Consider the following 128,772-nt stretch of genomic DNA (forward strand, 5'->3'; position numbering starts at 1 on the left):
TGGCAGAGATAGGGGAAGCATGAGACAGCCCCTATGATCTAAGATGAGGGAACGAACTAATGGGATAAGAAGAGCATTTGACCTGCTAAGAAATATTCAGACTCTCAAGATAAACTAGAAGAGAAATAATGGCCAGTGCACTTATTTCTAGCATTTTAAAAAAATATTCTTTAGTTGTAGATGGACACAATACCTTTATTTGATTTATTTATTTTTATGTGGTGCTGAGGATCAAACCCAGTGCCTCACACGTGCTAGGCAAGTGCTCCACCACTGAGCCACAACCCCAGTCCTATTTCTAGCATTTTTGAACTTGACACAGCATAATCCATAAGAGGAAAAATAGATAAACTGGACCTCATCAAAATTAAAAAGTTCCTCTGTGGCAGATCCTGTTAATAGAATGAAAGGATAAGCTACACACTGAAGAATGTTTGGAAACCACAAGTTGACAAAGGAGTTTTTCCTAGAATATGAAAGAATGCTCAAAATTCAACAGAGAAAAAACAGAAAATTCAGTTAGAAAATGGTCAAAGACATAAAGAGACATTTCACCAAAGAGGATATTTGTATGAAAAGATGGTCAGCATCATTAGCCATTAGGAAAATACAGATTAAACCTACAATGAGATATCATTATGCACCTAACAATGGCTAAAAATAAAAAGTATAGACAACACAAAATGCAGGAGGATGCAGTGTATAAACCACTCAGATATTGGTGGAAAACAACTAGAGCTAAATGTGACCCATCAATTACACTTCCTGGAATGATAATGTTTCTCATTATCTCTGATATCGCTTTTTATATTAAAGTCAATTTTATCTGATATTAATTTGACCAAACTATCCTATTGATAATATATGCATGGTCTGCCTACTTAAAACCCCACCCATTTTTAGTACATTTAAAGTTACCCATTTACACCTATTAATTACCTTTTTTCCCTCCCAATTCAGGTCTTCCCTATGGGAAAGGGTATAATTACTGACTTGGTAACAGAGTGGCAACTAATGGAACACAGTTTTTAAAAATTCACACATTAATCATCTGCATGGTATGGTGGTGGCTGCTCTAGACCAAATTGTAAAGTGTTTCAAGTTACTCTTCCTTCCTTCCTTCCTTTGCTGCTAGGGATCCAACCTAGGGCCTTGTGCATGCTAGGCAAGTGCTCTACCACTAAGCTACTTTTTTCTTTTCTTTTCAATTCTTCCATTTCCTTTCTCATTGTCTGTTTTTAAAATTCTGATATATTCTACTCTCACACACATTACCAAACAAAATAGTGATTATATGTGCACTATATCTTCCATTAAATAATAAGTAAACTTGCATGGAAACTGGCACATTATCTCTGAAATGATAGCCACCACCAAAGGACCCTTGCTGGGGTAATTGGTTAAGCCATTTGAAGCACATGGAGGACTCTTGCCGACTGCTGGAGTGACTCACCTATCAGTGCCTAGTCTCAGGATTGAACCCAGGGGCGCTTTACCACGCAGTTCCCACCGTCACCAGTCCTTTTTGAGGCAGGGTCTTGCTAAATTGCTTAGGACCTCGCTAAATTGTTGCGGCTGGTCTGAAAATTGGCCAATCTTCTGCCTCAGTCTCCTGAGTCGCTGGGATTACAGGAGTGCGCCACCCACCGTGCTTTGCTTTCTGCCCTTTTAATTTTTTTTAAAAAATTGTTAATTTGAACCCAGAGGTGATTAAGCACTGAGCCACATCCCCAGCCCTTTTTACTATTTTATTTAGAGCCTGGATCTCGCTAAATTGCTTAGAGCCTCGCTCAATTGCTAAGGCTGACTTTGAAACTCGCGATCCTCCAGCCTCAGTCTCCGGAGTAACTGGGATTGCAGGCGTGAACCACACCATCCGGCTCTAATTTCAGAACCTTTATTTGCTCAGTTAGTTAAAAGTTTACCTACTGAATGAAGTTCCAAGTTAATACTCATTTCAAAAGGATCCTTGAACTTGAATGTGTCTGCACCGTTTCCTGTTGCACTTCCTACGTGAGCCGGAAGGTGGGGCTGTTTCCCACTGTAATAGTCATCCTCATACCACACCCTGCTCCAGCTTCGACCCAGAAATTTAGCATCTTTTTTTTTTAAGTCAGGAACTCATTCACTTGGACTTTCAAAATGGCATTCCTTCTTGAGTTTTAAAACATTAAATATAGCCACGATTCGGGAGGTTGACGCCGGAGGATCTCAAGTTCGAGCCCAGTCTGGGCAACTAGTGAGACCCTGTCTTGAAAAATAAAAATAGGCTGGGGATGTAGCTCAGTGGTAGCTGGCCCCTGAGTTCATTCCTAGGACCACCAAGGGGGGGTGGGGGACCAGCATATGAGCCACATTTAAAGAGCGTTAGCTCATTTGATAAACTATCTGTGAGAAGGCTTGACAGAGACCTGCATTTAAAAAAGACATTTGAAATTGAAATAGAGTATATCATTAAATTTCCAGAAGAGAAGGAAGAATTATGAGCAGAGTTTATGGTCCGATGCACCTTTAGACCACTATCATTTGAAATTTAATCAACATACTTCTGATTTCTGCATGCTTAACTTTTCAGGTGTCTTACCAGAAGAAACAAAAATTTATCTTCTGATCAGCTTGGCAAACCACCAACCTGAGGATCAAATCCAGTTCACCTTGCATGCTTAGTTTAAAACCTGGGAAACTTTAAATAAAAATCAGGATGTTTTACTTTCCTAGAGATACTGAGAAATCCAGTCCCATTGCAAAGAACAAGAGTGGCTGATGTGCGGTGGGAATTGCCCCGGTTTGCACTGTTTACCCTGCCTGTCACCTTCCACTCGTTTTGCTCCCTTATTGATGTATGGCCCTGCAGGTCCTGGGTGTCTGCCTGTTCTCAGAGGAATCGGTAAGTGCCTTCCTACTGCTTATGACACAGGTGAGCTGTAGGTGCCTTTGGAGTAGAGTTTGAATTTTTCCCTGTAGGTTCCAAAAATTCAGCAGACTTAAAAAAGATGAAAATTATGGAACCAGTATTTGACCCACTTATCCCACTCCTTGATTTATGCACAAAGGACTTAAATCAGCATATTATAGTGACACAACCACTTCAATGTTTATAGCAACTCAATTCACAATAGCCAAGCTATGGAACCAACCTAAGTGCCCTACCACAGATGACTGGATAAAGAAGATGTGGCATATACACACGACGGAATATTACTCAGCCACAAAATGAATGAAATTATGGCATTTTCCAGTAAACGGATGCAACTGGAGACTATCATGCTAAGTGAAATAAGTCAGTCCCCAAAGCCAAAGGCAGAATGCTTTCTCTGATATGTGGATGCTAACCCACAACAAGGGAGGGGAAGATTAGAGATTTGTTGGACTAGACAAAGGGGAATGAAGGGAAGGGAGAGGGAATGGTAATAGAAAAGACAGTAGAATGAACTGGGCATATCTTTCCTATCCTTATATATGAATATACAACAAATGTAACACCACATCATGTACAACCACAATAATGGGATCCTAAATGGAACAAGTTATGCTTATTCTATGTATCATATGTCAAAATACACTCTACTGTCATATATACATAGAAAGAAAAAATAAAGATGGAAATTGCTATAGGTTTGGATAATCTATATTACTTTGGTGAAATTTCTTAATTCGCCTATTAATTCACCTATTTATCTATGTTTTTGCTTAATTTGCTTATTATTTTTTTTTTTTTTGCTAAAACATTGGACAATTTCCCTAAAATGAAGAATTAAACCAATGTAGTCTAAAATCTATATCAAGGTCAATTTTTCTTTCTAAACATGATTTCTTTCTAAAAATGATTTTGTTTTTGACCCACACAGGCATGTTTCATGATGGTAGAATTTACTAGCAGCTGTTGCTTCTACTGTGACTGTTGGTATCACTCAGTAATTTTTTTAAAAAAATCTTTTTTTTACTTCAGGCACATTTGGATTTCCAATAAGCCCTGGAAAAAGGATGCGTGAGACACACCAGCAGCTGCTGGGGAACCATGAACAACTATTAGCATCACCTGGTGAGATAATTTTTTTAAAAAAGTCAACGTCACACTTATTGGCAAAATTGACAATAGAGGCAGTAAGCTGGCAGCCCTACCTTGTCTGGCGTACACTGTACCTCAACATTCACTGTCAGCCGCAATGACAATTGCTTCCACCAGGGGGCTCCAGATCCCATAGCTGAGTTAAATAATAATTCCTGGGCCTCGGTCGTTTGACTTTGTGACCAGTGCCCGGGGGTCTTCTTTTCCAACTCAGAAATATTACAAGGAGTCCCATTTCCCCTCCTCCCCCAATGTTTTCAAAGTATCGATAATACATCAAAGCATAAAAAAATACAAGAAGCAGCTGTTGAAAATGAGATTAAAATGTGACATCATTGTATGGGTATAAAATCCAAATAAATTAGTCAACTTTTAGAAAAAATAGGGAGATTTTAGTAGTTAACCTTGTCAACTAGGTGAGGTGATAGATATATTAACTAACTTGATTGTATTTCACAATATATACATAGATCTAATCAGCATATTGTATATCTTTAACATAAAGTTTTGTTTAAAATTTATAATTCAATAAAGCTGGGGAAAAAAACAAAAGAAGATTTAATAATACTACTGTGAATGAAATACGTATACGAATGTCAATAATGCTCAAGCATTTCAGCATGGAAACAATAATTTCTCAGTTCATCTTTTAAAAACTGTGCTCTAGTTTTCTCATCATGTGTATTAGTCATATTTTATAAAATCACTGTAAACGCTGAGTAAGTATTGATTCATTGCTCCGAGGAGAAATAATTTTCGGGTCACATTATTTTTTGTAAACTGATAGATACATAACCTTTTGTGTGTTTCTGTTTAAAGTCACCTCATTTAATATGTATTGTTAATCCATTAACGATGAACTCTTGGTCAACAGTACTATGTAAGTTATGATTGAATGAAGCTTATTTAACACATGAATTTCCCCTAGGGCACATCATGGCGTGTCATAGCACTTTGGCACTATGCTGGGGATCATTTTAAATGGTGAAATCACCAAGAAAAACACAGCCATGCAAACACCAGGACACTCAGTGGACCACGAGAAGGACGTGTTTTTACAGTATGAGAGCCGCAGCGAGAGAGCGGCGCGTCGCCCTGGTTCACCTTGGCTGGGAACATGCGCAGTGGCCAACTCAACTCTTCACCACTCTGAGGTGCGTATGTCCCAGAATTACCAGAAAACCACTGCCAAGTATTAATTTTGGGATGACAAACACATTTTAGTGAATAGGCGAATTTGCAAATACAGAATCAACAAACAATGAGGGGTGGATGACTATAAAATTGCAAAGACACACAAATTTACAAAAATAACTTGCTTTTTTAATGTAGTTTTTTCTCTTTGGTTGCCTTCCCTCCTCTTTCTCCTTGGTCTCCTCTACTACACTTCTACCTCCCAGGCTAATTTATGTGGACAGTTTTGTTCAGACGATTCCCTCTGTTCCTGTGCTTACTTAGTCATATAAAAATTAAACATATACATGTATGCATACATTGCTTTTAAAAACTAGAATCTTATTAAACCCTCTTCTCTTACTTTTCTTATTCAACAATAACTCATGGAAATTCATCCAAGTGAACCAGGTTATCTTCTGATTCATCTTTACAACGGTTGTGTCATATTTCATAGTTGGGGGGTACACCATGATTTTTTTTCAACTATTTTCCTATTGCTAAACATTCATGGTGTAATTGTTTTATTTTTGCTGGTTCAAACAATGCTATAATAAACTTCATAGCACATATATCTAGAAAAGGTTGCTGGCTATTGCTAAATTATTTTCAGAAAAAGCTCTTATAGCTGACATATCTATCTGCAGTAATTATTCTTATCAACAGACTTATAAGGAATAGACATTAAGTATCTTATTTTTACCTTCTAGTAAAAGGATCACCTTAAATCGTAATTTTAGTTTGCATTTCTCTACCAGTGAATTTGAGCAGTTTGCTTGCTTTCATTCAAATCTGCTTATCTGAGAACAACCCAATTTTCCATTGGGCTATCTGATCTTTTTGTTGAAATATACTAGTTCTTCGTATGTTAGAGATCTTGGTGTTTTGTTTGTATTGTTTGCAGTGCAGGCGATCCAAACTAGGACCTTGAGCTTGCTTAGGCAAATGCTCCACCACTGAACTATACCTCTAGCTCTATATTAGAGCTCTTTGCTCTGATTTGAACATATTTTTCCAAATTTATTATTACAAACTTTTTTTGGGGGGTCTCACCCAGGCCTTATGCACTGAACTATATTCCCGGCCCTATTTATATTGAGACAGGGTCCTGCTAAGTTGCCCAGGCTGGCCTCCAGCTTTCTTCCTCCTCCTGCCTCAGCTTCTGGAGTAGTTGGGTTTACAGGTGTGTATCACTCTGCCTGGATTTATAAGTAGAGATTTTGATTATGGTATTTTTTCCCCCAAATGATTTTCTTTAGAGTCCTAATGTTCATCACTTAAAGGATGTTCTTAACTTTTTTTTTATACCCTTAGATTAGATATGTGGTATTTTATATTTTCCTAGAAATGCTTATGTTTTTAATCAATATAAAATTAATTTTTCTATATGGTGCTCAGATAGAAATTCAGTTTTATTAACTTCCAAAGGACGAGCCAGATGTGTTAACACCATTAATAATCTACTGCTTCTCACCTGTTCGAAAAAAATGCCTTTGTCAACATGAATCCTAGGATATTTATATTTCAGACAAGTTCATTTCACCAATCAATTTGTTTATCTTTACATTACATTCACCTGATTACAATGGACTTACTTATTTTTGAGACTGGTCTTGCTATGATGGCCCAGGCTGGCCTCATTCTCCTGGGCTCAAATGATCCTCCTGCCTCAACCTCCAGAGTCTGGAGCAGTTGGGACTAGATGTACACACCACTATGACAGGCGTCTGTTCTTCAACAAAAACTTGAAGATGATCTCCATTCCAGAAATCAAGATTCACAACAAAGCAAAATAATTCAAGCCCTAAACCCTTTTCAGATTTTGATTAAAAATCTAAAATTTGTGCTGGAGAATTGACATTTTTATATTTTGTTTTCCCAGGCAAGAAAGTGATGTATCTTTCTGTTTGTTCAAATCTTATGACTCTTGAAAAGTTTCTGTAGTTTCTTTTATGTGGGTTTGTAGGTCCTACACCTCCCCGCCACCTCGGCCCCATGGAAGTCCTGGGGGTTAAACTGGGAGCCTTAGCATGCTAGGCAAACTTTCTACCTCTAAGTTACAACCCTGGCCCTAGTCTTGTTACATTGATTTCTAAGGACAGTCATGTGCCACATGATAATTTGGTCCCATAAGATTATAATGGAGCTGAAAATTTCTATCACTTATGATGTGTTTATTTTGAGCTAAGTATTATAACAAAAAAATCAAAAAGTTAAAAGAATACAGTTTATAAAGAGGAAAATCTTTAGTAAGCCAAAGTTTACTTATTATTGAAGAAAGAACAAATCTAGAATGAACTTGTGGAACCTAAAGACACAATTATAAAGTCTACAATTGTGAACAGTAACGTCCTCAACCTTCACATTCCCTAACTCACCCAGAGCAACTTCTAGACCTGTGAGCTCCATTCATGGTAAGTGCCCTACCTAGGTGTACCATTTTGTTTTCATCTTTTATACCTCATTTTTACTGTCCTTTTCTATGTTTACATATGTTTACATACAGAAATGCTTATCATTGTGTTATAATGGCTTCTGGTGTTCAGCACAGAAACATGCTGAACAGGTTTATAGCCAGGAGTCATAGGCCATACCACGCAACCTGGCTGTGTAGCGGGCTCTCTTATCCAGGTTCATGGATGCACAGCCCATGTGGTTTGCCCAGAGGAAATCCTCTAAGGATGCATTTCTCAGAACACAGCCCTGTTGTTAAGCAGAACATTATTACATTTGAGACTGTGTTGCTATTATGAATGAGAATGATTTTCACTATTTTTTCTAGGAAATTATTATTAAAAACAGGAGGATTATGTGCATTGAATTTACATCACCTTATGAAGTTTATTAATTCCAATGAATTTTTCTTGTTAGACTATTTTGGACTTCCTGGGTATAAAATACTATCAACAGCAAATAGATAGTTTTTATCTTTGCTTTTCCAGTGTGATAAGTGACCTGTTTCTTGTTTCACTGTTCTTATTATCATTTCCCAAATAATATTGTATATTACAACAGAAGCAGGCAGTACTGCTTTGTTCCTGAAGTTTCGGTTAGGGGGAAATATTGCTTAGTGAGAATTAGGCAGTGCTCTAGGGCCTCAGAACACCCTGTGAAAGACAGAGTTCCCATGTGCCACATTCTCTCGTCCTAAAGGGATGCCGGGCAGAGAGTTTTGGTGCTCTTCCAGTAACTTTAGTGTTCTACCATTTAAAGATGTCATTTGTGGGCTATAGTGGTAGAGCACTGGCCTAGTATGTGTGAGGCCCTGGTTAAACCCCAGCATAGGAAAAAAAAAATGTTTTTGCTTCTGATTTTTAGAATAAATTTTCCTATTTGTAAAAGGAATAGCCATCAAATCTTATCTAGTGCTTCCTAAATGATATGATTATCTAATGTGTTTCTTTTGTTGATGCATCTGTAATGAAATATGTTGATGGGCTTCCTGATGTTGAATGAGCCTCAAATTCCTAGAATATACTACTTGATCATGTTGCATTATTCATTTTTTTTTTTTTTTGCACTGCTTGATTCTAGTTACTAATCTTTTATTTGGAATATTTTGTTGATAACATTCTGTAGTGCAGGCTTTCTATTTGTAAATTCTTTTAACTTTTGTTTATCATGGAAGGATTTTATTTCATCTTCAAATCTGAAGGTTAGTTTTGCTGGGTATAGGATTCTTGGTTGGCAACCATGTTCTTTCAGAGCTTGAAATATGTTGTTCCAGGCCCTTCTAGCTTTTAGAGTCTGGGTTGAGAAGACTGCTGCTCTCCGTATTGGTCTCCCCCTATATGTAATCTGATGCTTTTCTCTCGCGGCCTTCAAAATCCTATCTTTATTTTGAATGTTAGGCATTTTCATTATAATGTGCCTTGGTGTGGATCTGTTGTGATTTTGTGCATTTGGTCTTCTGTAAGCCTCTTGTATTTGATTTTCCATTTCATTCTTCAGGTTTGGGAAATTTTCTGATATTATTTCATTGAATAGGTTGTTCATTCCTTTGGTTTGCATCTCTGTGCCTTCCTCAATCCCGATAATTCTTAAATTTGGTCTTTTCATGATGTCCCATAGTTCTTGGAGATTCTGTTCATGATTTCTTACCATCTTCTCTGTTTGGGCAACTTTGTTTTCAAGATTAAATATTTTGTCTTCATTGTCTGAGGTTCTGTCTTCCAAGTGGTCTAGTCTTTTGGTGATGCTTTCTATTGAGTTTTTTATTTGGTTTATTGTTTCCTTCATTTCAAGGATTTCTGTTTGTTTGATTTTTTTGAGAATTTCTATCTCTTTGTTGAAATGATCTTTTGCTTCCTGCAGGTGCTCTTTCAGCTTATTGGTATTATCATTCATTGCCTGCATTTGCTCTCTTATCTCATCCTTTGCTTCATGAATCATCTTAATCATGTATAATCTGAAGTCCTTTTCTGACATTTCTTCTAACATACTGTCATTGGATTCTATTAATATAGAATCTAGATTTTTTTGGATCATTTTCTTCCCTTGTTTTTTCATGTTGTTCATGTATCTTCCCCTCTAGCAGTGCAGATCTGGGGTACTGCAGATTTCCCCCTATAGGCTTAGAGTGGCCCTATAGGTTTCCAAAACCCTTTCTTTAAGGGGAGATCAATATTAGCAGTGCCCAAATCAGACACTATGCAATCCTAGACCAAATAGCCCCTATGGGGACAATAACGAATTGTCATAGTAAACAGAATGAGATCAAATATTATCTTCAGTAAAACAAACAGGTTTGCACTAAGGTCTGCAGTTTCTAATGGAGGACAAAGAGGATGCAGAGGGATGTAGAATGTGGCTGTTAATGGGATAAGAAAAGAATATACAGAAATTCTAGAAAATAGAAAGGGTGAGAGTGTAATCAAAAGTAATTGGATATTAGTATACAAAAAAGGGAGAAAGAGACTCTGAGGGAACAGGTAAACAAAAGGAAAAGAGAGCAAGAAAAGTAAAGAAATAAAAACTTAAATTTTTTAAAAAGGAGAAAAAAGAAAATCTATATAACAGTCAAATACTAATGAAACCTCCCAGTCTTTAGTAGCCTGATGCATGAGAGGTACCTGACAATGAGCTTCAAGCCTCCAGCAGGCGTCTCAGGATGGGATTTGCCCCACCCAAAGACTGGAGCTACGGCTTCCAGGATTATCCAAGATGGCCGCTCTGGCTTCGAAACGTGTTGGCAAATGGGGAGCTGCAGCTCAGGGGTGGACGTGGTCAGCTGGAGGTCCTGGAGACGGGATGCGGTTGGTCAGGCAGGGGTCCTGGAGGTCGGGTGTGTTTGGTGTGGTTTTGGGATCCTGGAGGCTGGGTCAATCAGTCGTCCTGGGGTCCTGGTGATAGGGCGCAGTCAGTTGGTCTGGGGGTCCTGGCAGCAGGGAGCAGTCAATCGATGTGAGGGCCCCAGAGGCAGGGAGTGATCGGTCGGGCTGAGGGATCCTGGAGACGGGGCTCAGTCAGTCCGGCCAGGGGTCTTACGGGGCCTGGCTGTTGTCTCAAAATGGCAGCAGCCACGTGTAATCAAACCTGCAGGTACTGTAACAGTGAACTTCCAGGCAACAGCAGGCAGCTGGTGCTCCACTAGTGGTCTGCGATCAGTTTGCTGACTGTTGTTGGACGATGGGGAGGTGAACCTCTAGCGTTGGGTGATGGATAGGTGTAAGGCAGGCGATGGACAGGCGAGAGGCAGGCAAATGGCAGATGATAGATGCCTGACAGTGAGCTATCTGCCACTAATCTTTTATTTGGAATTTTTGTATCTATTTTCAAAAGTGAAATGGCTCAATTTTGTTATTAAAGTTACATTGGCTTTATAAAAAAATGGTGAAAAGGTTTCTACCTTTTCCTAAGATATATTAGCATTAATTAACCTTGAAATTATTTATTCCTTAGAAAGTAAGCAAATTTCAGCTGTCAACTCCTGTGTCCAGTCTTATTTCCATGGTATTTGTTTAACACTCTTTCCAATCTCTTTTATGATAATTGACTTATTCCAAGGTCCTATTTCTTCTTCCTCCTCCTCCTTTTCTTCTTTTTAAGACCATTGTTTTTAAAGAAGTTCAGCTTTTTTCTTTTTGAATTTTATTTAGTTTTATGTGTGGTGCTGAGGATCGACCCCAGTGCCTCACACATGCTAGGCAAGCGCTCTACCACTGAGCCACAATCCCAGCCCCCAAAGGTCCTATTTCTTCTTAGGTTCATTTCAATAATTTAAAATTTGTCAGGAAAGCATGCATTTTTACATTTGTTTTTTCCACCAAGTTATACACGGAAGTCTCTTCCATTTTTTATGATCTTACTAGTATCCATCATTACATCGCCTTTCATGTGTTTCTTTCTTAGAGTTTTATGGAGGTTTCACTGAAATATAACAAACTGTGCATAGATAGAATGCTGAATTCCGTATTTTCACAAGTGCCTACACCAGTAAAACGTCACCACAGTAAAGAGGATGGAAATAGCCATCATTCCCCGAATCTCCTCCTGCCCTTGGTCACCCCTTTCCCACTCACGAAGCCACCCCGCCCCCTGACCCTCCCCAGCCTCTTGCCAGTCACTGAGCTGCTCTCCATAGACTGGTTGTCTTTTGTTTATTTGCCATGTTTGTCAGTATTCTGTTGCTATGACGAAATACTTAAGGTGATTAACTTATAAGGAGAAAAGATTAATTTGGCTCATGGTTTTAGGGGTTCCAGTCCATGACTGGGCATAGGCCTCTGGTGGGCATGGCGCTGGGTGGTCGCTGCAGGGAGCATGTTCCCGAGCAATCCTGCTCCCTGTGTGTCCAGTAGGCAGCGAGAGGCAGGGGCCAAGTTCCCACAGTCCCCTTCAAAGACATGTCCTCAGGGACCTAAGGACCCACCACTGGGCACTGTCTCTTAAAGGTGCTGCCATTTCCGAATAGTTCCCCTGGGGACAAAGCCTTCAACACAACACACGGACCTTTGTGTCTGGCATTGCCAATCAAGACCCAAACTGTAGCACCATGCTTCTCTCTTCTCATTGACATATGTGTTCAAATCATTTGCCTGGTTGAAAACTGGATTGTTTATTTTCTTATTATGGATTTTTGAGAAGTTTTAAAAACAGATTTTCTGGATTTTTTTTTTTTTTTTTTTTACTGTTAAAATGACTTTCTACTTTAATTTCCTTGATAGACTTTAGAATAGCATAGAAACTACAACTACTCCTTGTTAGTGGGAAATTGAAGATCCCCCCAAATAAAGTGACTTAACCAAGGTCACACATTAGGATTTAGTGACTATAACTAACAAAAACAAAACAACAAATCTCTTCCTTCTAACATACTAAAATCTGAGGATCATTATGTTACAAATTTGACTCCATTGCTTAGGATCCTCTCCAAGTCACCTAAATTTGAAATTTGATTGCTGAACTTAAAAAGTATGAGATACACTTGAATCTGGTTTTTTTTTTTAATTTTTAGTTGTTGATGGACCTTTATTTTGTTTATTTATTTATATGTGGTGCTGAGAATTGAACCCAGTACCTCACGCATGCCAGACGAGCGCTCTACCACTGAGCCACAACCCCAGCCCTATTTTTAAATGTTCTAAAACATTTTTATTTGTTCTTTCTATACATGTCATGATATACATTTGTTCTTTTTATACATGTTGTTTTGTCATGTTATACATGACAGTAGTGAAAGCACCCAGAAAGCCAGTCTGGGGGTGGGACTCACCCAAGAGATTTTAATCAGCAGACAAAGAGTGTCTGCCCTTAAGGGCGAAAGAGAGAAAAAGCTCTAACAGCAGGGGAACTACCCTTAAGTAGGGGAAGCCCATGGGCTAATCGGACCAATGACTAACGGGGAAGTTAACAATGTAGATTGAGAAATGATGGGTGGGGAGCGGGCAGAATCGGGGAGAAATGGCTACCGCCTTGTTCCTTTCAAGTAGAATATTTTTTGACAGATCATACATATATGGAGTGTAACTTCCCATTTTTGTGGTTGTACATGATGTGGAGTTACACTTGTTGTGTATTTATATATGAACATAGGAAAGTTATGTCTGATTCATTCCACCGTCTTTCCCATTCGAATCGCCCCTTCCTTCCCCCGACACCCCCTGCCCAATCTGCAGGTGAACCTCCACTCTCCACTGCCCGCCCCATCTATTGTGAACCCATCTGCTGACATCTGTTTTTTGGGATTGGCTTATTTCACTTAGCATGATAGTCTCCACTTTCATCCATTTACTGGCAAATGCCATAATTTCATTCTTCTTTATGGCACAGAAATATTCCATTGTGTATGTGTACCACATTTTCTTGATCCATTCATCCATTGTAGGGCACCTAGGTTGGTTTCATAGCTTGGCTATTGTGAATTGAGCTCCTATAAACATTGATGTGGCCACATCACTATAGTATGCTGATTTTAAGTCCTCTGGGTCTAAACCAAGGTGTGGAATAACTGGGTCAAATGGTGGTTCCTTTCCAAGTTTTCTGAGGAATCTCCATACCGCTTTCCATAATGGTTGCACCAATTTGCAGTCTCACCAACAGTGTATGAGTTTACCTTTTTCCCCACATCCTCGCCAACATTTATTGTTATTTGTATTCTTGATAATTGCCATTCTGACTGGAGCAAGATGAAATCTCAGTGTAGTTTAATTTGCATTCCTCTAATTTCTAGTGATGGTGAACATTTTTTTAAATATATTTCTTGACTGATCGTATTTCTTCTTCTGTGAAGTGTCTGTTCAGATCTTTTGCCCATTTATTGATTGGGGTTTTTTTTAGTGTTAAGTTTTTTGAGTTCCTTGTATATTCTGGAGATTAATGGTCTAGGTGGCAAAGATTTTCTCCCATTCTGTAGGCTCTCTCTTCATGTTCTTGATTATTTCCTTTGCTATGAAGAAGCTTTTTAGTTTGGTACCATCCTATTTATTAATTTCTATTTTACTTCTCATGCTTTAGGAGTCTTGTTGAGGAAGTCAGTTCTTGAAACGACATGATGGGGACTTGGACCTACTTTTTCTCCTAGTAGCATAGGGTCTCTGGTCTAATGCCTAGGTCCTTGATCCACCTTGAGTTGAATTTTGTGCAGGGGAAGAGATAGGTGTCTAATTTCATTGTGTTACATATGGATTTCCAATTTTCCCATCACCTCTTGTTGAAGAGGCTATCTTTTCTCCAATGTATGTTTATGGTGCCTTTGTCTATGAGATAACTGTTTTGTTTTTATGTGGGTTGTCTCTGTGTTTCTATTATGTACCATTGGTCTTCATGTCTGTTTTGGTGCCAATACCATACCATTTTTGTTACTATAGCTCTGTAGTATAATTTAAGGTCTGGTATTGTGATGCCTCCTCCTTCACTTTTCTTCCTGAGGATTGCTTTGGCTATTCTGGGTCTCTTACAATGAATTTCATGACTGCTTTTTCTTTTTCTATAAAGAACATCATCAGAACCCAATAGGAATTACATTAAATCTGTATAGCGCTTTTGGTAGTATGACTGTTTTGACACTATTAATTCTGCCTGTCCAAGAACATGGAGATCTTTCCATCTTCTAAGTTCTTCAATTTCTTTCTTTAGAGATCTGTAGTTTTCATTGTAGAGGTCTTTCACCTTTTTTGTTAGATTGATTCCCCAGTATTTTATTTTTCTGAGGTTATTGTGAATGGGATAGTTTTCCTAAGTTTTCTTTCAGTTGACTCATCACTGATATATAGGAATGCAATTGATTTATGGGTGTTAATTTTCTGTCCTGCTACTTTGCTGAACTCATTTTGGATATAAGTTCTTTATCAGATACATGTTTTGCAATGAGTATGTCGGCATATACTGGCAGAAGCCAAGAGAGTAGCGATGGGATTACATTCTAAGGTTACTTAGTCATGGGGACCAGAACCTAAAATTAGATAATGGAGAATGAGATAAGCTTATTGATTAGGATCTTAGGAAGACCCCTAGGGATGGTATGTACCCCGTGGTAGGGTGGTTCTAACAAAACACTGAGAAGGAAATTGCCCAAAGTAAGCAGGATTGCTAGCAAGGGGAATGACAGAACTCCACAAGAAGTTAGGCCAGATGGCGCCGCCACCATCTGATGGCGGAGGCACAGCGAGCACGAGTGGCAGGGTGCAGGGAGGACGGGAAGAATGGAGCTCTCTCCTGTCTCTGTCCAGGAGCTGAGGCTTCCTGAGCCTCTTCTGCTCCTTCCCTGACGGAAAGCGAGGATGCCAGGGTGAGTCCAGCCCCTGATGTCAGTGTGCTGATGTTTGATTTTAATTTTGATAAGTGTTTGATTTTGATGCTTTTGGTTTTTTGTTGCTGGCTTTGGTTTAACCTCGCCCTACACGAAATTCTCAATCTGTTTCCCGACTCCCTTCAGGGACCTCTGCCGGTTCTGTGCTTTGTGACTTCTGCAGGAGTTCAGTTACTGTAAAAATGGCAGGCTTTCACTAAAGGAAATTTAGAACTCCCTTTGGGAGAGTTGCCTTTGTTCCTTTGGGGTATTTAAGATCTCCTTAGATTTGTCCAGTGGGTAGAGACCCTAGAATCTTGGGGCCCTGGGATCTCTCCTCATCAATAATCAGCTTATTTTTCTTGGTAAGAGAAGACTGTAAAATAAGAAAATGTCTCTGTTCTTGGACCCCTTATGGTCATACAGGGGTGTCTGTCTTATCAGCAATATGCTACCTCTGTTCCTCCTTCACCTCCAACTAAACCCCTCAACACTGTCCCCACGTGTAACCCTCTGTATGTGCCAGCCCCGTTCTTTCCTTCTCTAGTGTCCCAGGAGAGCTTTCCCAGGAGAGTGTGCCTCTCGGGTCGCTGAGTATCAGTCATCCACTGGCTCCTTGGAAACAGGTATACCAAGAGCCCACAGAGAGATTTTTTGGGGTCCTACATGCCGTATGTAGATTTCTAAACTAATTCCTCGCCCAGACACCACGTTCTTCCCGCACTCCTGGACAGGGTCACATTTCCATCTCTTTGGGTACCATAATCTAGTTTTGCAGAAACTTAGATGGCTTCCTCTCACTCCCAGCAGGCTCTGAGGGCACAGCGTCTGATGGACCTCCATCACTGTCCGCCTCATCCGGTCCTGTTCCCCTAGGAAGCCGCAGGGCTCGGGTTCCGACTACACAGAATAGCTCAGCCAAGAACTGCTATGGAAAAATACAGAAAACCATTCTGCACGGGGTTGGTTGTCACTTTATATTTTTCAAAAAGCATCAAGGAGCATCTTCTCTAGAAGCACTGAAATACGTGTTTACAAGAAAATGGAATGGCAAACCTATGGACAACAATGCGAATTATAATGGTGATTCTTTAGTATTTTATCTAGTTTGCCTATTCAATGTTCAAATATATGGTTCTAGGGCTCCTTTAGTGACACTAGAAAATAAAGTGAGTTTAGGATTATCGTGAGTTTGTCATTGAGACTTTCACCTGTGAGCCAGTTAAGGGACATTGGTATTGGATAGGTTGAGGGTGTTTCTTCGGATCCATCTTCGGAATGCCCTCCATGGGTGGATGTTACGCAGTTGAAACATAAATGCCGTAAAAATCAACCCCCCCAGCACCACAGCTGCTGCCACAGCGATGAGTGTGTGTCCTGGAAATGGCAATGGTACTTCATCAACATAAATCTGCAACAGAAAGAGCAAGGGCGTTGAGCTTTCTGAATTTAGTCATGCAAAATACTGAACACTGCATGCTTTCCCGATTAATCACTTATCAAAATTTTGCCCAGAGATATGCAGATGTTCGACCTCCACCAAACCTCCACACCCCCTCTCTCCTCCAGGAGCCCGCGTCGCCCAGCCTGGACCATCACACGAATTCTGCCCATATTTTCTCTTTCGTGTCCCTTAGATTGATACTCTTCATGTCCCTTCCCCAGCCATTACCCCCTTTGGTACCTCATACATTCACTATACCTGAAATTCTTCAACTAAGTTACAAAAAGTGACCCCTGGAACCACGGTCACTCTAAAGTGAAAAAGCTCAGAACCCTGTGGGAAAAAAGGTCTGATCATTAGTGGCACCAACATGTGTGCTCCGTTAAGTAAGAATACATCAAGGTGGCTTTCTCTACAGTGTTGCATGGAAGGGTTCCGATCCCCTTCCTGAGGACACACATTTATCATGTATCAAAATAAAAGGAGAGATGGAAATATAGAAATTTAATAACTGGCATATTTCTTTTTAAAAAGAAACAAAACCAAAGTCTACCTTGGCTTAGATGAGTACTTTGGACTAACCCTCAAAATTTGAAGTTTTGGTATATCCCCTAATTGATCTTACAGAGCTTGAGGGTTATATCAACACCACCCATTCTTACGGGTAGCTGGAACTAGAAGATATATGCCTGTGTGTGTCTCCTGAAAAGAAAGCACTCAACCCATTTCTTTCTAAATTTTGGAAATATCATTTCTGCTCCACTTTAGATAATCCATCTTGTCCATCAGCTTAAAAATTAGTAAGTTAATGTTAAATGCAACTTTAAGAACCCTTAGGAAATAATAACATCAAGGGAAATGGAGGAAAAGCAAACACTGTCCATATACTGTATTTGTAGGTACTGGGGATTGAAACCAGAGTCCTGTGTATGCTGAACACATGCTCTACCACTGAACCACACCCCAGCCCTCTCCATATAGTTTAAAGTTGGCAACTGTTCCCAGATACCGATACTTGGAGACTAAAATCAATCCTTAGACACATATGTTTCTTTTAAACTCAGCACAGTGAGAACAAAAATGCTGTCAACTTACCTTTATACTTAAGTTGAGACCTGATGGATTATACACTGAAGTATGAAGGATTGTTTCTAAATGATTTTTAAGTTTTTTAACATTTTCTGGTACAGAGTGTTCTAAAAATACAAGAAATATATTTGAAGTGCACATATCATTTTCTCAATTTGTGTAAAATTTGTTACACATATTAAGGTATAGTGAAAGCTTCCACTCCATGACATGATTCAGTTATATCTTTTTAGATCTGCTGACTTTGTAGAAGATAGCTTTAGGGGACCTTGGCACCCTTGAGAAGGACAAGCTTCTCTGACCACCTTACTGCAGACTGACCTTTCCTCCCATCTCTTGATTCATGACTAATCTTTACCTGACCATTCTTTGTGTTTTTGACAGTGAGATCATCTTGGGACCTCCTGAGTGGTTGGTGAATGATTTTCAATAGGGTGGCAGTGAAGTTTCATAAAAGGATCACTTGAGTCTTTTCCAAAGGAAGTGGTCAGCTATTCTTGTCATTCTCTTTAGATAGTGTAGGGTTAGATAGCAGTGGTATAACGGTATACGGGATCTTAAGGGAAAATACGCTCTGATTGAGCAGGAGCCGATTTCCACAGTGTGAATACTCTCATCATGGCGGTACTCATGCTACCAATATTTGAACAATTGGCTTGTAAAATGCTTCAATATTGAACAATCAGGACTCCAACACACCACAGAAAATGGGGATATTAATTAAAGCAAAATATTTGGTATTTTTTATTTCAAAAATGCATATGTATTGGGTGAAGCAGGACTCACTGAAAACTAAATGTTGTATGTTTAGTAGGACATTAATGACATTACAATTTCTATTTGGTCGATTCTATCTGGTTAGTTAATCTTTCCCCCAAAGTACTCATACAAACACAAAATATGCCACAAAAAGCTGTAGATTCAAGGTAAATTTGAATCTGGGTAAATTTCCTTTTTTTGTATTTAAAAATATTTTTGCATCTTTTCTATTATTCTTTTTCCATAATTTTTTGTAGTTGTTGTGGTTTGGTTTAGGTGTTGGTGATCAAAACCAGGGCCCTTCTTGTGCTAGGTAAGCACTCTGCCTCTGAGCCGTATCCCCAGCCTCTACCACCCAATCTCTAAAAAAACTTTACTCTTATGATTAGAAGACAGAGTCCATAGATTATCTGGCAACACCCTTTGTATCTCCTTTGCCTCACTGAATAAGAGGTGAGACACTAGATCAGCATGTTCAGTCATGGTTATTACTAATCTCCATAATGACTCTCAATGTTTTGGAAGTTGAAATTCTTCAAAAATGCTTTTATACCATAGAATCCATGTCACTGAACATGATGAGGACTTAAGTGGGGGACAATAGAAGCAAACTGCAACATGCCAAAGGATTGAAATCCTTTTCCAAACAACTCTAGCCACCTCTTTATAGACCACTGATCTTTGTAAAGCAATAATAATAACATAACTTATAAGATACAATAATCATAGAAGACAGCAAACCCTACTGAGGTTCCAGTTTTTCCTCAAGTTCACTTCAGTCACAGTAACCAAATATGGAGATTTCACTGGGACATGTTCATTTTCACTCAAAATGTCCAAGGTAATTGGATATTGTGTAACTGGAAATTTGAAACGAGGAACCTAAAATACAAATTCCAAGAATGATTGTAAATTTGGAAAATTCAATAGTCATTTAATTTCCTGGTCAAAAATGAATAGGTACATTGCCAATAGTTTGGTTATTCTAAATGAAATGTGCTTTTTAGGGTTTCTGCCTTTCCAGGCATGAAAAAAGTCAGTACGGAATCCATGTGAACCCCCAAGACAATATGCAAACATGGTGGTAATGAGATTCATAAGTTTCTACTGGTCGTTTTCACAGATATTTACTATGATGTCATCCAAACTTTTTTTTTTTTTTTTTTTTTTTTTTTTTTTTTTTGCTAAACCATGTCCCATGAGGCTCTGCAAGAATTGGGTCCCAAGCATTCTCCTTCCCCTTCCACCCCCCCCACCCCTGCCAGTTCATAACTCAGGCTGTGGATTCAGCATCCAAATCCAGCTCCAACGCCTGTTAACAGTTTGATCTTCAGCAAGTTGCCTGGTTCTCTGCAACTCTAATTGAGATAAATCGCAAAGAAGGCTTAAAGCAGAGTTCAGGAGATAATACTCAAGAAATATTATTTTAGTTCAGCAAGTGGTATACAATAACAGCCCTCATAATGTTTTTACTGAATGTCCAATCCCATATTATACATATGAAATCACTTCATAAACAGTCTCTCTGACTACATATCTTATCATGTCTTATAGTTATATCGTCTATATAAAATTCATAATCTCTATGATGTCTTACAAGGCCTTTGAAATGGATCTGCTTGAAAATTAAACCAATTGCACATGTGACTGCTAATGCAAACACCAACATTAATTTGATATGCCTTTGGATGCTTTAGTACTAACAGAATGAAATATTATTTGACACAGAACCCATCTCTTAACCAATGTACATACCACCAGACTGAATTCCTTGTTTAGAAGTACTTGGACTTCTATATGCAAGTATCTGATATATATTAGGGCCTCAAAATTTTTTGAATGAATCATTATTCACTGTCATCTGGTATAGTGTTTTACAGGTAACAAATCGTTTTCATAGTGTGTGTGTGTGTGTATCCCATGAAACAGGGCAATGCAGACATTTTTATTTTATTTTACAGATGAGTTTAGGTACATTTAACCAAATCTTTTAAATTTTGTATTATATTTAGTCCCATGTCATAATAGACATTATCTCTATGTCTTGAGTTTTCATGTTTAACCAAAAGACGCATTTCCAAATCTTATTAATATGAAAGTACTCTGTCTTTAGGTGATTAAAAACTTTCTTACTTTTTCTTTGCAATCCGAGAAAGCGACAGCATGTGAAAACTTCTGATCCCATGTACAATTACACTCCTCTCGAGTAGAAACATGAGCACACTGTTTGTATTTACCAGTTTCCTGGGAACAGAAGCAACACAGGTTGACTTACTTTTTTTTGTGTTGCAGGATTTCTGTGAACCGAGTAAATTTTCAATAAATATTTACTCCTCGAATGAATGAAATTCCTGAGAAATTACAAGGAATCCATTAATAATAAAATAAGAGGGGCTAGGGATATGGCTCAGTGGTAGAGTGTTTGCCTAGCATGTGCAAGGCCTTGGGTTTAATCCATAGCACCACAATGAGTGAATGAATGAATGAATGAATGAAAGAAAATTATAGCATTTTAAAATTTTATTTATTTATTTTTGTGATACTGGGGATTGAACCAGGTGTGCTCTACCACTAAGCTACATCCCCAGTCCTTTATTTTGTTTGGTTTTGAAATAGCCTCTTGTTAAGTTGCTAAGGCTGGCCTCGAACTTGAAATCCTCCTGCCTCAGCCTCCTGCGCAGCTGGGATTATGGGCGTATATCACCAAGCTCACCCCGTTCATTTCTGAATTTTCATTATCTCCTTGAATGTTAATTTGTCAGTTGAGCTCAGTGCAGTTGCCCAGGATCTGTAAATTCTGTGTCATTTGGAACACGGCATATCAGGACCATCAAACTCCCTGCTCTGAGGCACCAAAACAGCCCCAAAACAGCCCTAAAGACACTATGCTTGTGATCTCTACCAGTTGTATTTCTCTGAGAATCTGACTCTGCTTGAAAATTTCCTCAAATGTTCCGTCCTCTTAATAGAATCTCTCTCCTCTATCCTGCATGTATCTTCCTATCATCCATTTATTTATTACCCATTTTGATACATCTAACAGATACATTCCATTTGAAAATGTTCACTGATGTTTCATGGAGAATATATACATAAGTACACGTATGTATTATAAAACTGGTAAAATCATGTATTTATTTTGGGGTGTGTTGAGGATTGAACCAAGGGCCCTGTGCATGCTAAGCGTGTACTCAAACATGGAATTACATCCCGGCCCTGGTCCAATGGTATTTTTAAAAACACGAACATAGCATCAACCTCTTGCTTAAAACTCTTGGGCTCTTCATTTCATTTAGGATCAAATTCAAAATCCCCTTGTTGGCCTTGGAGGCCTGGCAGCTTTAGGGCCTGTTGTTCTCTCTCTTGCTCATTATGCTGCAGGCTGAATGGTTTCCCCTGAATTTTTCAAAGTCCCTGAGCCCTTTTCCTGTCTCCACCCTTTGTGCACAGTGTTCGCTCTACCTGGAATATTCCTGACCTGCACTTTTCCCTTTTATATGCCACCACCTCCTCCTCCCCTTGCTGGTCAGCCCCAGCTCATCTGCTGGTCTCCACCGGGATGCCTTTCCTTGTGGGTGACCTCCTAAACTCGCGAATCCTGGCCCACAGCCACACTGCTTGTCACGGGTCTGGCTCTCCTGCTGGTCTGTCTGAAACTGCAGAAATGTTTTAGAAGGCAGATTTCAGGACCTCACACCATAGTTTCTGATTCAGTAGCATGAGGTGAGGTTGAGAAAACTACATTATAAAAATATTTCCGCTGAATTCTGCTTTGGGTTATACAGGGCCACACTGTTCAGAAACTCTGCACTAGGTGACAGTATTTCATTTGTACAGCTTTTTGTTTCATACCTGTTCTCTGTCAGGCTAAAAGCCAGGAAGATATCTGGCTTATCTTGCCCAGTGTGATATCCTCAGAGAATGTGTGGTCAGTGCCTGACAGCACTGGAAACGCTGAAAGTAACATTTGTTGGATGCATACAAGGTGTATTTAAAAAACCCCTCTTATTTACTTAGGCATAAATTAGGCATTTCCTATTTAGCTCCCAAGGGAATTCTGGGGGGAAAAATCCAGAAATCTAAGGATTTCCATGTAAAAATAGTAGAGTCACGTTCCAACAGAGGTGGTTCTACGGACAAACAGGGTTTGCATTTGGTAGAAAATGGAATTGAGGAAGAACTCAGTTTCATAGTTGCTCACAACCTGGAGCAAAATTTCTTACCCTTAAATCCAAGATTCAATAATAAGTATGTTAACTCTGTGTGTGTGTGTGTGTGTGTATTAATATGCTGATATATGGCTTTTACTTATTTATTTCTTTAGTAGTACTAGGGATGGAACCCAGGGCCTGGCACATGCTAGGCAAGCACTCTACCAGTGATCTACACCCCCAGCTCTGTAGTTTACATCTTAAATGTCCCCCAAAGGTCACGTGTTGAAGGCTTGGTCACAGCCAAGGGGTCCTAGATGGTGGAACCTCCAGATGGAATCTTTCAGAGATGCAGCCTAATGAAGGAAGTTAGGTTGTTGGAGGGCTGCCCTGCAAGGGGATATTGGTCCCCTACACACTCTCTCTGTCTTGGCTTCCCAGCCACTATGACATGAGCAGCTTTGCTGTACCACGTGCTCCCACTACCACATTCTGCCTCACCACAGGTCCAAAGCAAAAGGGCCAAGGGACCAGGGACTGAAATCTCTGAAACCATGAGCCAAAATTGATCTTTCCTCCTTATAAGTTGTCTCAGGTATCTTCTCATAGTGATGAAGAGCTGATCGATATACCATATAAATGTGTATTATTAACTTATCTGACACTCTTCTGGGTACTGGGGATACAGTAAAAAACAGCTCAAAAGCTTGCCTTATGAGTCTACCTTCTTATGGGACCAGAAATATAATAAATAAATGAGTAAAATACATAAAGTATTTTACTTTAGGAAGAGGAGGGGGAAGGGGACAGTGGGAATTGATTCCAAATAGTGTGTAGGCAGGGAAAGCCTCACTATGATGGTAACATTTAAGCAAAAATCTGAAGAAGGCAGTGATTGAGCCCTGTGATATGTGGCAAAAGATCATTCCAGACGGAGGGATTTCCTGAAACTGCAAAGGCCCTGAGGTGAGACATGTCTGGCATACTTGAGAAATAGCAAAGAGGACAGTGTGGCTGGAGCAGATTGCTGAACATCAGGTCAGGTGTAATGCCAGGGCCAAACCAGGAGGGCTTTAAACCATTGTAAGAATGCACTTTTCTGACTGAGATGGGAAGACAGTGGCGACTTTTGAACCACAGAAATGCCTAGGTTATGTCTCTGTGTGAGTTCAAGCAGACATGTATATATGAAGGTGGGTGCATTTTTCTGAAGACTGCATGAGCATCTATGAGGTGTCCTCAAGATGTTACCCCATAACGTCCTTTTGCTCTGGACCTGATGGCTCCCTCTGTTCTTGCTACCTGGCTTACTCTCTCTCCAAGGAAGCAAGGTGCTGTTGGTGGTTATTTTCTAGACAGAATCTTAGCAGTGGTTTAAATGTGCCTGTATTGAAGCAAACCATCTTCTTTCCTTTTGGACACCATTACTTTCACAGGGCTGGAGACTCGAGGTGGGTCTGAGGTCTCTTGCCCCACTGATCATCTTTGAAATCTGACTAGGAGCCAGGGAGAGGTCAAGAGTCCATTTGGATTTCTTGGCTCCAACTCTGTATTTGAGAGTGGCAATTAAGGAAGAGGGGATAAAGCAGTGGGAGGAGAACAGGGGTTACAGTAGTGGTGATAGTAGTAGTAGTAGTAATAATGATAATAATAAATAATAATAATCTTTTCACTTAATCTACACAGCTGGGTTCATCTGTAATTTTGCTGAATGATTCCTTGAATACAAATAAGTACTCTACTAGTTTGTTTATAAAAAAATGTTTACCTTGGACTTGCGAAATAGATTTCTTGGTATAGGTTTGCTAGGATCTGCATTATAAAAATTATCTGTGAGTGGAATGGCAATTCCCATATTAGATGGAGGCCTGTAGTTTGCCTATAAGTGATTAGACAAAGAAAATGTAAAATTCATTTTTAGTTGCTAAGTCTGAAAATATCTTTACTTTATAGAAAAGTAATCAATTCAAGTATTTCATTTTTAGCTCCAGGCATTAAAGTAAATTTCCCATCCCCCAACACTCCTAACAGTCATTTGCTGGAATTTCAACCACCCCAACCTATGGTAATATTATTTGGAACTTGTAAGTGAAAAATACTTTCAGTACCTAAAATAGTTGCCATAAAGTCAGTGCAATGATGGTTAAGGATTTTTATAAAAAAGATTTAGTGATTTTTGTCAGTAAATAATTCTTCAAGTTTAGTTATTTACTTTTTGTCCCAAAGAAAATTCTAAGTAGTAATTTAGTAAATTTTATTTTAAAAAAGAGTCCCAGATTCTGACAAGGCAAGAGTTAAAATTATTATACTGAAATGGGTCCAGTCAGATACATTAACTTAGGATAAGTCAATTTAAGGGCAGGGCAAAAGTTGTGGTTTGAGGATTACATATTTTTGTCCCTGGTTCCTCCTTCTCTTTCTGCTTCCTGGCTGCCATGAGCTGAGTGAATTTCCTCTACTATGTCCTTCTGCCATGATGTTCTGCCTTGTCTCCGACCCAGAGCTATGGAGTTAGTTGACCATGGGCTGAACCTCTGAAACCATGAGCCAAAATAAACTTTTCCTTCTCTAAGTTCTCTTTGGTCACACTGATGAAAAACTGACTAGCACAGAAATTGGTACTGAGAAGTGGGGTCATTGCTATGACTAACCTGACCATGTTGTTCAGAAGCCTTTGGCTTGTGGGAGGAGTTTGGAAGAGCTGGAGGTATGGGCTGGAGAAGCCATAGAATGTTGTAAGCAGAGCTTAATGGGCAATTCTGGTGGGAGCTCAGAAGACCAGAAGGTGGTTAGAAATGTGGACAGTAAAGACTGTGCTCATGAGTTTTCAGAGGGGCATGGGGACTTTATTGGGAATTGGACTAGAGGACATTCATGTTACATTCTGGCAAATAAATTGTTTACATTTTGCCCATGTCCTGAGACTTTCTGTGAGGGTAAATTTAAAGGTATTCAGGCAGTGGCATGAGTGCTGCTGGCAGGTTTTAGCTAGGTTTATTGTGAGAACTGGAAGGCGAGAGCAGAGAGGCAAGATCTGAAAAACTTTCAGTTTGGTCAGAGAAGAAGCACATGTAAAATTGGGGCCAAGGAAGTTGCTGAAAAGATTGTAATCAATAAAGAGAAGTTAAGTTCTTTGCAGTGAAAAAGGAAAGATGCCCTGAGGGCATCTCAGGAATCAGCAAAACCACACCCAATGAAGCTCAAGGGTGTAGAAGTGAAAACTCGTTTAAGAGACCTTGAGGCCACCCTGCTTGCATAGGGTTGCCTGGAAAGCAGTTTCCTCAGGATTCGTTTCACTGTGTCCAGTCGTCCAGGCATTCAGAAGTCACTGCAGCCATGGTCCAAGGGGGCCAGGCTACAGCTTCAGCTGACTTCACATTCAGCATCATTCACATGGTGCTAGTTCTGCGTGGAGGTGGGATGCTGGAATTAAGGGGTAATGGAGGCTTACCCTGAGATTTCAGAGAAAGGCCTGGGAGGCCAGGCAAAGTGTAGCAGGGTCAGAATCCCTGCAGGCAGCCCATGAAAGGTCAATGCATGAAGCTATGAGAAGGAAGCTGAAGATGCAATGGAGACTCTCTGGATTAAGAGATGCCAACAACATGGAACATCTGCTGAGGACAGATGCTGGTTGTGGCCAGAGTCAGCCTAAGAGAAAGGCCATGTGAACTGCAATTGGCAAGATCACAGGAATGGAGACAAGCACTTTGAAGATTACATCTTACCATTATATGTGCTGAGTATTGGAACATGGAACTACAGGACTTGTTTGCCCAGGTGGATTTTGGTCTTGCTTTGGTCCCATCACTTTTTTCTATGTCCCATATTTCTTCCTTTTGCAATGGGAATGCTTACTCTGTACCATTATATATTACTCTATGCCACATGCTTTTGATCTTTACAGGGGCTCACAGTCAAAAATTTGCCTTGAGCCTCAGATGAGACTTTGGACTTGGACTTTGGGGCACAACTGGAGCTGTTAAGACTATGAGGACTCTTGAAAATGAACTAAATGCATTTTGCACTATAAATGGACATGAGTTTTGGGGGCCCAGAGGTGGAATGTTGTGGTTTGGATGAGCTATTCCCCAAACTCCTATGTTAATACAGGAATTGAAATGATTAGATTATTAAAACTATAAGTTAATCAGTGTATTAATCTGTTTGATGGATTACAAATTTGAAATTACTACTTTACTGGGTGGTAACTGAAGGCAGATAGAGGAGGTAGGTCACTGGGGATGTGGCTTGAGAATTGTACATTTTGTATCTGATTCTTCCCTCTTTCTCTCTGTTTCCTGGTTACCATGAGCCATGAGCTGAATGATTTTCCTCCATCCTGCCCTTCAACCCTGATGTTTTGTCTTACCTTAGGCCCAGAGTAATGGAGCCAGCTGACCATGGTCTGAACTTCTGAAACCATAAGCCAAAATAAACTTTTCCTCCTTTAAGTTGTTCTTTTTGGTTATTTTGGTCACTAACTAAATGGTGGTGCTGGGGACCAAACCCAGGGCCTTGCTCATGCTAAGCAAGTGCTTTACTACTGAGCTATATCCCCAGTCCCCAATATACTTAGATTTCTTACCGGCAAAGTTTTGATCATATTAAAACCCTGACTGTCTTTGTGAACTCCTCTAATCCAGTCTTCCAATGGGATATATATGCTAGAAACATGATGCATAGATCTGAGATAGCTACAGCTACTCTTCAACGTTGGCACCACTGTTGTAACAAAGCACTCCGTTGGTGCTGCCCAGATAATCAATGCTAGTGAAGTTGAACCCTGAAAATATTCAAACAGATGAAGTTTATTTAAAGTAACTGTTATGGGTTGAATCGTGTCTATGCAAAATCCCCCACACCTCTAGTACTTCAGGATATGACTGTATTTTGAGATAGGGCCTTTAAAGAGGTAATTGAGGTAAAACAAGGTCATTTGGCCATGCCCTAATTCAATATAACTGGTGATATTGGGACATAGCACACAGAACTAGTGGCAGCCATGTGAAGTCATAAGAAGACAGTTGTCATTGAGCCTCAGAACATGCCAACAGCCTGATAATGGACTGTGCAAAAAGTAAATTTCTGTTTTTTAAGTTACCCAGTCTGAATTATTTTGTTGTGGCAACCCTCTCAGACTAGTATAGTAACCAAGTAAAGAATATAGAAAAAAGAAAATAAATAGGAAAAGAATGATAATATAATGATAAATTTGACCATGATAATCTGTTTTAGACTAAATCATATCAGAAAACATTCTTTTACATGAAGAAATATATTCCAATCTCATTGGTTTTGGAACATATTTGGAAATGACCAAGGATCAAGAAGGACTTACATTAAACTCAGATCCATAAGGCTTCCCTCATTCACTGATGATAATATTTGCTTTGATAATATGAATAAAATAACTTCAATTGATCTATTCTTTGGAAAAAATTATCCACTTAGCAATTATTATATTTCATAAAGATAGGTTTTTGGTAGGAATTAAGGCACAGTAAATATATTTGAACCTTGATCAAAATTAAATTGTTAATGAAATATAATAAATACTATTTGAAAACTTTAAGTATTTTTGGAACTTTAAAAAAATGTAGAAATACTAGTAACTACTGTAGTGATGTTGGAGACTCTGGAGGTGTAGTTTTCTTCTCTGGTTCAGACACGGTAGTCACTACAAATGATATACTTTTTACATACTTTTACCAAGCACATTGTGCCTGAATTTAAGCAGAGTTCCAAAATAAAAGAAAATACAGGGGGTTAAAGACACAAGCTAAGGGCTGGGGTTGTGGCTCAGTGGTAGAGCGCTTGCCTGGCATGTGTGAAGCCCTGGGTTCCATTCTTAGCACCACATATAAATAAATAAAATAAAAGGTCCATTGACAACTATTTTTTTTTTTAAAGACACAAGTTAAGTAAGATACAAGGAAATAAACAGAAAAATACAGAATGTTGGACATTCCATAGTACATTTGATACAATTTCTACAATTAGATGTCAGGGGAAGAAATGGACCGTAGGGGTCATAGATTAAAAATAAAGAGATAAAGCAACTATATAATTTGTGAATCTTGTTTGTATTTCGGTTCAAACCAACCAACTATAAATATTTTTTGGGGGGGGAAATTGGGGAAATATGATTGTAAACTAGGTTTTATATAATACCCAAATATTAGTTTTAAAAATTTAGTGATGATGTGGCATTGTGTTATGTGAGAGAAGGGAAGTATGTGGTGTGAAATGACATGATGTTGGCAGTTCCTTTAAAAATAAATCAGGCCAGGCACAGTGGCACACACCTGTAATCCCAGCAGCTCAGGAGGCTGAAGCAAGAGGATTGCAAGTTCAAAGCTAGCCTCAGCAGTTTTGCGAGGCCCTAAGCATCTTAGCAAAATCCTGTCCCAAAAAGGGCTGGGGATGTGACTCAGTGGTTAAGCACCTGTGGGCTCGATCAGCAGTCCCTTCTTGTCCACAAAATATATGTATCAGAATATAAATACAAATTTAAATAGCAATGATAAAAGTAGCACAATCTTGACTATTGTTTTATCTGGGTAATGGGTACATAGAAGATCTACTTTCGTCTATTTCTGAAAACTTTCCTGACAAAAAGTTTTAGAATATGTAGAAAAAGATTTATTGAAAAAAAAAGAGATTTATTGGTTTTAAATGATGAAAACATATGGTTAAGTGAAATGAGCACATTTCAAAAAGCGTATATATACACTTTTATGAAAATAATTAGAAGATACTGTAAATTAATACTGACTGAGCATTTTCTAGGTTCCAGACATTGTTACTTATTTATTTATTAAATATTTTTAGTTGTGGATGAATACCTTTATTTTATTTATTTGTTTTGGTGCTGAGGATTGAACCCAGTGCCTCATATGTGCTAGTCAAGTTCTCTACCACTGAGCCACAACCCCAACCCTTATTTATTTATTTTATTTATTTTTACAGTGCTGGGAATGGACCCCAGGATCTCGTGTATGCCGAGTCAGCACTCTACCACGGAGCTACACCCCAGGTCAAACGTTGTTTTAGATGCCCTACACGTATTATCACATTTAATTCTCAAAACGTGAAGTAGGTAAAATTACTATTATTCCATTTTAGAGATGAGAAAACAGCCATTCTAAAGCAACTTTTCCAAGGTCACATAGACAGCACCAGAGTGAGACCTAACCTAGGTTGTCTTCCCCAGAGATCACACTGTTAACCTCTGTTTTGAAACTCTACTTTGCCATTTTCAATACTCTACATGTAAGAAGTGCTTAGTCAAGCTTGGCATGGTGGCATGTGCCTGTGATCCCAGCTACTTGGGATACTGAGGCTAGAGGATCCTAAGCTTGAGCTCCGCCTGGGCAACATATGAGACCCCCACCTTAAAAAAAAAAAGACTAGAAAAAATTACAGTCATCCTCCATAGGCAGGGTTCAATGTACTTTTAAAATCTCTTTCTTAGCTTACATTCTAAATTTTCTATAATTTAGACCTTTTTGTAATTAAAAAGAATCTTACTTGATTTTTGTAATTAAAAAAAAACTTACTTGACGCAAAGATCTGCTAGCTACAGAAATTTCCACTAGATAACTATGAGTATCATCAAAGAAACCTTTCACATTAACTTCCAACAACATTGGGTTTCCAACTATTATTTCCACTAGTGGGTAGTCAATTATTTGAAAATCTATGGAAACAATGTCAACAGTGAATAGCACATAATAAAAATTGTAAACACAATTTAATAATGATTGGTTAATCAGGAATTCGGAACATCTACAGAAACTTCTATGAAAGGTAGCAAATATAGTTAGCAATTTATATAGAGGCAACTTTAATAATTCTTTGAAAAATGTTTTCTTCATAAATATTTTATTCAAGAAATGTCGCTCTCCTCTACCCATCATTCCTGTCAGGTTCTCAAATATACATACTGGTCACTTGGATAATATGGGCTATGTTAGTTGGTAGGTAGGTACTTTTAAGGACAGTCACCTAAGCTTATGGGGTAGTGGAGGAGCTATTGCCCCTTTGAATAACTGTTAATCTTCCTTCCAAGTTGGGTTTTTGTCTGAGATAAGGTCCTATGGAGACCCTTACAAGGAACCAGCCAAAACTGTAGATACACTCTGACTCACAAGAGTAAACTTTGCTCATTACAATACTAAATTCTCTGCCCAGGGGCATTTCTGTCTGCCATTTTTGGACATGTGCTGTATGATCTTGAACTGAGCATGCTCAGGAATATGCCAGCTTCCACATGTGATGATGGATCTTTCCTATAGAAAAATGTACAAAAGTTTCCCCAATGAGAGTCCCTTGCTTTCTTTGTCTGGGGAGGTAGTGCTTTGGGAATTATCCCGGTGCTCTCCCTACTTGCTGCAAGTAATAAACCTTTTTCACTCACAGTTGCTGATTCTGCATATTGGCTTTGTACTTACCAAGAGGCAAAACTAATGTATTTGGTTACAGTTACACTGAATTGGTTAATTTTGCAGAAAAACTAGAGAATAGATACTCAGTTTAAGGGGCTGCCAGTCAATTGTGGCCAAGAGAAAACTCTTAGGCATTTCAAGTAAAGTACTGTATGTCATCAGACCACTTTCTGCCTATAGGTCACCCGTTGGCAACCTTGCCAGACTAAGAACTTTATTGGAAAAAGATATTTGACATACAATATGGTCTAACTGTCATCTTTATTTATCAGTAAACTAGAGTTGAGGAGTAATAAATCATTTGCTGATGGTCCCTATCAGAAGCTGTTTCCCTCAAACCAAAGAAATCTGGTAATAAGTGCTTCCTAATCTTTAACGGGGGATTTGGTTTAAGTGTGGATTAACTAGGTCAGGCATGAGGTCTGAGATTTTGCATTTCTAACAAGGGCCCACATAACATTCACATGGCTTGTCCAGGGACCACACTTTGAATAGCTTGGGCTAGGTTATTGCTTAGAAATAGGCAAATTGAGGCCACTGCTCTATTTTGGGGAAATCTGAGTATCTTTCATATTCCTGATTTCTGGGAAAGTCAGATAACTTAGTTTTGATCTGGTAACAACATTTTAGCATGAATGACGCTATTTTGATTTTTAGTTTTGTCTGTTGGGGTGCATTGTGGGAGCTTAGTGTCAAACAATGGCTTCCTATCATTTTTGTTTAGCAATCCTTAATAAGTTTAGTATTACTTGATGGCAAAATTGAGATGTCCTAATTTAATTACACAGGCAGAAGGTGGAAGGCAGAAGACAGAGAAGTTAGCCCCAAACCAACAAATGAATGGTGGCACACACCTATAATCCCAGCAGCTCGGGAGGCTGAGGCAGGAGGATCTTGAGTTCAAAGCCAGACTCAGCAAAAGTGAGGTGCTAAGCAACTCAGTGATAACCTGTCTCTAAATAAAATACAAAAATAGGGCTGGGGATGTGGCTCAGTGGTCAAGTGCCCCTGAGTTCAATCCCTGGTACTACCCCCCAAAAAACAAACAAAAAAAGATAAACCATACACTGTGCCACCTGGTTATATATAAAATTTCTAGACTATTAACATCAACTGATGAAGGAGACAATTAACTTCAAGCAGCAAGCACTTCTTATGGATTGACCATCTATCACAAAACCTTTCCGCACTTTGAGTTACTCCACCCCTCTTAGCTACAGCCAATATAAATCATTTATACTTTCTTTTTCTAATTTTTTTTTCAATTTTAAAAGTGTTACTGACTCTTAGGTCCAGCCAACATTTTTACAACTCCTACTCAGCCCTGCTGCTCATGGTTGTGGGAAGATATCTCAGGACTTGGTCCTTCTCTGGTTAGCATCTATAATGGCATAATAGACCTTGTTTTTTTTTTTTTTCAGAGACATCTCAGTCTCAGGAGTTTTGGTTTAACATAGTTAAATGAGGAAAAGCATAGAATTCTCAGTAAAAGCTATTTTTGGTTTAAATTAAATACCTAAAATGAATATAACAAAACCAAAGTGATTACAAAGATTTTCATTTCAGAGGGCAGCAAAAAAAAATCTAAACTACAATCCTGTGTAAACTTGGGATGGTCATTTAATTTAATTTTCATTTTTAACACGAGGATTGCAATCTAGATTTTTAGGGTCATTATAGAAATTAAATTAAGTAATGTCTAAACAATCATCTAATACAGTCTTGCCCACCACGAATGCCTGATAATTAGAAGCTTTATTTATCTATTTATTTTTTGCAGTACTGGGGATTGAACTCAGGGGTGCTTTACCACTGAGCTACATCAAAAGGCTTTTTAAAATTTTATTTTGAAAGAGGGTTTCCCAGGCTGGCCTCACACTTGTGATCCTCCTGCCTCAGTCTCCCATGTAGCTGGGATCATAGGCCTGCATCATGGTGTCTGCAACTTTGGATTCCATAATGGCTGGCATTCTGTTCATAACAATAATAACAGAGTTGAGTGTGGTGGTACATACCTGTAATCCCAGCAACTCAGGAGGCTGAAGCAGGACCATGCCAAGTTTGAGGCTAGCCTCAGAAATTCAGTGAGCCCTATCTCTAAATAAAAAATAAAAAGCGCTGGGGGTATAGCTTGGTGGAAGAGGTTCCCTGGGTTCCATTCCCAGTACTAAGGTTGGGGGTGGAGGGAGAAACCAAAGTTAAAATAGACATCAGAATATTTATTTATTTATTTTTTTGGTACTGGGGTTTGAACTCAGGGGCACTCAACCACTGAGTCACATCCCCAGCCCATTTTTGTATTTTATTTAGAAACAGGGTCTCACTGAGTTGGTTAGGGCCTCACTAATTTGCTAAGGCTGGTTTTGAACTTGTGATCTTCCTGCCTCAGCCTCCCCAGCTGCTGGGATTACAGGCGTGTGCCACCGTGCCTGGCTCAGAATATTTTTATGAAAAAGAAGAGTATCTCAAGGAACAATAACAACAACAACTCCTTTTGATCCCCCCTTCAACAACAATAACAACTTACATTTTGAATTAGGTATGACCTTAATTTTGAAAACCTGAGAGTTTCCCAGATCGATGTACTTCACAATGTTGAGGGATAGTGAATCATCAGGTTGTTGAACCCAATAATTACATGGCTTTAAAAATATAGCCCATTTTCTTCCATTCACAGACCCAAAGTTGTATAAGAACCAAGTGTCTTTTATAAAGACCATATTAAAGGGAATATTTTCAGGCATGGTAGCAAGAGCTAGAGCATTCTTATCATCCAAAATTTCTGTGATCAGGAAGCTACTGTAACCAGGAATCACGACAGTCTTTTCTATATCTGAAGTTTTAAATGAGGAATCAGCAGCTGGGGATAAAACAGAAATGATTTGATGTACCAGCAAACAGGCAACGTTCAGCAAGCAAACTGGTGGACTTATCTAACAAGTACACCATTTGAGTTTTAAACTATGATCTTAACAGAAGAGAATGTTTACTAGATTTCAGGTTATAATTCAAATATATGTTATAGAAAGTTTATCATGAATTTGTTACACACAAAGCTACACCTTAATGTTTACTATGAAATAATTCTATAGACTCACAGCAGGAAAAATAAAATGTAGAACCAAATAAAATTGATTCCTCCTCCTCCTTCCTCTTCTTTTTCTCTCTCTTTTTCCTGACAAGTTCTTGCTATATTGCCCAGGCATGAAATCCAGGGCTCTAATAATTCTTCTATCTCAGTTTTCTAAGTATCTGGGACTACAGGTACCATAAGCAGGCACTCTACCACTGAATTATATCCCCAGCAATAAAACAGATTTTATTCACAGATTACATGATAGCCTATGTAGAAGATCCCAAAGAACCAACAAAAATCTGGAATTTATGAGATTGTAGCAAATTTGAGGAGTATTAGCTTAATATATAAGCTAATCATTTCTGATATGCCTGCAATAAACAGGACTTAAAATTAAAAATGCATCTTTACTTATATAGCATCAAGAAAAAAAGAAAGAAAAAACATATCAAACTGACAAAATCTAAATGACAAAAACCTACAAGTTTCGAATGCAAAAATCAAAGGAGATTTGGGCCTACTTCTTCTTCTATTAGGTGCAGGGTCTCTGTTCTACTGCCTAAATCTTTGATCTACTTTGAGTTGAGTTTTGTGCAGGGTGAGAGATAGAGGTTTAATTTCATTTTGTTACTGTGGATTTCCAATTTTCCCAGCACCATTTGTTGAATAGGCTATCTTTCCTCCAGTGAATGTTTTTGGCACCTTTGTCTAGTATGAGAAAACTGTATTTATGTGAGTTTGTCTCTGTGTCTTCTATTCTGTTCCATTGGTCTACATGTCTGTTTCAGTGGCAATACCATGCCATTTTTGTTACTATGGCTCTGTAGTATAGTTTAAAGTCTGATATTGTGATGCCTCCTGCTTCACTCTTCTTATTAAGGATTGCTTTGCTATTCTGGGTCTCTTATTTTTCAAATGAATTTCATGATTGCTTGTCCTAGTTTTATGAAGAATGTCATTCACCATGTTGGCCTAGGGTCTGACTTCCTTAACAAGACTCCCAAAGCTTAAGAAGTAAAAGCAAGAATCAATAAATGGGATGGTATCAAACTAAAAAGCTTCTTCACAGCAAAGGAAACAATAATGTGAATAAAGAACCTACAGAATGGGAGAAAATGTTCACCACATGCACCTCAGATAGAGCATTAATCTCCAGGATATATAAAGAACTCAAAACACACACACACAAATATAACCCAATCAAAAAATCAAATAAGGAACTGAACAGACTCTTCACAGAAGATATACAATCGATCAACAAATATATAAAAAATTGTTCAACATCTCTAGCAATTAGAGAAATGCAAATCAAAACTACTCTAAGATTTCATCTCACTCCAGTCAGAATGGCAATTATCAAGAATAGGAGCAACAATGGGGCTGGGGTTGCGGATCAGTGGTAGAGCGCTTGCCTAGCACGTGTGAGGCACTGGGTTTGATCCTTAGCACCACACCTAAATAAATGAGTAAAATAAAGGTCCATTAACATTAAAAAAGATAACATAGGAGAAAGTCTAGATGACTTTGGGTTTGGCAATAAGGTTGTAGATACAAAACCAAAAGCAGGGTCTATGAATGAGAAAATTGATAACTTGAACTTTATTGGAATTAGGAATTAGGTTTCTGTTTTATGAAAGACACTATTAATTGAAGGCAAAGACAAGGCACAGATGGGGACAAAATATTAGAAACCTTTAATAATAGACTGATATCTATAAAATATACAAAGAACTCTTCACACTCATTAAGAAAATAAACAACTAATTTAAAAATGGGGAAAATATCTGGAAAGACATCTCACCTGGGATATACTGATAGCAAAAAGGCATATGACAAGATACTTGGCATGCTATGCCTTTAGGGAGTTGCAAATTCAAACAATATCAATGCATCACTATAAACCTAGCAGAGCAGCTAAAACCAAAGGCACAGATACCACCAAATGCTGATAAAAATGAGAAGCATTCATTCTTGGCATGAATGGAAAATAGAACAGTCATTTTGGAAGACAGTTTGCAATATTTTTACAAAGATAAGCCATAAAGCCTGGGGTTGTAGCTCAGTGGAAGAGCACCTGCCTAGCATGTGTGAGGCACTGGGTTTGATTCTCAGCACCACATATGGATAAATGAATAAAGTAAAGGTTCATCAACAATTAAAAAAAAAAAAGATAAGTCATAAGATTCAGCAATCACACTGCTAGGCTTTTCTCTAGATGAGTTGTGGACAGATGTCCACACAAAACTCTTCACAAGGACATTTCTGGTAGACTTAATCAGAACTGCCTTAAACTAGAAGCAAGATGTGCCTTTCTAAAGCTGAATGGGTAGACTGCAGTATATCCATACCATGGAACTTTACTCATGAAACAAGCTAATCTGAAATGGTCTTGTACAATATGATTCCAAGTAAACAACATTCTGGAAAAAGGTAAAACTGTAGAGATGGCAAGAATGGGTTCCAGGATTTTAGAGGGAAGAAATGGAGTAGATGAAGGGGAGGAGTGATGAACAGATAAAGCACAGAGGGTTTTTGGACAGCGAAATTCTTCTGTGTGATGCTGTCATGGTAGATACAGGATACAGGCATTTGTCAAAACCCACACAACTACACTGTACAAAAGAGTGAACGATAGTGCAAACTAAGGACTTTAGTTACTAATAATGTATGGCATCATTGATTTTCATCATCAAATGTAATGTACTGGCTTATGAATTGTAACAAATATACTACACAAATACTAAAGGTTAAAAATATTGGAAACTGGGCTGGGGCTGTGGTTCAGTGGTAGAGCACTTGCCTAGCATGTGTGAAGCACTGGGTTCAATTCTCAGCACCGCATATAAATAAATGAATAAAATAAAGGTCTATCAACATCTAAAAAATATTTTTTAAAAATAGTGGAAACTGGGACTGGGGAGATAGCTCAGATGGTAGAGTGCTTGCCTTGCAAACACAAGGCCCTGGGTTCAACCCCCATTACCACAAAAAAAAAAAAAAAAAAAAAAAAAAAAAAAAAAAAAAGAAAAAATAGGGAAAACTGAGTTGAGGAAAAGGGGTACTAATATAGCCAATGAAAATTAATTTTCTTCAAATCGTGTACTGCCTACTCAATTTTTCTGTAAACCTAAAACTTCTCTGAAAATTAAGGTCTACTAAATAAAAGAGTGAATAAATACCATTCCCTAGAGGATCTGTAACAACAAAATGAAACAATATTAATTCAGAATGATGCCATTTTCATTTAACAACATAAAACCCAAAATATATTAACACAGGGATATACACGCAGGCCATAAAGCTATGAAGTAAGGCAAGGAAATTGACTTATAATCCACAATCCTGGCTCCATCTGCAGAGAATTGGGATGAAGTGGTCTTCAGGAATCATTTCAACTGTGAGGTGTTGTGGGCAGGCTTTTTCCAAGTCTTTGGGTTGTCATTGTGGGAAACTCGATCACCTATCCAAGCCCAAAGAATGGACTAAGAGATGCTAGGTACCACAAAAAGAGAGGCTTTACTTTAATGACAGTCTTGCAAGATTAGGTGCCTGGTGGTCAGGGACACACAGACTGGGTACAACCAGTATTTTATCCCCTAGGGTGCAAGGTCCCTCTCCCAGTTCCTCACTGGCTGAGTACTGTGGGGTGCACAGTCTTCCTAGACTCTGCCTAGGTTTTATTGTCTCATATTGGGTTATTTAAAGAAATGTACCTTTAGTTCTCCCCACCTCTCTTTGTTCCTGAGGCTGGAGAGTCCCCTTGGATTGACTGCTGTTTGTCAACTCTGGGGCTGCCTGCTTGCAACTTTTCATTCTGCTGTCCCATCCAGCTGCCTTTCTTTTATCCAAGTGATTTTATATTTAAAGCTAAATACTGTATTTTGAAAATGGACCACTGGACTTTCTATTTCTCACATCATTAAGTGGATGTTTCCTTTACAGTATCTCAGTTGGCTGTGACTGTTTCCCTATTATCTGCATATGTAATACTTGAAATTAAGTTTCCAGGATGCAAACTTAATGTGCATTTTAAATTGCCAGCAACAAGTTGTTGAAAGTAATTCTTTACGAGCTAACATAGATTAGTAAGATAGATTTTTTTCAAGGTCTAAAATATGTCTAATAAAGGATACAAATTTATTATAATAGAAAAAGTATACACTGAAGATATCTAAGTATAATGAAGAAATTGGGAAGATGACAGATGTCCTTAAAAGAAGATGGAACATCACTGTAATATAAGCTTCCCGAATAGATGTAGTGTTTTTTTAAATTATGCTAAATTCACAAACAGGTTTGGCTTTCTTTGTTGATGAGCTTGAGAAAAACCACTTCTAAAAACAGAAATACAAGACAAATGTATAAGAACAGCCAAGATGTTTAAGAATAGTCAAGATATTTGTACAGAACATTGTTAGGAAGTATTATGGATGGAATGTTGAAATCCTAACTCCTGATGTGATGGCATTAGAAGGTGGCAGGTCTGGGTGGTAACTGGGGTTGGAGGAGATCCTGAAGGAGCCTTCATGATGGGATTAGTATTCTTATTAGGACATGTGCCTATCTCCTTCAGGCAACGGAGATGTCATTAATTTCCATGATAGTAAATCACTTAGTAAACAAATGATCATATTTGAATATTTCTCGGGAGTTCCCAAGGTTGTCCCATAAAATTTAGCATTGATCTTCCAAGTCCAGATAACACGAAACAGAAAAATTAGCCAAAAAATTCTCTACCCTGCAAAGGAGAGGAACTTATGTTTCAGTGATTTTTTTTTTTTTTTTTTAATTTTACCCATTTATGTACTACATTTTCGTGAAAATGTACTTATTCTCTGCAGTCATGACGAATGAGAACCCCCTCCTTGTAACATTCTTGAGTCTAAGCCCTGGAATTTCGTTTGAAATCACCAAAAGAAAAGATCAGAGCTCTAAACCTTAACCATATAGGCCCAGGGCAAGAAACAAGGTAAATGAGAAATTTCAACAAAGAACGCTGGTTTCTTTACTGTGGAATTGCTAAGAGGTTTACAACTGTGATTCGAAGGAGAATGGTAATATAGTCAGTGTTCCCCAGTACTTCACTGTGTGCCTACTACAGAAAGTGGTCAATTTGTTGAATGGATGAATAATTGGTTGTTCAGGGACAGCATGAGAATTTAGAAGAAAAGAAGTCATAGGGCAGAACTTTAAGGAACACTATCATCTAAGAAATGGAAAGGGGAAAAGATCCCATTAAAAAAAAAATACGAAGAAGAAAACAATTGAAGAAAATCCATCAGAGAAGACACCAACAAAGCCCAGCAAAGCTATTTCAAGAAGACCCCATTATTAGGGAATGCCTTTGATAGGTCAAGAAACACATCAGCAAGACTCTCCTCACTCAAAAAGTAAAAAGAGTCCTAAGAGAGCCTCATAATTAATTACCTTTATTATGCATGCACTCTGTCTCCCATTTAAACAAAGCCCAAATCCTTTCCAACATTCCTTCGAAAGGCCACATCACCTGTCCCCTTGCCTTTGTAGGGCAACTCCCTGAAAGAGTCGCCTTCGTACGCTGGCTACAGGTCTGCTCCTTTCTATAATTTCTTGAATCCATTCCAGTCAGACTTAACCAACAGCTTAATTGAAGTCTCCAATGATTTTGCATTTGTTTAGAGTAAAACCAAAATCCTTATAATGAGCAATACTAACTTTTGCTATGTATATATCATATAATCCTTTGAAAGAGAAATAGTCTTTAAAAGTGGTTAAAATTATTTATTATGTAGGAAAAAAACTACATAAACTTATTTTCTTAATTTTTTCACATTTTAAATTGACATATAATTCCTATCTTCTCTCACTTCTTCTAAGCTCTGTTTATGACAAAATAACCTCAGAGGATTAAATAATAGGCACTATTATTGATAAATATTAATGAAGCTATATGTAGGTTTTATTATATTAGGAACAAACAAATACTTTAGGAACCTAAGTGTATGTGAACTTTGGTAGGTTGTTAGACAAAAATTTGAATTCTGGTGCTCTATGAACATGAATAGTCTTCTTGAAAGATTTTTTTTTTCATTTTTTTTTCTAACCATTAGAGATGTATTATATTTTTTATACTTACTTTGTAAGTCAAGAGTAAGTTTAAACGCAAAACTTGTAGTTTTTTCAATGGAAAGAGAACTAGACAAACAAGAGCTTTCTTTTTCATCTTCTAATCCAAAAGGGTTTATTGTTTCTGCAATAACTGAGGACATAAATCCTTTGGGAATCTTATGTTGCATTATCTGTTTTATGTAAGCTTTTCCAGTTTTACTAAAAAAGAAAAAAAGAAACATTAAGTAATTTGGATATCATGGTGGCTTAAACAAGCATAATTTAATCTATTCTATTTAATTTACAAATAAAATATACCACCCTTGGCTAACAAATGAACATTCGATTAACATTTGTTTGAACTCATTAGTTGTTAGATGGTACATTTCCGTAATTACAGATCCTTGGGAAGCAGGAGGATTACAAGTTTGAGGCCAGCCTGGGCAATTCAGTGAGAAGCTGTCTCCAAATAAAATAAAGAAGGCTGGGGATGTAGTGCAGTGGGAGCCAGCATGCTAGGCAAGCACAAAGCCCTGGGTTCAATCCTCAGTACCAAACAACAACAACAACAAAAACAAACCCCCAGAACCACCACCAATAAAAAACTCATTTGTTTTTTGGCATCTATGACAATGGGATATGATTTTCCATCTCTAAAATTATCAAAGATTTTAATTTTTGTTTGTTTATTTATTTATTTTTGCAGTGCTGGGGATCAAACCCAGGGCCTTATATATACTAAGCAAGCACTCTACCATTGAGTCACACTCCCAATCAATGAGGATTTTTTATTTTTAAAGAATTATTTTATTTCCAACGAGTATTTTTAATGGCAGGGTTTCGTAGTGGTGAGAACTCAATCACTACTGAATATTCAAACACTACTGATAGAAGCAATCAGACATTATGAACTGCGTAATAATATTACCCCACCCTGCCTTTCCACTCGTCTACTAACATGGATTCAACCTAAGGAAATAGTTGAAGAGAGGGGAAAACTTCCTATACAAAGACATTCATCATAGTGGTGTTCCGGTAAAATTTAGAAACAGGAAATACTAACAATAGGGAAATTAAGTACGTGATACTACATGCTTTACTTAGAGAAAATGCAATTATGAAAATGATGTTTACAGAATTTTTAATTACATGAGGAAAATGGTCATATCGTAATATTCAAACGAAATGAGCAAGGTGAAAAAATGTTAAAATGCCTGGGGGACTGATTGATAGGTAATTTAACTGATAGATAATTCATCAAAGTGTTAACACTCATGATTTCAATTTTTACATATATATTCATTTTCATATATACCATGATTTCAATTTTCATATATATTAGTTTTCAGATATATCCTTTTATATATGAAATGAATTTGGAAGACTTTAAAACTTATATGTCATTAGAGTTCATTATATTTTCTTTCAAATGAGGGTTTGTTCCTGGCAAAAAGGGGTCAGACTGAATGCAAATTTTGTCAAATTTATGAAGCTTTTGTGAGGGAAGTATTTTAAATGCAACCTTAAAATGATCCTGGAAATAATAAAGAGGCAGGCAAGGAGTGGAGAGAAGAATCTGTGGAAAGGGTTTTGACAGCCCCATCTTCCTTCTTAATCACTAGGGAAGTTGTAGAGGAAGTAGGTAAGGAAAGGACAGAGATACTGGTAGCCCGGTATTTTATTTATTAAAAAAAAAAAAAAAAAAAAAAAAAAAAAACCTAAACTTCTTTTTAAAAAGGAAAAAAAAGGGTTGAAATTTTTAGAATCAGCCAACAATGGGAAGGTAAATAAATGGGTAAACTAATGGAAGACATGAATTATTTCAGTAAGGTTTATTATGTGGATTTTTCTCTGTGCCTCTGGGAGAAACTCCAAATAAATAAATGTAAAAGGAGGCATTAAAATCAATGCCACAGAAATTCAAAAGACCATTAGGGAGTATTTTGAAAACCTATAAGCCAAAAAATTGGAAAATCTAGAAGAAATGAACAAATTTCTGGATACATATGACCTACCAAGATTGAACCAAGAGGATAAAAAGGGCTTAAATAGACTAATAACAAGTAATGAAATTAAATCAATGATTAAAAGCCTCCCAAGAAAGAAAAACTTGAGACCAAGATGGCTTTTATTGCCAAATTTTACCAACTTTTAAAGGACTAACACCAAGGCTTCTCAAACTATTTCACAAAATTGAAAGGGAGGAAACCTTTCCAGACTCATTCTGTGAAGACAACATTACCCTGCTACCAAAACGTGACAAGGACACAATAAAAAACTATTGATCAATACCCCTGAGGAACACGGATGTAAAAACCTCAAAAATATTCAGAGATTAAATTCACCAGCACATTAAAGCTATTATACACTGTCTTAGTCAGCTATTTCGCTGCTGTGATCAGAGCAAGGGTAGAGGGAGGAGGAAAGGTATATTGGGGGCTCACGGTCCCAGAGGTCTTGGTCCACAGAAGAGCCTGCTCCTTTCCCTGGGGTTTGAGGTGAGGCAAAGAGTGATGGAAGAGTGTGGCAGAGGGAAGCAGCTCACAATGAGATCAGGAATCAGAGAGAGAGGGTCTCCACGCTCCAGATACAAAACATATACCCAGAGCCACGCCCCAATCCCACCTCCTCCAGCCACACCCACCACTTCAGTTACCACTCAGTTAATCCCTTCCAAGGGATTAACTCACTTATTGTATGAAGACTCTCACAACCCAATCATTTCTCCTCTGAACCTTCTTGCATTGTCTCACACGTGATCTTTTGGGGGAAACCTCACATCCAAACCATAACATTCTGCCCATAGACCTGGTAAGCTCATGGCCCACAAATGACAGAGGCAGGAGACAGGAAGCAAACATGGGATCAGCAAGCTTTCCTTTATTCTGCAGCGAAGTCCATCTATCAGGCATGGGAGGGCCCATTTTCTGGGTATGGAGGTGGTGTCTCCCCCCGCCCCCCTTACATAAGGAGTCTGGGTTTTATAGTAAGTGTAAGAACTACACTAGAAGAATAAAAGAGAAACTATGTCAAGTTAAAAACCAGAAATAAGACAAAATGACAGGGAATAAAAATAATTTCTCAATAATAATATAGAATGTAAATGGCCTAAACTTATCAATCAAAACATAGACTAACAGATTGGATTAAAAAAACAGGACCCAATAATATGGTGTCTCCAAGAGACCCCATGGGCAAAGACAACCACAGACTGCAGGTATAAGGATGGGAAAAAACATATCATTCACATGGATCTCATAAACAAGCAGGGGTTTCTATCTTGATATCACATAAAGTGGACTTCAAGTCAAAGTTAATCAGAAGGGACAAAGAAGGCCATTTCATACTGCTTAAGAGAATCACACACCAACAAGACATAACAATCCTAAGTATTTATGCCCCCAAACAATGGAGCATCTACATTTATCAAACAAACCCTTCTTAATTTCAAGAATCAAACAGACCAAAACACAATAATACTGGATGACCTTAACACACCTCTCTCACCATTGGATAGATCCTCCAAACAAAAACTAAATAAAGAAGATATAGAACTAAAATATACAATTGCTAATTTAGACTTAACAGACATATACAGAATGTTTCATCCATCAAAGACTGAATAAACTTTCTTAGCAGCACACAGATCCATCTGTAAAACAGACCATGTTAAGTAAACTATCATATATGTTGGGCATACTATTGTAATAGTACCTTAATATATTTTTAGCACCTGTAGGGTTGTTTTGATAGCTCCCTTTGCATTGATATTAATTTTTGTGTTCTTGCTTTTTTCTTATTTTTTCTTTATTAGATTTTTATCAACTTTTAACTGTATTATTTCTTTTCTGTTTCATATATTTCTGCCCATACCCTTATTTTTTCCTTCCTACTACCTAATTTGAAAATATTTTGATTGCTAATCTAACTTCTTTCTGATACAAGTACTTTAAGTTATAAGTGTTCATCAGAGTTCTGTTTCATCCAAGAGATTCTGATGTTTTAAACATTTATTATCACTTAGTTCAAAGGACTTATTTAGTTTTATAGTGCTTTCTTCTTTGACCTGTGAGATATTTACAAGTGTGCTTTTTAATTTTGAAGTAACTGAGACGTGGGGGGGTGGGGTTCTACATATCTTAAGGTGACTGATTTCTAATGTAATAAATTGTGCAGGAAATACAATCTGCATGATTTCAATATTTTTAAGTTTCTCAAGGCTTATTTTATGGCAGAATGTAGTCTATCCTTATTAATTTTCTACTTGACATTTTTGTGCATAGTTCTCTATAAATAACAAATAGGTCCAGGTGGCTGTTAATGTTGTTAAGCCTTCTATATCATTACTCCTCCCAGCAATGTGGGGGGCCTTAAAATCTTCAAATATGATGGTGGATTCGTCTTTTCAATTTTATTAATTTTTACTTCATGTATTTTGAAATTTTGTGATTAGGTACATACACATTTAGAATTGTTGTAGTTTCTTGAAGAAGTTACCCTATTATGACTATGAAATGTTCCCTTTTATCTCTGAAAATACTTTTTCTTGAAATTTTATATTAATATCTCTACTTCAGATTTCTCATGCTTATTTTCTCCATCTTTTACTTTTAACCTGTTGGTGTATTGATATTTAATGTGTGGTATAGGTATAGAGCATATAGTTATTGCTTGCTTTTTACACATGTTGAATATTTATACCTTTTAATTACAATATCTAGTTCATTTATATTTAAATTAATTATTGATACTGTTGAAAAAAAATCTGACATGAATGTCAGTGGAAAATTGGGTAAGTGATAGGTTCGATGGTGGAATATTTCTGGGGAACAGGTTGAACAGTCCTGTTGTCAGGCTCAGAGAGAAGACTGTTGGAGCGCTTTTATTGCAATTGGTCATTCTCCATTGATTATATGGTGCACAACAACAGATTTATTTTATTATTTGTTAATACTTTTTATTTTGCAGATAAAAATTCTGTCATCAGTAAAAATAAATAAATAAATAAACTTAAAGCCCCCCCACCAAAAAAAAAAAAAGTCACTGACTCTTGACAATAATTTAGAAGTAGGAATTCCTGAGAATTCTGTATAACCTATCATGTAATGTTTTATGAAAGTCAGCCTCCATCACGGTAGATGTGCACAGGACATAACCCAATTGTCATGGAAGTGCACCCTGTGGAGAGGAAGTATCCAGGGCATTGTTGATACTCAAGAAACACACATTTATGTAGCTAAGCTTAATGGTACTGATGTAAATGGGACTGTTTCTAAAACAAGGGAATCATGCAAGATAACTTGGAGTATATCAATGTATTTGGCCTTGTAGCATATCAAGAAAAACTTACTCTGTTGGACCAAGAAAATTACTCAAAGAAAGTAGCCTCAAATTTTAGAGTCTATAACTGATCTAAATAAATGTGAGGTACCCGGAGTGTATCACTTTTCCATAGTGAATATTACTGAATTTCTTGGTGTATATAGTTTCCTGAGGTTCATTCAGAGGTACATAGGCAAAAAAGATCACGTCATTGATGGTGAGAAACTGTGGTGCCAGCGCGGTATCAAATCCCATATCAGGAGGCTGGAATTGGAGAAAAGAAAACATTGCACTGTGACTATTTTATACTTCAGTGATGACAAAATTCGAATAACAGACTTTTTTCCACTTTACATCAAAACGATATTGTTTTACTCATCAGTTGGAGTAATATGCCAATGTGATCTGTTTAGACATCCAGGTATGTGTAAGGGAACATGTATTTTTCTCTTGAGGAGGAAAAGGAATTCCTATGACTAAGACTCAGTTTAAGATTCCTATGCCCTTTGCAAAGTGTTGTAGTGGAGGGGAACGCAGGCATGTGTTTTCCATTGGGTGTGTGAGGAGTCAGGAGATGCGAGTTTTAGAATTTCAATTTGGAGTTTTATTTAGGAAAGGATCTGCGAAGTGCCTCTCTTCCCTGGAAGGCTGCTGCTCCCAGTCTCATGCCAGAGACTCTGTAGCAGGTTTTTATTTGTGGTGCTGGGGACTGAACCTAGGGCCTCATACATGCTAAGCGTTTTACCACTGAGCTACATCCCCAGCATCATGCCAGAGACTGCATGACTCCTGACTCTGGATGAGGAGGGTATCTCCCCTGCTCGCTACCTCTGAGTCACAGATTCTCCTGGCAGTCACCAAACACACTACTTTTCTGCCCTGCAGTTCTTCTTTTCAACACATCCTTCTTTAGCCTGAGAACTTTTTGGGGTGAAAGGAGACATGGGTACCAGCCTCAAAGAAGATGTTAGAGTTGACCTTGTTGCTAGGAGACAAGGAATGGGTGGTAGATAGTACAGATTGTTTGGGGGCACACCTCCCAGACAGCATCTCCAAGATTTATTTTATGTTATACTTTTTCCTCAGTTTCTGAAGTATATATATATATTTTTGGTACCCAGGATGGAACTCAATGGCACTGGACCACTGAGCCACATTCACAGTCCTATTTTGTATTTTATTTAGAGACAGGGTCTCACTGAGTTGCTTAGAGCCTCATTTTTGCTGAGGCTGGCTTTGAACTCTCGATCCTCCTGCCTCAGCCTCTCGAGCTGCTGGGATTACAGGCATGCACCATTGTGCCTGGCCCAGTTTCTGAATTTTGAGGACCCACCGAGAAGGAGAGAGAGTGGGAAATAGAGTGGATAAAAGGACATGGAGACAGCCAGTTGCCTGGGATAGAAACCCAATTCCAATAACTAATCAGCTGTGCAATTTGGGGTACTTATGTATCCTCTCTGTGTCTCACTTTCTTCATAATTAAAATGGGGGGCATTAGTTTTTAATGTAGGCACTCAGTGTTATGAATTTTCCTTTTAGAACTGCTTTCATACTGTCCCAAAGATTTTGATATATTGTATTTCTTTTCTTTCATTTCTAAGAATTTCTTGATTTTTTACTTTTATTTCTTCTTTGATTCATTCTTCATTTAAGAAAGTACTGTTTAACTCCATGTGTTTAAGTATTTTATATTATTTTTCTTGCTGTTGAGTTCTAGTTTCATTCCATTGTGATCTTCTAGGATTCAAGACACTGTATCATTTTTTTTGTATTTGCTATTTTTTTTTTTTGTATTTTTTGTATTTTGTTTTGTGACCTAGAATATGGTCTCTTTTGGAAGAAGTTGCATGCACTGCTGATAAGAAGGTAAATTCAGCTGTTTTGGGGTGAAATATTCTACAGATGTCTGTTAGGCCCATTTGATTTATAGTATTATTTAGGTTGGAGATATCTTTATTGATTTTATGTTTTGATGACCTGTCTATTGGTGATATGGGTGTGTTGAAATCACCCCGTATTATTATGTTGGGGCTGTCTGAGATTTAATGTCATGGATTTTTAAAAAATGTAATTGGGTATGCTGTCATTTGGGGTATAAAGGTTTACTATCATTCATCTTCTTACTGGACTGTTCCCTTTACTAGGATGTAGTGGTCTTCTTTGTCTTTTCTGATTAATTTTTGCTTGATGTTTGCTTTGTCAAATATGAGAATAACTATTCTTGCTTGTTTTCAGGGCATGTATGTATGGAATATTTTTTCATCCTTTTACCTTCAGCCTGTGGGAATGAGTCTCTTATGAACAGCATATAGTTGGATCTTGTTTTTTGATCCATTCTGCTAATCTATGTCTTTTATTTGGGGAGTTGAAACCACTAACATTCAGTGTTAGTGTGGACAGGAGCTTGTGGTTTCATGCCATTTTGATTTTTTGCTATATTTAATTCAGTTTTGATTCTGATTTAATGGATTACTCTTCTATTGATCCTCCTCTGTTGGGGAGCTTTGGGATTTATTTTTTAGTTCCTCTGAGTGTGGTTCATCCCTGAGTAACCTCTGGAGTCTTGGCTTGGTGCTCATGAATTCTTTTAGTTTATTCTTATCATGCAAAGTTTTTATTTTCCCCTTGAATTTGAAACTGATCTTTGCTGGGTACAGTAATCTTGGCTGGGAGTTGTTTTCTTTTAGAACTTGGAATATCTCATTTGAGACCCTCCTTGATTTTTAAGGTCTGGATTGATACATCAGAAGTGAGTCTTACTGGTTTGTCTCTAAATGTGACCTGATGTTTCTCTCTTGTAGCTTTTAATATTCTTTCCTTATTTTATGTTAGGCATTTTGATTATGATATGTCTTAGAGAGCTTCTCGTTTGAATATGTCTATTTGGGATCCTGTATGTCTCCAGTCTATCTCATTTCTAATATGGGAGAAGTTTTCTGTAATTATCTCATTGAAAATGTTCTTAACGCCTTTAGCTTATATCTCTGTGTTTTCTTCTATCATATGTGGAAGCTAGAATAAAATAAAGAATAAAGGAAAGGGGGAGGGAAGGATAGGATATAATAAAGATATAGGGAAGATCAGTAATGTAGAAGAAGGAGATTAAGAGGCAGCGTGTAGGGATGGGAAAGGGGAGGCAATGCAGAACAATTTGTTTAAAAATCATGTTATGTGCATATATAAATATACCACAGGGAGTGTTGCCTGTATGTAAGTAAAAAGAACCAATCAAATATAAACAAATAGACAAGCAAAAAGGAAGTCTAGCGAAGTAGAGGAAAGAGAGGCAAGTGTGCATGGAGGCATGTGGTGGCATCTCACTCTTACCAAGCAGCTCCCTCCCTCACTTTGATGCATATCTTATGCATATCTTAGACAGGGATGTAAGAACACTATCCTTTCATCCTTAGTCTTTGCTGGTAATTGGAATAATCTTTTTTTTTTTTGGTACCCAGGATGGAACTCAGGGGCACTGGACCACTGAGCCACATCCCCAGCCCTATTTTGTATTTTATTTAGAGACAGAGCTCACTGAGTTGCTTGGGACCTCACTTTTGCTGAGGCCAGCTTTGAACTCACAATCCTCCTGCCTCAACCTCCCGAGCTTCTGGGATTACAGGCGTGCACCACCACGCCTGGCTGGAATAATCTTTTAAAACTAGATTTGTTCTTTGTTTTATTCCCTTTGAGCCAAAGGGCAGTTTTGATTAAACCTGTCAAAAATGTTTGATTCTTTGCTGACATACTGATGAGGGAATTTTAAGGATCCACTGAGAGGGGAGAGAGAAATAGAGAGGCTAGAAGGACATTTTTATAACAGTGTGCCCAATGACGAGTTCTTCGGAGTATATACTTTCCCAGATAGCACATTACACATTAGAGTTATTTTAAAAATCTTTACATCATGCAATCTGTAGAGAGGATACAAGCGCCTTTCTTTGTTGGCATTAGGAATATAAACTAGAGGACAAGGGGTTAATATGGCAGAAGAGAGACAAGCCAGAATTTGTGTCCTCAGATATAACCTCGAGAGGTGGAGAATCAACCTCACATGGGCCTGGTTTGAGAGTAACCAATCTAGTTTAGAAGATCTGGTGTTTTCTGCTGTGAAGACAATTGCACGCAGATATCTTGGGTGGAGCCAAAGCTATTAAAGCCCTGTGTGGGACTTGGAGGAGGTTTGGAGATGTTCTGTGGGGATATGGAGGTTTTTCCTTTAGTTAAAAAGAGCAAAGTACATTTATAAGAGTTTGTCCTAAGGAAAATACGTCCCCACTTTCCCACTATTCTGTGTATAGAATGTGAAATCTATTCTTAAAATAAGACAAACCATTTCAATACATTATATCACTCACCAGTCCAAAAATACTTCTAGAATTTCCAAAGCCTGCAAATACCCCACCATCTTCAAAGTGATCTGGAGTCAGTTTATGTATGAATCCCAAGTGATCATAGTATAATGCGAAGATTTTATTGTCAATGCTTCCAATTTCACTATATACTCCTAATCCTGGTAGGAAATAAACAGAAGTCTCTTGATATTGATATAATACACCTAGAAAAATATTAATATCAGACCTAGTAAAAACTTCTTCACTTAGATTAAGGGGTGTTGTAGGGCTCTGACATGCTTAAGTTTGTTAGTCTGTGTTAGGTCCCAGAAAGTCTTTTTCACAGCTCCATGTCACTGTAGAAGCTGTTCACCGAGAAGTGGATGTTTAATTAAGGAACCTAGAGAAAAGGAGTTTAGTTCCCCCTGTCGTGTTCTCTCTTCCTGAAACCAACAAATCAGATTCCCCAGCAGGTACAAGTGGTGAGAAACCAACCCTCAGTATGGCAGGGGGGATTATCAGTAGACCCCACGGGTCGTCATGTAGACCCAACTGGGTGTCGCGGGCTTCTCTCGTTCCTGAGGCACCATGTCAGAAACCTGGTTGTAAGCAGCATTCACTTAGCCAAAGAGACACTGGTCTAGAGGAAGACAGTCCTTTACCTGTGTGGAGCTAGAATAAAAGTTTACACCTCTGCCGAGAAAGGCTGATTTCTGCACACCATTCTTGACTGGGGTCCTACTGGCTCCTTTTCATGTCCCTGACTCTTCAACTCTGGAGCACCCAGGACTCATTCCTAGATTTCTTCTTAGACTAGGAAGAGGTCATCTTGGAGATGTTACCTAGTTTTAGGACTTTTTAAATCCTTCTTCATGTGGATGATTCCCCAAATATGTCTTACATCTAGTTCTCTTCTCTAAAGTCCAGGCTGCTAATATCTAACTGCCTACCAAGAGCTCCAGTTCAATACTGGTTGGGCATCTTAAACTGAGCTCATTCCAAACAGAATTCCTAATCCTCACACAAACCTCCCCCATCCTCAGCCTCCTCCATCCTCAGGTTTCCTTCTGCAACGGCATTATTACTGTCCATCAATTCAAAAACTTTGGCATTATTTTGAATTCTTCTCTTTCTCTCAGACCCTGCGTATATCTAATATATGAGCAAATCTATTGACTCTAGCCTCATATAGACAATTGCTTTCTCAGGACAGAAATCCATCATAAGTTGAAAATACCATAAGTAAAAAGTGCATTTTATACACCAAAGCTTCTGACCATCCTAGCGTAGCCCCAGAGAACACTGTAGAGTATTAGTTGCTTCCTCGTGTAATCTCCAGGCTGACTGCAAGTGGTGGCTCCTGGCAGTTGCCTAATATTGCAGTAGAGTACTTCGTACTGAGTATTGCTAGGCCAGGAAAAGATCAAAATTCAAATTCCAAAGAATGGGTACTACTGAATGTGCACCACTTTCTCGCAATCTTTAAAGTTGAAAAAATATAATTGGAACCATCATAAATCAAGGACCATCTGTATGTAGAACCCAAACACTTCCCACCACGGCCACTGTCAACAATCGCCCTGAATCAGCCCCCATCATCTCTCTTGTTCCTCCTAACTGGTCTCCACGATTCTGCCGGTAGCACCCTTCAGATTATTCTCAAAAAGGCAACTAAAATATCACTTAAAAAAATGCTAGCACTTCACCTACTTTCCTAATCAAAACTCCCAAAGGCTTCGGTCTCTCTCTGAAGAAAAGCTAACGTCTTTACAATGCCCTTCAAGGGCTACCGCGATCTGGATTCTGGTGACCCCTCTGACCTTATCTTCTAGGATTTTCTGGGCTGCTTCCTCTGTACCAGCCAGACTAGCTTCAGGTTATCGATGACCACAAATGTGTCTGTCGCATGGGCAGCTTTGTTTCTTCCTCTCCAATCTTATACTTTTTATATATCGTCCTCAACTTTCTAGGTTAATCTGTCCCTCCAGAACAATGATGGATGTAAGTGGTGGGAGAATGGTTCCTTATTTAGTTGCTGATTATAAGCTAAAAGTTTTTCATGTGTTTCTATGAAATCTGATTATATAATTGCTATGTTCTCCTCTCCCCGCCAGATGAAGAAGTTCTTTTCTTTCTATTCTTGGGCTGCCAACATATTTTGGTTTTGTTTTTAAATTTTTTAGTCATAGATGGACACAATACTTTAATTTTATTTATTAATTTTCATGTGGTGCCAAGGATCAAACCCGGTACTTCACACATGCTAGGCAAGAGCTCTACCACTGAGCTACAACAGCGGCCCCATATTTTGGCTTAATTATCATAAATAATTAAAATTGATCATTTAAATCAAATTTTAAGTTTCATCAAATATTTTTCTGCACCTATTGAGATGATCAATAATGTAACATTATTTTTATATATTGTTGAGTTTCATTGGTTAACAGTTTCTTCAGGATTTTGGCATCAATGTTCTAAAAGTTGTTAAAATTTTTAATTCATGATTTGGCTTTGGAATTGTATTTTTCATTACTAAATGATGCATTTCACATTTTTAAGTCAGTAGGCCACTTTTTATAGTTTTCTATTCTGTGCAGATATTCTCGCATTGCCTTTTTATTTGTGAGACATAGTAACTACATCTCTTAAAAACCTCTGTCTAATAATACCAACAGTATTTTTTTGCCTGTTTTTTCTATTTTTCTATCCTGTGTCATTCGTGGTAGTGTTTCCTTTCATAGTGGTTGCTTTTGGCTGTCTCCACTGGTCGCTATCTTTGACAAAACCGTGGAGGTTAAGTGATGTCTCCCTGTGAGGACTTGGGCTGCTTTGCCCAGGCGCTTGGGGTGGTGGCAGAAACAAAACCTCAGCTTTTGCTGGAGCACCCTGACCATGCAGTCTGTGGCCTCAGGTCTTACAGAGACCTTCCGAAGGTGATGACTTCTCACGCGGGGTTTTCCTTCCTTTTCCCCTACCTGCTTAGCAACAGGACAACCTTGCTGGAGCTCTTGGGGAGGCACGTGAGCGTGCGTTTAGATCCTTATTCTGAGTAGAGCCTGTCAGCATCCTGGCCCAGTGAGGCCATCTATTATTCTCACCACCTTGAGTCGACTCTGGGCCATAATCCTTCACCATCCGATCCATTCAAAACCCGAGTTTGCAGAAATTTGTCAGTTCCTTCAGAGAAAAAAGAATTTGGCATTCATGTGCCTTGTCTACCTCTGAGATTTTGCTATTTTATTTTCAGATATTCACTTTAAAAGAATTTATCTATTTTAATTATTCTCAGCAGCAAGATCAGCAAGATCTGGACACTGGTGTGGGAATGTCACCCAGTTGCTTCGTGTCTGTCTCTTGACTTCGCCGCTTCCTCGGGTTTCCCATCTGAAGCTCATTTCCTATGGTTTCGTTCCGTTAGCCGCTGTTCTCGCCTCACCCATGGCCACTTCCCGAAGGCAGATCCTCATCGTTTCTCTTAAACTTTCAAAACAGACCCTAAACACATGATTCTGCTTAAAACCTCACATTTTCCTCGGTTATCCTCCACATTATCTTTCTAAAACACATATGTTATCAGGCTAATGATCTTCTCATGGCACAGTGAAATTGGTTGGCTTGACTCAAAATGGAAGACCGGTTTCGGCTGACCTTGTGGTCTTACTGTCAGTGGGTGGCCTCTGAGAACGTACACACCGGCTGTGACACGCCGCCTGTCTCACATGGTTTTTTTCCTCTGTCTCTCTCTCTCTCTCTCTCTCTTTTTTTTTTTTTTGTGGTGCTGGGGATCAAACTCAGGGCCTTGTGTGTGCTGGCCAAGTGCTCTACTGCTGAGCTGAGCCCCCGCATGCTCCATGTATTTCAGTAGTACCTCTTAATTCTTCTACATGGAATGTCCCCTTATACCCTCACCTTGACCTTCAGGTATTAAAGATTGGCCATTATTAATTTAAGATTTCTTCTACAACAGCACTTCATTTAATTTTTCTGGTATTCCTTACAATTCAAGCTTGTATCATGTTATTTTAGAACATTGATTCAATGATGATGTATTTTTACCACTCATATTTTATCACACAAAGAAGTAGTAAGTTTATTCAATATTTTTGGTGTATAAATGTTGCTTTGTGTGAATGCTAACATTACTAGTTATGTTTTTCTTCCCAATTTAATTGGCATGTTTTTTCAAGCCTCGATGTTTATTCCTTTTTGCCATTTTTTGCTTTCAGATTTTTCTCTCTTGGCAACATATTTTGCGATTTTAAAATCAAATCAAGACTCTGCCTTTATGGAGAAATACAGATTATCCTCGGAGATAGGCAGGGCTGGCTCCCTTCTGTCCTTCAGGCCCGTTCACACTGCTTTATTATAAAGACAGTCTGGCCACAGCACGCCCCAAGCCCCACGCCCCACAGCCCAGCACCTCCTGGCCGGTCCTGTTTTTCTCCTGTAACATCTGTCTTACATTTTTTGTGTATTTGTTAATTGTCAGTCTCCCCCTATCAGTACGCAGGTAACCTCCATGAGAAAGGGGCTGCGACCTCCCTGCCCAGCAGAGGAGCGCTGAGGTGCGGGAGGCCCTCAGTGAACGCTCCTCAATCAGCGAACTCCCGCTAACGCGCCCAGACCATAGACCGGCTCTCTCAGGGTTACCGGTTTACACTTTGTAACATCCCTGCTTTCTTTTCTTTCCTCTTTTTCACATCTATTCTACATGGGTTATTCTGTTCCCCTTTGCTTTTTAAGTGATATAATACATTTTTATTTTTAAAATTTAAAACTGAAATTATTTGAAAATTTAAATGTAAATACATTAAAAATCTATTGATGATCACAATAAAGGATTCAAAAAAATTCCTAATTCCATGTTTTATTTATACGCAGATAAAAAAATAGTATTTTTGGACTGCCTTCTAGGGAAGTCAAAATCTTGGGAGTTTTGGCTTTAACCTTTTGTTTCATTTCTGATCTTTCAAATTCTTGATTATTTGATTGTGAGATGTTGAGAGAGTTCACATTTTTATTTCTTGCAGTACTAATACTCATAATTGTTTCCTCAAAACATACATTATCAGGGCTTTTTCATACTTTCCAGTGGACTTTCCTATAGTAAAACTTTGCTAATATAATTGATTAGGTTCAATATGCCATATTGCATCTATAATCACCCTCATTTCATGTTTTAAGATCTAGGCAATTGAGACATCCTAGAATTGATGTATCTTAATAACCACTGTCCACCAGGTGGCACTCATACCATGGTGGTCCATCCTCACCTGCAAGCACAGTGGTCCACTGGTATCTGCAGGGTACTGGTTCTAGGACCCATCAGATAACCCAGAAAGAAAGATGCTCAAGTCTGTTACATAAAATGGCAAATATCTGCATATAACCTATGTATATCCTCATGTATACTTTAAGTAATCTTTGATGACTTATAATACTTAATACAACGTAAATGCTATGTAAGCATTTATTATAATTGTGTTGTTTAGGGAATAATGACAAGAAAAAAATCTGTACTTGTTCAGTACAGATGTGAAATTTTTCCAAATATTTCTGATCCTCAGTTGGTTGAATCCACAAATGCAGAACCCACAGATCTGTAGGGCTGGCTGACTTTGTCCCAATTGTTTATACTGTCATCTCTGAGTTTCTTGAATCATTGGTGCATACTGAGTTTATTGCTATTTAAAATGTCTTTGAAAATATTACATTATAATTTGGCATTGGAACAGTTATTGTTGGTGTAGCAAAAGAAGAAAACAAAGCAGTAAGGCGCTTATTTATGAATAAAGCCAATATTACTGAAGGAACTACCACAATTGCACATTTTCTTATAGAATAACCAGTAACTACTTTACAGGACCTGCTAAAGGAAGAAACTGACAAGTAGAAGAAAATTGCATTATGTTTTACTACCTAGATACACACAAAATGATTGCCTTATACCAAACAAGGGTCAGGGGAAACAATGCCAGAGCAATTCTGCATCACTTAGGACTCTGAAAATATTGTGCTAAACATTTTTTTTTTTTTTTTGCAGTACTGGGGATTGAACCCAGGGCCTTGTGCTTACAAGGCAAGCACTCTACCAACTGAGCTATATCCCCAGCCCCAGTGTTAAAGATTAACCAGAAGACTTTTCTTTCTGTTAATTGGACACAGAGCAATTTACAATCAATGGAGTTTTAAATTTGATGAAATAGAGTGTTTACAACCTAATTCTGTTGGCTTTGCATATGAATAATGTGTTGGTTCTAAATTCTTAGGCAATACTATTTTTCTTCCAAGATTCTATAAGAGAATATTTGGTATTCATTGTTGCAGCAGAATTCAAGGTTGGCTTGGTTTTGTTCCTTTTAAATTGACCTATGCTATGGTTTTGATCTGGAATGTCCTGTAAAGTATCATGTATTAAAGACTTGGGCCCAATCTATGGTTCTATTGGAAGGTAGTGGAACCTTTTAAGAGGTGGGGTCTGCCAGAATAGCCAAGGCAATCCTTAGTGAGAAAAGGGAGGCAGACGGCATCACAGTCCCAGACCTTAAATTATACTACAAAGCTATAGTAAAAAAAGCAGCATGGTATTGGCATAAAAATAGACATGAAGACCAATGGAACGGAAGACACAGAGACATACCCATATAAATATAGTTATCTCATTCTGGACAAAGGCACGACAAACATACATTGGAGAAAACATAGCTTCTTCAATAAATGGTGCTGTGACAATGGGAAATCCATATGTACTAGAATGAAACTGAACCCCTATCTCTCCCCCTGCACAAAACTCAATGTGGATCAAGGACCTGGGCATTACAGCAGAGACCCTGCACCTACCAGAAGAAAAAGCCAGCTCAGCTCTCCCTCATGTCGGCTTAGGAACCAACTCCTCAATAAGACTCCTAAAGCACAAGTAGTAAAATCAAGAATCAATAAATGGGATGGTACCAAACTAAAAAGCTTCTTCACAGCAAAGGAAACAATCAAGAACGTGAACACAGAGCCTATAGAATGGGAGAAAATCTTTGCCACCTGCACCTCAGTTAGAGCATTAATCTCCAGGATATACAAAGAACTCAAAAATCTTAACACCAAAAGAAACCAAATAGCCCAATCCATAAATGGGCAAAGGAACTGAAAAAGCACTTCATGGAAGAAATACAAATGGTCAATGAATATATGAAAAAATGTTCAACATCTTGAGCAATTAGAGAAATGCAAATTCAAACTACACTGAGATTTTATCTCACTCCAGTCAGAATGGCAATTATAAAAAATATGAGTAATGATAAATATTGGTGAGGATGTGAGGAAAAAGGTACACTCATGCACTACTGGTGGGACTGCAAATTGGTGCAACCACTATGGAAAGCAGAATGGAGATTCCTAGAAAACTTGGAATGGAACCACCATTTGACCCAGTTATCCTACTCCTCAGTTTATACCCAAAGGACTTAAAATCAACATATTATAGTGATGCAGCCACATCAATGTTTATAGGAGCTCAGTTCACAACAGCCAAGTTATGGAACCAACAGAGGTGCCCTACAACAGATGAATGGATAAAGAAAATGTGGTAAATATATACAATGGAATATTACTCAGTCACGAAAAAGAATGGAGTTATGGCATTTGCCAGTAAATGTATGAACTGGAGAATATCATGCTAAGTGAAATAGGCCAAGCCCAAAAAAACCAAAGGTCAAATGTTCTCTCTGATATGCGGATGTTAACCCACAACAAAGGGGAAAGAGGGGAAGAATAGAAGTTCATTGTATTAGATAAAGGGGAATGAAGGGAAGGGAGTAGGGAGAATAGGAAAAACAGTAGAATGAATCAGACATAACTTCCTATGTTCATATATGAATACATGACAAGTGTATTCCACATCATGCACAATCACAAGAATGGGATCCTAATTAGAATGAGTTATACTTCATCTATGTATAATATATCAAAATACACTTTACTGTCATGGATGTCTAAAAAGAACAACAACAAAAAAAGAGGTGGGGCCTAGTGGGAGGTCTGAAGGTCATTGTGGGCCATGGTCTTGAAGGGGATCTGGAACCTCCCCCTCCCCCGCTCTGTTTTGCAACCTGGTCATGCAATTATGCCATGTGTGGCCACTCTCATATGCTGACTCACCACAGGCTCAGAAGCAACGGCCAACCAATCATGGTCTGAAACCTCAAAAACTCTGAGGCAACCTTTTGTTTTCATTAGTTAATGATCTCAGGTATTTGTTATAGTAACCAAAGCTGACTAACACATCTACACTTTCTATTTCAAATAATACAAAAAAGTGTTTTTGCTTGTATTATTGGTGTGCTTTCAGTTTAAAAAAATTAATGTCTTGTTACTGATTCTGATTTCCTTTTCTTTTCCTATTTTTAGTATTCAATCTTCCATCCATTCATATCAGATGACTACAATGTAGATGAAACAGAGAAAACACAGCCAATGTTTCCATTTATCACTGGAAATTTCTAGATCTGCAGTTCCATAATCTTCAGCATCTACATTTTTCACATTAGATTGATTAGAATGTTTACTTATTCTATATCTGACTGTGCTTCTATGGTTTATATTTATAAACTGAAATAGTTTATAACATATTGTCAATTTAGTTTTCTTACATGTTAATTACAGTTTTCAAAGTAACCTTGCTAAGTTGATTTTGATTTCAAGACATGTGATGTTTAATTTTCTCTTTGCTCATTCCTCCAGATCCATTCTCATGACTGGGTTTGGTGAATGGTAGGACTAGCAGGAGATAAGAATGGAGGAGAGCGAAGATGAGATCATTTCCCCCTCTTTCTCCTTGGTTTAGTGATACAGTCCAGCAGTGACTGTGAGCTTCCTAATTTTTGCTTCTTAAAATGTTGATCCTCTTCCATTTCAGATTTGGTGGGGCTTAGGTCAGTCAGCCAGTCTGTCTGCCTCCCTCCCTATCTATCATCTTACTCCTTTAAGTAAAGGGATTAATGTTTTCTTTCAGTGATAATATCATTGTTAGCTCCATTAACTCTCTCTCCCCATTTTCAAATGATTTCTCTTCCAAAAGATTCTTCAAAGAAAATAACTGAGTGAAAGTTTATTTCCTGCCTAGTCCAAAATTGATACAGTATGTGTGTGTGTGTATTAATAATATATATATATATAATATATGTATATTTCATATACATGCATTATATATGTGTATATATATATATATATTCAGAAATGTTTCTAGGAAATAGAATATAGAAATGGTATTCTGAAACTGAGTGGCTCACATAATTAATGAATGCACAGATGACCTCTTGTGCCTGTAGATATTGTGATACCAGTAATCCACAGCAAGCAAGGGCTTCACAATTATGCAGATTTTACTGGTGGGAGTATGGGGCAGAGTGTCTGTGGAGGACAACTTTGTTAGTTTTCCACTGCTATGACAACATACCTGAGATCAATCAACTTAAAGGAAGCAGAGATTTTAGTCCATGTCACTTGGCTCTGTTTTGGGCCTGTGGTATGATAAGACTGAACATTATGGCAGGCAGTGAATGGTGGAGGAAAGTTGAGAGTGGGAAGGGAGGAGAGAGAGAGAGAGCGCGCACGAGAGAGAAAGAGAATGAATGCATGAATATGAATGGAAGAGAAGGGACAGGGATCTCAATATACCCTTGGATCCCAATAGGCCCCCAATGAGCCATGTCCTCCACTTAGGCCCACTTCCTAAAGTTTCCATCATCTCCCAATAGCACCATAAACTGGGGGACAAAGCCTTTAACACAGGAGCTTTTAGGGGACATTTAATATTGAAACCCTAACAGCCACACTTGAGTACTGCACTTGATCACAATGACAGCCATTGGTTTTATAAAAACAGCAGGGAGCATGTACTTTTTGACTGTAACCGAGAGTTTGCTAGGAGAAAAAATTTCTTAGGACCTCAAATTTCCAATCTGAGGCCAGAGTAGAGACCCCGTACCGTACTGAATTGAGGAAATGAGTGCAGGTCCTACCCAACAGAGGTGAAGCAAAAGGGTCTGAAGAGTAGTTCACCTGCATGAGATCAGAGCAAATGGAAGACCTGAGCAGTGCTGTCCACTTCAGTTACGAACTAGACGAAAAGAAGAGAAGGAGAGGAGGAGGGATAGAACAGCTGAGGGAAGAAAAGGGATAAAAAGGAGGTGACAGAATAGGGGAGGGGAAGAAGGGAGGGAAAGAACTCACAGCATGTAAAAGATACAAAGAATTTAGTTGAGATGAAGCATATCCCAAGGTAGGAGGCAAAATCTCCTCCATATTGTCCATAAAGAACTTTAATAGATTACTTCAATAAAATAATAAATTCAACCCAAAATCTCAAAGAAGATTCAATAACAGAATGACAAAATAAAATGGGAATGTAGGTCATAGAGCTACAGAAATAAAATTGAGAACCATGTCCCATTATTGTTCTAGACTCCTGGACTGGATAGCAAAATTCTACTTAGTTGAAAAGGAGTGGGTAATTGTTAGGTCAATTAATATTAGCTCTTTCTTTCATTGTGTAAGCAAACTGAGAGGAGGTATGTAGACTTAATCAGGGAAATCACAAGATTATCAAATTGAGAAGACAGAATGCAAAATGTCTTTCACAGAACTCCATCTCTTAACCTTCTTGATGTTAGTTATCCATTTAAGCAGCAAAAGTAAGCCAATGTTACCCAGTTTGGTGAGGTTGTTGTGAATATTAAATGAGATACTGCTGCAGCTTGCTGAACACAATTGTGGCTTGGTAAGTGGCATCTATTGTTATTTGACTTTTGGGAAATTGCAAATGAGAACACTGCATGCTGACCCTGCACTTTTTTCTTCAGAGCTGTTCACAGGATCCAATCGCTTCAGATCCTACGAATCTAACATGCTAGTAGGGTTGAGAGTTTAGGATTCGTTGACTAACAAAGCATGCTTTGCATGTATCTTTTAATCTCTGGCCCACACGCAGTGCTTACACCAATAGAAGCAAATTTCTCACCTGCTTTTGTCAAGTAAACTTTTCCACTTTGGCAAGCAAAAGTAATATCTGAAGTATAATAACTGTGGTAAGAGTTCTTTGCGATATCATTATGAAAGTCAGCTAATAACTCAAAAGTGTTGCCACCGTCCACTGAAAGCCACACCTGTGGGAACAAAGACATAGTAACCTCAGCAAAGAGCTGTCATTGTGTACGTTGGATCTCGCTAGGTAAGCAAGCCCTGTGATCTTCCCCAGGGCCCCAGCTGTCCGCAGGCACATGCACGAGTGTACGGACTCCTTACCCATTGGTCTACTTGTTTTCACCCTAGAGTCTGTGACAGAGTCTGCGGCAGTGTCAGGTCTGCACAGCGCAGATGGTGGACATATGAAAGAACTAGCTACTCCCATCATTTCCCACGTGGAATTCCTTTGTTCATAAAAGGATAGATGCCGGGTGTGTTCAGCTATGGGGAAGGCGTTTATCCCATATTGAAATGAAAGTTCAGGTTCTCGGTATTTGACAAATACATATGCAACTACATTTTGTGTGGAAGAGCCCCTTGTTATTTAAAGGAGTGGATCCTGGGGCCCTGGAAGATCCCCAAATCTCTAATTCCACTGTATCCTCTAGATTCTCTATTTCCTCATCCTTAGGGATGAGTAGTTTGAGGAAAAATCAGGTTGTGTATAGGATGAAACCTGCTTGCTACTTTTTTTTAATGGATTTTTTAAAAGTTGTTGATGGACCTTTATTTTTTATTTATATATATGTGGTGCTGAAAATCAAGCCCAGTGCCTCACACATGCTAGGCAAGCAGTCTACCACTGAGCTACAACTCCAGCCCCTTACTACCTCTTTTAATAGCCTAAGTTTCATTCAAGTGAAGATTTCTGGTGTTTGAATCTCTTTTTTAACATTAATTTTAGTAACAAGCTATGACCAAAAGTGGACTTGTTTTGAATTTAAAACTTTATAACGTGGCTGAACTCTCTCAGACCACCACACAAATAGTTCTCCTTTTACCACTTGGTCTCCTCTAACATATATGATCTTGGTCTCCTCTCTCCCTTTCCAGAGGCCGCCTCTGTTACCAATTTGGAAATTCTATGAGGTCATTCACATAGCTATGTGTATAGCAGAAGTGTACAGTCCTGATTTCATTTTATGATGGCGGGGGAGGGGGTACCTGGATGCAGTTCACCTTTCAACTTGAGCATAAGGTATCCTGCATGCTGAGTGGGTCTGAACATTACAAACGCACACACTCCTATCCTTCAGGATTCAGGGCATCTTGCTGGTGCAGCACAGTCCACAATCCTAAACGTGATATGTGGGCTTCCCACTCTTTGGACCCTGCACTTCACTAGTGAGCAGGGTGGTGGGGAGGAGTGCGTGGGAAAGGGTGTTTTGAATAATTTGTTGAAAGTGGTTTGCTGTGTCTATGCCTGATATTCTAGAAGTTACATTTGCCACTTGATGATAGATCTCATTTTGTTAGTCCATGTAGACCTCTGTCATCTTCCATACGATGACCTAGTATCCAATTTGCGGATATACTGTATACATCTAAAGGTTGGGCCAAAATTTTCACTGTTATAAACAATATTGCAGTGGACATTCATTTATTTGCCTCTTTGTATTGTCTGTTATATATCTAGATCAATACTAAAAAATTGAGTTGATGAGTCAGATGCTAGACATATTTCTATAATTTTAATATATACTAACAAAATGATTCTCAATTTTGCTTAACTAGTTTATGTTCCTACCAGTAGCGCAAAAGAATATTTATGTTCGAACTTACAGGATAATAACACCATATTGCTTTGCAAAATAGTTGAAATTTATTCTCCCACCTGTAGTAAATAAGAGATTGGTTGATCCACATTCTCTTAAACATTTGGTATCATCAGAATGAGCTTTGCCAAATAAATAGCTGAAAATGACATCAGATTGCACTCTTGATTTGTATTTCCCTGATCACTTGTGAATGACACCATCTCTTCAATGTTTATTCCAGTGGGTTTCTCATAGACAACTAATAAAAGAGTCTTGTTTTTAGATCCACTCTGATGATGTATGGCTTTGAACTGATGGAGTTAGATCATTGATGTTCACAGTGATTGTCGATACAGTATGATAATATCTATCCTATTTGTTACCATTTTCTATTTGTTGCCTTTGTTCCTATTTTGCCTTTCACTCATTTCCCATCTTTTGTGAGCATTTTATAAGATTTCATTTTCTCTCCTTTATTAGTATATCAGTTATGGTATTTAAAAAACTTTTTAAAGTGGTTTGAAAGTGGGCTAACCTACGTTTTCCTTCAAATAAGGTTATACAGCTTTCTGGGTAGTGCAACCATCTTAACATAAATAATCTTGATGCTTCCCTCCCCTCCCTTCATCTGCCTTCTTGCTGGCCCAGAGTTTCTGTATGTGTGCCTAGGAATGGAAGATGCTAAGCCTCACATGTGCGAAGCATGTGATCTACCACTGAGAACTACCCTTGGCCCCAGAAGTCTTCCTTTTAATGAATAACATCTTATTTATTATTGCTTTTTATGGTTAATACTTTTGGGCCTTATTTTAAAATGCATTCTCTACCTGATTTCAGAAAGAGATCACTTATATTTTCCTCTAAAAATTTGGATATTTGAATTATTGCTGCACCAGGATGTCTGTGTGAGGCAGGGATGCATTTCATGTTTTTGGTGTTTATAGCCAATTCTTCCCATCCCATTTTGATCAGTCCACTTGGACCTTTATCAATACTCCATATTTGAATGGTTGTGCTTGTGGGCTTTGTAGTTTTTTCTGTCAGTCAATTTTTCTGTTACCTCGCCAAAATCACATCATAATTACTTGTCTTTTAAAATGCATTAATATCCAGTATTGATTCCTCCTCCTTATTTCTCCTTAAGTGTCTTGGCTATTCCTGGTTTACTGCATACACTTAAACTCTATGACAAACCTTGTTGAGATTTTGATTAGAGTTGTAGTAGATCTACAGGTTGATTTAAGAAAGAATTAATATGAAAGGACTATAAATTTTCCTGTCCACAAATATGTTTATGCCCATTTGTTGACAGAATTTTAAATGTCTTTCAGTAAAGTTTATAATTTTGTATATATACATATCTTGGGAATCTTTTCCTAGGTTCATTCTTAAGTACCTTATAATTTTTGTGTGAGTTTTTTGATTTTTTTTAAATAATAGTTTTTGATGGATATTTATTTTATTTGTTTATATGAGGTGCTGAGAAGTGAACCCAGTGCCTCAAACATGCTAGGCAAGAAGCTCTACCTACCACTGAGTTACAAACCCAGGCCTGTGTTTTGTTTTTGCTAATGTAAATAGTATCTTGAAAATGATACTTTCAGATTTGTTGGTCGTGTAGAAATTGAATTAATTTTGTTTCCATAGTGCTTAACTCTTTTGTTTGTTCTAGTAATTTGTATGTATCTTTTAGGTTTTCTATGTAAACAATCATATCTTTTCAAAGAAAGTTTTAGTCACTACTTTCCAAAATTCATGCCATTACTTTCTTTTTTCTTTGCTTATTTCATTCCCTTATATACTCCCTTTTACTTCTTAATTTCTTGAAAAAGTTCAATCATGATTAAATACAACTCCATGTTTTCTCCACTATGTGTGTACCCCCATAATTGACCATGGAGAAGAATATCAGTAATGCTGAAGTGGTCATATTTTAAATTAATGAGTAAAAGGTACAAGCAATCATACTGCATTCCCTTAGTCAATTCATTACCATTTTTTTCTGTGATATTTTATTCTGTTTTCCTTCTCAAATTCTCAATATTCTTCCTCCATCTTTACTCTAAAATAATTTTGATTTTTGTTGAGGAAATAGAAAATATGTTCCTACAACCTTCTGAATATTACAATATCTTACCCACCTACCAGCTTGTGAGCCCCCAAACTCTCCCTCCTGTTATGGTAGAATAATGTCTGAACTACCACCTGAGGCAAGGTTTTCTTCTAGTGCACGGACACCACTTTGTCTTATGTATTTAAAATCATCACTCCAACAATTCTGCCTCTCCTTTTCTCTCTCCCTAACTGATTTTCCCCTCTGCTGAAGGATTCCCATCAGCACATAGCATTTCATCAGACAATAAAGTGTTTATAAGAAACTATATACCAAAAGCTCCCATAATTCCCTCTGGAAGCACAATACCAACTGTCATGGCACAAGGTCAGGAAAATGGCAGAGTGAAAGATGTGGGGATGGATAGAGTCTGGGAGGCTGGAAATGAGGTAACGGTTTACCATAATTAAAGAACATCATCCTCAAGCTTACTCCCTAAAGCTACACTTGGAAGAAGGCCCTGTACCTAAGGGGCCAGCAGGGGATGATGGGGAAGAGCCTGACATGGAGCAATGGGGACCAGAAGAGAGGAGCTGGAAGGGGCTACATAAGCAAACCGTGAGGCCCTGGAGAAAACCTGCAACCCCAGGTGAAACTCTGGAATCTGGTGCTGGGGAGGCAACCCTGGATACTGGGCAAGAACTTGGAAAGCTTAAAGTGTTTAAACTCTGTGGGGCATCTACAGAATTAGGCTGGGCACCTGACATGGACCTGACATGAAGATCCTCCACAGGGTCCAGGGAATAAACTCCTAAGTAGGATTCTTAACTTCCAGGTAAATTTGCCAAAGACATAGAATCTCTTTTCTATTGCTGTACAACAGTCTCCCCAAAACTTTGGCTACGTAAACTACTATATTTTTCCAAGTACTCTCCATGGATTGCTCCCTGTTCCTTGCTCATCACCATCAAGTGACAACCTAACCTGCTTTCATGCATTGGGGACCCCAGTGGGTTTAGGGAGAGCTGGACCAAGCCAGAAGTCCACTATGTAAGCATAGTACATATGTAAGCATATCTGGGGGAGTCTCAGGCCCCACAAATGTACCTTTCCTATCAAGCAAGGACAGTCATCCTTTCTGATCTCCTCAGCAAATCAAGTTAAACACAGGGTAAGCAACTGCCCTTACTGGGAGATGGTGGCTCTGGAGTTAGGCAAGAGTTAATGAGCAAAATAAACACAGAGATTGACCAGAGAACAGGTGACATGTCCTCTGGCACCAAGAGAGGGGCTGGAGGAGGCCAATTTTTACTTCACTTCTCCTTTAGCTCATCTTGTTCTTGAAATGGTGATTCCACTGGGTTCTAAAAGTTCTCTGAGTCAAGAATAAGTGGAAGTGGGAAAAAAGAGCAATCCCAGGATCATGGATGCTTTTCATCACTGTGACCAAAATACTGACAAGAACAACTTACAGGAGGGAAAGTTTATTTGGGGTTCACTGCTCTGGGTCTAACGTGGGGCAGCACATCATGGTGGAAGGTGCAGTGAAGGGAAGTGGCTTCCCTTGTGGCAAGTAGAGCAGGGGAAGGGCACACAGGGAAGAGGCACATCCCCAGGGACCCATTTCCTCCAGCCACGCCCCACCTGCCTACTGTTATCCCCCAGTCATTGAGACTAGCTTGGACTGATTAGGTTACAGCTTTCACAATCCAATCATTTTACTTCTGAACATTCCTGCATTAACAGGAGCTTTTTGGGGACACCTCATTTCTAAACTATAACAATGGACTAACAGAAAGGATTTTATCCCTTGATTCCCTTGGTCCCTTGTGGTCCTAATAGGATGGCCAGTTAATAGGCAAGATCTCCTACAGACAAAGTTTGTTAGAACTGCTGCTCTAGGGGCCAAAGAGGACCCTGGAGAAACACCCTTTCCAAGGAATTTTCTACTATCACACTCACGGTGAGCCATTTCAGAGAGAAGAGGAAGGAGGAGGTAAGTGTGCCCATAAAAAGGATGTGATTTTTCTCCTCCAAAAACAAACAAACAAAAAAGAGATCGGTTTCTACTGTTCCCTCTAAGACCCAAGCTGTTGCCAACACTTGGGGCTGGCTCCCCCTCTTCTTACTGTGCTATCTCTACTTTTGCTTAGGTGCTGTCTGTGACTCTTCTCCATTGGAGTTACAGGGTGATGAGGTTCTAAGAGGACAGTATGTTGAAGAACCAGGGAGACCCCATACTTCCAAGGGGGAAAGTGGGGGCAGCACAGCTGGACTGTATCAGGCTTTCCTGTGGCCATTGGGTTGTTTTAGTAATGCAAGAGAATAGCTAGTTGTGTTAAAAAGATGGTCCCTGGCACATAGTTTTAAAATTCTCTTTATTGGCTCTAAAGATGGTGGTAGGAGCTGCCTCATAGGCCGGGAAGAAAGAAAGAAAGAAAGATTGGAGGACAGGAACCCTGACAGTGGCTGATGGGGGTTTTCCTTACAGTGTGTAGGGGCTCCTGCAGTTTTTACTTTGCATTCCTGGATCCAAAGAGAACAATGCCTAGAGCTTTCAACCACACAGAGAGCCCAGCCTACTAAGGTGACATTCAAACCGGAAGGCTTAAAAGGAGTTTTTAAAAGCCATGACAAAGATTTTCTCCCACTCTGTAGGCTCTTTCTTTACATTGCTGATAGTTTCCTTTGCTGAGAGAAAGCTTTTTAGTTTGAATCTATCCCAGTTGTTGATTCTTGCTTTTATTTCTTGTGCTATGGGAGTCCTGTTGAGGAAGTCTGGTCCTAAGCCGACATGTTGAAGATCTGGACCTACTTTTTCTTCTATAATCTGCAGGGTCTCTGGTCTAATTCCAAGGTCCTTAATCCATTTTGAGTTTAGTTTCGTGCATGGTGAGAGATATGGATTTAGTTTCATTCTGTTGCATATGGATTTCCAATTCTCCCAGCACCATTTGTTGAAGAAGCTATCTTTTCTCCATTGCATATTTTTGGCCCCTTTGTCTAGTATGAGAAAATTGTATTTATTTGGGTTTGTGTCCGTGTCCTCTATTCTGTACCATTGATCCACCTTTCTGTTTTGGTACCAATACCATGCCGTTTTTGTTACTATTGCTTTGTAGTAGAGTTGAACTCAGAAAACTCTACACCAAGAATGCAAATAATCCAATCGACAAATGGGCTAAGGAAATGAATAGACACTTCACAGGAGAAGATCTACAAGCAATCAACAAACATATGGAAAAATGTTCAACATCTCTAGTAATAAGAGAAATGCACATCAAAACCACCCTAAGATTCCATCTCACCCCAATTAGAATGGCGATTATCAAGAATACAAGCAACAACAGGTGTTGGCGAGGATGTGGGGAGAAAGGTACACTCATACATTGCTGGTGGGGCTGCAAATTAGTGCAGCCACTCTGGAAAGCAGTGTGGAGACTCCTTAGAAAACTTGGAATGGAACCACCATTTGACCCAGCTATCCCACTCCTTGGCCTATACCCAAAGGACTTAAAATCAGCATATTACAGAGATACAGCCACATCAATGTTCATAGCTGCTCAGTTCACAATAGCCAGATTGTGGAACCAACCTAGATGTCCTTCAATTGATGAATGGATAAAGAAACTGTGGTATATATATATACAATGGAATATTACTCAGCCATAAAGAATGATAAAATTATGGCATTTGCAGGCAAATGGATGAAATTGGAGAATATCATGCTAAGTGAAATAAGCCAATCTCAAAAATCCAAAAGACGAATGATCTCACTGATAAGCGGATGATGACACATAATGGGGGTGGGAGGGGTTAGTGTTAGGGTTAGAGTTAGGTTTAGGGAGGGGGGCAAGAATGGAGGAAGGAAGGACTGTATAGAGGGAAAAGAGGGGTGGGAGGGGTGGGGGGAAGGGAAAAAATAACAGAATGAATCAAACAACATTACCCTATGTAAATTTATGATTACACAAATGGTACGCCTTTATGCCATGTACAAACAGAGAATCAACATGTATCCCATTTGTTTACAATAAAAAAAAATTAAAAAAAAAAAAGCCATGACATACTTTGCTGAAATAAACATTCACATCCTCAACATAGATGACATGGTTAAGAGTCTCGCAGTATCTATGAAGGCTTATTGGATTAAACATGATTTCTCTGAAATGTATGTCTGGCTTGTGGTTGTTGAGTCTCTAAAAACTAGGGGTTCTTAATAATTGGAATGCAGGTCATGCCAAAGACCACTATGTTGGGCCCGGGATCTAGGGATGAGGGTGTGGTGATGCTATGGTTGCTATGGTGCAGAAGGCTGCTGAGTCCCCTGCACCACTGGTGATAGCAATGGGATTCGTCATTCGAAAGCTAGTCCCGTCAACTGAACTTGTTGATCGTGATTAAGAGCCCCCAGCAGGAGGCAGGCAAACACAAGTCCAACCGCTATGGACACCATGCAGGTGTATTTCTCTGGGTGGTGGGTCTCAGTGATAGCAGGCTTAGGGCTCACTTTGAACTTGAAACCAAAGATATCTGTGCTCTCCTGATCCTCTGTTCCCACAGCAAGTGACATGTTAAAACTCTGGGCACACTGTCCCTCTCTCAGCACTGAACCACCATTTTAAAGGATGATCCTCCCTATTCCTATACATTTTTTAAAAACTTATTCTCTCAAACTCCCTTTTCTCTTTAAACATTGCCCCAATTCACGACTTCACTCTTTAGCAAAACTTTGTAAAGGGTTGGTTTGAATCACTGTGTCTGATTCTTGTCCTGTCATTCTCTTTCCAGTAGGCTGACCACCTCCCTGAACCTCAGAGCGACTCCATTCTTTAACTAATATATAACCACTCGGCATAAAAGAAGTGGACAATTTATACCCTTACTAGAGTATGAACTTTCATGTGTACGCCTCTGATTGCCATAAGCAATCACAAGCATCACTCTGCTGAAAAAGCCATTTTCCACATCAACAAAGAATTCCTCAGGACTTTGTTAGGTGCTTATATTTAAAATCGTCTGCCAGAGACCATGACAGCATCCAAAAGGTTATAATTAAAGTCTAAAAAGTCTTTTGGTACATTTCAATAGATAGGTTCCATATCCATAGTTCTCTCCTATACCATAATGCAGCTCTTGTACATCATTTTCAAAGCCCTGTATATATAACTGATAAGACTCCTACTGATCTTGTACTTTGCCAATACCTGAACTGTTGGTAAAAATCCAGGGTGAACACTGAGTTACAGACCAGAGACGTGAGCCCACGATATGGCATGCCAGCATGCTTCTGAGCAGCCCTACGAACGCATTACCTTAGATTTTGTTTTAGAGACCTACTTGCCTCCCAACTCACATTCTATTTAAACAGCAGTTTTTATTTGGAAGTTAAAGACTGAGGAATTTGTGTCTGTGAGGTGTAACTGCAACCTTCAAATGCAGTCCCTGAGTCACAGAGAAACCTGCTTCTCTCTCTTGACCAAACTGCAGTCATCATAATTTTCATTTCCACAGGATGTTTGAGAAACTTCACTAAGAAACCAACTTTGAACTGGGATCCTAATTAGAATAAGCTGCACTCCATGCTTGTATAAACTGCCAAAATATATTCTACTGTCATGTATAACTAAAAAGAACAAATAAAAAATAAAATCACAAAAAACTCCCCCCAAATAAACTTCACAAAATTCATTAAGATTAAAAAAAAAAAAAAAAAAAAAGAAAGAAAGAAATGAAATCTGTTGCCACTGCCGCGTTTTCTTGGTTCTGACTTTTACTCAACGTGACTGTATTCCTTACTTTTCAACTGCCTGATGCCCCACAGGTGTTCTAAAGGCACCTTCACCAAGTTTTCAAGTTACTGGTGCAGAACTAACTGATGGGAGGCCTGAAGATGCAACATGCTCTCAGGAGGAGCTTAAAGAACATCAGAGTCAGAAACGCATGCCTAGACAGTCAAATGAAAAAGGTCCATGTTGAATGCTGGAAACACCAGATATAAATAGACTTTTAGTTAGTTAATGGCCAAAGAGTTGGGAAGAAATGTATTATAACTGGCAAAATTCAGAAGAAACTTGATCTACCTATGACTGCTTTTTAGCCTTTTTTTTTTTTTTTTTTTTTGCACTGTACTGGGGATGGAAACAGACTCGCACATGCTGGGCAAGCACTGTCCCACTGAGGTACATCCCCAGTTCATTTTTATCAGCTAGTCAACAGTGGACTGATAAAAGGTAAAAGCTGACAGCAGGTGCCAAGCTTAAAACACAGTAAGCAGTCAATAAACATCCATCCTCTTTCCTCTCTCCCACCTCCCTGATCAGGAGTGACCTCAGGTACAACCACTCAGCATAGAGTAATATACAACTGACCCCTCTACCAGAGGGTGGAATGTCACGTGCACATACCTGATTACCATAAGCATACAAAAAGTGGCTTCGTGGATGAAATACCATTCCAACAGGAGAAGAAAACGAGGAAGGAAACAGGAAAGGTGGGAACTTTGGTTTGGAATTTGGGTGCTTATTGCCGGTTAGGACATTCACGGAGGCAATGGTAGTTTTGTTGAGCTAAATAAATAAAACATCAGGAATTTGTAAGAATTTGATCATTATTACTAGTCCACATTGCAAATTTTAGGTCTGTTTCTTAGATTTTGAGTAAGATAGGGTCATACCTCTCAACACAGCATAGAACTGGGAGGAATAGCAAACACTGATATTTCTTTACTCAACTCCCCTCCATGCTCAGTTTACAGATGTTGCAATTAAGTTTAGGAGGCAAAATAATTTGTTCAAAGTTCTATAATCAAGGGCTCAGAGAGTGTATAGAATTTCTACTGAACTTGGCAGACAGAATCCAGTGATGGTGCTTGTAATTCTCACGCCAAAAGTGTGGATGCCTGGGTCATAGCCCAACTTTATCAGATCACAGTCTTGAGGGGATCAGACAATGACACCCCAAAATACACCACTTTGGAATAATTTCAAACTGAAGAGACTTAAAATTCAACTAACGCAGAAAAAAAGCTTTCTTGGAGTTTCCTTTTCTGACTACAAGCAGTAACTTCTGGAAAATGACTGTCAAATGTATCTTCAGAGCAGATCTACTCCCAGAAAAGAGAATGAAAATAAAACCTACCCTGCCTCCTTTCTCCTGGGTGGGGTGGTAGCCCTGAGGGAGATACCTAGGTGAACAAACATTATCTAACCTTCTTCTGTTTATTCTCCTGAAAATCAATTTATTTGTCAAAAAAAGTCATTTGTTTTCCCCAAATGCATCAGTTGAATCTTAAAATCGTTCAGCTTAAAATTATCTTGATATCAAAGTAGCATATTTTGGGGTGTTATTTTTCTACTCACTTTCACCTGTTAAGATATCATCCTCCAATTCTAACCACCCTTGGAATTACTCATCACTGAGTTTCTCATATATTTTCAAAATGTATGTGTAAGTTAATAGGGTTTTTTCCTCCTGTTAATCTCACAAGGATTAAGGACCTTTGGAATAGAAAGCACAGATGTGTGGCAGTGGGTCCCATTGTTTGCACATCTTAACTAACCACTTCATGGAAACTTAAATTTATATGGAAAAACATATCAGCTTACATTTTCCTGGAGGACTAGTAGAGAACCATTACTCTGCCATTAGCATCATGGTTTCCATTGTCATCAAATGGAACAACTAGAGGTGACAAATCTCTAGTGTCCCACTATATTATTTATTGTAAATAGTTTGGCTGTAGCCAATTTCATCATGTTCTATGACTAAAGATAACAAGAATTTGGAGATAGCATTTGATAAGGTAAATTTGCATTGTGGGAGTGTCCAGAGCAATCACCTGGCCTATAAAACCTACCTTGTCAAATAAGAGGTAGATTCCAGTATTGTGCTCCTGGTCCACGAGAAATGTTATCACACGTGAGGACAAATAACTCTCTATTTTATTTTCATCAGGTAAGCAAGGAAGCCATCGGGAAAATGGTTCGCTACTAAAAAAACAAGAGTTCGACTATAAAAAGAGAAGGGAAAAGTTAATGCAAGTCCTATTTGATCATCATAGTAAAACAAACTAATGAACCCTTTGTTTTGTCCTAACTGACCACAAATCAAATGTGTGAATCTTTAAAGTTTGTGCCTCTCTTCCAAGGGAGCTGAGTCCAGGAAACACTGCAAAGCATCTCTTTTTGGTACAGATTATTTGTCTAGAATCACGGTGTAGGTCTAGATTTAACACGGGTAGCTACCTGCTGTTAAAGCTAGGCAGACACACCACTGGGAGTGCAGAGTGATTCCTAAGCCTTTCACCATGTAGAATTCCACTTCTTTTTGGACTAATAACTACCAATGAAGTAAGTCATGCATAACAAAAATTCTTACCTTTTAAACTATTTAATATCATACCTCACTTAGAGTCCTGTTTCTGTCAAAGGTGATAGTAACATAATCAACTGTAAAATACAAAGGTAAAGAAATTACAAAGAGCATCTGTATTTCTAGAACTAGAAGGGTTGGTGTTAATGAAATAGTCTTCACGAAAATAATAGATGTGTTATCAATTAATATATACTCAGTTTTCTTACACTTATGCAGTTGTGCCTATTGTCTCAAATTTAAATTAGTTTTTTTCCCTCTGTTTCAGGCCATTAATGGGTATACACCAAATTTATGTATACATTTTATTCTATTTTGATGTATGCCATTTTTAATCTCTATATATCATCTACATTGATAAAACCTGTTAATACATAGTTAACTAAAATTTACCTTCAAAATGTTCTTTGTTCGCAAAACATCTTTCATTATACCATAATTTTCCTTTGATGTAATCAACCTACATAAATAGATACATGAAAACATCACTTAGGTAATATGTAGACTTAAGCTATAAAACAACAACAAAAAAAAAAACTTCCAAAAAATTCCAAGGTTTGGTAGTTCAGGGGTGGGAAGCAGATAGAGAGGAAAACCACATGCGAATAAAATAAAAGGTTGTAGAATGAGGATGAGAAGCTAGAATGCAGGTTTTGAACAATACACAAAAAAGGAACACAAAGAAGAGAAACTGTATGACTTAGTTTACATTATTGAAGATGCTAATGTCTGTGACCCATCTTTCTGCAGATGTCCTTAGTCTTTCATAAAAGGTTTATCTTTTATTCCTCATTAGCTGCAGCTGGGCTTAAGGAGCCTTCACAGATGCCTAAGGGCAGCAAGTAGCAGCAACAAAAAGGTATTGCAAATAGGTCATGAGAGATGCGTCAAAGAAAGTGAGACTATAAGCACTGGCTATTATTTATATGCAATTTGAGATGATTTTGTTACAGGAAGATTCTGACTTTCAAATTATTGTTGAGACATTGGGAGACTTTCTTACACTTTTATAGACAGTAATAACATCTATATCATCTGTGCATAAAAGTCCTTTAAACGTTTTAAAATTGTGGTGATGGTTAGACAACTCTGAATATATAAAACAACATGGAATTATACAATTTAAAAGGATCAAGTTTATGGTATGTGAAATATGCCTCAATAAAAAAATGCTAAGAAACAATCAAAAAAGGGCTTACAAGATGGAACAGACAACAATTTATTTGATTTTCTACTGCCATTCAAGGATATATATACACACACATATATATATCCTGCTTACAGGATATAGTAATTATCATTACAATATCTAGGCAGTTAATATAAAATCTTTATTGGGTCTTGAAATATTCCTTTTCTGCCTCTTTAGATTCTTCTGGGATTTTTTTTTTTTTAAACGTGGAATCAAACTGTTAACAGTCCTGTGATTAACCTTAGGGATAACTCAGTTCAGATCAGGCTGACCTCATTCCAAAGATGAGTTCATGAGCCAGGTCTGACCTAGAGTCATGGGATTGGTTAGGAATGAACATATAATCTGAGTCATGTGAATCATGAAAATAAGCCTTAAGATGCTAGAATGACTTTATTCCTGTTGGGATTGCTAACTTGGTATCTGTAAACCTCATGGCTAATATAAGGGAAAAGCAGAACCATAAGTTGAAAGGACGGAGTCCTCCAGTTATCTGGTAGGCAGTGAATCCAGTCATGTCTGGGAGCCAGCTTTATCCCTTAAACTCCATATTACATGAGTCAATAACTTCCTTCCCTTTGATAAAATTAGTTTTAGTTCGGTTTCTGTCATTTATCTTCAAAAAGTTCCTGGCTATCTGCATAGGAATAGAATCCAACTACTTTTTTTTTTTTTTTTTTTTTTTTGTGGTGCTGGGGATTGAACCCAGGGCCTCGTGCTTGCAAGGCAAGCACTCTACTAACTGAGCTATCTCCCCAGCCCCAGAATCCAACTACTTTAAAAAAAAATAAATTTTATTATTTGTTCTTGAGTCTTACAAAATGATGTTATGGAATACAGATAGATAGTAAAATGGTTACTATAGTGGGGTATTTTATTTTAAAAAGCAGCTACATTGTACTATGTACTATGCTAAGGTTTTTCATATGTAATGTTATTTAACTTCCTTACTTCTAAGAGATAGATATTGTTATGCCTAGGCCTATTTTAAAACAAAGAAATTGAGATGCAGAGTTATATAACTTGTTCAAAAAATTACATGCTACATGACTAATAAGTTAGCCCAAAATTCAAATTCAGTCTATCATTTTTTTAATCATGGATTCAACAAATATTTATTGAAACTGTCCATGTACAAGGCAGTGTGGTTATTGATTAGGATACAGTAGTAAACAAGATAGCTCTTGACCTGAAACCTAAAATGTTGGTACTAGTCAGGTGTCTCCACAGACTAAACAGGGAGTCAAACAATAGGAATTAGTGCTGAGAGCTCTCCAGGTGCACAGGAGGGGCTGCCTGGTGGCCAGCCAGGGATTCCTGGAGAATGAGGAGAAATTTTCTAAAACAGAAAGAGTGAGAGGGAGTGCATGCTAAGAAGAGAAAACATGTCCTGCAAGAGATGTGATGTGTGAGAAGTGTGGGCACATTTAGGGAAGGCAAGTAGCTGGCCATGGCGGGAGACATGGCTCCAGGAGGTGAGCAGGCCCAGGCAGGAAGGCTCTGATCATGGAGGATCTGTCTCACAGGACTTGGAATTTCATCCTTAAAGAAGTGGCCCAAAGTCCATGCTAGTTCCACTTAAACACGTTTTGGTAGATAAGTAACAGACTTTGCCTCACGCCAACTTCCCAGTTTAGGACTTTACACCTGGGTATGGACGAGCTGCGTCAGTTATTCCTTGAAGTCATTCAAGCTGCTGCTGAAGTTCACCTCCATGGAAAGTGGCTCTAATTCCCTCTCTTTTTTGGGGGGTACCGAGGATTGAACTCAGGGCACATGACCACTGAGCCACAACCCCAAACCTGTTTTGTATTTTACTTAGAGACAGGGTCTCACTGAGTTGCTTAGCATCTCGTTGTTGCTGAGGCTGGCTTTGAACTCATGATCCTTCTTCCTCAGCCTCCTGAGCCCTGGGTTTACAGGCGTGTGCCACTGCACCTGGTTTAACTCCCGTCTTTTAAACAGAAGATTGTCGTCCCTTGAGTGTCTGTTTCTCCTACTCTGCTTTAGTTTCAGCACTTCCAACTACCTAAAATCACATTATATATTTGTTGGTGTACTAGTTTATGGTCTAGATCCCTCAGTAGAATGCTAAACTACATAAGAATAAAGACTTTGCCTTAGTCACTGTGAAGTCCCACATGTCTGAACAAGGATAGATTATAGTAAGTGATCAAAGAATATATATTGAATGAAGAAATCACCAATATGAATTCCTCAACTACTGCCCAAACAGCCTCAGATATCCCATGCCTAACATCTCCCCTCCTTCATTCAATCTTTACACAAAAGGTCTTATTCAAAGGCAAATTATTCCTATACCTTTAAGAATAATTTCACATTCTCCCCTTCCTCCCTCCCTAGCCCCATTACCTCCCTTCTTTCAGAACATTTGAATTTCCCTCCTCTTAATCACTACCACTACCGACACAGATTTGTTGAGATATTTTGTTTCAATAGGATTTATTATAAAATTCTTGCAAACGGTAAAACCTCTATAAATGACAATCTAAAAATTTAAAAAATATTTCATAAGTATTTCTGCCTTGATCTGCCAGTTCTAGTTCTAGAACATAAAATTGTTAGGAACAAAACTATTAATGGCACATTGTACCAGCAAAGCAGTGTGAAATTTCACAAGCCTTCACCAACAGGAGACAGGTTAAATAAACCTAGTAAGTTAGAATACTTATAGCTACAAAAAAGAAACAAGGAAAACAAAAGAAAGAGAAGAAAAAGAAAGAAAAGAGGTCATTCTTCATGTACCAATATGGATTTTTTCCTGTGCTATATTAATAAATAAAAAAGTAGTAGAGTGCTTCCCTTGTAAGCACAAGACCCTGGGTTCGAAACCCAGCACAAAAAAAAAAAAAAAAAAAAAAAAGGTAATTATGTCTGTAGTCTGCTTAATATATAGTATAAGAAACTAAGAGAAATATATGCGTAATTATTTGAATTTACATGAAGAACACTAAAGAGATATGAAACATTTACTTGTAAGGGCAGGGAAAGCAGGGTGAGTATACAGAGAGGCAGGAGGGAAACTTCTCAGTATATATCTTTAGATAACTTTTTTGGTTTTTAATTATATGAATGTAACATCTATTAAAATTATTTTTAGATGTCAAGAATTCTCATTTCCCTTGCAATATGACATTTCTTTCTATAGACTGAATGTTTTTTTCCTTCCTCCCTAATTTATACGTTCAAATTAATCTCTAGTGTGACAGCATTTGGCAGTGAAGCCTTTGGGAGGTGATTAGGTGGTTGAGACTAAGGTCCCCTTATCTGCTCTGAGAATAGTTAGATACATGTGATTAGTGCCCTTACGGAAGAGAACCCAAAGCCATATCGCCTTGCAACTCTGCCATGGGAGGCTACAGCAAGAAGACAGAACAGGAAATGACCCTCACTGAATCTCTGTTCTTTATAAGCCATCCTCTGTAGTATTTTTGTTACAGCTGCCCAAATTGACTAAGACATCTGTTTCAAGAATTCTTGTCTACTACTCCATTTTGACTTACACAGACAGAAAACACATAAGACCCTTACATAAAATGGCATAGTATTTCTATATAATTAATATATGCATATCTTCCTGTCTACTCTAAATTATCTCTAGATTACTTAATGCTATGTGAATGTTATGTAAATAGTTACACTATATTGTTTATGGAATAATGACAAGAAAAAGAGTCTACTTGTTCAGTACAGATGCAATTCCCACCTGTAATATTTTAAACTTATAGTTGACTGAATATGTAGATGTGAACCTGCAGATAGGAGGGTTGACTGTACTTCCCTCTGTTCTTTCAAATGTAATCAGTTTTGCCTATCTGGTTTTCTCAGTCCTCTGTTCCACTTTCCATTCTATTCGTATGGCAATAAGTTGGTTCTAATTGCTTCCTGGGAAATAAATGCTCCTTCCTCCTAGCAGTATGAGCGAGGGTATAAGTGCACATGTTCACATGTGCACACAGGACAGAATGGGGAAGCACATGCTTAAGGCTAGGAATACTCATAATTTTGATTATGATTTTCACACTGATGCATGCATATGTGTCAACTGGAATGACCTAGGTGAAGTACAGAACTTTTAACAGAGAAGGGAAATGACAGATGGAACAAAATTCCCCAACAGGCCAGAAGCAGAAAGGTGGCTAGATTATATGGCATTTCGGTGCAAACTTTAAAAAGCACTCCTTTCTTCAGGTGGACCCAGACTAACACCATGGTAGGTGGACTGGGGAGTAAAGTGTTATCCAAATTCTAGCCCCGACTGTCTTTGTGGAGAATACACAGGACAGCTGAATAAAAACAGAAAGGCAGTACAGAGCACAGGAGCAGGGACGAGGCTGGCCTCTGAAACGGAACTGCCTAGGGGTTGCTGAAAGGTACATATTTAAAGTACCATTATGGTAGCAGGAATGATCTAGAATGGGAATTGTTGTTTTGCATCTCATCTCTTCAGTCACCAAGTAAACCAACCCTTAGAAATGTTAAGCTTACCCTTTCAAAACCACAGAAGTCTGCCCTTGTAAGCTGGAAGAAGAAGAAAAAAGAAATTTTAACTTTTGTTTGCATATCAGAGGTATGACAAAACAGTAATTTAAAGTACACCAAAGGAAATTTATGTTTTTTTTTTTTTTTTTTTTTATTCTAGCAGTTAGGATGGTCAAACACTAAACCTGCCTCTGACATAGTTTATATAATATCCTGAAGATTTTCCCTTTAGACTTTGCTTTGTTTGATCATTTTATTAATTTACTTACACCTTAATGAAATGCCAGAAAGGATTTGAGATGAAGATTATAACTGCTCCCCTACCCATAGGATTGAACCTGGGGCCTTGAGCAGGCAAGGTATACCTACCAGGTATAAGAAATATTTGCTTCTCAAGCAGTTGCTTTTATTTTCCTTCTCTTATCTTTTCTCCCCCTGCTTTTAATTTATATTCTTTTTTTTTTTTTTTTTTTTTTTTTTTTTTTTTTTTTTTTTACGGTGCTGGGGATGATCAAACCCAGGGTCTTGGGCTTGCAAGGCAAGCACTCTACCAACTGAGCTATCCCCCCAGCCCAATTTATGTTACTTTTAAAACTATATTTAGCTTTACCAATTACTTTATAGCATTTTGGAAACTAATACAATGTTTTAGTCAGTTTTTTTGCTGCTGTGACTAAAAGGCCTGAAAAGAACAATTAGAGGAGGAAAAGTTTATTAGGGGGTTCACAGTTTCAGAGGTCTCAGTCCACAGACAGCTGGTTCCATTCCTTGGGACTTGAGGTAAGGTAGAACATCATGGCAGAATAGTGTGGCAGAGGAAGGCAGCTCACATGATAATCAGAAAGCAGAGAAAGCCTAAGCTCAGCTCACCAAATATATACCCCAAAGACACACCTCCAGGGACCCACCTCCTCCAGCCATACTCTACCACATTTCAGTTACCACTCAGTTAATCCCCATCAGGGGATTAATTCACTAATTGGGTTAAGACTTTCATAACCCAATCATTTCATCTCTCAACCTTCTTGCATTGGGGGGTACCTCACATCCAAATCATAACATACAGTTGCAAATAAATAGGTAGATAATATCTTTTCTATATGTATATATTTAAAACTTATTATAAACATACATCAATAAAACTGGCATCATTTCCAATTACATATTCAGTATTGTAAGGCAAAGCCAAGAGTTGCCATATTATGTTTTTACATTTTTAAAGGAAAAAGCATTTTAATTCTAAGATATACCACACATAACTCAAATGCCAAATATTTCTTTTATTGTCTCAGAAGATATTTAAGGTTAATGATTAGTTACAAAGTGATTTACATACCTTTAAGATTTGACCTGAAGGATAGCGAAGATCTTCACTTACAAAAAGACCCAGAGATGTGAGGACAACTAAAATATGATTTGTTAAAACCATATCTATCAACGAAAGCCCTGAATGTTCTAAAGGAAGAAAACATATAGTGGGTTAAAAAGCAAGAAAAAAGTGAGCTCTTTTGCAAAGCAAAGACATTTCATAAATACTGGTCAAGTGTGAAGGTAAGTGAAAGACTGAAGATAAACGCAGTTAGAGGAATTACCTTCATGAAGTGAGACATAGATGTTATCTGTCAGGTCATACCACACAGTAGAACCATAATCCCAAAATCCGGAAGAGGTCAGGCCTACGAAAACACCTATGACGGAAGAAAAGAAAATTAAAACTCAACAACTTTACAGAACTAGTTGCTTCTATGGTGCTAGACTTCCAGGGCAGGAGCTGAATCTAGCCATGTTCCAGTCCAGTCTCCTGCCCTACCTCAACTCTCCTCTCTGCAGTTTGAATCTCATTTCCCCAAGCACTGGAAAGATGAATTAACTGCAGGTTACACTGCAGAATTTTAGCCAACCATCTCATTGACTCCAAGAATAGTTACCTCGGGGAATGTTCTGTCCTTAAGCCCTCTTAATGTATTGTTTTATCCTAAAAATATCTCCCAAGCTGTAGCTAATTATTAAGTATTTTGTTCATATTGAAGGGATCATAATACTCCACTCCAAAATATGCCACTTAACACCAAGACAAGTTTGCATAAACAGACATTACCTGAAAGCCCTACCCTCCATGAGTTTTCTGATATTTCCTAGCTACTTCTTCACAACTTACTGTCCCTTGAAACCCCACCCCCATTTTCTTTGTGAAAATGGTGTATAAGTTCCAAGTTTAAGCACTTTGGTTGTACTGGGGCAGGAACAGAAACAGGGAGACCACTTAAGAGACTGGATTATTCTAGCAGACACTGTTGAGTTGACATAGGATTTTAACAGAGGAGAGAAGTGGTCACACATGGAGGCAGCATTGTTCTGGATTGTTGTGAGTGTAAGATCAGTCAAGAAGGTGTCCCACGTTTCAGTTTGACTAACTGAATGCTAATTGGGATAAGGAATACTGGAACAAATTTTAGAAGGTGATGAGTAAAGATAGTTCTGGGTTAGACTTGTTGTGTTTGAGATGTCTATTAGACATCAAGAGGAAATGTAAAATTGACAATTGAACTTAGGAGGCGTTTGGTCTTAGAGGAGCAGTCAGCACCAGCAATATAGATTTGGGATTCATTAGCCTTCAGATGGAATTACTGCAAGAGACTGGATTGAGTCTTCCAGAGAGAAAATGTGGCCACAGAAGGAAGAAGAGTCAAGGACAAAGACCCAGGTTCATCAACATTGAGAGGTCACACCAAAAAGGAGTCAGCCTAGAAAACTAAGGAGTAACCAATGAACTGCAATAAAAGCAACTGAAGGGGGTGCCAAGAAAGTTAAGAGGAGAAAGTATTTTGAGGAGAGAGTTGTCAACTGCCTTAAAGTTAGGGAGGGAAAGTAGAATAAGGATAAAGAACGGACTGTTAGAATTGGGCAATGTGGAGATTGTGGGTGATCTCAAGAAGAACTGTTCGGATAGACTGTTGGGAAAAAAGTCTGATTTGCAGTAGAATGAAGATAAAATGTGAAGTGAAAAGAGCAGCACCATTTATGATAAAATCTTTCCATAAAATTTGCTTTGAAGAACAGAGAATTGGAGAATGGGAGTAAAGTGAGATGAATGAAGGCTTGTTAGGATGGGGACACTGGGGCTTGATGGTGTGTGGATGGACAAGATCAGAGAGGAGGGAGACCATGATGGACCAGGAGGGAAAGGAGAGTGCAAGCGGGTGCAGGAGTAAAGTTCTTCAGATGGTGGGAAGGAATAGGATCCAGGACAGCAGGGGTGAGGGCTGGTCTCTGATGGCAGCTGAGACAATGGATACAAGCATGAGTGAGTGGGAGCGCAGGCTGGCAGGCTCCTTGTGATAAATCTTTATTTTCTCTGTGAAATTAGACAGCCGAGAGTGAGAGGGCAAGAAGGTGACGTTGAGTGTGTGAGAAGTAGGAAGAGATAGGCTAAGGTCATACTGCAGAGTGGGAAAATAAATATAATAGGGAGGAGGGACAGGGTGTCAAGGCAGTGCCACGTGCCCTATTGAGTTCTACCATCATAAATTTAAAGGGAGACCAGCCTGTGGAATTCTAAAATGAGACTAGTGAGCAATTATTTTCTAGGAACAATGTGCTCCTGCTCTGCCAGGAGCACAGGTAGCCTTAACTAGAGTTGGGATCATACAAGGAAGAAAGAGAAGGGTGAGAAAGCTACAGAGTATTTACAAGGATGGAACCTGAAGATCATGGTGAGAGAAGAGGGAAATAAGGATGTTGGATGGTGAAAAAAGTGGTAGTAACAATGGATCAAAGACCCAATGAGATCAAAGGAATGCTGGAATATGAATTCTGGAAAAGGTAGACTAGAGGGCAGTACAGAGTGTGAGAGTCTTGCAGTGGAGATTTGGAGATACTGACAATATTAGAGATTATGAGGTCAGGACTATGGCCAGAGAAGTGAGAGGAAGGCAAGGTCACTGAAGGAGAGGAGGCCTTGGAACTGGGTAACCCATACCGTGGTTATCCATCTGGATAGTGAAGGTACTGAAAACAGCGACAGAAATCAAGGTGGAGAGGAAGGCTGAGACCAGAGGCTAAACTCATTAAGAGTTCCAATGACAGGGAAGTGCTACCTGAGAGCAGACCTGATGGGATATGTCATGAGTGTCCTAGAGGAGGATTGTGGGTTCAAAATGGAGCACATGGGGCCACTGGATTACTCTTCTCACCATTAACATCGTGTGGAATGAAGGCTGGGAGGATGAACAAGAGTCTTGCAAAGGAAATGCTGGTTAAGGCAGTGGCAACCCGACACTGTGGCAGCTTCTGTTTCTGCCCCTGGACAGTGGCAGTCAGTTGGGGGAAAGGGGGCTTCATCTAACAAACAGGTTGCTGAAATCAATTCTTGGATGAAAGTCTGAGGTGGTCTGTGAATGTGGATCCTGGCCATTAAGCTGCCCCTTCCCTCCTCCATGACTTTTGTTTGAATGCTAGGATGGAGCTTGAGGAATGGAGAAAGGCTGCTCTACTGTGGCTCATGGAAGGCAGGCAGGTATTGGTGTTTGAATAAAGAGAAGGAGAAGGAGATCTAGCCTGGTGTCCATGAAGCCAAAGAGGAAAAAAGGCTGTTTACATCGGGGCTGTCATAGCCTGGTAGAGGGACAGCAGAGAGGGGATGGACACATGACTTATGACCAATTATTTCAGCAGAAGCAGGCATTCAAAACTGGAGAAAATTAACGGACTGTAGACTATTAGGAAGTCAAGGCTGTGTCTATTCCAAACCAATGCACACTGTTTTAATCTACTGCTTTATTATAAAGTCATGGTAGGGCAAGTTTTTGTTCTTTTATTATTTTCTAAAATTATATTTGCTATTCATGGTATATTACTCTTTCAAGTGAATTCTGGAATTGATTTGTTAATTTTCATGCCAAAAAAGAAAAAAAAAAGGGGGGGGGGGGATGTACCCTTTGCCAAATGGAATAAAACAAAACAAAAAATAATGCCATAATTTTTCTTCAAACTGTATTGAATTGATTGACATATTTGGAAACAATTAACATCTTTACAATACTCTAAGTTCCTACTGATGAACATGAATTATTTTATTTTACTTTTTTATGGACTCTATTAGGTTTCATAATATCTATACAATAGGTCTTGCAACTTTTTTTTTTTTTTTTAATTCCTAGGTATTGTTTGGGATTTCTTGTCTTACAAACAGGGTTCTCATAATTATAACCTCGGGACTGGGGATGTAGCTCAGTGGTACACCATGTTGCCTGGCACACATGAGGCCCTAGGTATAATCCTTGGCACTGAGAAAAAGGAAAAAAAAAAGATAAAATTATAGTTTTGAATTGTCTTTGGGGGGTGGTTTTTACATATTAGATTATTATTATTATTATTAGGTTATTAGATTTTATAACCTGATAGTTCTCTCATATTTGTTCAGATTGTTTACTTTTTGGCTTTTATGTAGATATATTTATTACCTGAGTAATAAAAATTTCTTAGTTTTTAATGTTTGTTTCTTATTTGCCTTTTATATTAATTTGAACTGAGTACTAACTAGTAGGTAAGCAATGACTGAGGAAAAACAATTAGAGTAATGCTGTTAATAGTTGAAATGTGTAATGGTGATGTGATATTATGAAATAATATTTAGTCTTCATACCCAGAGCTCCTAAGAGTCTTGGAATTTCCTGTGTGACAGAAGCATCTTTTGTGACTCTTGATGGGCTGGTCATCAGAACTGAACCATGACAAGCGTGAAACTTTGAGCCCCATAGCCCTCTTCCAGGAAGGCAAGAGAAGTTGGAGACCAAGTTCATGACTGATCTTGCCAATGTGATGGAGCCTCCATAAAAATCTCTAAGGTAGAGGTTTTGGAGAACTTCTGGATTGATAAATATATCCAGGTACAGGGGAGGCAGCATAAGTAACTTCATGAGGATGGAACTTGCTGTGTTTGGGACCTTTCTAAATTTGCTCTATGTACCTCTTCATCCGACTCTTTATCTGTAAGAAACTCGTAAATAAGTGAGAATGTTCCTCTGAGTTCTGGGAGCTGTTCTAGCAATTATCAATTAAGGAGGGGTCATGGAAACCCTCTGATAGGGTTGGTTAGAAGTAGCTGGTTAGAAGTACAGGTTACAACCTGGCACTGAAAGTGGGAGGTAACCTGATGGGGCTAGGACTCCAACCTGGGGGGGGTCTGTGCTAATGCCAGGTAACCAAAGCCAGAAGTGAATTAAATCATAGGCCACCCACTTGGTGTCAGCAAGGAACTGAAGAAATGCTTGGTGTGGAAAGTCTATACGATCGGTGTCTCAAGTGTTGTAAAGGAGAATAAAGAAGAAAAGGTTATTTTTCCCTGTGCACATGCTGTTAGATATTATAGTAGCAGTGAAAAAACATACACATAAAAAATAAAATAATGTGATACCTTAGGAACAATAATAGCTACTTTCATATGGAAGAAATATCAAGCAGATTAAAAACAATGCATAATCTTTGTGAAGAAGTAACATACTAGTAGAGGGCAGAGCATAAATGAAATTAGGAGAGATACTTAAGCCACTATTGACATGGTAAAAAATCCTGAGAAAAAATATCCACACTATGTCATACTTGTAAGTAGTTAAGGTAGAGTGGCAAAGAGTAAATTCATGAGTGTTTTTAGAAAACATTTTCACTCCCGTTCGCCTATACGTTTAGTTTACTGCCAGTTAAACAACATCTTTAACAAATGCAAACCACTACTTCCTTCCGACATTCAATAAAATTGTAAACTTACCATTATATGTTGTGTTCAAAATGAAGCCAATTAAAGCTACATCATTGGCACAGGGGCACTTTGTCACTTTGACATCTGTCACATGTGGAAACAATGTATTGATCTCATTTTGTATCATCACCCTTCCAAGAATCCACTGAAGAATAGGTTCTAAAAAAAATAAAAATAAATAAAATAAAAATTTTTAAAAGAGAATAGGTTCTGTGGAAATAAAATTTAGGTGTTTAAACTGTGGCAGTACCTTACTACTTTCCTTTAAAAGTTTTAGATAAACTATAAAGGAACTATTCTATAGTTTAAAAAATGGGTACAGTTGGCTCTCATTCTTCATTGGTTGAAAGTAGGTCTGTTTTTATTTTCCAGAGTAGAAGGAATGAAGCCTAATTCCCTTGGCGTGAGCCTCACAAGATCACATTGCCGAAGAATATATGGGATGGGAGACATTACTTGGGCCATATTTGGATAAAAAACATAATAGGATCTATGCCTAGGAATGGAATCACTCCAACACAGGATATGCATGGTTATAACTTAGAGAATAGCTTATGCCCAAGAGTCCACATCTACCTTTCCTTATCTTCCCCAATTCCATCAAACAACAGTAGATAAATAAAAGTTAGAATAAATTCAGAGTAGTAGTGGAAAACAAGGGAAATTGTCATTAGTAGCCAAGAGACTTAGAAGGGTTTCTGGAAAATAGAAAAGTTAGGAGTGGACTAACAGGAAAAACCAATTAGCAGTGAGACTTCTTCAACCCAGCATGGTCTGAATAGCAAAACAAGTGGCAAAGAAGGTCTTTCACATGACCCACAAGGACTTCCAAGACCTGGAGTATTTAGATTCTCACCTTTAATTTTTGCTAGATAGATTATAGGTCATGTACCTTTGAATATTTGTTTTTCTCTCATTTTTCCAGTCTCTTTTTGGATATCACCCTCTCTGTGAAGCCTTCCACGAACCCCTACAGTAAGACTACCCCCATCCCTCATGCTCCAGGAGAGCCTTGAACGTCAGTGGAACTAGAAGAATGAAATGGCACTCTTCTTTACCAGAGTAGGATAGGTCGTGATTCTTTTGGAAGAACTTAATCAGACAAGGCTTTACACATTTTAAAACTTATTCATGGATATGCAACAGGTTGGAGCTAAAGTCAAATTATCATGCATAAAACTTGAGGCTGGGGGACAAAAAGATAGTCAATATAGGTAACAAATGATTGGGTCAGATCAGGAAGATGCAGGCTCATTGGAAAGGAAAGGAAATCAAATGCTAATGTCTTCAAAGGCCTCCCCACCCTCCGATCTGTTGCCAAGGCTACCTGCCTCCAGGGAATTGCTCCTCCCTGCAGGGAGTTGTAGGAGTTGTTAATGAGGCACCTCCTGGGTGGCTCCTTTCCTGCACTTTGGGCAGACATGGAGAGGCACCCCTGGAAGCCTTCTTTCCCACCTTTTGGTCACTAGTCACTAGGCAAGATAAGGGGAGAAGGAGAGCATGAGAACAAAGGAAGTAGAATGTATTAAAGGGGCAGGGCACTCCCACTGCCTTGGACACCCAGCGCTGGGCCCCCTTCTCTGCGGAGAAGTCTCTCTCTGTTCTATCCTTTAAATAAAACTTGCTCTCTATGCTTGCCTCAGCATTTTTTGGGTGTTCAATCTTCACATCTGAGGAAATGGAACTCAACCCTGATTGATTCTCATCACCATCAACAAAACAACAGAAGAACTTATTTTCCTGAAAAAAAATCATCTGAAAACATTGAGGAAAGGAATCTGAAACCCAGATCCATGAGTTTGCAGCTAGGTCTACGTGGGCCTGTCTGAGCCTAGCAATCCAGTGGAAAGTAAAAAACTGGGAGCATTTCACCTGGGGGAACACAGAACAGCTCTCCATGACCATTGCACAGGTTCCTGTGCCCAACCCTCAGGACCGTCTGGGAGATAATCTGAAAGCGCTGGGACAGGAGAGATGGAGTTTGGAGACTAAATCAGAGACCAGGAATTGTGAGGTCTACAGGCAATGCAAGGAGCTAAGAACAGGTTACACATGAGTGAAACCTGAAGGAGATTCCTGGAGTGCAGTCTTCCAACATGGACTGACAATTGCTGTGTCACGGAGGCACACTGATATAAAATCTCCAGACCAACTGGCACACGGCAATGATACTGAGTGCGCTTGGCCTATACCTGGCCTCCAGGAGTTCAGCTTCCAGGACTAATTCTCCCACCATCCTGAATGTGGAGCTATCACAAACTCCAGACAACCCCACCGATTGGCTGGAAGGGAAGCTGAGAAACTCTTGAACTCCAGTGGAAACAATTGTTCACTTTTCCATCAAGCTCCTCCCCACACCCATAGCTCTACCATTTTTAAAACCAAGTATTTTTCATGCATCAGTTTATTGAAGACTGGGATGTAAGAATAGTACATTACAGTTTTGTTGTGTATTCCTTTTTTTAAATATCTATCTATCTATCCTCTCATTTATCTGTTTCCCTGGATTTTCTTTCTCTTTTCTCCTGCTAATAACCAACCTCTGTTATTCCTCTTTCACTCTTCCTATAATTTTTTTACTTCTGTCTTCTCACCTCCTTCCTCATAAACATCACATCCTACACCACTTCTGTTCTCTCTTTGTCCACCATGTAAAAGTGTAAACCCTTTTTTAAACTTACTGTTTATATTGTAGATAATAATTGAACACATCATTTTTTGTTTATTGTGATAAAACTGTAGGCATCTTAATAGGAGCTATATAGGTTAAGGCTAAATATTGTTTGTATTGTGTGCTATTACTATTGTTATCCCTCTTAAAGATGAGGTACTGGAAACCTTCAGGGACACTCTAAGTCTAAAGGGTAGAAACTGTACTGCTCCAGATCCACACTTCTAGATGAGAAGACATATAGACAACATGAAAAAACAAGGGAACAAAGCACCCCAAACAAACCAAGATGCTCCAATAATAGAATTCATTGACAATATAGTAGAAGAATGTCAACAAAGGAGTTTAGAACATACATAGTTAAACTGATACACAACATAAAGGACAATGTGAGTAGTGAAATCAGACATAAATTTCAGGAGGGGAAAGATCACTTCAATAAAGAGATAGAGATTCTAAAAAAAATCAAGCAGAAATCCTTGAAATGAAGGAATCAATAAACCAAATTAAAAATTCAATGGAAAGCATCACCTACAGACTAGACCACTTGGAAGACAGAACCGCAGGCAATGAAGGCAAAAATATCATCAAAATAAAGTTGACTACATAGAGAAGATGGTAAGAAATTGTGAACAGAACTTCCAAGAATGGGATAATATGAAAAGACCAAATTTAAGATTTATCAGGATAGCTGAAGGCATGGAGTTACAAACCAAATGAATGTAAAATCTTTTCAATAAAATAATATCAGAAAATTCCCCAAACCTAAAGAATGAAATGGAAAATCAAATAGAAGAGGCTTACAGGACCCCAAATATACATGTTTCAGTCAGCTTTTCCACTGCTTGGTTAAATGATCTGACCAGCACAATTATAGAGGAAGAAAGGTTTATTTGTGGGCTCACAGTTTCAGAGGTCTTAGTCATAAAAGGCCAATTCCATTCCTTGGGGCTTGAGGCGAGGCAGAACATCATGGCAGAGGGAAGCAGATTGCATCATCAGGAAGCATAAAGAGAGTCTCCACTCTCCAGATACAAAATACATACCCCAAAGTCACACCCCAATTCCAACCTCCTCCAGCCACACTCTACCACTTCAATTAATCCCATCATGGATTAATTCACTGATTGGGTTAAGACTCTTACAACCTAATCATTTCTCCTCTGAACCTTCCTACATTGTCTCATTTGAGCTTTTGGGGGACAATTCACATCCAAACCATAACAGCACATTATAATGAAAATGCCTAGCATACAGAATAAGGATAGAATTTTAAAGACTGTGGGAGAAAAATATCAGATTATATATAGGGGGAAACTAATTCTGATCTCAACTGATTTCTCAACTCAATCCTCAAAGTGATGAGGTCCTAGAACAATATATACCAAGCTCTGAAAGAAAATGGATGCCAACCAAGAATTTTATATCCAGCAAAATTAAGCTTCAGATTTGAAGATGAAATAAAAACCTTTCATGACAAAAGTTAAAAGAATTCACAGCTAGAAAGCTAGCACTAAAGAACATTATCAACAAAATTGAAATAAAAACCTTTCATGATAAAAGTTAAAAGAATTCACAACTAGAAAGCCTGCACCACAGAACATTATCAACAAAATAATCTATGAGGATGAAATGAAAAAAAAAAAAAGTGAAAACCAGTAAAGGGAGGAACTACACTAAAGGAATCATCAATCAAAAGAGAAACTAAGTCAAATTAAAAATCAGAAATAAACCAAAATGATCAGGAATACAAAACATGTCTCAATAATAACTCTGAATGTTAACAGTCTGAACTCATCAATCAAAAGACATACGGTGGCTGACAGGATTAAAAAACAAGAGCCGACAATGTGCTATCTCCAAGAGACTCACCTCATAGGCAAAGACATCCACAGACTGAAGGTAAAAGGATGGGAAAAAACATACTACTCACACATATCTTGTAAAAAAACAGGGGTTTCCATCTCATATCAGAAAAAGTGGACTTCAAGCCAGAGTTAATCAGAAGGGACAAAGAAGGACATTTCATACTGCTTAAGGGAATTATACATCAGCAAGGCATAACAATTGTAAAGATTTATGCCCCACATAATGAAGCACCTACCTATATCAAACAAACCCTTCTCAATTTCAAGAATCAAATAGACCAAAGCACAATAATACTGGCTGACTTTTACATACTACGCTCTTGCTACTGGATAGATCCTCCAAAGACTAAACAAAGAAACTACAGAGTTAAATGGTATAATCAATAATTTAGACTTAACAGACATACATAGAATATTTCATCCAACAAGCAAATACACTTTTTCTCAGCAGCACGTGATCCATCTCTAAAATATACCATATCTTATACCACAAAGCAACTCTTAGCAGATACAAAAAATTGAGACAATAACCTGCATTCTATCAGATCATAATGGAATAAAATTAGAAGTCAACAATAAAATAAAAATAGAAGCTTTTCTAACATGTGCAGACTAAATACCATGCTATTGAATGATGACTGGATAAAAGAAGAAATCAGGGAGGAAATAAAAAATACTTAGAGGTAAATGAGAACACTGATACAACATATCAAAATCTCTGGGACACTATGAAGGCAGTTCGTAGAGGAAAATTCACTGCATTGAGCTCATTCATTAAAAGTCCAGAACATCAACAAATAAAAGACTTAACATTACATCTTAAAGTCCTAGAAAAAGAAGAAAAAAATCAACACCAAAAGCAGCAGAAGACAGGAAATAATTAAAATCAGAGCTGAAATCAAGGAAATTGAAACAAAAAAAATTCAAACAATTGACAAAACAAAAATCTGACTCTTTGAAAAAACAGATAAAATTGATAAACACTTACCCATGCTAACAGAGAGAAAGAGAAAACCCAAATTACTAAAATTTGTGATGAGAAAGTAAATAACACAATGGACACTACTGAAATACAGAAGATAATCAGAAACTATATTGAAAATTTGTACTCCAATAAGAGAGAAAATTTTAAAGATAGTGACAAAGTTCTAGAGACATAAACCTACCCAAACTGAATCAGGACATCCACAATTTAAACAGATCAATTTTAAGCAATGAAACAGAAGAAGTCATCAAAAGCCTACCAATCAAGAAAAGCCCAAGACCACAGGGATTCTCAGTGGAGTTCTACAAGTCCTTCAAAGAAGAATTAACACCAATATTCCTCAAACTATTCCATGAAATAGAAAAGGAGGGCACACTTTCAAACTCATTCTATAAAACTAGTATCACCCTAATACCAAAACCAGACAAAGACACATCAAGGAAAGAAAATTTCACATCAATATCCCTCATGAACATAGATGCAAAAATTCTCAATAAAATTCTGGTGAGTTGCATACAAAAACATATTAAAAAGATAGTGCACTATGATCAAGTGGGGTTCATCCCAGGGATGTAAGGTTGGTTCAACATCAGGAAATAAATAAATGTAATACATCACATCAATAGACTTAAAGATAAGAATCATATGATGATCTCAATAGATGCAGAAAAAGCATTTGATAAAATACAGCACCTCTTCTTGTTCAAAACACTAGAAATACTAGGGATAGTAGGAGCAGACCTCAGCATTGTAAAAGCTATCTATGCTATACCCAAAGCCAACATCATTCTAAATGGAGAAAAATTGAAAACATTCACTCTAAAAACTGGAATAAGACAAAGATGCCCTCTTTCACTACTTCTATTCAACATTGTCCTTGAAATTCTAGCCAGAGCAATTAGAGGAAAGAAATTAAAGGAATATGAATAGGAAAAGAAGAACTCAAACTATCATTATTTGCCGATGACCTGGTTCTATATTTAGAAGATCCAAGAAATTCCACCAGAAAACTTCTAGAACTAATAAATGAATTCAGCAAAGAAGCAGGATATAAAATCAATACCAATAAATCAAACACATTCCCATACATCAGTGATGAATCCACTGAAAAAGAAATTAGGACAACTACCCCATTCATAATAGCCTCAAAAAATAAAATACTTAGGAATCAATCTAACAAAAGAGGTGAAAGACCTCTGCAATGAAAACTACAGAACTTTAAAGGAAGAAATTGAAGAAGACCTTAGAAGATGGAAAGATATCCCATGTCCTTGGATAGGCAGAATTAATATTGTCAAAATGGCCATCCTACTTGTTGGGCGCAGTGGTGCATGCCTGTAATCCTAACGACTCAGGAGGCTGAGGAAGGAGGGTTTTGAGTTCGAAGTTTTTCTCAGCAACTTAGTGAGGCCCTAAGCAACTCAGCGAGACCCTGTCTCTAAATAAAATATAAAAAGGACTGGGACTGTGGCTCAGTGGTTCAGGATCCCTGGGTACAGTCCCCAGTAACAACAACAACAAAATGGCCATACTACTGAAAGTGTTGTACAGATTTAATGCAATCCCTATTAAAATCCCAATGACATTCTTCATAGAATTAGAAAAAGCAATCATGAAATTCATTTGGAAAAATAAGAGACCCAGAATAACCAAAGCAATCCTCAGCCAGAAGAGTGAAGCAGGAGGCATCACAATATCAGACCTCAAACTATACTACAGAGTCATAGTAACACAAATGGCCTGGCATTGGCACCAAAACAGACATGTAGACCAATGGTACAGAATAGAAGACACAAAGACAAACCCACACAAATAAAATTATCTCATACTAGACAAAGGTACCAAAAAATACATTGGAGAAAAGATAGCCTCTTCAACAAATGATGCTGGGAAAACTGTAAATCCATATGAAGCAAAATGAAATTAGATTCCTATCTCTCCCCCTGCACAAAACTTAACTCAAAGTGGTTCAAGGACCTAGGCATTATACCAGAGACCCTGTACCTACTAGAAGAAAAAGTAGGTCCAACTCTCCATCATGTCAGTTTAGGAACTGAATTCCTCAATAAGACTCCTAAAGCATAAGAAGTCAAAACAAGAATCAATAAATGGGATAGTATTAAACTAAAAAGCTTCTTCACAGTAAAGGAAACAATCAAGAATGTGAAGAAAGAGTCTACAGAATGGGAGAAAAATCTTTATCACATGCACCTCAGATAGAGCATTAATCTCCAGGATATATAAAGAACCCAAAAATCTTAACACCAAAACCCCCCCCAAATAACCCAATCAATAAATGGGCAAAGGAACTGAACAGACACTTCACAAAAGAAGAAATATGATCGATTAACAAATATATGAAAAAATGTTCAACATCTCTAGCAATTAGAGAAATGCATCACAACTACTCTAAGATTTCATCTCACCCAAGTCAAAATGGCAATTTTCAAGAATACAAGCAACAATAAATGTTGGAAAGTATGTAGGGATAAAGGTAAACTCTTATGTTGTTGGTGGGACTGCAGATTGGTGCAATCATTGTGGAAAGCAGTAAGGAGATTCCTCAGAAAACATGGAATGGAACCACCATTTGACCCAGCAATCCCACTCCTCAGTTTATACCCCAGGGACTTAAAATCAGCATACTACAGTGACACAGTCACATCAATGTTTATAGCAATTCAACACACAACAGCTAAACCATGGAAACAATCTAGGTGCCCTTCAACAGATGAATAGATAAATAAAATGTGGTATATATACACACAATGGAATATTACTCAGCCTTAAAGAATGAAATGATGGCATTTGCCAGTAAATGAATGGAGCTGGAAAATATCATGCTGAGTGAAATAAACCAATGCCCCAAAGGCAGAATGTTTTCTCTGATATGTAGATGCTAATTCTTGATAGCGGGTGGGGTTAGGGAAAAATAGAAGTACTTTGAATTAGACAGAAGGGAGCAAAGGGAGGAGAGGGATTACGGGGATAGGAAGGATGGTAGAATGAATCAGACATTATTACCCTATGTGCATATATGATTACATGACCTGTGTAGCTATCTATACATCATGTTCAAACAGACACAAGAGAAGTTAAACTTCATTTATTTATGATGTGTCAAAATGCATTCTAATGTCATGTGTAATTAATTAGAACAAATTTAAAAATAAATATTTAGATTAAGTAAAAAAAATAAGGAAGAAATTTTCAGAAGAAAAGAATTTTTACTTCTGAGAAAGAAAAAAATGAGAAAAGAGCATACAGAAAGTAAGCCGAGGCAACTTGAAAGAATACTGCCATTTGAGTTTCAAAAATAGTCAAAGGACTTTGAAGAACAGAGACATCTAATAATTAATTCTTTAGCTGTTTATATTCTATAGTGTAAATCTCTGTCTGCCCAAATTTTAAACAAAATCTGCTGCAAACTCAAAGACTGTGAGGCATTTTTTCACTTTGTGCAAAGCAAGAAGCAAGCTAGGTTTCTATCTAGGTTGACTTAGTGTGTAGCTCAGGTACATCAGAAAAGGGAAAGAAACACGAAGTATAAGTTAACTCATTCAGTAGTAAGGCACTCAGGCATTCAAAGAAATTAGGCTAAGGCAGCTGACATTTGGGGTGTAGCAGGGCATGTTTTCAGGTCATTCACACCCAAATCTTAAGAGGACTGGAAGGTTTAAGCTCACATTTGGAACAAGACTGGGCTTAGCTGACAATGCTTCTGTACTTACAAACAAACTCTTCAAGGTCAGATACTGTATTTTAAGCAATATAAGAACCAGGGAGTGATTGGAAGTTTTGACTGCTGCTGAGAAACTAAAGAAGAGACAGAAAAGTGATCTATGTGAAGGTCACTGGGGATAGAGATTCAGAGCAGTGTGAGTACAGCAGACAGGAAGCAAGATGAGTGGTTTGGGGCTTGCATTAAATATGAAGCCATAGACACAAGAATTTTAATGTCTCTTTTTAAAAATATTTTTTTAGTTGTAGATGGACACAGTACCTTTATTTATTTAATTGTTTGTTTGTTTATGTACAGTGCTGAGGATTGAACCCAGGGCCTCACACATGCTGGGCAAGCTCTCCACCACTGAGCCACAACCCCAGACCCTCAACACCCCTTTCACGTTTAAGAGTGAGTAAAGATTTCTAACCTTACCCTGCCTTTCCCCTTGATCCTACTTCCAAGTGTGTCCCCATGTCTTCACCAATTCAGTAAATGATACCGTCCTCTGCTTGATGGCTCAGCAGGAAATGGAGGGTTCATCATGCTTCTCGTGCTGCCCACCAGGAAGCCATTCGGCTCTGCTTCCAGAGCGTGTCCGAGGGCTTTCATGCCTCTCCAACTGCGCTGCTACTACAAGGCCCACGCTCCCTGACCACCTCCTGAGTGGATTGTTCCAACAGTTGCTAACCTTGCCTTTGTCCTGTTCTTGCCTCTCTTCCTCAAGAGTCAACTTTCGACACAGCTAGCCAAAGGAACCTTCCTAAGGCACAAGTCAGGTTGATCATTTCCCTGCTTAACTCATTCTAATGGCTTTTCGCTGCAATTAGAACGAAGTCCACACTTTTTACTATGATCCCGGCCAGTCTCCAAACGCATCAGGCACTGACTGACCGCTCTCTCAGTTTCCGGGCTTCTGCAACACTGGACTTTAAATTCTCACGCAAATCAATCTCATTTCTGCATCTCGAATCTATTAAGATCTAATCTTTTAAGATCTAATTTGTGAATTTTTCGATGCCATAGTACTTCTGTACATTCAAAACAAATACGAGTTAAAATGTTAATGCAGTGAATCTCAACATGTAAGTGATTCGGGTTTCAGATTTTTTTTTTAAATTGAAATAATTTTTTTATGATAGAAATTTACTTTTTAAATTTTTTCTAATTAGTTATACATGGCAGTAGAATAATTGTTTTATTTTACATTTGTTCCAATGATTTCTTTTAAATTGAAATAATTTTAGATTGGTATTTAATACCTAATAGTAGTATGTGATAGCCAAGTATCAGAGCCCTGAAGCCAGGATTATAATTACTATTGAATAATTAATTGGCTCACTATTTTTTTAATTTTGGAAATTGTGGGAAAGAAAACCAAAAAAGTAAAACATTTTGCCATTATTGTTTCAGATATTTTAATTCCTATATGTGTGTAGGGGGGCTGCTGGGATCAAACCCATGACTTTGAACATGCTAGACACATGCTCTACCACTGAGATGCACCCCCAGTCCTAGATAATTTCATTTGGTTAAAGAAATAAAACAATACAGATAAGACTGAAGGCATCTCTGTCCACTCCATAGTCCCACTCTCAAGTTACCCCCAAATGCATACAGAATTACTGTATATATTTCTGATCCATGTGTTTATGTTTTATACGATATATACATGTGCATGAAGACTATCTAGCATGGCTTTGTTTTCTGTTTTTGATAAATATTCTCCTGCTCTATTCTGCAACTTGATTTTCACTCAATGCTTTTGAGTTTAGTACTTGATGATATTTATGGGTCTATATATAATTTTAACAGAATATTCCAACATGTATTGTTTTTTTTCCCTCATTTATGGGCATTTAGGTGGTTTCTGTTCTTTTTTTTTTTTTTTTTCTTGTTACAAATAATTCTATAGTAAGTAGGCCTGTAGGTACTTCTTGGGCACCTATGTAACTCATATTCTTCTAGGGTCATTTTCAGTCCTCACTGTACATCAGAATAATGTTGGAGGATTTCCTAAAACCACAGATGCTTGACTCTATCTGTAGACAGCAAATTTTAATTTGTGTATGACAGAGTTGAGACATCTTTTTTTTAAAGGTCCCCAGGTGACTCTTTGCATAAAATGTAATGTTTAGTTATTTTAACTCTTCAGTCTTCATAGCATCATATCAAATTGGGACTAAGATAATAAAACCAAAAAAGGTGGGGAAAGACAAGATGCAGGACTGAGTTTTTCTTTTAAAACTTATGCTACCGTGGTACAGGTGATTCAAAAATTGGGCTATCAATTTCCTATCGGACAACTGAAAAAGAAAAGTCTATTAAGTTATATCACTCAGTGTTCATGAGCTTGAAACAACTATTTTTAATTAATAAAACCAACTATTCTTACTAAGACTGAGCAAGATTTTCTTTTTAACCAGTGACCTTCCCAAAGAAGACCATGATGCAACAAGTGACACCTAAGATGTCAAGGCTGACTTTAAGAGCCATTCTTTAAAGTGACCTCTGAGATGGCTACGGTAAAAGATGCTCTTCTATATTTATTTATTTTTTAGTATGTCTTTTAGTTGTCAGTGGACCTTTATTTTATTTATATGTGGTGCTGAGAATCGAACCCAGAGCCTCACATATCCTAGGCAAGTGATCTACCACTGAGCCACAACCCCAGTCCTGTATTTCCACATTTATAAAGCACTCTACGCAGATCTGTTAATAAACAGTTACCCATACACATTCGTTTGTTTTTCTGCCCCATCAGGTTGTGAGCCCCTCAAGGGTCATAATCATCTAGAACCTAGCAGAGTCTGGCATATAGTAGATAACAAAGTTGGCTGAAGGAATATGTAAATTCCATTCTACTTTTATCAGTTGGTACTTACCTCGAACACTATCCAGTAAGGTTCCCTCAGTAGCATAAATATTTAATCCTTTATGTAAAGTTATCCTTACTAACCATTCTTCTACAGCTGCGATATCTGAAAATAAAAAGACAAAATCCAACTACTGTTATGTTGATAAAATTTAAGGATATATGAACATGACAAATAATGATGACTTTTCCTCTTCCAACCACTTCGTATTTGTCGTTTCCCAATTTTTCCTACAAACATTTTGCTGATGAAATAATGAAAAAGGATTATGCAGTGATCTTACCATCACAGCAATGAATCTGTTACTAATATTTTCAATCATAAGTTTTTTCCTGGAGTTGTTGTAGCTTGGTAAACAAATTACGACCTTCTTGTGAAGTGGTATATTACTTAAAAGTAGCCATCAGAGAAAAAAGTCCAGGTCCTGACAGCTTCGTGACTGAATTCTACCAAACATTTAAGGAAGAACTAATAGTAGCTCTTCTAAAAAAAATTTAGGAGCAGAAAATGCTTCAAAACTCATTCTATGAGGCCAGCATTTCTCTGATCTCAAAACCAGACAAGGATACAACAAAAAGAGAAAACTTCAGGCTCACATCCTTGATGAACACCAACATAAAAATCCTCAACGAAATACTAGAAAACTGAATCCAAAAGGATGTCATGAAGATCATTAGCCATTTCAAGTGGGATTCATTCCAGGGATACAAGGATTATGATTAAAAAGTAAGAAAACAACCCATTTTAAAAATGGGCAAAGAAACTGAACAGACATTTGTCAAAAAAAGACATACAAATGGATGACAGGTATGAAAAAATGACCAATAACACTAGTTATCAGAGAAATGCAAATCAAAATCACGAGAAAACTCCTCACACCTGTTAGAATGGCAATTAACAAAAAGACAAAAGATAGCAAGTGCTGGCAAGAATGTGGAGGAATCGGAAAACTTAAATACTCTTATGGGAATGTAAATCAATATAGCTTTATAGAAAACAGGATGGAAGTTTCTCAAAATATTAAAAATAGAACTACTATATGGTCCAGAAATCCCACTACTGGGTGTATGTCCAAAGGAAACAAAATTGGTATGTTGAGACATCTACATTCCCATGTTTATTGCAGCACTATTCACAATAACCAGGATAGAATCAACCTAAATATCCATCAGTGAATGAATGAAAAGAAAATGTGGCATATGGACACAACAGAATATTCTTCAGGTAGAACAAATGAAATCTTGTCATTTGTGCAACATGCAAAAGCCTGGAGAACATTATGTTAAGTGAAATAAGTCAGGCACAGAAAAACAAATTCTGCATGATCTACTCATATGTGGAATCAAGGAGGTGATCTCATAGAAGTACAGACTAGAATGGTGATTATCAGAAACTAGGGTGGTTAGAGGGTAGGGAAAGATGGGAAAATGTTGGTCAAAGATGTGTAATTTGGGCTGGGGCCATATATGATATGTGAATTACATCTCAATAAAGTGGTTGATGATTAATTAAAATGTATGTAACAAACCCTAGAGTATGAAAAAAATTAAAGGTATAAGTAATAAACCAATAGTAGAGATAAAATGTAATCATAAAAGTAATTCACATGAATTGAAATCTACCATCTTACAGGTTGTTTTCTATTTGTTTCATCTCTTCTGATTTATTTTTTCCCCTTTTTTTCTGTTTTTATTCATGTGTCAACAATTACATTAAATGTAAATGGTCTAAAATATCAATTAGTTAGATTTCCAGATTAGATATAAAAATAAAGACTAAACTAGCAGAGACCCAGGCCCAGCCCAGCACCACTGCGCAATACTCCTGCAGAGACCCAGGCCCAGCCCAGCACCCCTGCGCAATACTCCTGCAGAGACCCAGGCCCAGCCCAGCACCACTGCGCAATACTCCTGCACCAGGGAGGCTCTGCCCACAGAACCAAGCCCAGCCAGGCCCAGCCCTCAGTTTAGTGCCCATGCTGCAGCTGACCATCTGTTAACACGTGGGGGCACCTCTGCCCACTAGTAGGGATTATACCCCACAGGAGGCCACCATCTTTAGAGGGGCAGAACCCGTCTTGGGTTACTGCATTATCAAGTTCCTCCCAGGCATCAGGCTACTGAAGACTAGGAGGTTTGAACAGTACTGTATAGTTTTATTGTAGATTTTTAAAATTAGGAGTAACACTACAATTATTCCGAATATACCTACTACTATTCCTACTTTTCTTTTTTTTTTTTTTTTTACACAATGTAGATTCATACCATTCATGTAATCATACATATACATAGGGTAATACTGTCTGTTTCATTCTACTATCTTCCCTACCCCACCCGCTCCCATCCTATTTTCCTCTCCACCATCCAAATTTCCTTCATTCTTTTCTCCCCCCAACAACCCCTCCTCATTTTGTATCATCATTCACTTATCAGAGAAAACATTCAGCATTTGGCTTTTTGGGCTTGACCTATTTCACTTAGCATGACATTTTCCAGCTTCATCCATTTACCAGCAAATGCCATAATTTTATTCTTTTTTATGACTGAGTAATATTCCACTGTGTATATATACCACAGTTTCTTTATCCATTCATCAATAGAAGGGCATCTCGGTTGGTTCCACAATATAGCTATTGTGAATTGAGCAACTATGAACATTGATGTGGCTGCATCACTATAGTATGCTGATTTTAAGTCTTTTGAGTATAAACTGAGGAGTGGGATAGCTGGGTCAAATGGTGGGTCCATTCCAACCTACTTTTCTTTTCTTTTATTAATATTTTCTCACCCTCTCCATTTTCCTCATATATATCTGTCTCCTTGGAGACTCTTTCTCCCTTTCCTCATGCTAACAACCAATTTCTTTTAATTCTGCTTTCACTACTCCTATGTCATAGTACCTCTATAAACACACTTCTTATCTCATTACTGTTATATTCTACACCCCTCCCCATCCTCTTTGTCCACCATTAGAAATTGTGGTCCTCATTGCAAACCTATTGGCTAAGCTGTAGCTAATAATTGAACAAAATCTCTGGGACACTATGAAAGCAGTACTAAGAGAAAAATTCATTGAATGGAGCGCATTCAATAAAAGAAGGAAAAGTCAACAAATAAATGACCTAACATTACAGCTCAAAGCTCTAGAAAAGAAGAACAAATCAACACCAAAAGTAGTAGAAGACAGGAAATAATTAAAACCAGAGCTGAAATGAATGAAATTGAAACAAAAGAAACAATCGAAAAAATTGACAAAATAAAAGGTTGGTTCTTTGAAAAAATAAAATTGATAAACCCTTAGCCACGCTAAAAAAAGAAGGAGAGCTAAAACTCGAATTACTAAAATTTGGAATGAAAAAGGAAATATCACTACAGACACTATTGAAATACAAAACATAATTAAAAGCTATTTTGAAAATCTGTACTCCAACAAAATAGAAAATCTCAAAGACATCAACAGATTTCTAGTCATATGATCCACCCAAACTGAACCAGGAGGACATACACAATTTAAATAGATCAATTCCAAGCAACAAAATAGAAGAAGTCATCAAAAACCTACCAACAAAGAAAAGTCCAGGACCAGAGGGATTCTCAGCCGACTTCTAAAAGACCTTCAAAGAACAACTCATTCCAATACTCCTCAAAGTATTCCATGAAATAGAAGAGGAGGGGACCCTTCAAAACTCATTTTATGAAGCTAACATCACCCTGATACCAAAAACAAAGACACATCGAGGAAAGAAAATTTCAGACCAATATACCCTAGTGAACATATATGTAAAAATTCTTAATAAATTTTAGCAAATCACTTACAAAAACATATTAAAAAGATAGTGCACCATGATCAAGTGGGTTTCATCCCAGGGATGCAAGGTTGGTTCAACATCCAGAAATCAATAAATGTAATTCACCACATTAACAGACTTAAAGTTAAGAATCACATGATTATTTCAATAGACACAGAAAAAGCATTTGATAAAATACAGCACCCCTTCATGCTCAAAACACTAGAAAAGGTAGGGATAGTAGGAACATTCCTCAACATTGTAAAGGCTATCTATGCTAAGCCCATGGCCAACATCATTCTAAATGGAGAAAAACTGAAAGCATTCCCCCTAAAAGCTGGAACAAGGCAGGGATGTCCTCTTTCACCGCTTCTATTCAACATTGTCCTTGAAACTCTAGCCAGGGCAATTAGACAGACCAAAGATATTAAAGAGATACAAACAGGAAAATAACTCAAACTATCCTTATTTGTCAATGACATGATTCTATATTTAGAAGAGCCAAAAAATTCTACCAGAAAACATCTAGAACTCGTGAATTTAGTAACGTAGCAGGATATAAAATCATTGCTCATAGATCTAATGCATTTTTATTCATAAGTAACAAATCCACTTAAAGAGAAATTAGGACAACTACCCCATTCACAATAGCCTCAACAAAAATAGAATACTTGGGAATCAATCTAACAAAAGAGGTGAAAGACCTCTACAATGAGAACTACAGAACACTAAAGAAAGAAATTAAAGAACACCTTACAAGATGGAAAGAAGTCCCATGTTCTGGGATAGGCAGAATTAATATTGTCAAAATGGCCATACTACCAAAAGTGCTATACAAATTCAATGCAATTCCAATTAAAATCCCAATGATGTACCTCACAGAAATAGAGCAAGCAATCGTGAAATTCATTTGGAAGAATAAGAAACCCAGAATAGCTAAAGCAATCCTTAGCAGGAAGAGTGAGGCAGGGGGTATCAAAATACCAGACATTCAACTATACTACAGAGCAATAGTAACAAAAACAGCATGGAACTGGCACCAAAATAGACAGATCAATGGTACAGAATAGAGGACACAGAGACAAACCCACATAAATACAATTTTCTCATACTAGACAAAGGTGCCAAAAACATACAATGGAGAAAAGACAGCCTCTTCAACAAATGGTGCTGAGAAAACTGGAAATCCATATGCAGCAAAATGAAACTAAACCCCTATCTCTCCTCCTATACAAAATTCAACTCAAAATGGATCAAGGACCTTGGAATTAGACCAGAGACCCTGCACCTAATAGAAGAAAAAGTAGGTCCAAATCTTCATCATGTTGACTTAGGACCAGACTTCCTCGACTCCCAAAGCACAAGAAATAAAAATATGAATCAATAATTGGGATAGATTCAAACTAAAAAGTTTTCTCTCAGAAAAAGAAACAACAATGTGAAGAGAGTTCTCTTCACAACTCTTCAGAGTGGGAGAAAATCTTTGCCACACACTTCAGATAGAGCACTAATCTCCAGAATCTATAAAGAACTCAAAAAATTTTACACCAAGAATACAGATAACCCAATCAACAAATGGACGAAGGAAATGAGCAGACACTTCACAGAAGAAGATCTAAAGCAATCAACAGATATTTGAAAAAATGTTTAACATCTCTAGTAATAAGAGAAATACAAATCAAAACTACCCTAAGATTCCATCTCACCCCAATTAGAATGGCTATTATCAAGAATACAAGCAAGATGGGTGTTGGTGAGGATGTGGGGAAAAAGGTACACTCACACATTGCTGGTGGGGTTGCAAATTAGTGCAGTCACTCTGGAAAGTGGTGTGGAGATTCTTAGAAAACTTGGAATGGAACCACCATTTGACCCAGCTATCCCACTCCTTGACCTATATCCAAAGGACTTAAAATCAGCATACTACAGAGATACAGCCACATCAATGTTCATAGCTGCTCAGTTCACCATAGCCAGATTGTGGAACCAACCCAGATGTCCTTCAATTGATGAATAGATAAAGAAACTATGGTATATATATACAATGGAATATTACTTAGCTATAAAAAAGAATAAAATTATGGCATTTGCAGGCAAATGGATGCAGTTGGAGAATATCTTGCTAAGTGAGATAAGCCAATCCCAAAAAACCAAAGGCTGAATGATCTCTCTGATAAGTGGATGATGATACATAATGGGGAGTGGGAGGGAGGCAAGAATGGAGGAAGAATGGATTGGATAGAGGAAAACGAGGGGTGGGGAGGGGGTAAGGGGAAGGAAAAATAACAGAATGAGACAAACATCATTACCCTATGTATATATATGATTACACAAATGCTGTGACTCTACTTAATGTACAACCAGTTGTACCCCATTTGTGTACAATGAATCAAAATAAATAAATTTTAAAAAAAGACTAAACTAAATGCTATGTATAAGGAAATCTACTTTTTTGAGGGGGAGGGGTACCAGGGATTGAACTCAGGGTCACTCAAGCACTGAGTCACATCCTCAGCCCTGTTTATATTTTATTTTGAGACAGGGTCTAGCTAAGATGCTTAGGGTTCACTAATTTGCTGAGGCTGGCTTTGAGCTTGCAATCCTCCTGCCTCAGCTTCCCAAGTTGCTGGGATTACAGATGTGCGCCACCTTGCCCAGATGAAATCTACTTTAAATATAAAAGCACAGATGGGTTAAAATAAAAGAATGGGTAGGGACTGGAGAAGCCATCACCAGTGGTTTTATCCTGAGGACTGCTGTAGTAGCTGTACCTATGGGCCAAGGCTGAGGCTGAGACTAAGGGCACATTTAAGAACATTTGTAAACAAATGGAGAGACATACTGTATCTGTGGATTGGAAGAGCTAATGCTGTTAATACAACAATTCTCCCTAAACTAATCTGTTGATTTGATGAAATCCAAATTTTAAAAAATCACAGCCAGATTTTTTTTGTAGAACTAAACAAGATGATTCTAAAATTCACATATAAAGGCAAAATAACTATAACAACAAATAATTTTGAAAAACATCAAAGGCAAAAGACTAACATTACTTAGAAGACCTATTAGGAGGCTAAAAATAACAAAGGGAGCTTGATATTAGTGAAGAGGCAGCCAATAAATAGCAATTCCATGGAAACAAACTAGTTTTTACAACAGAGGTGCTAGAATATTGGTTATCTATATTCCAAAAACTTAATGTTAGTCCATAAACTTACAAAAATTTACTCAAAATGAGTCATAGGCCTACGTACACAATCTAGAACTGTAAACTTTTGGAAGCAAGTAAAGGGGAACATCTTGGTGAATGTGGGTTAGGTAAGAATTTCTTAGCTGTGATGCCAAAAGTACAAGCCATAAAATAAAAATCTGATAAATTAAGCTTCATTAAAATTAAGAACCTTGCTCTTCAAAAGACATTCTTAAGAAATGAAAAGACAGATTCAGAGACTGGGAGAAAATACTTGTGAATCACGTATCTGATAACAGACTTGTACGCAAAAAATATCATGAACTTCCAAAAAATTTGAACAGATACTTCACCAAATGGCAAATAAGCACACATTTAAAAAAAGAGACTCAATGTCATTAGTTAATAGAGAAATACAAATTAAAATCACAATTAAGTTCTAGTACACTCCTATTTGAATGGCTAAAATTTTCAAAAATATGTAAATATGCATATGTCCTCACATAAATAAATGCATACATACATATATATGAACATACACATGCTTATACATACTCATTGCTCTTTTGGAGGCAAGAAACTAAAAAACCAAAATGTTATATTCATGTTCACACAAAACCTGCATGAGACTGCTTATAGCAACTTTATTTATAATTTCCCTAAACTGGGAAAACCTAATACCTGTCAACAAAATTAACTATGGTGCATCCATATAATGGGATACTAACCCAGTAGGAAAATGAAAGAAACTATAACATACATGAATCTCCAGTGAATTATGCCAAGTGAAAGAAACAAGACTCAAAGATTATATATTCTATGCTTCCATTTTTATGACCTTGGAATAAGCACAACAATAAGAACGGAAAACTGTTGGGTAGTTGCTGGGACCTGGAAGACTGAGTTTTCACAAATGCATACAAGTATGTAATCACTACCATCAGGATACAGGACAGTTTCTTCATGCAATAAAATCACTTCACCCGTAATCAACCAATCATCTTCCTTGTGGAGTAATTTTATCAGGTGATGGAACTAGTGTCTGGGTTGTGTCCTCTCTTTTGATGCTGCCTGCACATCCCAATCAGCTATGTATCATGAAGGGAACAGCTGAGTTGCCCGGAGATGATGCTCAGTAGCTTAGGTAAATTAAGTGCATTTTCAGTTTACAATGGGTTTATCTGTATGTAAACCCCTCCTGAACTGAGGAGTATCAGTAGACGATACTCAAAATTCAAGGCACAGTGGTAAATAAGGCACGATTATGGAAGAACAATGAGAGCACATATGGTCTTCTTTCCTCTAAGCATTTTTTTCAGACTTTTTGTACATTATTATAGGCACCTCGCCCTCTGCCCTTCCTATATTACTAGCAGAAACATTTAAAAAAAAACTCAGTTCAAGGAGTTGTGCAGGAGAGGCAGGGGCAGACGTGTTTGGTCTTTTCTCCTCACTCCCACCCCTTATTGTTTTCAGTTCTGGGGCTCCAATCCAGGGCCTTGCATATGCCAGGCAAACGCTCTTCTCCTGAGCTATACCCGGCCCTTTTATGATTTTTGGATTGGTCAGTGTCTTTCTAAGTTGCCGAGGCTGATCTCTAAACTTACAGTCTTCCTGCCTCCAGATCTGAAGTGGCTAGGGTTACAGGCATGCACTGCCACGCACAGTTTATTTGGTCTTTTTCTACAAATTCTTATATTCTCAGATCACCTCTGTTTTTGTCTGAGTGGCTTTAGAATCAATGCATTTTGAAGTCAAAGTTTGTAAATAAATCACAGAAGTAAAACGAACATGTGATCTCCACTGCTTTAACTGTCAATATCGATATTATGCCAAGTACTTAGAATAATTCTCTCTTTATCCTGAGAGCTACTACATCTTTAAAAAGGGTACAATTTTCAATGTGAATGTCTTATCACAAAATCATAGAAAGTTCAATAATGCAATTAGTTTTTAAAAAATGAGATGAATAAAGGGTAAAGATAGTGATAAGATCCATATCGGAATTTAACAGGATTGAGCTTCTGCTGTGGACTTTATCCTTAACACTTCCTTATCCATAGACTCTTTTCTATCTTCTCTGCCGTACTCTCACCTTCCCTCACCTTCATTGTGTAGGGCACAGTTGTGTTAGTTCAGTTACCATCATTGTGATCAAAATACCCAACAAGAACAACTTAGAGGAAGAAAAGTTCATTTTGGCTTGTGGTTCAGAGGTTTAGTCCATGGTGGGCCAACTCTGTTGCTCTGGGCCCAACGTGAGGCAGCACATCATGGCAGAAGAATGTGATGGAGGAGCAGTGTGTGTGTGTGTGGGGGGGGGTGAGGTGGGGGGGTGGGGGAGCAAGCCATAGGGCAGGTGTATCTTCCCAGGGTACACCCTCAGCAACCCCCCTCCTCCAGCCATGCCTCACCTATCTACAGATTCAAACCACGACAAACTGATTAGGTTACAGCGCTCACAGTTCCATCATCTCACCTCCAAACATTCACACAGGAGCTTCTGGGGGACACCTCATATCCAAACCATGTCAGCAGTCTACTCCCATACCTACAGGGACTGGCCTCCCATATTTAATTGGCACACAAGTAGAAACTAGATAAACAGTGAACCAACAGAATGTATTCTCCTGAGAATTTAGAATTGGGCTGGTCTCTAGGAAAAAATATATAAAAATTGAAGAGCAGTGAGTTAGCTTTAGAAAGCCAGTCTGCAAAGAAATAAAATGTAGATTTACAGAAAATATACATAAGAGAGACAGGGAAAAAGTATTCCCTGGGTGCTTGATGAGTTTCCATTTCTTATTTCCTTCCAATAGTGTGGCTTAAAATTACTTATTTATTTTTGCTTTGTATTGGTTATTTTTAGTTATACATGACCATAGAATCCATTTTGATGTAATTATAAAACTATCTAGTTCTAATTCAGACCCCAGCGCCTCTCCTTACTCTTCCCTCTCCCTCCCCCTGTTCCCTTCCCTCTGTTGATCATTTAGTGATGGCAGTTTGGTCTTTGGGTTCTATGACTAAAATAAATTCCTTCTTTTTTCCTTACATGAAGTTAAGTCAGTATATACTTCTTGTATCTACTATACTAAAACAATAAACCTTCCATCATTTTTAACTTCTAGGAATATGTCTTATGCCGAAAGTTCTACTAACTTAGTCCACTAGTGCTCAATATTCATAACCCTCAGAATTTGACTTTCTTATTCTTTCCTTCTAGGTATATATAGTAGTATATAATGTCATACTCTTACATAATGCTTACTAGTAGATTACATAATAAAACAATACATTATATATTACAACCTATAATATTTTAAGATTGACTTAATTTTTTTGGTTATAGATGGACTCAATACCTCTATTTATTTTATTTATTTATTTTTATGTGGTGCTGATTTTTATGTGGTGCCTCACATATGCTAGGCAAGAGCTCTACTACTGAGCTACAACCCCAGCCCCAGATTGTTTTAATTTTGATAAAATTATTAAAGCTCAGAATTTCCCAATATTATAATTTCTAACTTCTAGAAAATGAGTTTACTTTATCACTAATATAAATGTTATATACGTTAGAACAATCAACCTATAATAAGATTGCCACATAAAATACAGAAGCACAGTTAAATTTGAATTTTAAATAAAAGAGAATTTTTAGAATGTCCCACATGCTAATGGGACAGTTACTGCATAGGATAATTAATATTTTTAATAAAAATATATATCAAATGTTTTTATTTGCTTACTTTGGTAACTCAAATCCATGAGTAAAAGAATTAATTCAGATAACTCTTACCTTTATTTTCTGTGATGTTTTCTCTAGGAATATCAATTAGCCAGAAAACCCGATCACTGAACTTAAATGAAGAAGACAATATTTTACAATGTTAATAATAAAACTTATTTTGGCATATTCTACCTTTTTGGGGGGGTACTGAAAATAAAACACAGGGGTGCTCTACCCCAGCCCTTTTTTTAGTTAGACAGGGTCTCACTAAATTGCTAAGGTTGGCCTTGAACTTGAAGTCCTCCTGCCTCAGTTCCTCCCACTTCCAGATGGGACTACCGTCACATACCACTATGCCTGGTCTACACCATTTTTTAAAAAGAAAATTAAGGAAAATCATCCAAATACATATACTCTTTATCAATTTCCTGTAGGAAATTTTCCTACATTATGTTCACACATGAGTGAAATGACATGCATTCAAGAATATTTTTACATCATTGTTGTTTTAAGATTGGAAATTAATCAGTCATGTATGATAATATAGTCACATATTAGAATATCATAGAGCACTGACAAAGTTGAAGCATATTGTTTTGATAAAGCAAACAGAGATAGGGTTACAGAGCATTTGGAAATTTAAGAGGAAAATGTTATTTTCATGATGGATGGATAGAGAATTGCAACACAGAAGTAAAAATATATATACATAAAATCAAATGGAAAAATAAGGTTAAAAAAATAACTGAATGGATAAAGAAATTGTGGCATATACACACAATGGAATATTATGGCATTTACAGGTAAACTTTTGGAATTGGAGAACATCATGCTAAGCAAAATAAGCCAATCGCCCCAAACCCAAGGCCAAATGTTTTCTCTGATATGTGGATGTTTATAATGGAGGTTGAAGCAGGAGCAAGGGAAGACTGGAGGAACTTTGGATTGGGCAGAGGGGAGCGAGAGGAGGGAAGAGGATGTGGGGGTGGGAAAGATGGTGGAATTAGATGAATATCATTACCCTAGGTATATGTATGATTTCACAAATGGTATGACTCTACATCATGTACAACCAGAGAAATAAAAATTTGTGCTCTTTTGCGTACAATGAATTGAAATGCATTCTGCTGTCATGTATAAATAATTAGAACAAATAAAAATAAAAAAATTTAAAAACATAACTGATATAAAATATTTACAAAACAGATTCAATAGCAGACTGGAGGTGGAAAAGGAAAGAATAAATGAACTCGGTGATACAGCAATTGAAAGTACCCAATATTTTTAAAAAGGGACACAGTAGGGTCACTATAGATAACAGTAATGTACTGTGTATTTCCAAAAGTTAAAGAAAATGATTTTTAATGTCTTCACTATAAGGAAACCATAAATGTTTGAGGAGATAGTATGTTTAATCTGATCTAAACATTACATAATACATACATGTATTTGAAACTCATCATGGCATATACAACTCCATTAACAGCTATAATATTTATGTCTAAAATATCAGTTAAAATTTAAAAAAGGAAGAGAGGGAAATGAGTAAAGAAAATAAACAGTTTTAGAGACTTGTGGGACAATAGCATATGTTTGAAAATGTACTTAACTGAAGCCCTAGCAGGAAAAAAGATGGAAAAATGACAGAGATGTTTTTGGAGAAATAAGGGCTGGAAGATTTTGAAATTTTGTAAACTTGAAATCCAAGAATATCAGAAACTAAGAGAGCCCCAGCTGGGTAAATAAAAAGAGAAAATCTTAAAGGTGTCCAGAGAAAAATGATACATTAGAACCAGAGACTATAATAAAATCAACAGATAATTTCTCATTCAGAAACAATATGTCAGGCAGCATTAAAATGACATTCAGAATGCTGAAAGAAAAGTAAGGCCAACCAAAGTTGTATATGTGACAAAAATATGCTCCAAAAATTCAGGTGACCACTAAAAATCAATTTGAACTCAAAATAAGTTCAATAAGATTGCAAAATACAAGATAAATATACAAAAAGAATGAACTACTAGGAGTAAATTGAACAGAGGTATAAAACATATACTCCACAATTATAAAATATTGTTGAGAGAAATAAGATACAAATGGAAAGAGATCCTAGGTTCATGTTTTGGAAGACAATGTTATTAATTTATCTACAGATTAAATGCAATCTCTTTCAGGATCCTTGCAGGCTATTTTGTAGAAATTGACAAGTTTATCCTAAAGTTCATATGGAAACTCAAAGGAGACCCAGACTAGCAAAAACAATCTTGAAAAAGAAGGACAAAATCAGAGAACTCATGCTTCCTGATTTCAAAACTCAATACAAAGCAACAATAACAAGACAGCATAGTACTAGCATAGATAGACAATGCAACAGAATTGAGAATCCCTAAATAAATTTCCATATTTTTGGCCAACTGATTTTCAACAAAGTTGCCAAAACAATTCAATAGGGAAAATATAGTAGCCTTTTAAAAAAGATTTTTAGTTGTTTATAGACCTCTATTTTATTTATTTATATGTGGTGCCCAGAATTGAACCCAGTGCCTCGCACATGCCAGGCAAGTGCTCTACAACTGAGCCACAACCCCAGCTCTATAAAAGCCTTTTTTAACAAACAGTGCTAGGAAAGCTAGACATCTACATGCAAGAGAATGAACACAGACTCCTATCTCACGCTGTATACAAAATGACTCAAAATGAATTAAAGACCCAAAGCTAAAACTTACGACTATAAAACTCCTAGAAGAAAATATAGGGGTAAATCTTTAGGACCTTGAATCAGACAATATTTTTCTACCTATGACTCAAAATACATAAGCAACAATAGAAAAAGAAGATACAATAGATTTGATAAAAAGAGAAAAGAAAGGAAATTTTCATGTATCAAAAGACAATCCATGAAAAAAAAAAAAAAAAAAGACAATCCATGGGTTGAAAGAAAATATTTGTAAATCTTGTCTGATGGGGGTCCTGTATCTATATACAAAGAACATTTGCAACCCAACAATAAAAAGATGATAACCCAATTAAATATGGGCAAAGAATATGAGTAACTACTTCCTCTAAGAAGATACTCAAATGGTCAACAAGCATATGAAATGATACACAACATCAGTAGTCATTAGGGAAATACAAATCAAAACCATGAGATAGCACTTTATACTTACTAGGATGGCTATAACAAAAAAGACAGGTTATAACAAGTGTTGGTAAGCATGTGGAGAAGTTGGAACCCTAATAAGCAGAAGTAGAAATGTAAAACAGTAATTTGGAAATAATTCAGCAGTTTCTCAAAAAAGTTAAGTACAAAGTTACCATATGACCCAGCAATTCCATTCCTACTTATGGATCCAAGAGAAATGAAAACGTATTTCCTCACAGAAACTTACACATGAATGTTCACAGCAGCATTATTCATAATAACTCCAAACCAGAAGCAACCTGAAGTTCATCAGCTGTTAAGTGGATAGATAAAATGTGGTATCTATACAACAAAATATCACTAGCCCATAAAAAAAGAATGAAGTACTGATATATGCCTCAACATACACAGACCTCAAACACATTATGCAAACTGAAAGATGCAGTCACAAGCACTACATAGTATATTTCATGTGGAGAGCAGTGACAGAGGATGGGAGAGCAGTGACTGAGATTGGGCGTCTCTGATGATCTCATGGCTGTGGCAGGCCCAGTACCTGGGAATGTTTCCGTGCAAGGGCACAGGATGCTCAGCTGCTGTGGCAATGCCCTGCATGTGTTGGCTCTGTGCGAGAGTTCTACCAGCTCTGACCTTGACCTCAGGCACACAGCTCCCGGGAAGGAAGGAATTCTTATGCTAGACAACCAGGATGGGTCACCAGCTGTGCTTCTCCTGTTCTTGCCCGTCTTACAGTAACTTTAAACAATGAACTTTCCTGAGAGCTGCACAAAGCTCCTAACACTGCACTTTGGAACTGTGGATTGCAACTGTGGAAAAGCTACATAAATGTCCTAGTTTCTGTAACTTTCCTGAATACCAAGAATAATGGTTGCATAGTCTTTAACCTGATAATGAGACATATGTGAATAAAGATTGCTGGTCTAACTCTTTAGATCTGCATCTCCATCAGAGAGCAGAGCTCCACCTGATCCCAGCTAAATCTTCAAAATCTGCATTTATGAATCTTTATTTTCCATTCCCCCTTCACCCCTCACTGGACCCAAGAGTTAGGTCACACTGGTTGCTGGTCGTGGCAATTTCATTTGCATGAAATGTTCAGAATAAGCTTATCTATAGAGACAAAGTAGAACAGTGATTTCTTAGTCCTGGGGAGAGGAGGGAGAATGGGGAGGGACTGCTGGTGACTGAGTTGTCTTTTTGGAAATGAAAATGCTTTGGGATTGTGTAGGGACAGTGGTTGTACAACTCTATTATTAGTCTAAAAACCAATTAATTATATACTTTAGGTGAATTGTATGGCATGTAAATTCTATCTCAATAAAGTTGTTTCTAAAATGAAGGTAAAATAAAGACATTTTCATGGGGTAAAAAACCCCAGAGAATGAGTTCATTGTCAGTAGGTCTATACTGTAAAAATTCTAAAAGAAGTTCTTCAAGCTGCAGGAAAATGATATCAGACAGCAATTTGTATCCACAGAAAAGGAAGAGCAAAATAAATGAAAAATATGTAGGTAAATAGTAAAAAAAAAAAAAAAAAAAGTATTTTTCTTCTAATTTCTGTAAATGTTTATCACTATTTAAAGCAAAAAGTATAAAGCACAGAATAAAATAAAAATAAAACATAATTACCAAAGTTAAATTGAAGTGGAAGATGCCGTGGTATGTACTATTTATGATTCCCAAGCTGGGAGCAAGTCCTCCTGCTGTGAATATACTCAGCATTTCCCTTGAAACAATCTCATTTTCAGCTTGGAAGAAACACTGGATTATCTTTAGGGAAAAAACAAACAAACAAACAAACAGTAATGACAATCTGATGGAGAGAAGCACATTACATCAATTTAAAAGTGAGGAGAAATCTGTGAAACGTAAAGGCTACTAAAGATTTCTACGTTTAGTAGTTCTCATTTTTAGCTGAAAAATAAATTTTTAAACATGTATTTAAAAAAAAATATTTTTAAAATTCAGTAATCTTAGTATGTGCCATAAAGTGTTAATTCATCCTTACTATAATCTTTTCTGTCATAAAAATGGTAAGAAAATTTTTACATTTAATAAACATAAAATCAAAACTGCATGTGCTCACATGTAGTGTGGCGGAAAAGGGACCCTCGAAGAGAGGGAGAACCCTGGCCGGCACAGAGGGGCTCACACTCCAGATTCCGAGTCCCATAAACAGTTTCTCACAGCATTTCCAGGCTATCTTGTGCCAAGAAAAGTCTAGGCTACATGATAGAAGGCCATGCGCATGTGCGGGGAGGGGGTCTGGTGGTGGTGTCAGTTGTTTACAGAAGTAGCGTGCCAGAGGGGAAATCTGGCTCTTCTCACGGGCCTCCCATAAAGCTCTAGCCTTGTTTTCTTTTTCCTTTCCCTTTCCCCCCCCTTCCCTCCCCTCCCCTCCCTCCCTCCCTCCCCCTTCCTTCCTTCCTTCCTTCCTTTCTTTCTCTTTCTTTCTTTCTTTCTTTCTTTCTTTCTTTCTTTCTTTCTTTCTTTCTTTCTTTCTTTCTTTCTTTCTTCTTTCTTTTCTTTCTTCTCTTTTTTCTTCTCTTTTCTCTTTCTCTCTTCTTTCTCTCTTTCTCTCTTTCTTTCTTTCTCTTTCTTCTTTCTTTTCTTTCTCTCTCTCTCTCTCTCTCTCTCTCTCTCTCTCTCTCTCTCTCTCCCCCTCTGTCTCTCCTCCCCCCCCCTCTGTCTCTCTCTCCCCCTCCCTCCCCCCTCTCTCTCTCTCGCTTTGTTATGTATCAGGGCAATTTCTGTTGAGTGAATGTCCAACAAATGTCAATTATCAATTAGCTAAATATCAATTAGCTAAAGCCTTGTTTTTACTTTGACCTTTTTGGTACTGGGGATTGAACCCAGGGACACTCTACCACTGAACTACCTCCCCAGTCCTTTTTATTTTGTATTTTGAGACAGGGTCTCACTAAGTTGGTTAGGACCTGCGAAGTTGCCAAGGCTGGCTTTGAACTTGCAATCCTCCTGCCTCAGCCTCCCAAGTTGCTGGGATTGCAGGTGTGTGTGCAACCACTGTACTTGGCCAACATAAAAGCCTTATTTTTTCTGGAGCCTCAAATTGGGGTGTTTATACCCAGAAGGGAGTAGTCAGACTCCTAGGGTTAGTTATTTACAATCCAAAAGGTAGGGGCCTACGGTCAATTAGACTTCTTGAAGAAAGGCTGACAAAAAAGGAGGGGAACTAACGCTTTCCCTGGGTACCAAGTTTCCACTACACCGTTCTTAAAATTTCACTTTACAACCAGGCCTGGTTTTGCCATCACTGTAGTAATTATGGTTTTATTAAAGTTATTTTGCATCAAAATTAAAGAGGAAGCAAATATATAAAGCAAAACTTGTCTTATAGCATTTTTATTGACTATTTCCCAGTTTTATAAGGGAATGTGAAAATGTAGCAATTGTGAATGGTGGATTTTACCAAAAATGTACATAAGACAGACACTAAGAGCTTTATCTCTCAGCCCCCTAGCAGTTGAGAGCACTCTAGGCAAGTTCCCTATTTGAATTTCAGTTTCCCAATCTAAAGAATGGGGAAACCTATTTATTCCAAAATCATCTACTAAGCCCTTACTATGAGGGCAGTGTTGTTGGTCCTGGGAATATAGAAGTGAAACAAAACAACACAACACAACAAAGCCCAAACTACGAAAATTCCTGTTATCATGGAACTCACATTTTAAAGGATATTAGCAAGGAGACAAACTGCATGGATGGAGTGAAAAAGAGAAGTAAAATTAGGAACTAATTATCAGAAGGAAGTAGGGAAGAGAGCTGGGGAGGGCAGGAGTTTGGAGGTAAGTGTGATTTTTTTTTAACACAGTCATGGGGCAAGGGATGGTAGCATTTCTTACCTCAAGGAAGATAAAGACCAATTTCATAATGAACATTAAACACTTTGAGAAGTGTCTGATACATATAAACACTTTATAAATGTTAGCTATCATTTCTAACAATGCCATTAGTAGAACTATTATGCACAACTATTCATAAAGTATGTTGTATTTCCCTTTTTAAGAAAAAAGACAGTTGTCAGGAAAAAAAAAAAAAAAAAAAAAGGTCAGAAAGATTAGGTAACTGCCCCAGGGCACGCAGACCATAAGTGGTAGGCCCAAGATTCCAACCCAGGTTTGCAAATCTGTCTTCCTCTAATGCTGAAACCTTTTCCATAATATATAATCACAAATAAGAAAGGCACTTCACAAGAGTCTTAAGTGTAAAAAATATAAATCTGGCATGTCAAGAAGGAACTGTTATCTAATTCAAAGCAGACTTGGGGGATAAATGTATTTGTGTTTATAGAACACTTTTCTTCATCTTTATTGTATTTATCATACATTTTTAGACAATCCATGCACTTTTTAATTAATTTGTTTTTGTTAGTATTTCTTAGCTGCATGGCTTTCTTAATATTATTTTATTTTGTTTTGTTGTGTTATTTTTTTTTTAAGTCCCCATTATTTGAGTCAAAGGATCATCTTTTCCCTTACCCAAAATGACAACTGCAATGTGGTATTTGTTATACAAGGAAAAGATTCCTTCTCAGGGTCATGTGAGGGAATTTTCTTTCTCTAACAGGCTACATTTGTCAAACTTCAAAAGAATAAATCAGCTCCATAAAAAATGAAGATTGTTATAGCTGATCTTAAAATAAAATTAAATTAAGAAGGGAAGGAAGAAGCATTATTTAAAAATAACAACCACCACCACCAAGCAAAACCACCCAGGATGCCCAATGACTGAGTGAAAATTTTACGTGATCCAAGTGGACATGGAATTTAAAGGATTGCAACATTTATATAGAATTTCTGTTTCTGAAGCAGAGGGCATTTGAAAAGAGTAGTGCTATTGGTTTTACACATGGATTTAAAAGGGATGCAAAGGGTTGTCATACAGGCTATTAGTGGACTTTACCAAGTTTTCTAAGGAAAGAAACAACTTGATTATTTCATTCTCTTTGGGGTATCCTTGGCTAGAACAAGCAAAGCGTCTCTCTTTATCACCTAAGTAAAAGAAAAAAACATGCATTTTAGGTCACAGAAGAATTTCCATGAAAAGTGTAATATTTTTCAAGCTTATTATTTTTCTTAATAAGAATTATAAATTTACTTTATATAAACCCAATTCTTCCACCTTTTCTTTTTTTTTTTTTTTTTCAAAGATACCACATCAGGGCACTAAAGTGGAAGGTTTGGCTGAAATGCTAAGATAGAAGATGTCACAAGCTAGACCATGATGGAAAATTTTTGGAGGCAGACAAAAGCTAGTTCTTAACTCTTTGGCTCCTTATCCTTGGTGAGGATATGAAAGGGTCAGGAACTGGAGCCTGGAGAGACAGCCGTGCTGTGACAGAGAACGACCACATGAAGGTTGGGTGGAGGATCCTTCTCCTTCCCTTGAGTCTGGGGAAAGATGCCTTAACAGATACACTAAAAAATTAAGATGTAGCCCTGCAGTGTGGGACACAAACTCAGACTCCTTCTTAGAAAAAGGACAAGAGATAATTTGGCAGAGAGGACAGAGAATTTGGTGAGAAAGAAATGGTTAGTTGGGAGTTTCACACAACCACAATTGATTGGTACAAAAGATCCGTGAATGTTTCCTATTGGTCACTTGTGACACAGTGTCACAAATATGGCTTAAAGTACATCTGGGGGTTATAATGTTAAACAGTTTCAAAATGCTTTCAGCTCATACATTCCTCCACTTTGCCCATCCTTGACAGTGTACCGGACCCATTTTTTAAAGCTATAATTTGATTTCTATAGTCTAAATCACTCCTTTGATTTAAAATCTTCATGAATTCTCTATTACCTAATGAATAAACTCCTATGTGGACAGAAGATAGGCAGAAGGAAACCAATCTCTTTGAGTTACATACTTTGAGCCAGCCACCAGGGTTACTTGTCATGTATGACATTCCCTCAATTCTTGCACCATCTGTATTTGCCCCTACATTTCACTGTCTCCTCTTTGGCAAAGAGGAACTTGAAGGATGATTTCAAAGCTCACCTCTCCAACAATAGCAAGTCAGACTGGAAGCAAGGCACTTCTGCCTCTAAGGGTCACCCTCTATTCTGCTGGACAATCTCTCAACAGCCAAGCCACTTTTCCGACTCTCCTGTACAAAAACCTATCCTTGAGTCCCTCTTAAATGCTCCTGGGGTTCTCTCCACATCCAGTCTCTGCCTCAAATTTGAACTCAATTTAAGACCTAGTGCAAACAGAGATTTCTCCAACACTTGTCTCAGTGAAACTAACCAACTGTTCCTCTGTACTTCGGTATTATTTTGTGAATTGTGTGGTTGGATCAAAAGGCTCCTTTGAGTCTGGGTGATAAAGGAGGAGGTGAGGAAAACCATAGGAGAGATGGTGGTGAGAGAAAGAAGCAATTCCCAAATTCTGTACCTTTGCTTGTATGGATCCCTTTGCCTAGAATTCTCAGGTTATAAAGTTTGCTAGATTCTGTTTTAATAATGAAATGCAAGAAATAATCATATTGTGTGAGCTTCTAAAGGAGAGATGTGTCAGTGAAGTGACATGACATGAATCAGGACTCTAAGGGAAACCATTTAAGTGCAATCACAGAGGGGTATCTGCTCTGTGTAGAATAAGCAAACCACTCTGGGACAAAGTTGAAGAAATTAATTCATTGCTCTATTCACAGTTACATTTATAGCAACCAAGTTAAAGCCAGAAGCAGCAAAATGCCTTCCATCTCTCTCTCCACCAATCCATTTTACATAATGCTGCTGCAGAGGATCAGAACATGCCTTCCTCCAAAATACACCATTTTGGCATATTGATTATTTCAGACTGAAGATAATTGAGAAACAGGTACAAAAGCATAGAGAGCTCTACTTTCTACCTAAAAGCAGTACATAAATTTCCCAGGAGAAATGCTCCCCTTCCCCTTTCCTATCACCAGAGATGGACAGCTGACACTGAGATGAGTCTATGTAAACAAACCCAACAAAAATCATTATCTTCTATTATTTCCCCCTATATTTCCCAGTAACTTCCCACAATTTACCACCCCAGCCCAAACCTTTTTTTTTCCTTTGTCTTGTCCTATCTCCCTAATTTATTGCTCTTTGTTGAACTTGTATCTAGGCTCCTGGTTATAATCACTCTGTAGGTTCTTTCCATGAAGCTCTCCATACCATGTAAAGAAGATTAACACCAAATTTGGGTGCTTTTTCTCCTGTTAATCTGTCTTTTGCTAGTTTAATTCATAGGCCCCAGCCACAAAACCTTACAGGGTAGAGAAAGTCTTTCCTCTCCTATGCTGCCATATTAACCTAGACTACAGCTATGATATGCCACTCTCCTACCCAGTAATCTTTTTCTGGGCGGTGTGGGGGGTACCAGGGATTGAACTCAGGGGTACGTGACCTCTGAGCCACATCCCCGGCCCTAATTTATATTTTATTTGGAGATAGGGTCTCAATGAGTTGCTTAGTGCCTTGCTTTTGCTTAGCTGGCTTTGAACTTGTGATCCTCCTCCCTGAGCCTCCTGAACCATTGGAATCACAGGCAGGTGCCACTGCACCCGGCCACACCCAGTCATCTTAAATGGCTTCACAATGATTGTAGATTAAAGCCCTGATTCCTTAACCTGGTGTTCAAGCACCTCTATGATGCGTGCCAGCCCCTTATCTTCTTCCCAGAATAGTTTACTTCTATACCTCTTTCTAGTCAAACTGAACTATTTATTGCTCCTTCCACATATTCTGTGATTTCCTACCTCTATAATATTGTTTATCTCATACTCTGATGTCTTTGTAGAATACTCTTCCCCATAGGTTTATATCCAAATAATACCCATTTTAAGAACCTAAATAGATTTCCCTCTTTTGTACAAAGTCTTCCTTGACAACCCCCTTTCCCATGTCTGGAAGTGACCACTTCCTTCTCTGAAGTCTCCTAAGTCTCTCTGTGGCTCTTCCGTCTTGGATCACATCCCTGTATGTGGCATATTCTCTAGCACAATATGGGAATTCAAACTGGAGTCGTCCCAGAACTGATCCAGTTGTGCATCACATCTGTGAACAGGAGAAAATCTAAATCCTTCTAGCCACCCATTTAGTCAACAATTGCTGATGGAGCATCTCCGATGTTCCAGGACCTATTACAGAATGTTGCAGGATTTAAAAAATTGTACAAATTAAAGTAGATTTATCTTATTTCTTCCTGTTCCTTTAAAAAGTTTTTCTGCCATAAAAGTCCTGTTAATTAAGTCAATCTGTGTATTACCTTCAGAAAAAATTCTCCTCAATATCAGTCTATTAGCCCAATAACTCAGTGTGCAATTCATATTACCTACAACCATTCATGGATGAAAGAATTTTAAATTATCTGTTTGAGTAGCTAAAATTTTACACATATAAAATTCTCTTTAAATGTTAAATATTCTGTGACTTATAAATGATGAAATACTATAGTAAGAAAAGAGTCTTCAGGTACACAACTTAGAAACAATAGATTCACAATGATGTCATCAGAAACATCTAGACCACAGTAAAATAGATAATGCCTGGAAATGACTGGAAGATCAAGTAAAGAAGAAATACTAAAAGAAAAAAAAAATTTTAATTACAAATAGGGAAGGGATATAAATGAGAACTTCTCAGGAGGAGAGAGAGAATAATAGACTCTGTCACTTACCTTTATTGTATACTGTTCCTGATGAAAATTCAAATATGTTCAGAAGTAAAATTATAACATATATAAGGGACAATTCCATCTGTTGGAAAAAATTATAATTATTTTTCATTCAGTTCCTCTGAAAATATTTTTGAGTTCTTTTTGAAATAAAGAACTCCAAAGTAGTAAAGAAATAATCTCTTCAAGTTAAAAATATTTCCCGCAATGTGACAACAGCAAACAGAGCCTGGAGTGTAGTGTGGTGGTAGAGAACTTGTCTACCATGTACCCAACTCCTGGGTTGGACCCCCAGGACTTCAGACAAAACAAAACAACAGACAGTTTAATAGTGAACTAAGCTCTAAATTTATCCCTAACTGGTATTAAAGATATTGCAAACTAGAAAAAGAGCCATGGCCCAGGTTCTTCTTCTATGTAGATAACTGGGATGAAGCAGCTGTCACTTAATAGACTATGTTGCTTTTGGGAGAGACAGTCCACATGGTCCCAAGTATCACTGTACAATCTTGCTGAGTATACTAAGAATGCAAGGCCCTGACCGCTCTTTATCCAGGTCTTTCTTTCCTCAGGGTTGTATTTGCAGCAAACAGACTTGAGAGATGGGGTACGGCACCCCTGGACCACAGCAGGCTGTCTCCAAGGTGACTCTCCTAATACCAGTGTTCCTTTCCTGCAGTGCACCTCACCACACATGTGAGCTTCTACTGTGGGCTGATCCTTCACCCTCAAAATTCCTATGTTGAAGTCCTCACCCCTAGTGTCTCAGAATGTGATCACGTTTGGAAACAAAGTCTTTAAAGAGGTGATTAAGTTAAAATGAGATCCTTAGGGGAACCTCTAATCTAATATGACTGGTGTCCCTATAAGAAAAGGACATTTGGATGTAGACACAGAGGGAAGAAGAAGCAAAGACGGGGAGAGGATCAAGCCAAGGAGAGAGGCATGGAACAGATCCTTCCATCCTGGCCCTTAGAAGAAACCAACCGTGCCAACACCTTGATCTCAGACTTTTAACATCTGTAACTGTGAAAAACAATATTTCTGTTGTTTAAGCCACCTAGTATATGATCTTGTTATGGTAGCCTTAGCTACCATAAATGATACAGCCTCCGTGTCGGATATCACTTACCTCTATGGGAGTTAGGAGGGTTGGGGATCTGGAATGAACTTCAGGCTGATACTGGCTAACTGCTCTTGCTATGAGTAATAAAGTTTTTAAAAAAAATCTTCTTTATTTTTTGGTACCAGAAGTTGAACCCAGGGGCGCTTAACCCTGAGCCACATCCCCAGTTCTTTTTATTTTTTATTTTGAGACAGGGTCTTGCTAATTTGCTTAGGATCTCAGTAGGTTACTCACTAGGCTGGCTTTGAACTTAGGATCTGGGGTCATTGGGATTACAGGCATGTGCCACTGCGCCTAGAGTCTTTGACTGAGGAGTCTTTTGTCTTTTGCCAGCATCCAAGAAAACAGGCGCAGACTAACTTGCCAGCTTAAAGTATAGTGAAACTTCAGACCCTGTGCAGTTCCTGATAACTGCTGAATAAAGTAAATCTTATTGTTTTTTCCCTTCTTCAAAATTGTCTTGCTTGACTAAATACATTTAATTGATGACAGAAAGCTCAGACATCAGATTTTTTAATTTATCACCCTTATCACATTGTCAACTGACAACTTTTTAAAAGTGTACTTTTCAGTTATCTGAGAAAACAACTTGTCACCATAATGGAAGCAGAAACAGTACATTAAAACTCTATCAGCATGGTATTATGCTCAATTACATTTTTGGTTTAAGAATGAACATTAAATGAAGATCTTATCAGAATCAAACTTTGAAAATAGTGTGCCCTTACCAGAAAAACCTTGCATTACCTCCCCAAACATTCAGTTTGAATGATACAACACCATTATTAGAACTTGTGTGAATTTTTCTCATCCCTTTGACTAAAATGTATTATGCTCCAGGTTTCTAGTTTGAATGGTGTATTATTAAGTTATCATCAAAGTTGCTCTATTTCTGTTTTCTCAACTACATATAGGATCTCTAAATTTCATTTGGTTGGATATGGTGGTTCTGCCTTTGATCAAAGGTCTGAAATCTTACTTTGAAAGACTCAAATTTCATAAAGAGAAGGAAATCTGAGAGTTGATTCAAGGAAAAGATAGCAGAAGTGAGCTCTAGGCTCTCTGTGGCTGGGCTATTAGCTCAATGTGCCTTTATTGTAGTGAGTAAGCCTGTATTTATTTATACTTTTAATTTAGAGATGGAATGCACTTTAGGGTTGCTCTATGGCAGGTTAAGTAAACACAATCAAAGTTCATCAGTAGCTAGTGACAGAGAACGGCTGAGAAGCAAAATTTCTGGATTCAAGAGATGGAGTCAGCATACAAACTTGCCACAAAATAAATATTTAAAAACTAAAAGATACTGAGTATATGATTAAATTTAACCTATCACAAAAGCTGTTAAATTTTGTCTAACATTAATCTGCTCCGTACATTTATCAGTCTCAGTCTTCTCGTTTTTCCTTCAACATTATACATTTTCACAACTTGGTACTACGTTCTTTCAATAGTCACCTCATGGTTAGGAAAGCACACAGACTTTAGCCTGAGATGAGTTCTATCCATTGAAATGTCTGATCTTTAGTAAGTTATGTCTTTGAATTCACTTCCTATTGGGTAAAATGGGTATAATAGCCACTTCGTAGTGGTGGTATGAGAATTGACGAAAATCTCTTGACAGTTCATTTACACAGAATAACGTGATGAATATCACCTCTGAATTCATACCTTTATATGCTGCAGCAACTTCTTAATCCTCATCACATTCCCGTGTAAACCTATATTATAGGGTTCTTATTTTAATATTTATTACTATAATTACCTCTAATGGGATGTCCAAATAGTTGCCGTTTTTGTTTTTATATTTTGCTCAAGTTTTCTTCCGTGTAGACTGAGAAAGAAAACGCAATATCAAAAGTTAAGTTTTCACAGTTGACCAGTTTAACAGTCCACTTTACTCTGGTAACAGCCAATCAGAAGCTACCAAGAACAAAAGCGTGCTTAGAAAATCTAAAGGACAGGCAGTTAGAATATCCAACTCACTGCCTCCTTCAGAGCGTCAAAGGTGATTTTGTTTAACAATATATGGGAAGTGGAGTTTTTCCAAACCTATTATCTCTGATATAATATCCACCTGAGAAGGCTCAGAAACCGTCATGTGGTTATCTACAGGATATTTCAACCACTGGGTGATTTTCAAGTGCCTGGGGGACACATAACAGCAGAACGGTGGTGCCAACCACATGTAAGAGACTTAAAAGAGGGCAACCCGCCATAGAGAGCTTCATACTGAATCTTGAAGGAAAAGTGGGACTTCAAAGAGGGAGAGAGAGCAAGAGAGAGAGGGAGAGATGACTTACTGACAGGTAAACGACACATGTAAATACATCCATCACAAAGACAGGGAAGACCTGTGGCGGCATGGGAAACAGTAAGACCAATGAGAGGCCAGGGTGCCCTCCTCATTCCTGGTTGTGTGGGTATCCTTTATGTGGGTGTATATGCTGTACCCACTCCGGCTGCCCACGACAGAGTGCTGAGATGGAAGTTTTTTTACTTCCTAAGTGCCTGGACTAGTCATGAATAGTCATAGAGGTTGACAAACCATCTTGATAAAAATGATTTTAAAAGTCTGTTTTATACCCATGCTCTACATCAGAGAAGTCCCTTCACGTGGCCACATGAGCTGCCATCACACTCATGCCACCAAAGGTAACAGCTGTCTGGGTTTAATGTATTCTTGCAAGAGCCTGTGTAAGAAGTACTTTGTCACCTTTTCTGCTGGTCCTCTCCCACCCACCCCCGCTGCCCCCTGGCACTGGGGATAGACCCAGGGTCTCAAACACACTAGGCAAGTGCTCTACACTGAACTACATGCTCAACCCTTTTCTGGTGATCTTGACCTACAGAAAGTTCCTCCTGAACCTGATAATAATGTGCAGAAGATGACAAAATCTCTCTCCTAATAAAGGCTCTGTTCCTGGAAACTTGGACTGTCTTTTCTTGACTGTTTTCCGCTAGAGAAGGTGATAAGGGGTTTGCATGGCAGCAAGTCCGTCACTATGGCAATACAGCGTAGCCGTCTCCCTACACCCTGTCAGAATAGAACCATCTCAGCAGGGCTGAAGGCACAGATTGATGGACCTAAAGAAAACTATGAAGCAGGTGACGTTGGGCTTCTTTTGCCCAGCAACCTTTCATTTGTTTTTCCTTTCTGGTTTGCCCTGACAGGATGTTTCCTCCCTTCTAAGAGGAAAGGATCTGCTTTCAGGCTATTACTGATGAATTACACTTTGATGTGAATGAGCACCCAGGGTCTCCCACAGTAGGTAATTTATCTGTAACAGTGAATAAGAGATGAATGAAGCTGTCCCCTCGTCCCTTCGACAAACACATCAGGCTTTGGGAATCTAGTCAGGAGGTTCGGGGACAAAAAGAGGGTCTGATTGAAAGAAGAATGATTATTTCTTTTTAAAATAATTTTGTCCTGCCACATCAATGTTTATAGCAGCTCAATTCACAATAGCTAGATTGTGGAACCAACCTAAATGCCCTTCAATAGATGAATGGATAAAAAAACTGTGGTGTATATATACACAATGGAATATTATTCCGCCATAAAGAAGAATAAAATTATGGCATTTGCAGGTAAATGGTTGGAATTGGAAAATATCATGCTAAGTGAAATAAGCCAAACCCATAAAACCAAAGGCCAAATGTTTGCTCTGACAAGTAGATGATGATACATCATGGGGGTGGGGGATGGAGGGGTAAGAGCAGAATGGAGGAACTTTGGATTATGGAGAGGAAAATGAGAGGGGGAAGGGGGTGGGGGTATGAAAGATGGTGGACTGAGACAGGCATCATTACCCTATGTAAATGTATAATTACACAAATGGAGTGAATCTACATTGTGTACAACCATAGAAATGAAAAGTTGTACCCCATTTGTGTACAATGACTCAAAATGCAGTCTGTAAAAATAAAAAATAAAAAAATAATTTTGTCCTGACTGTAAAAGTTCTCATTATCCAAAACTTGAAAAATATACAAGTATAGACAAATTAATTATACATAAATCATCAACCACTTCTAATAACTGATAATGAAACAGACTGAAGTTGGGGTACCCTTTAAAATTGAGAGCAATTTCCTCATGCTGAGAGTCAAGGGGGAGAGGCCCCTACCCTGGCCTCTCTAACACAGGCTACCTGAATCTGCATATGTACACTTCCTGACTTTTGTCCCACGTTGCCTCTTCTAAGTTTCCCTTGCCCCTATCAACTCATATTCCCTCACAGAGAGAAATTTTTGAAACAAAATGTTTCTTCTAGCTTCCTTCGAAGCTGACTTTGAATAAAACCTAATTTCTACCAATTTAACTCCAAATAGTTATGGAGCATGGAGCAGTGTCATTCAGTCTCTGGTGACAGTAACATCTTGACACACTTCTTGTGTCTGTTACCTATGCACTTATGTATTCCATGCGGGAGCATTCGATTTATAGCATCACATAATTTTTTCAGTCATTGTTATTTTGGTCATTTTCTCATGTAACTCAAGTGTTTTTTCAAAAGTTTCCATAATTACACATCTAAAGTAACTGTATACAATTTAAACATAAGATATTCTGCTGTTTTCAAATTATGGATAATGTGGTAACAAGTGATCCTGAGCAAAAATCTCTCCCTGCATTTAAAAACATTTCTTTAGGATATGAACATGTTTAAGACTTGTGATACGTATTGGCAAATTGCTTTCCAGAAATCCAGCAATGAAGATTACATATACTCTAATAATTTGATACATAAAGTACTTCACTTTATTCAATATTAAACATTTAAAAATATGTCTGTTGACCTATTTTTTTCCTGCAAATTATCTAGACATGTTTCTGACCATTTTCTACTGAAAATTTGGTGTTTTGCTTGTTAAATAGCTCTTGTTATATTTACTGTAAATATTTAACCCAATTTGTCATTTAGCTAGATTCTTTTATAATGGTTTCGGAGATACAAAAATTGCCATTGGATGTCATCAAATTTATTAAGTATTTTTCCTTCATTCTTTTCTTTTTTTTTTTATTGTAAACAAATGGGATACATGTTGTTTCTCTGTTTGTACATAGAGTAAAGGCATACCATTTGTGTAATCATAAATTTACATAGGGTGATGTTGGTTGATTCATTCTGTTATTTTTCCCCTTCCCCCCACCCCTCCCATCCCTTTTTTCCCTCTATACAGTCCTTTCTTCCCCCATTCTTGCCCCCCTCCCTAACCCTCACTCTAACCCTAAAACTAACCCCTCCCACGCCCCATTATGTATCATCATCCACTTATCAGCGAGATCATTCTTCCTTTGGTTTTTTGAGATTGGCTTATCTCACTTAGCATGATATTCTTCAATTTCGTCCATTTGCCTGCAAATGCCATAATTTTATCATTCTTTATGGCTGAGTAATATTCCATTGGATATATATGCCACAGTTTCTTTATCCATTCATCAACTAAAGGGCATCAAGGTTGGTTCCACAATCTGGCTATGGTGAATTGAGCAGCAATGAACATTGATGTGGCTGTATCTCTGTAGTATGCTGATTGTAAGTCCTTTGGGTATAGGCCAAGGAGTGGGATAGCTGGGTCAAATGGTAGTTCCATTCCAAGTTTTCTAAGGAATCTCCATACTGCCTTCCAGAGTGGCTGCACTAATTTGCAACCCCACCAGCAATGTATGAGTGTACCTTTTTCCCCACATCCTCGCCAACACCTGTTGTTGCTTGTATTCTTGATAATTGCCATTCTGATTGGGGTGAGATGGAATCTTAGGGTGGTTTTCATTTGCATTTCTCTTATTACTAGAGATGTTGAACATTTTTCCATATGTTTGTTGATTGTTTGTAGGTCTTCTTCTGTGAAGTGTCTGTTCATTTCCTTAGACCATTTGTCAATTGGGTTATTTGTAGTCTTGGTGTTGAGTTTTTTGAGTTCTTTGTAGATTCTGGAGATTAGTGCTCTATCTGAAGTATGATTGGCAAAGATTTTCTCCCACTCTGTAGGCTCTTTCTTCGCATTGCTGATAGTTTCCTTTGCTGAGAGAAAGCTTTTTAGTTTGAATCTATCCCAGTTGTTGATTCTTGCTTTTATTTCTTGTGCTATGGGAGTCCTGTTGAGGAAGTCTGGTCCTAAGCCGACATGTTGAAGATCTGGACCTACTTTTTCTTCTATAAGATGCAGGGTCTCTGGTCTGATTCCGAGGTCCTTAATCCATTTTGAGTTTAGTTTCGTGCACGGTGAGAGATATGGGTTTAGTTTCATTCTGTTGCATATGGATTTCTCCCAGCACCATTTGTTGAAGAGGCTATCTTTTCTCCATTGCATATTTTTGGCCCCTTTGTCTAGTATGAGAAAATTATATTTATTTGGGTTTGTGTCCGTGTCCTCTATTCTGTACCATTGATCTACCTGTCTATTTTGGTACCAATACCATGCCGTTTTTGTTACTATTGCTTTGTAGTAGAGTTGAAGTTCTGGTATTGCAATACCCCTCCTTCATTTTTCCTGCGAAGGATTGTTTTAGCAATTCTGGGTTTCTTATTCTTCCAGATGAATTTCATGATTGCTTGTTCTATTTCTGTAAGGTACATCGTTGGGATTTTAATTGGAATTGCATTGAATCTGTATAGCACTTTTGGTAGTATGGCCATTTTGACAATATTAATTCTGCCTATCCAGGAACATGGGAGATCTTTCCATCTTCTAAGGTGTTCTTTAATTTCTTTCTTTAGTGTTCTGTAGTTCTCATTGTAGAGGTCTTTCACCTCTTTTGTGAGATTGATTCCCAAGTATTTTATTTTTTTCAAGGCTATTGTGAATGGGGTAGTTTTCCTAACTTCTCTTTCTGAAGATTCATCACTTATGTACAAAAATGCATTAGATTTATGAGCATTGATCTTATATCCCGCTACTTTACTAAATTCACTTATGAGTTCTAAGAGTTTTCTGGTGGAATTTCCTGGTTCCTCTAAGTATATAATCATATCATCAGCAAATAGGGATAGTTTGAGTTCTTCTTTTCCTATTCATATCCCTTTAATTTCTTTGGTCTGTCTAATTGCTCTGGCTAGAGTTTCAAGGACGATATTGAATAGGAGTGGTGAGAGAGGGCATTCCTGCCTTGTTCCAGATTTTAGGGGGAATGTTTTCAGTTTT

General features: G+C 37.9%; 1 protein-coding gene across 1 annotated transcript; it reads right to left on the reverse strand.

The window, feature by feature from the left end:
* Window positions 1-16,692: 16,692 nt before the first annotated feature.
* Window positions 16,693-120,579, reverse strand: Catsperb (cation channel sperm associated auxiliary subunit beta). The gene is made up of 26 exons (XM_047539410.1): window positions 120,501-120,579; window positions 116,748-116,836; window positions 113,454-113,594; window positions 108,731-108,791; window positions 97,961-98,056; window positions 85,837-85,986; window positions 80,663-80,758; window positions 80,407-80,525; window positions 79,077-79,109; window positions 73,769-73,835; window positions 73,406-73,452; window positions 72,861-73,013; window positions 71,410-71,571; window positions 61,188-61,332; window positions 50,201-50,355; window positions 45,955-46,109; window positions 40,552-40,742; window positions 33,888-34,220; window positions 30,473-30,612; window positions 27,499-27,696; window positions 24,682-24,792; window positions 20,896-21,006; window positions 19,509-19,644; window positions 18,010-18,110; window positions 17,173-17,247; window positions 16,693-16,881 (listed from the first exon to the last, which is right to left on the reverse strand). Exons 1-26 carry the CDS (start codon window positions 120,577-120,579, stop codon window positions 16,693-16,695), a joined length of 3,333 nt encoding a protein of 1,110 aa, XP_047395366.1.
* Window positions 120,580-128,772: the final 8,193 nt, after the last annotated feature.

The sequence above is a fragment of the Sciurus carolinensis genome, chromosome 2 (genome assembly GCF_902686445.1).
Source record: "Sciurus carolinensis chromosome 2, mSciCar1.2, whole genome shotgun sequence".
Taxonomy (NCBI): Eukaryota; Metazoa; Chordata; class Mammalia; order Rodentia; family Sciuridae; genus Sciurus; species Sciurus carolinensis.

Bases quoted from the DNA above. Each gene is read 5' to 3' on its own strand.
- Catsperb (XM_047539410.1), bottom strand. From the start codon at position 120,579: ATGGAATTGTCCCTTATATATGTTATAATTTTACTTCTGAACATATTT. The intron at 21,007-24,681 runs GTAAACATTTTT...TTCTGTTCCCAG, and splicing joins ATCTATTTCGCAAGTCCAAG to GAAACTGGTAAATACAAACA. The intron at 18,111-19,508 runs GTAGGGTTTGCT...TTGTATTTTTAG, and splicing joins GAGGAAAAACTGGAACCTCA to AACACTCTGTACCAGAAAAT.